A 144179-nucleotide genomic window follows, 5' to 3' on the forward strand; every position below is an offset into this window, starting at 1 on the left:
TGGCTATGGACTTCATTGTGGAGCTTCCGTCTTCTGCTCATTATACCACTATCTGGGTCACGGTGGATCGTTTCAGTAAAATGGCACACTTTGTCCCTTTGCGCAAACTTCCCACAGCCAGGGAATTAGCTCAGTTGTTTGTGACACATATCTTCCGGCTGCATGGCCTCCCTGACAATATTGTCTCTGATAGGGGTACACAGTTTGTGGCTACGTTTTGGCAGACGATTTTGCTCTATGTTGGGGATACAACTCAATCTCTCCTCAGGGTATCACCCGCAGTCCAATGGGCAGACCGAGAGAGTAAACCAGGCGTTGGAACAATATTTACGTTGTTTCGTGTCCAAATGCCAGAGTAATTGGGCGGAGCTGTTACCCTTGGCTGAGTTCGCCTATAACAACGCCTATCATGTGGCATCCAAGAAGTCTCCTTTTTTGTGCAATTTCGGATTTTACCCCAAGTGTAATTCTTTTGATGTCCCCATGGATACTTCTTGGTCTTCTTCCTCTGCAGTTGCTCTTCTTCAAAGGGCTTGGAACAAGGTGCATCTCGCCCTTAGACAATCCACAGCACGTTCCAAGATATTTTTTGACAGACACAGAAGACCGTGTTCTTTCCAAGTTGGGCAAAGAGTCTGGCTGTCAACTCGACATATCAAACTTCGTCAAAGATGTCCCAAATTGGGACCCAAGTTTATCGGGCCTTTCCTGATTACCAAACAAATCAATCCGGTGGCGTTCAGGCTGCGGCTACCCAGGTCTTTAAGAATTAATAGTGTCTTTCATTGTTCCCTTCTCAAACCTGTTTCAATTAATTCCCGGTCCTTGCCCCTCCAAAGTCGCAAGCCCCTTATTGTTCAGGGACACAAAGAATTTATTGTTGAACGTGTCTTGGATTCCAAGGTGGTCCGGGGGAAACTTAAGTTTCTGGTCCATTGGAAGGGCTTTGGGGACGAAGAAAGGTCGTGGGTGCCGGATAGGTTTCTTCACACGCCCAGGTTAAAGGCTGAATTCTTTAAGAGGTTTCCGTCCAAACCCGGTTCTGAGGGTTCGGTGACCCCTCCTCAAGGGGGGGTACTGTTAGGGGCAGCTCAGGCTGCACGGCTCCGTTACTCCGTGGGCGACGCGCCCCGGCTGTTGCTAGGTGGCCGGGACGCCGTCGCGTCATCCCCTCTGTGCTTCCGCCGGATGCAGACGCAAGTAGCGCTGCTCCGGTAATACTGATTCCAAGCGCCCCGGCTGTTGCTAGGCAGCCGGGACGCCGCCGCGTCATCAGCCCCGCACTTCCGCCGGACGTTGACGCACGCTCAGCAGTGTTCTCACAATTCCTTCCTCCCCTGCCGCAACGGTTGCCTAGGCGGCGGGGGACGCCAGGCGGCCGCGGGGAGGAGGGGACAGTCTGCAGGCCTTTCTCAGCTGATTAGCAGCAGCTGCGGGGGACGCCTTTTTGGCACCCTATTTAAACTCCCGGGCACCACTCAGTAGTTCCCCTTGCCCTCCGTTGGCCTTGACGGGCGCGTTGTCACAAGTAAGACCTGGTGGCATCGGGGGCGGAGCCTGACTGTTAATGTTAACATTCATAGATAGAGGCTCAAATACGGATCAGGGTTGTAACTTAGCCAGTTGTTTGGGTATTGTAAGCATTGACTCCTGAGACCTGTTGGAAGTCAACCACTTTAGCACTTGCAGTGTGGGCCTTAAAAAAGAATGTTAAAAAACTCTGGCCTTTGGTACAGATGGACCGTTCTCTAGGGCTGACTGACACCATGATAATGCCCTGTTACACTCGTGGCAGGAGTGTAAGGGACATTGTCATGAATGACAGATGTTGGCAGGTTGCAACAAAGTGGCATTTTTTTCCCCTAGACCAGGGTGTTTCCGGTGTCTTAATTGCATTACCTGTAGATCCCTTACTACTAGAGAGACCTTTTGTCACCCGTTGAGTGGCAAACGTTATAACATCAGACACAGGGTCACGTGCACCACCAAATGCGTGGTGTACATGATTACTTGCCCCTGCTCACTCAGTTATATTGGGAAAACTGAACGTACCCTCAGGGAACGTATGGCTGGCCACAGGCACTCAATCAAGTTGGCCCTTGAGAAAGGGGTGAGTGATCAACCTGTGGCCAGACATTTTTTGGAAGCTCACCATACCATACCAATGTTACGATATATGATTATTGATCATATTCCTTGTAGCCTCAGAGGAGGTAATAGAGCACAAAAACATTGCGTTGTGAGGCGCAGTGGATACAACGCTTAGGGACGCTTGCGCCAAAGGGTCTTAACGAGTTTAGAGGTCTACATTGTTTCTTATAGACTTGTTCTTATTGATCAGTTATGTGATTGTGATAAACAGCATTTTTTCTATGATATTAATTTTCTGCCATCAGGAGTTACTTTATCACATATACTACTCTGCTTGGTTAAACAATCATCCATGCTGCTAGTTCGTTCATGTGATTGTATTGTTATTGTTATTAGGTGCTGAAAGAAGATGAATAGTATTCGTGAGCCATTTCCTTTGTTTCTACATATTATGCCCCAAGTTATATACAGTGAAATATCCTTGTTCATAAAATATCTATGTTTATATTTATGCTGACATAAGTGTGGTGCATGTCTGTACCAGTTTTAATTGATATATGTATGTGTTTCATATATGGTGAGGTGGTTTTATTATATGTAATTTTGGGTGTTATAATTGTTTTTTCACTGCTGTCTATGTTGATGTATTTGTGACAGCGGGCGCTTTGACCGATGCTGCTGAGGTGGATCGCTGATTGGAGCAGGGCAGACGTGGCGGCGCGTCAGCTGACGTGTAGGACATCGGTTCTGTGTAACCAGGAAGTGATCCCTCGGCGGCGTCAGCCTGGCTGCCAGGCGACGCTGTTTGTAGCTCCGTGACCATGGTAACGTGGGCGGTCACAGGCGGCTGGACGCAGGTCTGACACTAGCGTGATGACGCGCTGAGTACGCGCTGATTCAGTGTGGGGTTCATTTGGTATGTATAAATATTGTTTGTCATGCACAGTTGTTTGTATATCCTGATGAAGAACCAATAAATAAAGGTTCGAAACGTTGATAATACTACTGCCTACGAGAATTCTTTTTGGGTGAGTGCCGCCGTCTGCACGTATATATATATATATATATATATACATACAGGGGCGTCAACAGCAGTGTAGACTCCTGGGCATAGCAATATATTGGGGCCCCTACCGATCCTCCAGCGGTAGGGGTGGGGGGTGCTATGAGTGGACGCTTTGATGTCCCGCGGGTGGTAGGGGGTATTATATCAACCGCGCAGCATGTAGGGCCTGGATCAGTAATTTCCACTAATTACCCCTTTACTGCACAGATGGTGGGAGAGGAGGTGGGAGAAGGGGGCATTGGGCTGAATGAAGGGGCCCTGATACATAACTTCCAGGGTGGTAGAGAATATTTAATACGCAGAGGAGGGGTGTATAGTGGAGTGGGCTTATTATTCATAATTTTCTGGTGGGAGCTTGCTTGACTGCAGATATCTCCAGTTCCCGGAAATAGATTTCTTAGATTTTAATGGAATTAAAAACTAGAGAATCCCACCTACCAATTGGTACTGGGGGATCAGAGTTCAGTAGGCAGAGCAATCTGCCAACGGGTATATAAAACTACATACCAGGTGTGTGGAGCAGGAGCAGTAACCAGCTGCTGGAAGGCTGATATCTCTGGTTCTGGGAAAAGTAAAGACAAGCTACTGTACTAGCGTCCATCAAAGGCGGAGAGTCCCAGCATTTGGAATATACCCTCAGAAAAACTCTAAGTCAGGCAGAACCTGAAATATCTGACTGGGAAGAGCAATTAATAGGCTTGGATGGGGACCACTGTTTGAAGTCAGATATCTCCGGTTCCCAAGGGACGATTTTTAAAATTCTTGTATCCATGGAAATAGGGGACCCTCAGCTTTCAGCCTTATACTCCTGGGGGTGGGGTTCTGGGTACTCAGAACCCCCCCCCCCCCCTGCGTGCGCCACTGAAGCCAGATATTGTACCTGGCTCCAACCCGGGTGCGGCCCGCTTGTGATCCCTTTTCCATTAGCATAATGCTGGGCAGGTGACATCACCAGATGAAAGCATCTCACAGCACCAGCTATTGCATTGCAGTGAACGGGGCCTATGCTTACACGGGTTACCCGTTTACACTGCAGAGTGAACTGTGTTGAACCCATTGAAATGCTGAGTCTCACATGCAAAAATCCCGGGATATTTAGGCTAGTGGAAAAGGCAGATAAGACAGATAAGTTCCAACCAACTGCATGATTTCTGTATTCAGCCTTTTAGTGAAAGTAGTATGAATAAAAAGTTGAATGGGAATAATAATTGTTCATAGCACAGTGCCCATAATATCATGTTTATTAGTGATCTGTTCATTCTCTTCATGTGGTTAATGTCTTTGCCAGCAAGCATTCTGAATGCTGAGTAGCGTCATGTCCATGAGTCCTAAAAGCAAATAATTGATAGAACACATCCTCCAACATCACCCCTTCCAGCAAGTACATGATGATCTGAGACGGGAGCACAGCATTTTGTACTTGGATAAATGAGTCACATTAGAAGATGCCCCTGTCCTTCGTTACCTCTAAATGACTAAATTAATTTGTGAACACCATCCAGTACATTAATTATAGAATTTACTAGTTAAAACAAAGCCTGTCATAATGATGGCTTCTTACCTCCAATCTCTGTCTTCACAGCTCCTTTTCTCCATAATCCAGCAAGTTTGATTTCACTTTCTGTTAGTCATTTGGCCCATCAAGTGCCCTCTAGTGGTCATTGATGGTACTTCAATTTATAGGCGAGTATTTAGGGTACTGGTCATTAAGGTCCAAATTAAGGTCCATATACATTGGGTCGACCACCAGGAGCAACACACATCCTCCCGTGGAGGGGGTAAGTGCTGGAGCGCATTGCGGCAGCTGTACCCCCCCCCCCTAGCAACGCAGCGGCCACATCGCGCACCCCCCACCCCTGTGGAGCAGGTGAGCAACACCCCCCCCCCCCCTGGCCTTAAACTATCAAGCTTAAAATGCAGAGTGATAAACAACCAGCCAATTGGCTCCTACCTGTCGTGTCACAGGCTGGGTTTGAAAAATGACAGGTAGGAACTGATTGGCTGGTTGTTTATCACTCTCCATTTTGTCACTTTTTGAAGCTTGATACATCTGGCCCTTAGTGTTGCATGAGAAGGGGAGCCGTGGAGTCTCAGCCTGGGCAATTTCTGCTGCTGCTGCCTGAGAAGGAGGGGAGTGGGTTCGGCAGACCAGGGCTCTCGCTGTGCCCCTCCACCAGGCCTGGGCCCGGGTAATTACTAATTAGTACCCACTTCCCTCCCTCTTGGTAGCCATGGATATATCTACAGTATCTACAGTATTTATCTATCTATCTACCTACCTACCTATCTATCTATCCTATATACTAGCAGGGCCGGTGCAAGCCCCATCAGCGCCCCAGGCAAATCCCCTGCACAGTTATTGCTGGGATGTGCCGCATGGGGATATTGCAGGGGGGGGGGGGGGGGGCATGCATGGGGATTGCCGGGGGTGGGGTGGGGGGGGAAGCCGTGCACAAAGATTCTGGTGACTAGCTGGGGGGAGGGGGCGGCCGCCACCTGCTGATAATAATCAACGGGCATGCGGCATATCACTCACCTACTCCCCACTCCCTGACCCTGCACCTGCTGGGATGACTTCCGGCGATGCTACGTACTTAGCAGCTTCCTCAAGTCTCTACGGCACATCTCCTTGGCGGCTCAGTACCGCCTTCCAGTGGCCGGCGCCCTAGGCAAATGCCTAAAGCTGCCTAGTGGTGATGCCGGCCCTGTATACTAGTAAAAAAAAGCTTTCAAAGCTAGTCTGCTACCTTGTGTTTCAGAGACACACAGACACTAAACATAAAATAGAGAAGCTGGAGAAATGGATACATATATAGAAAACAGGACAGATGATATACATAGGATAGAGAGAAAGCTATCTATGATTTTGTACAACAACACCACACAATAGGTAAAAAAAATATTTAAATTACATTCTTGAGCATGCCCCTAGTCTGCTCCTACATGTGGTTTAGCACTTAAAGGACAGCAACCATTCAATCTCAAACTACAATGCTTGTAAAAACAAAGGACAGCAACCATTCGATCTCAAACTACAATGCCTGTAAAAACTGGGATATTGAGAGAAATATCAGTATTTTAAATCTGAATGCAATATACAGTAGCTTTTTTTCAGCTCTTGGCCTCATCTCCACTTTATGGAGTCCCAGAGGGGGTGGAGTTTTGTAATACGGATGAAGATGGAATGGGATTGGGGTCTTGGAAGGGAGATGGAGGTTGAAAGGGGGAGGGGGTTTGGAAGGGGGATAGAGGTGGAGATGGAGAATGAGTTTGTGATGAGGTTTGAGTGTGAATAGGGAGGAGGATGGGGTTTGGGTTTAAATGGGGGAAAAGTTTGGGAGGAGGAAAGGGTTTGATGTTAAATGGGGAAGAAGTTTGAGAAGTGGATTTGATTTCAATGTGAAAGAGGGAGGGGTTTTGGGAGGGGGTGGGGTTGCATTGTGAATGGGGAGGGGTTTTAGGAGGGGGATGTAGCTGGAGAGTGGTTTTGCTCAGGAGAGTAGTAATTGTTAAAACACAACATTTAGATTGAAAGTTTAAAAGATCCAGAGGAAAAAACCTACATACCATCCACACAGGTCTGCATGTGAATAATGAGGTTTTCAGGTAATTAGCAGAACATTAGCTGCATGCGATTCTGTGGTTGTGCAATTATCTGCAGAAACATCGATGCTGGAGCACCTGTAATAGGTGATTGCAGAGTCTGTGCAGCCCTAGACTTACTCAGAACCTGCAATCTGTGTGGACTCGCTTACCCATGTATTCTCAAAGCACCGGCTGCATGCCCGGCGTCACACATCCACTGCACACCCACCTTCACTCTCCTCTTCACAGCATGTCCGGGCCACTCTCAGCATGCCTCTTTCTCATTGCCTGTCTACGACCTAGTTTTTGATCACACAGCTGCAATATTTTTGCAGCTCACATCCTAGCACATGCATAGTGAGTGTGTTGCACCTGCACAGTTCGCAAAAAATTGCCACCTGCAAGATATTTAGTGACAGCGATCGTGTCTGTATAAAGCCAAGTACACACGGCTGCAATAGGGGCTGATATCGCTGGGAATATGGTCGCTGGCAACCATATTGCCAGTGATGGGAGTGTGCCCCGGCGATAAATCGCCGGTTGCGCGCTCCCGTTTTCAGCCCTGTTCTAATCGCTGATAGCTGATTACCTCTGCGGTACCACCGGCAGAGGTTCCCTTTCATCAGCGACCATCTCTGGTCGCTGATGAAAAGGAGACACTGAGCAATATATCTCCCCCCGTGAGTACGCACCTATACACTGAGCAATATATCTCCCCCGTGAGTACGCACCTATACACTGAGCAATATATCTCCCTCGTGTGTACGCACCTTAACACACGATGGTGACAGATAGATGATTAGAAGGGTAATAACAATCATGGAAGTAACCAGTCCTCTTGTTTTGTGCTATCCCAGACAAAAAAACAAATATGCCTGCATATATGCAAAATTATAAACCTGCATGTGTACATACATACACAGGGCCGCAGAGAGGGGAGGGGGTAGAGGGTACTATTTACCCGGGCTTCCTGGAGGGGCCTAGCGGGGGCCCTGCTCCAACCTCCCAATCCCTCTCTCCTGGGCAGCAACAGCAGCACACACCTCTACAGCATATGCTGTGCTGACAACAGGCTCAGCATCAGCGTCTCACTGACAGCTGTCAGCACAGCACATGCTGTAGGTGTATGGTGCTGCTGCTGCTGAGGGAGGCTGGAACAATAACAACCCCCCACCTCAACTTTAGAGTGTTTTTTCACCCCCCTCTAAACATTTTTTGGGGGTGGCCCAATTGTTGGGGTAGCCACGCCTCCCACGATTAGTTCACATCCCTACATTTATCGGGCCCAGCATACCTCTCTGCAGCCCTGTACATACAGTACATACATGAAAACAAACATTATCTCTATACTACCGAATGTGCAGCCATGACATATTAATCACCTGAGTTTCACATAACCTATAACCTAACATCTCCAAGTGCATACCTCGCAACATTGGCTTTCACGTAACCAGGACAGTTAGCAGATATGGCCAGATCTTACCTGTAATGGTGGAGTCCCCAGCAGCGATAAACGTAGTGTGTATATAAGAGGCCCAGAATCCATTTTCTGGATGATATTAAGGAACAACTTGTATGACAATGCCAAATGCAGGACAGAACATTGTTCATGTCACCGAATCCTAAAACATGGTTCTCGGCTCACAACCTCTTGGCTTTTGATCCAAAATAAAGATTTCAAATACAGAAATATTTCACAAATTCACTTTATCATCTGAAATAGTTTTTGTCTATTGGGTAATCCTTTAGTTGCAATTTTTGGATGCAGAAGTGAAGTGTATAAGCCATGTAATGAAACATTTTTTTTCTTATGTAAAGTGAAATAAAAGTGAAAAACAGAAGCATGTGCAATCGATTCACACCTGTGCGTACTGGCCTAAATTCGTCCCGACCCCGATGATGGGGATCTGCACATGCGCATAGGCGCTAATGTGCATGTACAATCCCCTGCAGCGAGCGCCTTTGTGAAAATGTAATTCGCTGGGTTGCTCGTTGGCATGATTGATTGCCACAAAAATAGGGGGCGCGCCCATAGAAATGCTGGGCGGAACCCAGTAAACGCAGGCATTTCCATGCCTGCTCGGGGTGGGTGGATGATGTCACATGACATCAGCGCCCGCCCCCAATTCGCAGAAGACAGTCAGCATATTAGCTTACTTTTAGCTGCGAACAGAGGAAAAAAACATTCAAGGGTTAGTAACTATCCAATAATTTTTCCTTTGTGCGGGTGCATGCGAGTGGAGGTGTAAGCATACAGCTCCTCTCACAGCATAGCGAAGGGATTATAAAGGCGTGCATTCGGTGGGGCAGTGTTAACCTGCTCGTTAGGAGGCTAATATACGCAGCCTAGCGAGCAGGTCTGAATAAGGCCCATTATTTGTAGAGATGAGTGGGTTCGGTTTTACTTGGATTTACTCGGATCTCAATACGGGATCTTATTTATTATCCAAAACACGTGGCACAGAGGTTATTATCACTTGGAGAATGGGTTGGGTTTCACCTTTGGTGAGTTTGAGCGATAGGGAATATGGTTTTAGGGGCTGCACTGTGGCAGGGACCATTGTAAATGGCTAATTGCTGTTTTCCAAGTGCTGCATAATGTATAATGGCAAAATAAAATGCTGTAATACAGAGGTTCCCAAACGCGGTCCTCAAGGTACCCCAACGGTCCAGGTTTTAGATATATCCATGGCTCAGCACAGATGGTTAAATCAGACTGACTGAGTTACTAATTAAGTCACCTGTGGCCAAGCATGGATATACTTAATACCTTGACCGTTGGGGTGCCTTGAGGACCGCGTTTGGGAACCTCTGCTGTAATATATAACTCTACATATGAAACTATATTTTGACAGAGTTCAAGAACTGACAAAAAAAAATACAAAAATGTGTGCCATTCACCATACCTGTGTAGACAAATGCAATGGTCCATGCTGTTTATTATCTCCCCTTACCACATGCTAAGGGGAAAGGAGAGAACTTGCTATACACATGGATGATACATTTCCAGGAAGAAGCACCATCACCCGCTTTGGTTGTTTGGAACAGGCCAAAAGTAAAAACAGGTAAATTTTTCCAAGAAGTGAGCCACAAAAATCGAGCATAAACCGAGAAAGGCCGCCGACCATATGTACTCCACATTATCTTATTGAGAGAACTTATTGAGAGACAAAGGAGAAAAATAGTTAATGAAAATGATGTACAGTATTCTTCACAGTGGCGTAAGTTCATCCAAGTTGCCCGGAGGCAAGAGAAGTATTGGTGTCCCCCCAAATAGCTAAATCAGTAAGGTGTCTGTCTCCAGTAAGGCCATGGGATCTAATACAGGGTGTGACACTTGCAAAAATGCTGTTAGAAGGGGAGTCAGCCACATTAGCAATATCAACTGCTTTCAATTAACTGATTCAAACTTGATGGGGAGGAGAGGTGCCCCTTTGGGAGCAGGAGCCCGGCAGCAGATGACTCCATTGCCTCCCAGATTTCTGCCTCTGATTCCTCAGGTATTATGATGTGATCAGCCTCTTTTGTCTGTCATTCCTGAATCTGTATCTGCTACTGTGTATATTATGGCTCATACTTTGCACACACAATCAGCTTCCTATAAGGATTGATGCGCAAACTACATGTCCACTACACTCCCACCATACAGAATAGCTCAGTGCAATCACAATGTAGCTGCCCAGTTCCAACCCCCAAATGTACAATTCATGCAAAGACAAATCTGGATCTGAATAGGACAGATACAAAAAAATGCATACATTTGCATCTGCGTGTATGCTATATAAAAACTCTCTATTTATAATGTAACTGACCCAGATTAAGCCACAATGTGTTATATGGTACTGTGATACCTTCTTGGAAACAATTACTTTAAATAAAAATTCAGCATAAATAGTAGTATATATTTTAGACATAGCATTGCACTGGGGCCCCCCCTTGAGGACTAAGGGGCCCACTTCTGCCACCCTCTGCTGGGTGGCATATTGTGAACTTGCGTTAAAGTGGAAGAGGGGGGCCCAAATTATATTTTTGCACCTTGGCCAAACAATAACAAGTTCTGCCACTGGGTATAGAATCATTGGGCTATGAGGAAAGGCTAGCCAAGTTAGGTATGTTTACGTTAGAAAAGGGACATCTAAGAGGGACCAATTACCATATACAAATACATTAAGAGTCAAAACAGAGAACTGTCAGATGATCTGTTTATTATGAGCAGGGCCAGCGACAGGGAGGGGGGTGGTCAAAGGGGACACCCAAACCAAGCCCAACCTTGTGAGGGGTACCAAGGTTTTCAAGAGGCTCAGAGGCTGTAAGTATGGTTTTGGCAGAGCACCAACCTAGCAATGGTTTATAAAGGTGCTGGCCAGCCACAATCCTAACTGCCCGCACCTGGATTCCTGGAAGGGAGCTTACTGGAACCACGTCCGGTAACCTTCCTGGGCCTGGTCACCTGTGCAGGTATTTGTACTAATGAGTTTAGTACATAACAGACGCACCAAACCGTAAAATGCACAATAATTTGTTTTGCAATAAAAAAATAACATATTCAATATGCAATGTAATAAAAATCCACTGTTCAAGGGTGGCCGGGGCCCCAGAGATTTCAGTGTACTGTGACTTTAAGGACTGTACAGTAAGGGTGGCCGGACTTTTCTAACCCGGATCTACTTTTTAAACACTTACTTACCGGTGATCTACCGGCGTTTCCCCATGTGCAAAAATATTCCCTTCTCAGTGCAATATACCCCTTACACATTAGCCACACAGAATTAGTACACACGGTATGAGCCAAAATTCACAATAGGATGCCCGGTATGAGCCAAAATTCACATTAGGATGCCCAGTATGAGCCAAAATTCACATTAGGACACAGGTTTTGAGACAAAATTCACATTAGGACACAGGGAATGTGGCAGAAATTCACATTCTGACACACAGGGAATGAGCCAGAAATTCACATTCTGACACACAGGGAATGTGCACGAAATTCACATCCTGACACATATAATGTACCCGAAATTCACATTCTGACACAGGGAATGTGCTGAAAATTCACATTATAACACACAGGGAATGAGCCAAAAATTAACATTCTGATGGAAACACCCCCCCCGCACAAACCACATTACACACTTTAATGTTCAATTTGTCTGCGGCTGCCGCGGAACTTTCCCACCCACCATAACAAGAACCTTATTTAAAAAAAAATATGCCTCACACTTTATTCTGGCCGCCATTGACGCTGGCTCTCCACCTTCCCTCCTCCGCTGCTCAGCTCTCCCGCCTGTGTAATGGGCATTACGGTGTGTAGTGTAATGGGCATCACAATGTGAGGCGTAATGTGTACTGGGAATTACGGTGTGTGGCATAATGTGTAATGGGCATCATAGTGTGAGGCATAATGTGTAATATGCATCACGGTGTGAGGCGTAATGTGTAATGGGCATCATGGTCTGAGGCCTAACATGTAAGGGGCATCATGGTGTGAGGGGTAATGTGCATTACAGTGTGAAGCGCAAGGTGTAATGGGCATAAAAGTGTGAGGCGCAACATGTAATGGGCATTATGGTGTGTGGCATTATGTGTGATGGGCATTACTGTGCGTGGCATTATGTGTAATGGGCATTACTGTGTGTGTCATTATGTGTGATGGGCATTAGTGTGTGACGTTATGTGTAATGGGCATTACATTGTGTGGCATTATGTGTAATGGGCATTACAGTGTGTGGCATTATGTGTACATTTTTGTAGTGCACCTTTGGCTCTGGTCTCTGTGTCTATCATGTGTGTTGGGGAAAGAATCACTCTGAAGTGAATATACATAAATAAGTCACCTTCTATTTAGTTTGTATTGATGCCCAGTAGGCAGCAATGGATACACCCAGTAGGCTGTGATGGACATGTCCAGTAGGCGGTGATGGACACACCCCTCCAATGGGGAACTCCCTAAGAAAATGGTCTGTGCATGCCTATGAAGGCAGCTAAGATATGGAATACTCTGCCAGGAAAAAAGGTTTTGATGGCACACAATTGATATATTTAAAAAAGGGTTAGACAATCTTTGGAAGAAAAAAATATCCAGGGATATAACGATTAAGTATAATGCATAATAATAGACCAGAAAGGAATAACACACATTTTGGGAGTTCTAACTTAAAACATATAAATAGTAACTTCATCTGGGTCTCTTTTAAAATTATATTTAATATAATCTGTGCACCACAGTAAATCATGGTAGAACACACATGTATGAATCAGTAGACAATTGGCCACTCTCGGCAGGACTTTTCATAGGCATCAGCACAACGTGAATAATTTACTATCATTCATATCATGTTTCGGGCTGTAATAGCCCTTTTTCAAGGTGAAAAAGGGCTATTACAGCCCGAAACATGTTGGTCCGTGGAGAAAAGCCCTAAAGCGGTAGAAGTGTTACCTTTTTGTCATCTGGTACCCATTTCTTCACCCCAATCTGGATCTGGAGTGGAGGTGGTAGACTCAGGCTGTTTTTGGGCTCCAAACTTTTTAAGAAAATTTTTATGTTTTTTATCTGTGTATATTTTATACATTACCTTGCTGTTGTTTGCTGTGGATTAAAACTTTTTTTCGGATGGATGCTCAGGGGCAAACGCAGGATTTTCAGAAGGGGGTTTCCAGAGGGGCGGAGCAAAGCACGGAGATGGACACTTACGTGACCGAGTATATGCCGGGTCAGTTAAAGTATTATAGATAGACCAAATGTATATGAATAATAATAATAATAATAATAAAATATATAAATATATATATATATATATATACATAACAGCAGTGTTTGACCCCTGGGCATAGCAATGTATTGGGGCCCCTACCTATCCTCCAGCGGTAGGGGTGGGGGGTGCTATGAGCGGAAGCTTTGATGTCCTGCGGGTGGTAGGGGGTATTATATCAACCGCTCAGCATGTAGGGCCTGGATCAGTAATTTCCACTAATTACCCCTTTACTGCACAGATGGTGGGAGATGGGGTGGGAGAAGGGGGCATTGGGCTGAATGAAGGGGCCCTGATACATAACTTCCAGGGTGGTAGAGGATGTTTAATACGCAGAGGAGGGGTGTATAGTGGAGTGGGCTTATTATTCATAATTTTCTGGTGGGAGGACAGCTTGCTTGACTGCGGATATCTCCAGTTCCAGGAAATAGATTTCTTAGATTTTAATGGAATTAAAAACCAGAGAATCCCACCTATCAAATGGTACTGGGGACTAGGAGATCAGAGTTCACGAGGCAGAGCAATCCGCCAACGAGTATATAAAACGACATTATTTATTTATTATTTATTTATTAACAGTTTCTTATATAGCGCAGCATATTCCGTTGCGCTTTACAAAGGGGACAGGGATACAACAAAACAGGGTATTTACAGACAGTCAAAATGTAGGAGGGCCCTGCTCGCAAGCTTACAATCTATAGGGAAATAGGCATTGATACATAAAGATAGATACTGTATTCTTTATTGCATCGATTCCACCAGAATGCAAGGTTCTATGACTGGTTCTGGAATTTGATAAGCTTGCCTGAAGAGATGAGTTTTTAGGGAACGCTTATAGGTTTGGAGACTGGAGGAGAGTCTTATTGTGCTTGGGAGGGCATTCCACAGAGTGGGTGCAGCCCGAAGAAAGTCCTGCAGTCGGGAATGGGAGCGAGTAATGAGTGTGGATGAGAGACGCAGATCTTGGGAGGAGCGTAGAGGTCGTGTTGGATGATATTTTGAGATAAGAGAAGATATGTATGTTGGTGGTGTTTGGTTAATGGCTTTGTGTGTAAGTAAAAGAATTTTGTATTGAATACGGTAGAATACAGGTAACCAATGAAGTGACTGACAGAGTAGCTTTGCAGACGATGAACGTCTGGCTAGGAAGTGGTGAGAGTCTGTTTAGGGGAAGGCCAATAAGGAGACTATTGCATTAATCAATGCGTGAGATGATGAGAGCATGGATTAGAGTTTTTGCAGTGTCTTGTGTAAGGTAAGGGCGAATTTTAAATATGTTTTTTAGGTGCATGTGGCATGATTTTGAGACAGATTGAATGTGGGGTACAAAGGAAAGTTCTGAGTCAAGGATAACACCTAGGCAGCGAGCTTGAGAGGTAGGAGGGATTGTCATCTTCTCATCAGAGATAGAGGTATCAGGTTGGTAACTACTATTTATTGGTGGAAATATAATTAGTTCTGTTTTTGAGATATTAAGTTTGAGGTGGCGAGATGACATCCAGGATGAAACAGCAGAAAGGCATTCAGAGACACGGCTCAATACAGATGGGGAAAGGTCTGGGGAGGATAGGTAGAGCTGAGTACCATCCGCATACAGATGATACTGAAATCCAAAGGAGCTGATTAGTTTGCCAAGAGATGAGGTATAGATTGAGAAAAGCAGGGGACCTAAAACTGAACCCTGAGGTACTCCAACTGAAAGAGGTAGCGAAGGGGAGGTAGAATCAGAGAAACGAACACTAAAGGAGCGGTTAGATAGGTAGGATGAGAACCAAGAGAGGGCTGTGTCTTTAAAACCTATGGATTGTAGTGTTTGTATGAGAAGTGTGTGGTCAACAGTGTCAAAAGCAGCAGAGAGATCTAGAAGAATTAGTAGTGAATAGTGGCCTTTAGACTTAGCAGTGACCAGATCATTCACAACTTTAGTCAGTGCTGTCTCTGTGGAGTGTTGGGCACGAAAGCCTGACTGATGCGGGTCCATTAAGTTGTGCGAGTTAAGAAAGTGTGTGAGGCGAGTATAGGCAAGTCTTTCAAGTAGTTTGGAGGTGCATGGAAGTTGAGAAATGGGACGGTAGTTTGAGAGAGAGCTTGGATCAGAATTCTGTTTTTTCAGAATCGGAGTAATAACTGCTTGTTTGAACAATGAAGGAAAGACACCAGTAGAGAAAGAGAGGTTACAGATTTTAGTTAAGATTGGGATGAGCACAGGAGACAGAGATTTACTTATTTGCGAGGGTATAGGGTCAAGAGGAGAGGTAGTAGAGTGGGAGGAAGAGAAAAGTGCAGATACTTCATCTTCATTTGTGGGATCAAATGAAGCAAATGCTTCAGAGGGCTCAGGTATGGAATTGAGCATATCACCAACTGAGTTGGAGCATACCAATTCACATACCAGGTGTGTGGAGCTGGAGCAGTAACCAGCTGCTTGAAGGCTGATATCTCTGGTTCTGGGCACAGTATAGACCAGATTCTAGTGTCCCTCAAAGGGGGAGAGTCCCAGCTTTTGGAATATACCCTCAGAAAAACTCTAAGTCAGACAGAAACTGAAATATCTGACTGGGGAGAGCAATTAACAGGCTTGGATGGGGACCACTGCTTTGAAGTCAGATATCTCCGGTTCCCTAGGGCCGATTTTTAAAATTCTTGTACCCATGGAAAGAGGAGACCCTCAGCTTTCATACTAGGGCCCTTGGATTCCTGGGGAGTTTCTGGATACTCAGAACCCCCCCTGCGTGCGCTACTGATGCTTCCTGAAAATCTGTTACCCCACAAGGAAGGACTAAAGAAACCTTTGGATGCACATAGGGCCTCGATCTGAGGTGAGTGTGAGCCCCAAGGGGCCTGGAGTTGTGGATACAGCATTGAGAAATAAATCTGTTATCTGGGGAGAAGTTAAAGATACCCTTATATGAAAATAGGGCCCATTGTGGAGGTCAGTATCTGAATAGAAAGTGTTTTAGTGGCCAGTTAATATCAGAAAAGAAAAGGAGTGCTGATTGGTCGTCCATCTAAAAAGAAACCTTTAACAGGAAAATAGGGCCTTATCAAAAGGTCAGTTACAATTACTGTGGGGTGACCCAAATAGACATCCATTGAGGAATACTGTCACCTAAAGGTCACTAATAGGATTTAGAACTGCGCCGGATGATTTTTTCCCCCCCAAAAAAATAAAAATTTGTAAAGGCTCTACAATATGTATTTTTAAAGCATGTGCATCTCACCCCTCTGGCGTCCCACTTCCTCCACTCTGATGGGATGGACGATGCAGGTGGAGCGCATTTGCCTTCCATCTCTCCCGGCGCCCCACTTTAACTGCATGACTTCTGACCTGGGACCCTGGGGCAGGTGGAGCGCACATGGGTTTCATGGCCTGCAGTCCCCCTCACAAACCGGTTGCATATACAGTAGATCAAAATTTATGCTGATTTCATTGTGTCATACTACTACTAATGTACCAAATACCTATGATTCATTTATGATGTAATCTTCCATCTAAACCAGAACTGGAAATGGCTAAAATGCTGATACCTGATGGATTAACATCTTTTTTTTCAATCTCATCAGCTATTTTACTACAGTATCTATGAATAGGATTTGGCAATCTTTGGTCTTAATAACACTCTTAACCAATTGGTGGATAGACTACCTTGTTTTGTGATCACACAGTTCTAATAATTTATTATTTAACTGCTTTTGTCTCTCTTTTTGCTATGTATAATGCCCCAGTGAATTGTGTTATTTTGCCGCTGATTGAATTCTGTACAGAGATTGGGCAGCTGTATGTAATATAGCATTGAGCACACATGTCACATATGCCACTGATTTGCCCAAGACATGCACCCAATTTGTCATAGCATTGACTACAAGCATGGTTTTGTTGTGTTGTATACCATTTCAATTCATGGTTTTATACAGATAAGAGGTCTAAAACACAAAATGACAAGAGAAACATTCAAGGAGTTGTCTGAAATCTGTACAGGATTTTGCTAAATAAACAATTCATTCCATATGTAAAGCTGGTATCACTTATGCTTCAAACACCTTTAAGTACAAAAGTTCAAAAATATACATTGATTGTCAATCAGCAACTGGTCATGAATGCAAAATAAATACATTTGTGTTCAAGCGTTTTAAAGCACTCAACGCAGATACCATAAGATGCAAGCATACTGTACATCACTGATGTGATTAGATCAATATAGAGCCATATGAAACTTGATAAACCTGTGAAGGTTCATAACCCAATGAAAGGTTCAAAGAAGATAGCTGGAATCTGGTTTATGTATGGTCTGATGTAGCTAAGGCCTGATAAAGCAATGGAAAAAGTGACCTCCTTTCCTTCAAAAAGGTCCAAAGTCTGTATGTGAGCTGATTTTGATGCGGTCACAGTCACCGGTGGTGACATTCCCTTTAGGCACATGTGTAGGGGCAACACTTGTTTGGAGGCGGCACACTTGGATGCTTGTAATGGTACTTCCAGCCCAAAATGTGCCAGTAACTAAATATTTCCACTGCACTGTACCACATGCCATCTTGAATGGACCATAACTGGGTAGGACATTCGCACACTGAATGTCCTACTTATAAATATGTATACAGAATTAATAATAAAGAAAATGTCAGAATTAATGGCGCTTTCATTATTCTACTAAATTTGCTATCGAAAAATAAGGGCTTATAACCAATCAATGAAAATAATAAAATTAGGTAAGGGAGGGGCAGCCGTTGCTGTTGTGCCTAGGTGCGTTCTTACCCCCAAATTCACCCCTGGTGATTTAAAGTGGCAGTGGTCCATGCTGACACAGTTAATTAGAAACAGCAGCTGAACACCATCATCAAACACTTGATAGAGAAATGCATATTGTCATGGTTGATTTATGTGAACAAGTTTTTACTGTACTTGGCATATTTTTGCATGTCTATTCCCTCACCCCATTATACCACTTTCAGTGTAAGGAGTCTAAATTGTAAGAACCAAATCAATACAAAAATGTGTATCTTATGCACACAAACGAAGCATACTGTACATCCAATTGTATATCAGGCCTTATGTAGAATAAGGTTGAACTCAAAACATGACTTCAAGTTTATCAGTCAACTATAAACAGTGGAGACAGCCATATTCAAGGATAAATTAATCACCCAATAATATAATTTCTAGTCGTCAGCAATTCCTCTGTAATGCTCATTATTCTTTTCCAGGGGACTGTTCAAAATAAATGTAGCATTCTAGATTTCTATGTACAATCGGTCCTCATCATCACTACTGGTGTCACTGTATTCCACGTGGGTTTGCTTCCTCATTATCTCTAAATTAAGCTTCTTTTGCAATATTAGACTTTGAAAATGATGGTCTTCTGAGACAAGGTTCCTGCTCAAAGATGATATCCCAGGTTCTAGGGATTCCACAGAATGGATTGTATTTAGATTACGATCTAAATGTCCACATACACTTCCAGTAATTTCCATTGAGTTCTGTGGAGATGGTTTGCAGACTTTATCTCTTGAATCTACTGCTACTCTAGGCATGGGTTCAGCACATGGTGGGAAGGATATGCTGCTATGAAGTGTAGTGCTGTGATTCTGACCTGCAGTTAAACTGTGACCAATGGATTTTGATCTCTGTAGTATCTTTCTTCCATGCTTTTGTGGTGGACTATCTCTTAGATCTTGCTGTAGATGAACCCGTTTTACCTCAGATGTTGCCTGGTCAAAGGTGTTTTCCCCACCTATGGGCAGATTACAAGGTAACACACTGCAGTCAGACGTTTGGCAGTTTAAGGCTTTCACACGGTGGAGTTCTAGATGGGCCGTACCTTCGGTGGGCTGCGAGCGGTGTTTGTTTTTGATAGAACTCAGCAGGCCACTGTCCTCAGGGATCAATGGTGAAGCTGGTAAGGAGTCTGTACTCTCATTCACTTGGCACTCCATCCCCGTTTTGCATTCTGTCTGCTGAAAATAAGAAACACCCCAGTGAGGAGCCATCTTCAGACAATTTTTACACAAAACAGTAATGCCTTAAGCCCCATTTCCATATATAAAATGTAATATAAGTCAATGGCAAAATGAAAATTAATTTATCTCAATATTATCAATGTGACTAGACACACTATTAGGTGTATGAGAATAATCCCATTATTTTACTTGCAATAAAATCTGAATTTAAACATATTTTCAAGGATTGTCTTGGAAATATTGAAACAACAGATAATGTATTATTAAAACTGTTTTCACTGAGAGCTTTCCTAGACGATCTGAAGTTATTTCATGGAATATTTCAAATATTCGTCATTATCTTTGTGGATATAACATGAAGTTATAGATTTACTAGTAAGCCCGCTTGAAGCAAATGCTTCGAAAGCTATTCTGCTACTTTGTGATTGCCTCTGTGTTTGTGCATAAGTGTGAGAGAAAGAGCTGTACTTTCACTTGCTGCCAACAGATGGTAGTGTTTTGGAGATACAGAAATGGACAGTAGACATATATATATATATATATATATATATATATATATATATATAGATGATAAGCTACAGTATAAACCACACAGTGAGTGCAGGGAAGCTGAGAGGGAGCATAAAAGAAAAGGGGCAGAGAGAGGGTAGGCACAGAGCAATGGTGTAGAAAATAGAATGTACAGCGAGCAATGTGGGGTGAGTACTCATCGGCAGCACAACAATCTGTGTCCCCAGCTCAGCAAACAGTTGCAGTGGATACACAGAAACTGCTGCCACACTGATGGCCCCTGTGAAGTAAATGTAGGGTTCTCCTAGAGCTTAGAAGACCATCTCCCACCATGATGCTTTAACACAGGAACAAGATGGCACCACATATGCGCAATAGTTGGTTCAGTGGCCATCTTGGTTAGGGACAGGTTAGGGATAAAAACCTCCCTGTTGGAAACAATATGGAGTATGTATAGTAGTTCTCTCCAGGTTAGGATCATTTGGTCTACAGCAAGTTGGTCGACAAGCATTAGGTCTACACCATTAGGTCGACATGGGGATAGGTCAACATGTTTATAGGTCGACATGGGTCAAGGTCAACATGGTTCTAGGTCAACATGGCTTTAGGTGTCGACAGTCAAAAGGTCGACATGGGGTTTTTGACAGTTTTTTTGACCCGAATGTCTACACAGTTGACATGGACACTGGTTAAAGTGCACCGCATCCCCTCGCATGGCTCGCTACGCTCAGCACACTATTTTATTCTCCCACCATGCCCTAGTGCAGGGGTAGCCAACGTCAGTTCTCGAGAGCTACCAACAGTGCACATTTTCCAGCTCACCTTGCAGTTGCACAGCTGTACTCATTACTCACTGACACATTGTAAAAGATCCACAGGTGGAGCTAAATACTTCCCTTGAGATTCTGTGAGGAGACATGGAAAACATGCACTGTTGGTAGCTCTCGAGGACTGGAGTTGGCTACCCCTGCCCTAGTGGATGGTAGGGCATGAAATACTGCCTGTCGGCTCAAAAAAACTGTCAAAAACCCCATGTCGACCTACTGAATGTCGACCTAGACCATGTTGACATAATGCTTTTGTCGACCTAAAGCCATGTCGACCTTGACCCATGTCGACCTAGAACCATGTCGACCTATCTCCGTGTGACCTAATGCTTGTCGACCACCATGCTGTAGACCAAATTACTGTTTCCCTTCTCTCCAACATCAACAAATTTATAATTGCGTGTACAGTATGTAACTATGATTTTACAGCAAATCTTTTTGCCTTCGATAACTTTTCATATTTCTAAAACATGAATCAACATTCCCTGGATTTTTTGGCTCAAGTGTTACATTATTTACTACATTGTTTCAGGTGATATACGGAGGCGCTGTATTAGCTGTTTTATACAGAGTGGTAGGCATCTTGTTAGCAGTGCAGTGTACAGTAGAACACAGCCTTATCAATAGATGTTATTGGCTTTGGTCCTTCATAACAACGACAGAGAACATGACGGCATTATCATTATGTCTAAACTAATGAAATGGTCAAAATATCAACAATGTATTTGGAAGTGTTGCTTATGTTAACTCTGACGCAAGAATTAGTCCTAACACTAACATTACACTTAGACATATCAGGTGTTGACATTCTGGTGGTAACATTCTGGCGTTAACTTGGTGAATGCATTCCATGCCCTATATCATAGAAAAATGTTTCTTAAAGATCATCATCAATTGCTGTAATTGAATGGCCTGAATGCTAGTTGTCCATCTTAGCTTATATGGTGCAAGAGAGCAAACTGAGAATGTTGTGCATCGGTGTTATTCATGATATAATTAACTCATTTATTGCCAACTCCAGAGCTGGAGCTTAGAGACATTTTAATCTTATTTTAATTCTTCTTTACAATAATAAAGAATAAATGTACTCAATGAGTTTTACATATTTTCTAAGAATGAATTAGAGAAATTATTTTAACAGTAACTTGAAAGAAATGGATGCCCCTATCTGAAGCACATTATTTCTCATAATTAGCCAAGATGCTCAGCAGCTTGAGAGGAATGCATGGGCGAGGGGTTAATATTATGTACATGACTGATTCTCATCTTATCACATCCTCTATGACCATTTACTTAGGAGCTGTTAAGTTTCCACATCAACAGATGTGAATACAAAATCAGTATTCAACCCCAATAATATGTGGTGGTGGTGGTGATGATGATGATAATAATAACCAATATAACTTATTTATAAAATATTAAACTTTAAGTATTTATTTATATGAGATAGTGTTGACTTAATAAAATATAAAATAGGCACAGGTAGAAAAAAGCTTTACTGAGAGCTTTATATAATTTGCTACCACTGGGACTTACGTTTTCTCCCTCATCTCCTGTAAGTGGATGCATTGTTATTGTGATGGCTCCCTTATCTTTGTAGGTGTCAGTCATCAGGAAAACATCTCCTACAAAAAATTGGAAGTCAGACAGTTTACTGCAAAGGACAGTTTACAACGAGGCAGAAATTTGTGATTGTTTTTGAACCATAACTGTACAATCAGTGGTGGAAGCATGCAATTTTTTTTAGACCAACCAGAATGGCACCTAAAAGTCACATGATTTGTGGATGCTGAACCAGTTCCTGCTTAGCTGGTCCAGTTGCCCCTTTCCGACTCACCCCTCCACTGGGCTGGCTGCCCCGATTGGGCGATTAAGCTTCAATCAGGCAGCATTTGGAAATTGCCCCCTACACACCGTCTATTCCTAAGCTGCAGTCGGTGCAGCCGCTTGGTGGACTGTGCAGCACTTAGTCATTCTGCAAGCTCCGCCCTCTGCATGACATCATGCATGAGGCAGGACCAGTACTCTGCTTTATTGCTATGAGACACCAATTTATGTTATGGTAACTAACCATCGCATCAAAAGAATTTGATAGAATAAACTATTCTTTTGATTTGCACATGGGGGAAAAAAAACAATTTGCACATGCATGTATCCTGTGTAGAGTGGCTGGGCGCGGATGCAACTGGGAGCAGGACCCAGTACAAACATCGGACACCATTAAAATTTTACAATTCGATGGTGACAAACATTGGAATGTCGCCATCGAATGAAAAAGGAAACATACAGTATATGATATACATAAGGAAATATTTCACTTTCTATTGTGCTAAACATCACTGTAGTAACAAATGAGAAAAGCAGTCTTGTAGTGTAGAAGTGGGCCGGGCCTGTCTGCAGATACATACCGGCTGGTCGTGGATTGATTTATAATTTGGCCATACAAGCTTATACTGGATATAATTTTAGGAATCTGGCTTAGCTTAATTTTCCTGACCTCTAGTCATGTGTTAGCGCAGGCACTGGGTGAGACAGGCAACTTTTTCAATACCCTCTTCATCTGTGCCTCAAATCTGTCAGCAAGTTATCTTCTGAAAGCTGGAGGAAAGCAACCATGGGCAACTGGAGCTGAATACGGGTGTGCAAAACAGATCAGCACATCATGCCCCTAACATGATCCAGGTGAGCTCTACAAATATGGACTTAATAAATGCTTGGTAAATACACTAATTGGGCCACACTAATGTTTCTCTGCACTTAGTGATTGTGGGTCCGATCCAGAGTCACACACAAATTAGAGGCATCTGTGGACACACTGTGAGGTTGAAAATAGCTGCAAATTCCTATCTACAGTACTGTATACTTACAATAAATTCCATATATGTGACTGCACCCTATACATCCATTTGATCGAGCAGGGGGGAACGGGTACTTTATACCCAGGCCCAGGTCTGCTGGAGGTGCCTGGGGGGCTGCACCCCCCTCCCCTGTTGCAGTGTGAGTACAGAGGACAGGTTTCCGCAGCAGCACAGCCTCTCTTCCCAGCTTAGCACACACTGCTCAGTAGGTGTACTGAGCTGGGCAGGGAGACAACAGCAGTCTGTGATCTCTCTGCCTCTTGTTTCTTTTCGTTTTTAACAGGGATGTGGCCACACCCCTCCTAGATGCACCACTCTGGTGGCCATGCCCCCTCCTTATTTCTCGGGGGCCTGCGGTCCTCGTGGCGGCCATGCCTTTGAATAGAGTAGATTTGGAAAGAAAATGTCTCTTTTTTTAAAGTTTTTAACAATTACATGTATGTACGGTTATGGTATAGCGGATCGACCTTGTCTACGTCGACCATGTTATGGTCGACCACCCTTAGTCGAAGCTATCTAGTTAGATGCCTAAAGATAGTTGACCACATCTAGATTGTGAGTGTGGTTGATGGTCACATGGTTGACATGACTTTTTCATGTTTTTTTGTGGCTATGTCGACCTAAGTTGATGTGGACACTGTATACACTCTCTGCGCTCGCCATGCTTCGGCTATATGCTAATGTCAGTCCCGGTTACTGTCATTTTTATAAGGGTATCCACGGTCCCGGCAAACGGGTCTCCCTGTGGGGTCCGGTAGTTAAAAGTACTGACGCGTTTCGGGACCTGTTCAAGGAAATCTATGGTGCTATATTGATGATGACATTATGGTCTTATGACATTATGGTATTATTTTATAATTCCCGCTTATTTGGCACCAAAAAAGCGGGAATTATAAGTGCTTTTGAGAACTATTTTCACAGTTTCCGGTAATTTCTCTTTCCCATTGCGGATCTTGTTTTTAAATTTATCTATGTACATATTGTTTGTTTATATGTGAATTTTACCCATTAAACCAGTATTATACTATATGCAGTTTATTTATGTCCACATATGCAAATACGCCCTTATTGACGTCATCTGGGCTAATGGATACACAATTGTCTACCCTCCCTTTATTGGCCGTTATAACAGAGGAGAGGAGACGCCTATCCCCTCACAGGGATGTATGGTATTCATTTTCCTGTTTCAAATGTGGAGGTTTCATATATATGAATTTATATCTTTGGGATTTCTAAGGTCTGATCTATCCTGACCTTACAAACACACTTGGAGGCGGAGAAGAGGAGACGACTGACTATCCCCTAATAGGGATGTTTTAGTGCATAGTATAAGCGCCAGTGGGAGGGACACTACTTTTTGTGGTTTTAGCACAATCTTCATTGTTGAGTGTTGTACACTTGTCTCGTCTCGAGCTCTTACATCTTTACTTCTGCAGAGCAGACAGCATCCTAAACTCGGACACTTGATAAACTGTAGTACATGCCTACAGTCAGCATACTCTTGTCTCATCTCATTATAGAAGTGGCTTATAAGGCAATTTAGTACCCCTATACAGGACTAAATTTGCTTTTTAAAGTTCACAGGAGCTTACCCTTATATCAATGTATACCTCTCTTCTGCTGGATTTGCTCTCAGTAATGCAACACAGGGTTTATAAGGGAACAATATGTGCGAAATAAAGTGTGTGTGTGTGTGTGTGTGTGTGTGTGTGTGTACCTGGGCCAAATACTTAGAATAACGTGGCTTATACATTTTAATGGACAGTTCTGAATGGTTATTTAAAGGCTTAATTATGTCAATCCAGAGGGTCTTTATAAAGAATGGAAGGCACAGATATGGACACATACAGCACGAAACAATCAGGGCAAAAATGATTATCAGATTATTCTCCCATTTGTTCTTTTACAAAAGTAACCAGAGCTCAGCATATAACTTAATTATGCTGGATTGTGACGTACCCAGGATGGAGGCCCCAATACTAGACTCAAAGCAGATGAACTTTTCTTAATCTCTTAGCTTGCTCTTGTCTGGACAGCTGCCAATCCATGAAGATGTTTAATGGTGTGTAAAGAACCCTACTTAAATGGACTGTCTAAGTAGATCAACATCATACTCACTCTTCTTTTACTGTACCTCTACAGTATCCCCTCATTTGCTCAGTTACAGCTCAGTGCTGCTACTTCCTCCCATCTACTATGTACGATAGACAGACAAGAATCCATCAAGAGAATGACCGATTGATTTAGCCCTAAAACCTTAGAAGCATATTTATTTAACTAAAAGCAAATATTCTCTATTAGATATCACCTCTTATTGCTTCAAATTCAATACACCATGGTTAGTGATGACACTCCAGGGCTATTTACCAAGGAGTTGTTTGCAAGACATCAAATCCAAGAGGAGATGTATTAAGCCTTAGAGAGGGTTACAGTGGAGAAGTTGCTGAAAGCATCAGCTTCTATCATATATCCAGCACAGTCTGAAACCTATCACTGTACTGTAAATACACCACTTGTGTGGCTGTAAAGGCACGATCATACTGTACATAGACCTAGGCCCTTATTCTGGTTCACTCGCAAAGGCAAACTCCATCTCAAATGGACAAACCATGTGAGATCTATATTGCAGTGTAAAAATAAAACAGTATTTTCCCTGCACAGAAACAAAACAATTCACCCAAAAATTCTCTATGCACAAGTTACACCAGCCCCACCTGCAGTGCACAAAGTTTTGTCCATTAGAGAAGGAATTTTCCTTTGCGTGTGAAGCTGAATAATGGCCATAGCCTCGGCAAGCTTCCAGATATAGAGTTATTTCCCAAACTCCTTTAACTCCATTAAATGTTTTCTTTTTTGTTGCCAGGAATTTGACATTGTAACCTGAAAACTATGTATTTTGAGTTTTTACTGAATTATTTATTTTTCAGTTACTACACATGGTAGAGTGTAGGTTGCAACATGTCATCATAACACAATGATTGGTCTGTAATGTTATTTGCAGTTACAATAACTAACTGCAAAAAACTGTATAAAGGAGGGTTATTCAGAGGACATAGCAATAAGGGGTATATTCAATGTCTGTTGATATTTCAGAAAGTTCAGTATTCAATCCCGGCAACTACTCGCTAAAACCGGCAGGGACTCGCCTGCTACAGACCCACCTCCCTGTGGAGGCGAGTCTGTATTGTTGGAAACAGCTGTGGATTGTCGAATCCGCAGCCATTTTTAGACAAAATGACTGAGTTTTTGCCAATCCACAGATTTTCCGACACTTGACAGCAGAAACATTGAATTCCGGCTGTCGAGTTACAGTCGGTAGAACCGAAAATGGTCCGGGATTTCAACCGTCGGGACGTTCTGACAGTCAGAATAATGGGTTGAGAATGTTGGGCCTATTTATATAATGTCACACATATCTATCTATTGTTTGGAATAGGGGTTCTGGTCTTCTTTAATTTAGCATCTACAATTTAGAAGTATTTCTGTAGAAGAGTTCTGGATCCCAGCCATGCCCCACATGAATATGGGGACACATGCTTGACAGCCCTGTAATTGGCTTCCTAATTCAGATAATGGAGAAATGAGGTGGGTGCTGACATGGCCAGATTTATAGTGGCCAGATCCAGGCCTCCACATAAACGTTAACCCATCATCATGACAGTACGATCACGTCTGCTGCCTAAAATTGTATTTCAAGTTTTCTCACAATTTGTTTCTATTTTCATGTATTTTGGGAGGCAGTGAGTCACATCCAAATAGAACTGGTCACAGGTGTACAGCATTGATTGAAGCTCCTACTATTTTTAGTATAGGCCTGGAAAATATTTTTATTCCCAGACCCATGTGGCACTTCATACTGCCCTGGATACTGGGTGTTAGGAGTCATTATCAATGACTCATATCTGTCTGGTCTTTCATGGGTTAATTTCAGTCTATGTTGGTAATTGACTATCTGGTGTTCTCCAGTGGTGAATCTGTGCCATTTCAGCCCAGTCCTCTGTGGATAAGTTATGCACTAGTGTGATCTCGTTATCCTTGCTGGGCTGGAGGTTACAGGTCTGTTGATTATCTGAGGCCTTCATAAGGCATTCTGACCTGTACACACCTGCCAGTTATAGCTCCTAGCTCCTTAGTCCCCAGTTCCCTGTCCTGTGTGCTAGTCTGTTGGTCTGAGCTCCTATTTCCTAGGGGAGTTTTTGCTAGCCTTGTCTCAGCCTTGTTGGTATCCTGCTACAGTCCGTGTACTCCAGCTAGCGCTCCTGCTAAGTGTCCTGGACCCTGCCTTGCACGTATTTCAGTGGTGTGTTCCTGGTTCCTGTCAGAGTTCCACAGTCCTTCAGTTTCAGTACCTGTGCTGCTGTAGTTGGAGATCTCATCTGTGGTTCTACTGCTTCCCAGATAAGTCAGGGGTTCTCCCTGCAGTCTACTTTTATATTGTGTATTATACCACCTCTGTGCATTGTTGCGCCAGTATTGTGTATTATACCACCTCTGTGCATTGTTGCGCCTGTACTGTGTATTATACCTCCTCTGTGCATTGTTGCGCCCCTATTGTTTATTGCACCACCTGTGCATTGTTACACTCAGGGGTTGTCACTCTGCATTTGGGTAGACTCTGGGGGTACCCCATCCTTTGTGTCCCTTTAGTTAGCTTTTCCTCTTGCCCTCTTCTATCCTTGGCAGACATGTTGTCCCACATAAGACCAGGTGCATCAAAGGCAGAGCTGGCATAACCAGCTCCGTCGAACTCGGCTGTTATTGGTGAAGCCTAGCACCGCATGTGTCCGTCAACTGCGAGGAGAGGCAATAGAGTTAGGAGTCAGGTTTGGCAGTACACTCCAGAGTCCTTACACTTGGTGGACTAAACACCCACCATCTCCTGTCCCCAGTGCTTCATTGGTTGGCAGGCTAGCTGTAACATAGATGTTTTATTCTAGAGCGTCCTTTCCCTTTAAAGTTTATTCCTCTTATCATAGGTTTGGCTGAGCAGCGAGGATTTTTTTGGCTCAGGAAAGTGCCCATTCCAACTTTTGATTGTGTGCTTAGCTCCCCAGTACAGTAAATAAATATTTTTTCTTGCTTTTTGTTTTTTATTCTCCCCCGTACCATTTTTCATACTCACCTGGCATCCATGGCATTCATTTTCAAAGGCATTCCTGGTCCCAATTATACATTGCTCAGGTTTCACCCGCGCAATGCATCATTGAGACCATGGATGCCTCCAAGGATGGAGGACATTTTTAGAGGGATATTTTCAGCAAATTTCATAAAGACGGTCAGACCCATTGGAATCTGTAAGGACCATGCACCCCCACAGCGCCGGCTCCCCCAAGCCTCCGCTTGGGCTGCAGTGCCATTGTTGCGCCACATCATATATGCTAAACATGAAATGTGTTAAAGGCAAAAGTATATTAAAATGTTCTGGATTTACATTAAAAATGTGTACTTAATCAAACAATCCAATATTACGATATATTAACATGAGAAGGAAGCACACTTGTAATTGAAAGCAAACTACCCTGAATACTACTCTATTAGAAAATTCTCCCAGACTCTCGAAAGAACAGGGCACCGGCCCAAATCCTGCCTACTTCCTTAGTAAAAATAGAAAGGAATGGTGGCTTTGCTAGAATGGGCAGAGACAGAATAATTAAAAATACGCTGCCACTCTCCCCACACTTGCCACATGGATATGCCCCTAGCTTGTGCCTAAATGTGTGAGTATGAAGTGAAGAGATTAACATGCAAAAAAGCATTCCATCTCCATTCTGTTCCACTTGTTGACAACGCTACTTATTAAGTTATCTAATGCACTAAACTTTCCCTTCTTTTGGCAGGTGGGGGCCATGTTTGGCTAACCCTGTCATTGCTTTGTCTGTCTTTCATTGAGGTAAATCATGAAGTACTTTACATAAATGAAGCATTGTAAAACTTAACCTACTGTTACAGGATTATGGTATGTGTGTCTATCTGACTGGAGAAAGGGACGCCATTTATATTATAACAGGTGTACAGCATAGTATGGTGTAGTAACTTATGACATCTATGAACTGCTGTAAGCCAATAATGATATATATAAAGGAATGCAGAACCCCACAAGAGCAATTTACCTTCTTCATCATTTAGACATCTCATGATCCAAGGAATCAGTAGTATCATTCTGTGAATGCATCGTAGGGATGAACATTCCTGACCTGCACGCTTCTTAAAAGGTGCTCAATCAAAGGTCATGACTAGTTCCTTGGCTGGTTATCAACAAACGGTTGTATAAGTGTAATCGGTTATATAAAAGCTACATAATGGCATTCCTAGGTTATAGTGAAGTCAAGGGGCAGTATTCAATGAAAAAAATTCGCGGTGCATGGCGAGAGATTTTTTCTCTCGCCATGCACTCGCCGTGTTCCGGAGGGCTCGCTGCCTCTCCTGCTCGCTCTATTCAACGTAGTTAAGACTCGCCGCCACTCGCGGCGAGTCTTAACCCCTGCAGCGGACGAGCGTCCGCGGCAGGGGGCTGACAGGGAGCCGTGGGACGGTGGCATCCAGGGAGATTAAAGTCTCCCTGGATGCCCCAGAACATATGTGGAGTGGAGGGGGCTCCCCGGGACCCAGGCAGCACAAGCTGCCCCCCCCTATAGCCAGGGGTGGACCCAGTATTCACTGCACCCGATCGTGCATATGTAATGATCGGATGCAGTGAATATATGAATATCTAATGAGCGGCTCGAGTGCTCCGGCCCCCTGCTGGCTACTCGGTGTACAAAAAAAAAAAAAAAAAATTTAAAAAATATATTTTTTTTTAAATTAAATATATATTCATGTGCTATAAGCACATGAATAAAAATAACATGCCCCTTCACAGAAAAAAAAAACTGATTTTTTGACAACAAAATTAAAAAAAAAAACCTTTTAGTTTAAAAGTTAGCTTTCCAGCTCTCCATGAAAAGATGGAGAATTGCTACACGGCGAGAGACGGCGAAAATCACTTAAAAAGACGGCGAATATTTCACATTGAATAGGCTTGCTCGCTTTTGGAGAGCAAAATTCTCCGTCCAAGGTGAAAAAAGCACAAATTCGCCATAAAACAGGGCGAATTTTTCTCATTGAATACAGCCCAAGGTGTAGCAACATCAAAAGACAAAAGTGGCAGTAAGAGAGCACACATCAGGGTGAGTGAGAGACAGTGCGTAACAAAAGTTCAGCTCCCCAAGGCCAAAGAAGTCCTGCAATTGATGATTCAAGCTATCTGTCTGCACACACAAGGACATATATGGGTATTAGCTATAAAAGGTCAATGTGTCATCACATATTGGCAGGTGACAGTGAGAAGTAACTTAATACTTTGCGATGAGTTGTGCTGGTACCTGGACAGATTTCTATCCATTATACTATTGGTTCATTTTGGTGAGGGATAAAAAGAATACCAACATTATTTATATATTCAAATAGCAATTAATACTGTACATGACAACTTTATTTTTATATGTTGTCGATGAGAACGACTAATGACAGGAATCTGGTGAAGTGTTTAAAAAGAAAGCATTTCTATACATTTAATGTTTTCCTCTTCTATACGACTTGACATTTTGGCACATGTTTCCATTCAAGAGTACAGACTGAAATGCTCACAGCTTCCTCCCTAGAAGCTGAACTCTTAAAAGCTATGAGTGACCTGAATAATGTCACGGACTGTAAATAATCAGATGATATGCCACAGGTGTCCACAATTGTAGATTGCGGTGGAAAACCACATATCACATTACACGGTTAGGTTACCATGGTGGAAGCTGATATCCTATGGTGAGACTACAGGTAACATCCTTGTGCTAACCGAAAACATAACTACCTCTAATACATTCAAGATGGCCGCTGAAATTAGATTTTTTTTTTTGCTCTGTACTTTTATTTACAACACATTTTACAGAAAAACTTGCATTGAATCTGTCGAGAGAAAAGTGGTTATTTAAACGGGTTATATTTTAATTGTATCCCTTTGTATGTAATCTCATCATGGGATTATTATACATAATAACTACTGCTCAGTTATATGAACCCATGGCCCTAGAGGTTTAGAGCCTATTAAATCACATACTTCACTGTAAGACATTATAAAGTGGTACACTGGAGGGTGGGGGGTCTATGTCTAGTTAAATCATTGAAATAGAAGAACAGATTTTCAAAGGTGGATGCTGGAGTTAAATGAGCAGGAGAAAAGCTATACCTAAATGATAAGTGAGGAACTGCATTGAGCTGATCACGGAGAAGCCTGGTTTTGATCGATTAGGGTAAAAATGGATTTAAGTTGCAGTAAGTCTATTAATGTCAAAATTACACGTTAGACTGTAGATGGGTGCTAAAAAGCTTATCTTAATAGGATCACAAAATTACTTAATGATTCAATAATATAATCCCAAAGTCAGACATGGATTTTCCTACCTTTACTACCACACACATTTCAATGCTAGACACTGAGAAAAGCTCATGGTGGGCCGGTAATACATCTACACGCTCACCCGAGGGTATAACAGAAACCCCACAAATAATATTTACATATGTATTGAGGGGGTACTCCCTATACAGTTACAAAGTTCATAGGTACATATTTCACTTGTGGGAGAGCAGCTAGTTACCAATTGTTCTTGTTGATTTTACACAATTTTGAAATTCAAATAATGGTTCGTATTAATTTAGGATCCAATCATGTTTTGTGGTCATAAAGTAAGTAACACAATAACCTTATCATTTTATGAGGTAGATGTATTGAAACTCATGTCGACCCTTTCATTTGTCGACCATTTTCACATCGACTTTTGTTTGTGTCGACATTTTGTCAATGGTGAACTAAAACATGTCGACAATTTCCATGTGTCAACCTATTGCCCGTCGAACGATAGTGGTTGATCTATTGACTGTCAACTTAATTACTGACCTATTGATCACTCCAGCTGTACTCTCCTTCCCATACTCTTTTAATTTTAAGCTCCTCCTCCTGTTTCATCCCTCTCAGCCAATTGGTACAGGTTAATGCTATGCCTACATATTGTAATTATGTACATTTAATATTCTATTATCTTGTGTTTTTTAGTGCAAATTAAGTTTATTGGTTTTTACTACAAGTACATTAAACAATCTTTGGTTTCAGTGTAGTTTGTTATAATACAGTCAAAATATCTGCATATCAAATTGTACCAGTATAATTTGAAATAAATTTGTAGAATGGAAATATAAGAGAGAGATTGAGAGAAAGAGAAAAGTGAGGGGAAAGGGGGTAGAAGAGGGAACACTCCGGGTCGCTCTAAGTGGGAATAGATCGAGTATACCACATACACATAGGCCATATGAAGAAAATAAACAAGTAAATAACAGAGGGGAAAAAGGAGTAGCAAGTCACAGGGAGGGGGAGGGTTTAAGAGGATTGGGACATCATGACATCTTTATAGGTCCTGGAGTCACGGAAGACTAGCCAGCAGGTCCAAGTATCCCTGAACTGGATGTGTCTGTCGTCTACTGAAGACAAAATGTCTTCCATATGCATATAGAAGTCTATTTTCTTAAACCAGTCCTTAATCATTGGAGGAGAGGAGGAGCGCCATCACACCGGTATGACCGACTTAGCAGCATTATTTAAGTGGCATAGCAGGGATTTTTTTGTATCTTGAGAGATACTCTGTGTTTTTTCTTTATTCTGCAAAGTGCTGCAAACATTTGTGTAATATTATAAATAAAGGATAATAATATTAATATAAAATTCGTTTTTTTTTCATGAAGTCCACAGTTCAGTACATTCATTCACAAATTCCACAATGAGGTGACACTGCCAGGTTTGTAGTACTTTGTTCTATAAGGCTAAGTTGGCAATGTCTGGTAGCTCAGTCTTAAATCAAGGATGAAATTAGTTTCCCATGAGTAATTCCATGTTTTATATATGGAATTCCCTTCACATGAGTCAATAAAATCTTCTGCACCATGGTAGGTTCCCCTACATCAAATAAACTTAGAGATCAGTAAAATTCTGCCCAGAGGAATGAGTCCGTTATTGCGCTTTCAGATATTTGTTAAAAAATGTTAAATAGAAACCATCCCTTCACATAAAACGCACAGACTCGTACACAGTTTGTGTCCTCCTGCTACCAATTTGCTGGTTTCCATAACAGAACGACAATATAGGAAATATTTTAAGTATTTTTCAACCCTGCTTAGAATACAGGTGGACTACAATAATATTTTAGAGATGCTGTTTGTTTTAGTCCTTTGAGGATACTAACATTTTGTCAACATACGAGATACTGTAAGTGATGTTCATTGAAATTTTCTTCTGCATAGACAGAGCCAAAGAGAAAATGTGCTGCCTTTTCAGTTTAGTGAATAAAGAATATATGTGTATATAACTATAGATGCTATGGGGAAGATGTAGATAGCAGTGATAAAGGACTGGAGGAGAAGTGAGCCAGAGGAGAAGTGGCCCATGGTAACCAATCAGCACTGAAGTAACATCTATAATTTGCCTAATATAAAATTATACATAGCAGCTGATAGGTTGCCATGGGTCACTGCTCCTTTGGCTGACTCCTCCTCCCTTATCACTGCTTCATACTTCTATCCCTAAAAGAGCAAGCCCCAAAGCACCCTTGAGTGCTAGGGTTGTAGAATATTGTAGAATTTTAGATATGGATAATATAAGGGATTAGTCGGTACCTGACTGAAGTTGTGAAGGACAACAGATCTTGTTATGTCTCTGGTCCAGGTGAAGGCTTCTTTTAGTCATGGGCTGGAAAACCTTGCAATGTGTACTTCCATGGGCACGGTCTTTACTCCTGTATTAGATAAACAACAATCACACACCACAAGGGTTATATCTTCTTACATCACTCACTACCCCAATAGAAAACAATAAAAAGACAGAAAAATGATCCAACCAAATAACAAAGTATAAATAGTATTACATATAATACAAAATGAATCAGTATATAAATAATTCCTAATGGACACAGAAAGCACAAACCTAAATACATGATGTTACGTAACTATTATCATTACCAGATGGATGTGGTATGGGCCCCTGATTTACTAGTACAGTTGTAGTGCTGAGAACAGCCAGCCAAGCACTATGTAATATGCAAGGTAATAGTAAAGAGGATAGGAAACAGACAAGACATAGGGCAAAAAACTAATTATATTCAAAATGAAAAAATAATCAAATTAAAAATAATAAATAATAATAAAACAATTATAATAATTGAATTACAATAAATACTAGAAGTAAAAAAAATACAGCATGTAAAGCAGCCATACACACCGTAGTCGTTACGGTCCTGTACACCACGTAGAAGCACTCCCACTACCCACCAGTATTTAGAACCTAGGTTAGAGTAAGTGCAGGGCTTCATGCCATACAAGATTTTACACATCCGGCAAGCCACCCACCTCACACTCCCTCCAAAAGGAGATGTACATTTTGGTCAGTGACCCGTACATAAAGTGCGGTTAATGAATTCAGTATATTATTTGTGTTTTGCTCTATGTCCAGTGTATGTCCTGGTATGCCATCATTAGGTAGACAGTGTCTAGGTCGACAGTCATTAGTAGTAGGTTCACACATGAAAAAGGAAGACATGCATTAGGACGACATGGTCAAAAGATTGACATGGTCAATGTGAAAAAGGTTGACATGAGTTTTTCATGTTTTTTTCTCTAAGGTTTATACTTTATATTTATGTGGAGGGGAGGCAAAGCACTGTGCCCGCGTGAGCCATGCTAGGGGACACTCGCATGGTGTCCATGTCAACCTATGTCAACATAGACACAAAAAAAACCCCTAAAAACTCATGTCGACCTTTTGTGTGTGCCAAATTTTGACCCAGTCAACCTTTTTCATGTGTCGACCGAAAGTGGACGACTAATGACTGTCGACCTAAAACTGGCCGACCTAACGTTCCTTACCTTATGTTCTAACCTCTTTACTATCACCTTCCATATTACATAGTGCTTGGTTGGCTGTTATCAGCACCACACCTGGGTAAAGTATAGTTGAAACCATTTATTATTATTATAATTTTATTTATTAGGCGCCGCAAGTGTTTCGCAGCGCCATACACAGGAACAGTACAGGGAGACAAAACTTGGCATAACATTGAATAAATTACAAAAATAGAGTACAAATAAAAACCGCCACAGTTCAATACACATTACTGCTTAAATATAAGTAGTGAGGACTCAATCAACATACAACTAGAGGCTTGAGGCCAATGATGGAGAAGAGTATGCGGACGAAGATGGTCACAGAGTGTTTGAGTATGGGAGAGCTGTGAGTGAAATATGAAGAGAAGAGGGCGTTGACCACAGGTGGGAAGAGGGCCCTGCTCGGAGGAGCGTACAATCTATCAACCATGATAGAGAAGAAATAGCCATATTAAAAAAAGAGATGGCACTAGCTGCATGCAGTTAGCTGGGGGCGCACCTTTTTACTTGCCTAGACTTTCTCTGTGCTCCCATCTTGCTGGATCTCTTGGCTAATGGCTGTAATTTACCAACATCTGCTTCTTTCATCTCAAATCCTTCCTGAATAAATTAAGAAACATAGTAAATGAGGTTACCACACTTTCAAACATTTGAGTGTTCCGGACTTGTGCATGCTGGTAGTGCACCTAAAAGTCAATGCCATCCGCTACAAACCCCATGCCATTGCCAAGTGGAAGGTGCAAGTGACTCCTGCTCACTCATTAACCTTCCCAACAGTCCCTGCAGTTGGGACAAAAGTCCACAGCGGATGTCACCAACCCCAGTGACCATAGGCGAATCTAGAATTATGGTAATGGGTGGTCCCAGATCTAGACATAATAACAGGGGGGCCTTTGCGCGGCGTAGCCGCGCGCCAAAAGGGGGCGTGGCCTCATGGGAAGGAGGCGTGGCGCACCACAAAAAGGGGTGTGGTATTACACTTTAGACCATACACAGTAATGCCCATTACACATTTTAGCAAACTCCGTAATACCAATTACACATAAAGCCACACGGCGTAATGCCAATTACACATAAGGCCACCCACCATAATGCCCATTACACATTGTGCCACACATCATGATGCCCATTACATACTGTATAACAAACCGTAATGCCCATTACATATTTGCCACATAATTGCTGCTTACCTACGTGCTCATTGCTAGGGGGTTCTTGCTTAATGGCACCATAGTACCCATTACACATGATGCAGCACACCATAGTACCCATTACACATGATGCCGCACACATAATGTCCCTTACACATGATGCCGCACACCATAGTACCCATTACACATGATGCCGCGCATCATAGTACCCATTACACATGATGCTGCACACATAATGCCCCTTACACATGATGCTGCACACATAATGCCCCTTACACATGATGCTGCACACCGTAATGCCCCTTACACATTAAGCCACACATTATGCGTAATGCCCCCACATACCGCCACTTGTAGCGTCCCTTAAGCAATGCCCCCAAAAGTGCCACTTACTGTAAATTTTTATATGAGCCTTCGCTGCTGCTGCAGGGAGAGATGGAGAGCGGTGCAGCTGCTTCTATGGGGAGAGGAGCAGAGCACAGCACAGAGCACGCTCCCACTCCCCTCCTGGTGTCCCCTCTAGCCGAGTGGACATTTGAAATACGGTGCGCGCTGTTGTAGTTGGGGAGCACGCCGGGCGCCAGCACCACATGATTAAAGGGGGGGGGCGGGCTGAGGTGAAAGCGGGGAGAAGAATTGGAGTGGAAGCTGCAGGGGGTGACAGTCATTGACAGCTGGGCAGAGAGCAGGGGGCTGCCCGGCTGTATTCAGAGCACTGCAGGTCACGGCTGTTTAAAATAATACCCCTTTCACAACAGAAAATGCAGGGATTTACCGGGAATATGGTCCCAGGATCATGCAGGGACATTCCCAGGCTGACCCCTTATACACCAGCCTAGTCCCTGCATTTTCTGGTGTGAGGGGGAGAGACAACCACTCCCCTATCCCTACCCCCCTTTATCCAACCAGCTATATCTTCGGAACCAACTGACCCATTTACATGAGACTAGTATCATATTGAAGAACTTAAGTTGACTTCAAATGATTTTGGTCCCGTGAAACTGGGCTGTTTGGTTCCAGAGAAATCTGCCCTCAAAGAACATAAACAATCATGAAATTACATTTAAGAAATGAAAAAAAAAAACGGTTTAACCTCAATATCCCTGGAACCAATAACCCATATGGATCCAGCCTGGTATCAGATTGAAGGCCCAGCGATTTGGGTTCGACTGAGATCAACCTCAAGCTTCAGTGATGCCGAAGGGGGAACTGGCAGCCGTTGAACTGGGTGGGGGTCGGAAATTAGCGCGTCCCATGTTATCCTATAGGAAAAACGTTCCAGCTTGGCCTGTCCGTATCTCCAGTTTCCAGGGAGCTAGAGACACGGGGCTGGGCTCGTTGGAAAGCCCCTTCCCTCAGCTACAAAATGAGCTAATGGGTGGTCCTGTGCACCCCCGGACCACCCCCTAGATTCGCCTATGCCAGTGACACCACTGGCATGAAGCTATTCCCAGTTCTCTGGGTAGATACTGTAGATGCAGCTTACTAGGTTGCAGTCATACTGCCCACTCTTCCTATTTAGGCGCTTATTTATTAATGAATTCTCTCCTTCATATATGCGGAAACTACTGTTCAATTATACAAATAAGAATCCCTTAAATGTACAAATAGGAAAGATCAGATATCTCATGCTTTTTTTCACTGAAGCCTTACCTATACTTTTTCTATGTGGACAATATTTAACAAGATCCGCAAAGATCCATCTTCCAATGGCATTAGACCAGTATCTACAATGGGTCTGTTCTGCCAGAGAGGGATTTTGTACTACCTCCCCGGTGAGAAGCAGAAGCTCTTGCAGGTCATTGCTGGATTTTCTGTACTGCACATACACAGTTGCAAAGCCCAGCATGTGTAGCAGGGGTCTGTAGATAGAAGAAACGTGATTGCGGATTCGGTGCTTCTTCCTGATTTCCAGACAGGGTTCTTACAGGAGCTTTTGTCCCCATGATTAAACTTATTGCGGCAAGAGTATTCGGGGCAGACCAAATAGTTTAAAATGCGGGGTCCAATAAACTAGAATATTATTGCCATTGCGCACCTCCGAATTGTCACAATTTTGGCCGCACAGTCTAGATGTGTGGACCACGAAAGTGGCACTGTTTTTATTCAAAACTAGTTCAGGGATGGTTGGTTTTTTGTCTGAATTTTGCATGTCTTAAGGCAGGGGTGGCCAAACCTGTCCTCAAGATCTACCAACGGTGCATGTTTTCCAGGCAACCTGTGGATCTATAGTAGGAATGAATGCAGCAGGTTTTAAATGTGACAGTTAGCAATGACTGCAGCTGTGCACCAGCTAGGTAACTTGGAAAACGTGGACCGTTGGTAGATCTCGAGGACCGGTTTGGCCACCCCTGTCTTAAGGGGTAGTTTTACATGGTTTCTACAATCTGTGGACAATTGAATGTTTGGAGGTATGCAGCGTGTATTTATGTTTATCGGCAAACTAGTTCATGATGTATTTGTGTTTAAGATTAGTTAAGACATAATAGGGGATATTTACTAAGATGTGTATTGTACTTCACATGTGACATTGCTATGGGCAATCAATCTGGCTCTGGACAGTAGGCAGTACCAGCCTTACATATGGGCTGCTGCAGACTGCGCCCTGCTCTGGCTCACGGCTTCTGCACTGTGGGAGGAGAGACACTGGGCCAGATTCTCTAAGCTTCAAAAGAGATAAAATGGAGAGTGATAAACAGCCAGCCAATCAGCTCCTACCTGCCATGTCACAGACTGTGTTTGAAAAATGTCAGACAGGAGCTGATTGGCTGGCTGTTTATCACTCTACATTTTATCACTTTTGAAGCTTAGAGAATCTGGCCCAGTGGACTATGAGGTAAAATGGTCATTCTATTGAAGATGGGATATTGCCCTTAGCAAACAATCAGATTTGCCTTCTTATTTATTTATCACCTTCTAAAATATAATATATAGAATCTGATTGGGTGCTATGGGCCATATCTGATCTAAAGGCCCCCATACAAATGCAGCGATTTGGCCGATTTTGCCCGTTTCTGGCAGATCGGGCCAAGATATCAGCCCAAATCGGATGCCTTTGATGTCCCCTCTGGTCTGATTCGTGGTCCCGTGCCCACTGGACCTGAGTCGGAGGTCAGATCCGTGTCGGATTCCCCTCCTGGCGGCAGGGAACAGGTGTCGCATGCAATACATCACGTGTGAAAGGACCGCATGCAATGTATTGCATACAATCCTGCCTCCCAGGCGGCTTGCAGGGGATTGGATGGGCCATACACTGCTGCGATACATGGCAGTAGTGTATGGCCATCTTTAGTATATTTACCCCTATGTCTTCGCCCCTAGTGCCATGGGAGCGCTTCTGATGCTTGGAGTATGTGTGAGATGCAATGATCTGCAGGCTCTTGAGCTGAATCAAAGTGAAACAGGAGCGATTAGTTATGTTACTTGGCTGAGTATTATCTTTTATATTTGGTTGATGAAGCAAATTGCTAATTATGCACATAAATGCTGTAATCAAATCATCTCTTTGTATTTATAGTTAGCTCCATCATGGTGTACTTGTGTTTGAGGTCATCTCATTTGTAAAATGCTTGTAGTTAGCTACTGTAGGTCATGGCATTCTTACAATTGTCGTCAGCTAGTTTGATGCATTTTCATTTAAGGCCTGTAAGGGCCATAATGTTATTGTATTTTAGTTAATTAAGAGCAGCATGTTTTATGTTAGTTTAATCACTATGCCCTTGCAATTTAGGTCAGAAAGATAACTGCGTATTTGTCTCAGAAGAAAAATGACAGGCTTACAGGATCTTAATATTTCAACAACCCCCCCCACACACACACACACACACACACACACAGACACACACAAAGACTGTGTTGCATCAAATTTGAAACACGTATAAAAGTACTAAAATCGCATCAGCACACATGACATTTATTGCCCTAAACATCTGTGATTAGTTAATAATACTAAACTTTGGAAAGAGACACTGAGATTATGTGAAAAACATACGTAATTACGGGTGTGGAATAGCTCACAGACAATGTCTAGCCAGATAGTCAATAGGTTGACACCAAAAGTTAGTAGTATTTGGTTTATTTATAAGGCGCGACAAAGTGTCAGCAGCGCCGTACATAGCAAACAAAAAAACGAATTCAAGGTAATGTACAGGGTGTGTTGATAAATTCAACATAAATAGGGGTATAGCTGGTAGAACTAAGATCAGCATCAGTTCTGAAGTAGGTGTCGAAATTGTCGAGGAGACTGAAGATGAAGTAGAGGAAGGGAAGAACAGGGCAGGAGCGCTGGTGAGGTAAAGAGGTAGGGTGAGTACGTGATGAAGGAGGGCCCTGCTCATAAGAGTTAACAGACTAAAAGAAGTGGGTGGACAAACAAAAAACAATAGGATAAGTAGGAACGGATTGGAACGGATGGAGGGGTAGGGAAGGCAGGATAGGAGGAGCAAAAGAGGTTAGGAGGAGGAGGGATAGGCTAGTCGGTAGAAGTGGGTTTTGAGGGAGCGCTTGAAGGAGGTAAGGGAATCAGAAAGACTGATGGGTGGCAAAAGGTTGTTCCAGTGCAGGGGGGCAGCACGAGAGAAGTCTTGGACACGGGAGTGGGAGAAGGTGATTAGGTGAGAGATCAGACGGCGGTCGGCGGCAGAGCGAAGAGGACGGGAGGGAGTGTGGCTAGAGATCAGTGAAGAGAGGTAAGGAGCGGTGGAGGAGGAGAGAGCCTTGTAGGTGGTGGTAAGGAGTTTAAAGAGAACTCGGAAAGGAATGGGGAGCCAGTGAAGAGATAGACAGAGGGGGGAAGCAGAGGCAGAGTGGCGGGAGAGGAAGATGAGCCTAGCAGCGGCGTTAATAATGGATTTGAGAGGGTCGAGGCGGGCGAGAGGTAGCCCGGAGAGAAGGATGTTGCAGTAGTCAAGGCGGAAGATGACAAGAGAGTGAATGAGAATTTTGGTCGTGTCAGTGGAGAGGAATGGTCTGATGCGCGAGATGTTGCGGAGGTGAAAGCGGCAAGACTGTGAGAGAGCACGAATGTGGGGGGTGAAAGAGAGGGAGGAGTCAATGATGACACCGATGCAGTGCGTTTGGTCGGTGGATGTGATCTCGGTTTCACCAATGCTGATGGAGATAGTGGGAGAAGAGGGGATGTTCTGGTATGGAAGATTAGAAGTTCAGTTTAGTTAGACATGCATACATTAAAGTTAGACAGTGAAAAAAGTAAGGACACAAGTAAAATCTTCACATGGAAAATCAATATGTGTACATGGACACCGTACCACGTCCCTTCGATGTGTTCCCCATGCTTCGGGCACGGTGCCTCGCTGCACTCGCCACACTATTCTTTTCTCTCTCCATGGTAAAGTATGAACAAGACGATTTAATTAAAAGTTGGTTGTCGGGAAATTGAGTGCGTTGGCATGTCTAACTAATGCATGTCTAACTATTTATCAATGTCTAATTGAGGAATGTCTAACATTTGTTGTCGGTCTATTGACTATCTGATTAGATATTGTCTATCAGCCATTTGGAACCCGTAATGACAGGGGAGCTACATCTGATGTACATATGTGTCCACATACACCTATCCTCAAATTGTGCCTCATAGCCTCATTTGGGCGTTACAAGTCCTGCCGAGGGGTGTTTTAGAGAGGAGGAGGTCCATGTGCATCTCCCCCTCTCTAGAGGAGGAGGCTCCGGAGGGCTAAGGGCGATGTAATAAAATACATTTTTTGTGTTTTAAATATCGGGTCCTGCTTCTCCGCAATAACATGGAGAAGCAGGCACCTGTAGCCCCTAAATGTATGATTCTTAACCCACGGATCAACAATTACAGACAGAGCCACTGTGGTAAGTGCCAGGGACACAATTATAGTCACAAAACCGAGAATTAATATATTAGCACATTTGGGGCGGAAAAAACATTTATTGTGCATGAGTGCAGCAAATGCAAATAACACTGCTTCATACATCTCTCCCTCAGACTCTAATGCGCAAACCCCCAGGAAAATGGCACAGCGCCCATCTATGCATTATGCTTAATCTTAACTTTTATATCAATTCCTTTGCATCAAAACTACCAATCCAGCGTGCCTAGCACACTAATAGAAACTCTATATGCAGCTATTGTCACGATCCGAGCTGTCAGACAGACTTTCCTACCGGCTAAGTGCCTCCGCAGGTTCAGCTTGCGGTCCAGACGTCATCTCTGCCGGCGTCCTGTCTCCCAGTGACAGTCCCCAGTGCACGGCAATCCACCTGTCCGCCGCCATTGCTCCCAGTATCCAGCATGGTGTGCACAAACACACTTTCCCGCCATAGCAGACATGGGGGCTGCCATGTTCTTCCCAGTCACATGTCTGTGCTGTCCAATCCTGTTGGTTCTGATCTCCCTGTCATACTTCCTCAGCCAATCCTGGCCACCCAGTGGGGATAAGTATGCTGGGAGCTCTCAGAACCATTGCTAGTGCTTCAGTTGTCTCCAGTGTATGGTCAGCTGTCCTTGTCTCTGTACAAGTGTATTCTCTGCTGGTGTTGTCTTCCATGCTGCAGTGTGTTCCAGGTTGTTCCATCTCCTGTGAAGTCCAGGTTATTCCATCGCCTGTGATCCTGCCTCTACAGCCCAGCGACCAAGCCTAGCTCCGGGACTCTGGTCCTTCCGATGCTCCAGCATCATCCACCATCGATGTTCCATCGTTAGTCCGATATTCCGGATCTCCTGCTTCCGTCCGTCATTCCGGACCCACAGTCATCTCCCGTCCGTCATTCCGGACCCACAGTCATCTGCCATATCCGATACCCGAATCCGATGTTTCCACATCATCATCGATAGTCCGATATTCCGGATCTCCAAGCCAAGCTTCCGTCCGTCATTCCGGACCCACAGTCAAGCTCAAGTTTTCCGTCCGTCATTCCGGACCCACAGTCTTCACATCCGATGTTCCACCATCGATCCCACATATCAACACATCTGTAAAGTATTGCAATCTGCATGAACTGTCATTTCTCCTGCATACTTTACTGTCTGTTAATATTACAACTATCTGCAAATAAACTCCGGTTGTATTTTACCTCTGACTGCTTATTGGCTCTGGGTGCACTGTCGCGCACTCCATGCGCAAGGGTCCTCTCCAACCTCCCCGGTCCAGGTCCCCACCAGAGGTCTCAGTCTCGTCGACTAAGCCCCCTGGTGTGACAGTAAGCACTAGCCAAATGGATCCAGCCGCAAACCAAGCATCTCCACCCAGCCCTGTACAGCAACTGGCTGTTCGCTTGGATCAGCAAGAGGCTGCGCAGAGCCAAGTGATTCATTGTCTGCAAGATCTGTCTTTCCGGCTGTATAAGCTACAGACCACTCTCAGTGGCCCTGAGCCTGTCAGAGAACTTTCAAGTCCAGTTCATCCTCCTGTAGTGGCTGCTGCACCTCGCCTTCATCTGTCTGTCCCCACCAAGTATGATGGGAACCCCAAGACCTGTCGAGGTTTTCTCAATCAGTGTGAGATTCACTTCGAGCTGCAACCCAGCAACTTCCCTACTGAAAGGGTCAAGATCGCCTACATCATCTCCCTCCTGTGTGGAGCAGCGTTAGAATGGGCGTCTCCCTTATGGGAAAGATCTGATGCCATCCTGTCCAATTACAAGGACTTCGTGTCAACATTCCGGCGTATCTTCGATGAGCCTGGGCGATCAGCATCTGCCTCCACTGAACTCCTCCGTCTCAGACAGGGATCCCACTCCGTCGGGCAATATCTGGTCCAGTTCCAGATTCTGGCGTCTGAACTCTCCTGGTGTGATGGGTCCTTATACGCAGCTTTCTGGCATGGCCTATCCGATCGTATTAAGGATAAACTCGCTACCAGAGACTTACCCTCAGGTCTAAGTGACCTTATTTCATTGTGTATCAAAGTAGACCTACGCTTCCGAGAAAGGGCTGTAGAATGTCACAAGAGCGCTCCAGTTAAAGTGCCAACTCCTCCACCTTCTTTACCCACTGCTCCCGCAGTCCATTCCAAAGAAGAACCAATGGAGATAAACCGCTTCCGTTTGTCTCCCGGAGAACGTCGACGTCGTCGGTTGGCACAGCTCTGCCTGTATTGTGCCGATCCTGCACATCAAATTTCTGCATGCCCAAAGCGTCAGGAAAACTCCTCCTCCTAGCCCGTCAAGGAGAGGGTAGGCTAGGAGTAATTAAGTCCTCTCCATCAGCAACTGATTGTGTCCTTCCAGTTTCCCTACAAGTTGGTCAGCATTTCAAGACTGTCTCCGCACTTCTTGATTCCGGTGCCGCTGGCAACTTCGTTACTGCAGAACTGGTCCGCAAGTGGGGGTTACCCACTGAAAGTCTTTCCAAGACTGTCTTCCTTACTGCTGTGGATGGCAGTAGGATTCCTGATGCGACAGTCTCCCGCAGAACTTTGCCACTTACAGTAAAAGTGGGAGTCCTGCACACTGAACTTTTGTCCTTCCTGGTTTTACCCCGAGCCACTCATGCTCTGGTTCTGGGTTTACCCTGGCTCCGTCTTCACAATCCTCGTCTTGATTGGAAGACATCTGAAATCCTTTCCTGTAGAGATGTGCACCGGACACTTTTTCGCGTTTTGGGTTTTGGGTTTTGGGTTCTGATTACCTTCAGGTTTTGGGTTCTAATGGGTTTTGCCAAAACACCCCCTAAAGGTTTTGGGTTTTGGGTTCTGATTTTTTTGAAAAAAGCATAAAAATGGTTAACATTGCATAATTTAGGTGTTTTTTTGCTCCTATGCTATTATTAACCCCATCAGCTTTCTTCTCCACTCATTTACAGTCTATTCTGAAGACCTCACACCTCACAATATTGTTTTTAGGCCAAAATGTTGCACCGAGGTAGCTGGATGACTATGATAAGCAAGACAAATGGGCGGCACAAACACGTGGCCCATCTAGGAGTGGCACTGCAGTGGCAGATAGAAAAACTAGGCCCCAAAGAGCACATTATTCAAAAGAAAAAAAGAGGTGCAAGATGGAATTGTCCAAGGGCCCTCCCACCCAAACTAGGCCCCAAAGAGCACATCATTCAAAAGACAAAAAAGAGGTGCAAGATGGAATTGTCCTACGGCACTCCCACCCAAACTAGGCCCCAAAGAGCACATTATTCAAAAGACAAAAAAGAGGTGCAAGATGGAAGTGTCCAAGGGCACTCCCACCCAAACTAGGCCCCAAAGAGCACATTATTCAAAAGACAAAAAAGAGGTGCAAGATGGAAGTGTCCAAGGGCACTCCCACCCAAACTAGGCCCCAAAGAGCACATTATTCAAAAGACAAAAAAGAGGTGCAAGATGGAATTGTCCTACGGCACTCCCACCCAAACTAGGCCCCAAAGAGCTCATTATTCAAAAGATAAAAAAGAGGTGCAAGATGGAAGTGTCCAAGGGCACTCCCACCCAAACTAGGCCCCAAAGAGCACATTATTCAAAAGACAAAAAAGAGGTGCAAGATGGAATTGTCCTACGGCACTCCCACCCAAACTAGGCCCCAAAGAGCACATTATTCAAAAGACAAAAAAGAGGTGCAAGATGGAATTGTCCTACGGCACTCCCACCCAAACTAGGCCCCAAAGAGCACATTATTCAAAAGACAAAAAAGAGGTGCAAGATGGAAGTGTCCAAGGGCACTCCCACCCAAACTAGGCCCCAAAGAGCACATTATTCAAAAGACAAAAAAGAGGTGCAAGATGGAATTGTCCTACGGCACTCCCACCCAAACTAGGCCCCAAAGAGCACATTATTCAAAAGACAAAAAAGAGGTGCAAGATGGAATTGTCCTTGGGCCCTCCCACCCACCCTTATGTTGTATAAACAGGACACGCACACTTTAACAAACCAATCATTTCAGCCACAGGGTCTGCCACACGACTGTGGCTGAAATGATTGGTTCGTTTGGGCCCCCACATCACAAGCTGCCATTTAATATGTCCCTGCACAAACTGGCTCTACAGAGGCAAAAGGTCGTCCTCATCCTCATCCAGCGATTCCTCACCACCATCAGTATCTTGTTCTTCCTCACCCTCACAGAGTATTAATTCGTCCCCGCTGGAATCCACCACCACAGGTTCCTGTGTACTTTGTGGACGCTGGTCTTTCTCGTAGAATTGATAATTCATTTTTATGAACATCATCTTCTCCACATTTTTTGGAAGCAACCTCCTACGCTTATTGCTGACAAGGTTCCCAGCTGCACTAAAAACTCTTTCGGAGTACACACTGGAGGAAGGGCAACTGAGGTAATATAGAGCCAGTTTGTACAGGGGCTTCCAAATTTCCTTTTTTTTCTGCCAGTACTGGTAAGGACTCTCTGACATGCCTACTTGGGTGCTGTCACCCATATAATCCTCCACCATTCTGTCAATGGTGATAGCATCATAGGCAGTGGAAGTAGACATGTCAGAAATTGTTGGAAGGTCCTTCAGCCCAGACCAAATGTCCAAACTTGGTCCTTTATCACCACCAGCGGGGGGTTTAGGAAATCGCAGTTGTTTCCTTGCAGAACCAGTTGCTGGAGAAAATGAAGGAGAAGGTGCTGCTGAGTCACTTTCCACTTCAGAAGATGACAGTTTTCTAACCAGCAGTTCTTTGCACTTCTGCAGGCTTGTGTCCGCCGGAAAGAGTGACACCACGTAGGCTTTAAACCGAGGATCGAGCACGGTGGCCAAAATGTACTCCTCTGATTTCAAAATTTGTACCACCCTCGAATCCTGGCAAAGCGTATGAAGGACTTCATCCACAAGTCCCACATGCTTAGAGGACTCGCTCCGTCTCAGCTCCTCCTTCACTTTCTCCAACTGTTTCTGCAAAAGCCTGATGAGGGGAATGACCTGACTCAAGCTGGCAGTGTCTGAACTGACTTCACGTGTGGCAAGTTCGAAGGGTTGGAGAATCTTGCACAACACTGAAATCATTCTCCACTGTGCTTGAGTCAGGTGCATACCCCCTCCTTTGCCTATGTCATAGGTGGATGTATAGGCTTGAATGGCCCTTTGCTGCTCCTCCATCCTCTGAAGCATATAGAGGGTTGAGTTCCACCGCGTTACGACCTCTTGCTTCAGCTGATGGAGGGGCAGGTTCAACAGTGTTTGCTGCCGCTCCAGTCTTTGGCATGCAGCCGCCGAATGACGAAAGTGGCCACAAATTTTTCGGGCCACCGAAAGAGTCCCCTGCACAGCTCTGTTGTCTCTTAGAAAACTCTGGACCACCAAATTTATCGTGTGAGCAAAACAGGGCACATGCTGGAATTTGCCCTGCTTTAATGCCCGCACGATATTGCAGGCATTGTCTGACACCACAAATCCCCAGGAGAGTCTAAGAGGGGTAAGCCATTGCCCAATGATTACCCTCAGTTTCTGTAAGAGGTTATCGGCGGTGTGCCTCTTACGGAAAGCGGTTACACACAACGTAGCCTGCCTAGGAAGGAGCTGGCATTTCCCAGGTCCTACTACTGGTGCTGCTGCTGTTGTTGCTGCTGGACAAGGTGATTCATCTACCCAGTGGGCTGTCACGGTCATGTAATCCCTAGTCTGCCCTTTTCCACTTGTCCACATGTCCGTTGTTAAGTGGACAGTGGGTATGACCGCATTTTTCAGGGCACTGAGAACACTTTTATGCACTTTACTGTACAGCTTCGGTATCGCCTGTCTAGCGAAGTGGAATCTTGACGGTATTTTGTAACGGGGACACACTAAGTCCATCAATCGTCTAAATCCTACTCCAGCAGTTATGGACACCGGAAGCACATCTAATACAATCAGATCTGCTAAGGCCTCAGTTACCCGCTTTGCCATTGGATGACTGCTGTCATACTTCATCTTCATGGCAAAGGACTGTTGGACAGTCAATTGCTTAGTGAAATAAGTGTTCCGACTTCCCCTCCGGGATGATGAATGACTCCCAGCAGCAACAGCAGCAGCGGCAGCAGTAGGAGGCGTAGCAATGCAGGATCCTCCAGAAGAATCCCGGATAGGAGAGGAGTCAGTCAGGCAAGTAACATGGCCTATAGGACTACTCCCAATCCTCATTGAGGAAGAAATTGACGAGGAGGGACTTTGCGGTGTAGTTGGGCACGTGGACACAACAGGACAAAGGGATTTAGTTGTCCCTGGACTGTGTACATTCTTAGCCACAGTTTCTGAACTAAACAGCAACTTATGAACGCTCTTCAAGTGACGTAGAAGGGAGGATGTCCCTAGGTGGGAAACGTCCTTACCCCTGCTTATTTGAGCTTTGCATAAGCTACATATGGCAAAACAATTGTTGGACGGTTTGGGATAAAAATAATTCCAGACCGAAGAGGTGGATTTATTGGTCTTCTGTCCAGGCATGGTGATGCCCTTTGGGATCTCACGGACAACAACTGTCTTGCCCGGTGCCTCATTTAAGCAAACCGCATCAGCATCGTCCTCCTCGTCAATTTCTCCCTCAGCACCAGCTTCATCAATATCCTCCTCCTGGTGTACAACACTGACACCTTCATTATCGACATCTGCAACTGCACTGTCTGTGATCCTTCCAGCACATGCAGAGGGTGTGCTGCGAATGCTGAAAGGAGCATCCTCTTCCCGTACAGTGATGGGAAGGTCAGGCATCGCAACCACCAACACCCTTGGACTCTCCACTGGGATTTGTGATACCATGTCTTCTTTGGAAGGCAGAGTTGTTTGCTGGATTTTTGTTGGTGACACCTTAAATCTCTTAAATTTTAAAGTGGGAGAAGGAGGAGGAGGAGGAGGAGGAGGAGGAGGACTTTGATCATCTTGTGAAGCTGAGCCACTAGTCATGAACATAGGCCATGGCCGTAGCCGTTCCTTGCCACTCCGCGTTGTAAATGGCACACTGGCAACTTTAAGTTTCTCCTCCAATGATTTGCTTTTTCTTTTTAAGGGCCTTTTACTCAACTTTGGCTTTTTGGATTTTACATGCCCTCTACTTTGACACTGGGCATCGGCCTTGGCAGACGACGTCGATGGCATTTCATCGCCTATGTCATGATGACTAGTGGCATCAGCTTCAGAAGCACGACGAAGTGGCTCCTCATCTTTTCCTTTTTTTTTATCCTCCATATTTTGGATATCTAACGGTAGGCAGCGGTGTCAGCAAACTGGATACCGAGATATCAGCTGGTTGTTGTCACTATCCAGTGACAACAGCAGCAAGATACAAAAGTGGATATATATCAGTAACACAACAAGTGGCGTCAGCAAACCAGAGTTATGTACTGCGATATCTAACGGTAGGCAGCGGTGGCAGCAAACTGGATACCGAGATATCAGCTGGTTGTTGTCACTAGCCAGTGACAACAGCAGCAAGACACAATATTTATTTTGTGGATAGTTACACTGGTAGGTAACACAACAAGTGGCGTCAGCAAACCGGAGTTATTTACTGCGATATATGTAACGGCAGCGGTGGCAGCAAACTGGATACCCAGATATCAGCTGGTTGTTGTCACTAGCCAGTGACAACAGCAGCAAGATACAATATTTATTTTGTGGATACACTGGTAGGTAACACAACAAGTGGCGTCAGCAAACCAGAGTTATTTACTGCGATATATGTAACGGCAGCAGTGGCAGCAAACTGGATACCCAGATATCAGCTGGTTGTTGTCACTAGCCAGTGACAACAGCAGCAAGATACAATATTTATTTTGTGGATAGTTACACTGGTAGGTAACACAACAGGTGGCGTCAGCAAACCGGAGTTATTTACTGCGATATATGTAACGGCAGCAGTGGCAGCAAACTGGATACCCAGATATCAGCTGGTTGTTGTCACTAGCCAGTGACAACAGCAGCAAGATACAATATTTATTTTGTGGATAGTTACACTGGTAGGTAACACAACAGGTGGCGTCAGCAAACCGGAGTTATTTACTGCGATATATGTAACGGCAGCGGTGGCAGCAAACTGGATACCCAGATATCAGCTGGTTGTTGTCACTAGCCAGTGACAACAGCAGCAAGATACAATATTTATTTTGTGGATAGTTACACTGGTAGGTAACACAACAGGTGGCGTCAGCAAACCGGAGTTATTTACTGCGATATATGTAACGGCAGCAGTGGCAGCAAACTGGATACCCAGATATCAGCTGGTTGTTGTCACTAGCCAGTGACAACAGCAGCAAGATACAATATTTATTTTGTGGATAGTTACACTGGTAGGTAACACAACAGGTGGCGTCAGCAAACCGGAGTTATTTACTGCGATATATGTAACGGCAGCAGTGGCAGCAAACTGGATACCCAGATATCAGCTGGTTGTTGTCACTAGCCAGTGACAACAGCAGCAAGATACAATATTTATTTTGTGGATAGTTACACTGGTAGGTAACACAACAGGTGGCGTCAGCAAACCGGAGTTATTTACTGCGATATATGTAACGGCAGCGGTGGCAGCAAACTGGATACCCAGATATCAGCTGGTTGTTGTCACTAGCCAGTGACAACAGCAGCAAGATACAATATTTATTTTGTGGATAGTTACACTGGTAGGTAACACAACAAGTGGCGTCAGCAAACCGGAGTTATTTACTGCGATATATGTAACGGCAGCAGTGGCAGCAAACTGGATACCCAGATATCAGCTGGTTGTTGTCACTAGCCAGTGACAACAGCAGCAAGATACAATATTTATTTTGTGGATAGTTACACTGGTAGGTAACACAACAAGTGGCGTCAGCAAACCGGAGTTATTTACTGCGATATATGTAACGGCAGCGGTGGCAGCAAACTGGATACCCAGATATCAGCTGGTTGTTGTCACTAGCCAGTGACAACAGCAGCAAGATACAATATTTATTTTGTGGATACACTGGTAGGTAACACAACAAGTGGCGTCAGCAAACCGGAGTTATTTACTGCGATATATGTAACGGCAGCAGTGGCAGCAAACTGGATACCCAGATATTAGCTGGTTGTTGTCACTAGCCAGTGACAACAGCAGCAAGATACAAAAGTGGATACACTGGTAGGTAACACAACAAGTGGCGTCAGCAAACCGGAGTTATTTACTGCGATATATGTAACGGCAGCAGTGGCAGCAAACTGGATACCCAGATATCAGCTGGTTGTTGTCACTAGCCAGTGACAACAGCAGCAAGATACAATATTTATTTTGTGGATAGTTACACTGGTAGGTAACACAACAGGTGGCGTCAGCAAACCGGAGTTATTTACTGCGATATATGTAACGGCAGCGGTGGCAGCAAACTGGATACCCAGATATCAGCTGGTTGTTGTCACTAGCCAGTGACAACAGCAGCAAGATACAATATTTATTTTGTGGATAGTTACACTGGTAGGTAACACAACAGGTGGCGTCAGCAAACCGAAGTTATTTACTGCGATATATGTAACGGCAGCGGTGGCAGCAAACTGGATACCCAGATATCAGCTGGTTGTCACTAGCCAGTGACAACAGCAGCAAGATACAATATTTATTTTGTGGATAGTTACACTGGTAGGTAACACAACAAGTGGCGTCAGCAAACCGGAGTTATTTACTGCGATATATGTAACGGCAGCAGTGGCAGCAAACTGGATACCCAGATATCAGCTGGTTGTTGTCACTAGCCAGTGACAACAGCAGCAAGATACAATATTTATTTTGTGGATAGTTACACTGGTAGGTAACACAACAAGTGGCGTCAGCAAACCGGAGTTATTTACTGCGATATATGTAACGGCAGCAGTGGCAGCAAACTGGATACCCAGATATCAGCTGGTTGTCACTAGCCAGTGACAACAGCAGCAAGATACAATATTTATTTTGTGGATAGTTACACTGGTAGGTAACACAACAAGTGGCGTCAGCAAACCGGAGTTATTTACTGCGATATATGTAACGGCAGCGGTGGCAGCAAACTGGATACCCAGATATCAGCTGGTTGTCACTAGCCAGTGACAACAGCAGCAAGATACAATATTTATTTTGTGGATAGTTACACTGGTAGGTAACACAACAAGTGGCGTCAGCAAACCGGAGTTATTTACTGCGATATATGTAACGGCAGCGGTGGCAGCAAACTGGATACCCAGATATCAGCTGGTTGTCACTAGCCAGTGACAACAGCAGCAAGATACAATATTTATTTTGTGGATACACTGGTAGGTAACACAACAAGTGGCGTCAGCAAACCGGAGTTATTTACTGCGATATATGTAACGGCAGCGGTGGCAGCAAACTGGATACCCAGATATCAGCTGGTTGTTGTCACTAGCCAGTGACAACAGCAGCAAGATACAAAAGTGGATACACTGGTAGGTAACACAACAAGTGGCGTCAGCAAACCACAGTTAAAAATTTAATTACTGAGTCTGCGATATCTAACGGCAGCCAGTGGTGTCAGCAACAACAACAACTTAATTATTTTTTTTTATATTTTTATATATTTTTAATTTTTTTTTTATTTTTTTTTATATACTCTGAGAGGTAGGTACAAGGTAGTGGCACTGGCAACAACAGAGGTGACTGCCTGGTAGGTGTTTACAACCATATAACAGGTAGCCAGGCAGCACAAAAACCCTCTCTGGCAGCACAATAAAAATTATTAAACCCCCCTCTGTCTGTAGTATTCTGTAGCAGGCTAGCAGCAGCAGTGACACAATTAGAGATGAGCAGGCTATAGCAATATAGAAAGAAAACCCCCTCTGCGGCAGTACAATAAACCCCCCTCTGTCTGTAGTATTCTGTAGCAGCAGCAGTGACACAAATTACAGATGAGCAGGCTACAGCAATATAGAAAAAAAAATCACTCTCCAGCAGCACAATAAAAATGATTAAACCCCCTCTGTACTTGCAGCTCTTTAGCAGCAAGCAGCACAGTGACACACACAACGCTCCAGCAAACCCCCCTCACGGAGCAATAAATAAAACCCCCCTCTCTGGCAGCACTGCTGCCTGCTCTGCGTCGCCCCACAGAATGAAGATGGCGGCGGCGGGTCCCGGCTTTTATGTAATCCGGATCTCGCGAGAATCCGACGTCACCAATGTGACGTCGGGCCTCGATTTCGGCTCCGGGCCTGCGCGGGAGTCCGCGGACGTCCTGGATCCGGATTCGGATTCAGGACGTCCGTGCGGATCCGGATCTCGGAGATCCGGACCCGCTCATCACTACTTTCCTGGGATCCTTCCTGCTCCGGTACCTGTCTCCAAAAGGTACTCCCAGCTCGTCATTCTTCAGCCGATGCAGCAGACCTTCCGCCTCTTCCCTACCAAGAGTACTCAGATGTATTTAGCAAGTCTGGCGCTGATGTCCTACCTCCTCACAGACTGTGGGATTGCCCTATCGAACTTATCCCAGGCAAAGAACCACCCAGAGGTAGAACCTATCCTCTCTCTCTTCCAGAGACTCAAGCCATGACCAATTACATCAAGGAAAATCTGGCAAAGGGATTCATCCGTCCTTCGACTTCTCCTGCTGGCGCAGGATTCTTCTTCGTCAAGAAGAAGGATGGAGGCCTACGTCCCTGCATTGATTATCGCGGCCTCAATGACATTACAGTTAAGAACCGATATCCGTTGCCCCTCATCACCGAGCTGTTTGACCGTGTCAGCGGTGCAACCATCTTTACGAAACTCGATCTGAGGGGTGCATACAATCTCATCCGCATACGAGAGGGCGACGAGTGGAAGATGGCGTTTAATACCAGAGACGGCCACTATGAGTACCTCGTCATGCCCTTTGGGCTCAGCAATGCCCCAGCCGTGTTCCAGCACTATGTCAATGAGATTTTCCGGGACATTCTGTATCGTCATGTAGTTGTATATCTCGATGACATTTTAATCTACGCCAATAACATCACAGAACATCGTTATTGGGTCAAAGAGGTTCTGTCCCGGCTGCGAGCTAATCATCTCTACTGTAAACTGGAGAAGTGTGTCTTCGAGGTGAAGTCTATACCCTTCCTAGGGTACATTGTCTCCGGTTCTGGTCTTCAAATGGATCCAGGAAAACTGCAGGCCATCCAAGATTGGCCAATTCCCTCTTCGCTGAAAGGTATTCAACGTTTCCTGGGTTTTGCCAATTATTACAGAAAATTCATTCGTAATTTCTCGTCTATTGTGGCTCCCATCACTGCCTTAACGAAAAAGGGGTCTAATCCAGCGAAGTGGCCGGCAGAAGCCATCGAAGCCTTCCATCTGTTGAAACATAGGTTCACTTCCGCTCCTGTTTTAAGACAACCTGATACCACCTTGCCCTTTATTCTCGAGGTTGATGCCTCCTCCGTGGGTGTTGGGGCAGTCCTCTCGCAGAAAGCGCCCGATGGTCGTCTTCATCCCTGTGGGTTCTACTCCCGTAAGTTCCTGCCTGCAGAGCGTAACTATGCCATCGGTGACCAAGAGCTCCTCGCCATCAAGTTGGCATTAGAAGAATGGAGATTGCTTCTAGAGGGCGCTGTTCATGAGATCACAATTATCACAGACCATAAGAATCTTCTGTATCTCAAGTCTGCTCAATGTTTAAATCCCCGTCAAGCCAGATGGACACTTTTCTTTTCCAGGTTCCGTTTCAAGCTGTCGTTCTGTCCAGGGACACAAAACCGAAAAGCTGATGCCCTTTCCCGCTCATGGGAGCAAGAAAGTGAGTCTAAGTCCACACATCAACATTTCATTATTGATCCAGTGGCCTTCTCCGCAACGAGAGTTTCAAATCTCACGCCCCCTACAGGGAAAAGATATGTAAAGCCAGCTCTAAGAAAGAAGTTGCTCTGTTGGGCGCATTCTTCAAAATTCGCTGGCCATGCAGGCATTCAGAAAACTTACGAGTTTATCACCAGGTCCTACTGGTGGCCGTCCCTCAAACAGGATGTACAGGACTTTGTTTCCTCTTGTGCTAAATGTGCTCAGCACAAGACCAGTCGTCAGTCTCCTCCTGGGCAATTGATGCCACTGTCAGTGCCACATCGTCCTTGGACGCATATCTCTATGGACTTTGTAACTGATCTTCCAGAGTCTGACAAGTTCACCACCATCTGGGTGATTGTTGATCGGTTCACCAAGATGGCTCACTTCGTTCCCTTCACCGGTCTTCCGTCAGCTTCCAAGCTGTCCCAGCTCTTCATCAAAGAGATATTCAAGCTTCATGGACTGCCTCTTGAAATCATCTCCGATAGAGGAGTCCAATTCGTAGCCAAATTCTGGCGAAGCCTGTGCTCCCTGCTTCAAATCAAGTTAAAGTTTTCCACAGCCTACCACCCTCAAACCAATGGCCAAACGGAGAGGGTGAATCAGGACCTTGAAGCATTTCTCCGCACATATGTCTCTTCTTCCCAAGATGACTGGGCTCAACTCCTTCCATGGGCAGAGTTCTGCCATAATAACCAATATCATTCTTCATCTAATGTCACTCCATTCCTTGCCAATTATGGGTTTCATCCTCGAGTTCCTGACTTCACTCTGCAACCTGTGTCCTCGGTTCCAGCGGTCGACACGACCATCCGGCAATTCGTCAAATCCTGGAAGCTCATTCGTTCTTCACTTCTGAAGGCTTCAAGCAGGTACAAAAAATTTGCCGACAGGAAACGCAGAGCTGTGCCAGCCCTCCGTCCAGGAGATCGTGTCTGGTTGTCAACCAAGAATCTTCGATTGAGAGTGCCATCGATGAAGTTCGCTCCCCGATATATTGGTCCTTTCCCAGTTGAGCGAGTCGTCAATCCAACAGCTTACAAGCTCAAGTTGCCGCCCTATTTGAAAGTGCCAGCTACATTCCACATTTCGCTGCTCAAGCCGCTGGTTCTGAATCGCTTTCATTCCAAGCTCCCCAAGGCTCCTAAGGTTTGCACCCAGCGTGGAACAGAATATGAGGTCAGTAAGATCTTGGACTCTCGCATCCGATATGGTCGTCTGCAATATCTGATCGATTGGAAGGGCTACGGCCCCGAAGAGCGATCATGGACCAATGCCATCGATGTCCATGCTCCCAGACTCATCCGGGCGTTCCACTCCAAGTTTCCCCGCAAGCCTAAAAGGTGTCCTGGGGCCACCCTTAAAGGGGGGGGTGCTGTCACGATCCGAGCTGTCAGACAGACTTTCCTACCAGCTAAGTGCCTCCGCAGGTTCAGCTTGCGGTCCAGACGTCATCTCTGCTGGCGTCCTGTCTCCCAGTGACAGTCCCCAGTGCACGGCAATCCACCTGTCCGCCGCCATTGCTCCCAGTATCCAGCATGGTGTGCACAAACACACTTTCCCGCCATAGCAGACATGGGGGCTGCCATGTTCTTCCCAGTCACATGTCTGTGCTGTCCAATCCTGTTGGTTCTGATCTCCCTGTCATACTTCCTCGGCCAATCCTGGCCACCCAGTGGGGATAAGTATGCTGGGAGCTCTCAGAACCATTGCTAGTGCTTCAGTTGTCTCCAGTGTATGGTCAGCTGTCCTTGTCTCTGTACAAGTGTATTCTCTGCTGGTGTTGTCTTCCATGCTGCAGTGTGTTCCAGGTTGTTCCATCTCCTGTGAAGTCCAGGTTATTCCATTGCCTGTGATCCTGCCTCTACAGCCCAGCGACCAAGCCTAGCTCCGGGACTCTGGTCCTTCCGATGCTCCAGCATCATCCACCATCGATGTTCCATCGTTAGTCCGATATTCCGGATCTCCTGCTTCCGTCCGTCATTCCGGACCCACAGTCATCTCCCGTCCGTCATTCCGGACCCACAGTCATCTGCCATATCCGATACCCGAATCCGATGTTTCCACATCATCATCGATAGTCCGATATTCCGGATCTCCAAGCCAAGCTTCCGTCCGTCATTCCGGACCCACAGTCAAGCTCAAGTCTTCCGTCCGTCATTCCGGACCCACAGTCTTCACATCCGATGTTCCACCATCGATCCCACATCTGTAAAGTATTGCAATCTGCATGAACTGTCATTTCTCCTGCATACTTTACTGTCTGTTAATATTACAACCATCTGCAAATAAACTCCGGTTGTATTTTACCTCTGACTGCTTATTGGCTCTGGGTGCACTGTCGCGCACTCCATGCACAAGGGTCCTCTCCAACCTCCCCGGTCCAGGTCCCCACCAGAGGTCTCAGTCTCGTCGACTAAGCCCCCTGGTGTGACAGCTATGATGTGAACAATGCTCACCCACAGGAGTACGATTTATGTCTCTTCCAAATCGTATGTATAACAGCACATGCACTGAAGAGATCCCTGTTATGAGCAGTTATTTTTGCTATTTCAAGAGATAATCGGCAGAATTCCGGGCTTATTGAAGTCTTACACCTCTGCAGGACAGAGGTTTTACTAAGACTGACGTGGTCAGCTTTTTAAAAAAAAAAATATTGTTGGGAGAAATTTATTCCTACGGTACTATTCATATTGGATCCATATCTACCCCTGATGAAGTCCTAATGGACGAAACGCGTAGGAATTCTTACTAAAGAAAACTGCTCTTTGATGTTGGATCAATTGACATTTATCTGAACAAATTACATTTGAATGTGGGATCACCTATTGAGTCATGTACCAAGTTTTAATTGAATTTTGTCTTTATTGAATTTTGTCTTTGTAAAAAATCAGAATAAATACAGTTTTTATACATATCTGTATGATCATTAATATACAATAGTGGTGAAATATATATAGCGCACTTCTATTTCTTCTTCTTTGCATATCTATACATACATCTCTTTGCACCATGATAAAGGGGCCACACGGCCTTGAAACGTTGGCCTCTGCTGTCTTTCATTTGAGTGCCGCCGTCAGCCCAACCTGCTTATCGGAGGGAACCAGCTTGTATTTGTATTTGTGCCACCTACTATATTGTGGCTGTCAGGGAGTGCCACCTCCAGGACACATCTATATACTGTATGTATATATTTATATATATATATATATATATATATATATATATATATATATCATATACACTAAACATTGGCATTAGCCTTTCCTAGATTTGGGGTGCCCTAGGGCTTGTGACCACATTGTTTAAATAGAGATTGCAGGGGCTCTGCACTCACTTAATTAACTAATTTCAATAAACAGTGGAGATTTTGATCATGTATTGATCAATACATTTAAGCCTGCAGCCCCCTTCACGGGACCCCACTTTTCTGCAGGTCCTAACACTATTTCTCAAATTGATTGCAATACACATAGCTATCACATTAATGCTAGAGTTCAGAGTTTAATAGGATGAGAGATCAGAAAGTGAGAGATTTGGTAAGAAATCTCCAGGTTTTTTAAAGCGGCAATCATTTACACTGCAAAATCAAACTGGTTTTGCAGTGTAAATGATTGCCGCTTTAAAAAAACTGGAGATTTCTCACCAAATCTCTCACTTTCTGAATCTCTCATCCTATTAAATCTCACCCAATGCTTTTAAAGGTGAGCAGTTACCACACACCTGTTGCAAAGCATAGTCTGCTGTGAGCCTTAAGGTGCCCATACACATTGCGATTATCGCATGCGTTTTGAACTTTTAAAGTTCAAAACAAATCGCATGTGGTTATAATCACACCGTGTACCTGCGGGGATGCGATGCGCGTCCCCGCGGGTACAATATTGTACAGCACAAAAAGTATGTGAAGGCAGTACTTTTTGTGCTAGATCGCATCACATCGCATCACTTTTGTAGTACAGTGCGATGCAATGCGATGTACCTAGTGACCATTAGGAACTATATACTAATCGCACAGTGCCATTATACACAAAACGCACTGCACACAAAATCGCAACGTGTATGGGCACCTTTAGACCCGATAGCATGCCTGAAATCTAGCCTTAATGTGATAGCTATGTTTATTGTTAGAATTTTGAGCAATAGTGTTAGGACCTGCAGAAAAGTGGGGTCCCGTGAAGGGGGCTGCAGGTTTAAATGCATTGATCAATACATGAACAAAATCTCCACTATTTATTTAAATTAGTTAATTTAGTGACTGTAGAGCCCCTGCAATCAATCTTTCTCTCTCTCTCTCTCATCTCCCCAGCCATTGTGCTCACCACTCATCACTGTAGGTGAATGAGATCAATTATATACCCCAAATATTTTGAATCAGATAAATCAAAACTTGCGTAACTTTTATGGAAAGAACCAAACAAATCCTAACCTGCGCATTTCTAAATATGACTTGTTAAGCTAATATTATCGTAGTGATTACACACCTTGATCAGTATGCATGATATAATTTCCCTCTCTAAATTTTGTTACGCTTGTAATATATTAAGAAAAAAATATTTTTAGGCTTTCTTTATGGTATGAGACCAAAGAATTTGTGTCTGACCCACATGTTTACTAAGTGTTACTCAGCTGTAGGTAGGATGTCCAATCCCAGGATCTGAATCATCGGATTTGAATCCCAGGAATGGAGAGTCCAATTCTGGGATTAGCCTTCACATGTGCAATCTCATCCTATGTAGTACTGAGCACCCATTCAGATGCTGCATGGCTGCTCCTGACCGCAGCTGTGCGCAGTGCGAGGTGATGTCATGCTGTGCAGTCTACCTGCGGCATCTCCTACCTGCCACACTGCTTTGGGTCCTGCTGCTGTTTGCTAACACTGTCCATCCCTGTGTAAGTAACATTGCAACGTTTTATTTGCTGGGGGGGGGGGGGGGGGATTACAGTTCATCATTACATTGACAAACTCAATCTCGGAAATCCTGGGATTGAGCATTTTTAAGTCCCCCAAATGCCCCAAGTGTGGCCACCCTAGCTGTAGGCGGTCTTTCCCCACTTCTCTATTAACTACCCCTGTAGATGTTTTATTACAGTCCTGATATAATACGAACTCCAGATGAATACCTACAGCTGAATCTCGATCATCCTGATGGATCCTGATGGATCACATCTGTAAATACTGGGGTTATTGTTAGGCAAAAGGGGGAGGGTAAGGATTTGCTGTTAGGGGAGAGCGGGACATGGCTTAGGCTGTGGGTTTAGGGGCAAAGGTAAGGTTAAAATAAGTACAATCGGGGGGTTTGAATTTAGGGATACCTTTGTATTCTGCCAGGATTTCAATAACATCACGTACAATTCTTCCTATTATACCTTCTGTTCTTTGCAATAACCATTTCTTTTTTTATTTTATTAAATGCTTTCAGTAACAACACTTAAAACTAAAGAAAATAATATATATTATATTAGAAGTGAGAAACTTTAAACTGAAAGTAAAGAATAATTAAGGGTTTATTAATAAAAATACCTTTTGTGCTGTTGACCTCCACAGAAGGGGTGGCTTTAGGTTTTGCTCAGTTTTACTGTCAGGCACATCCTTGTCAATACTTCTAGCCTGAGAAAATAGACCTGGGATAGGTCTTCTGTTCTTTGTGGTGTTACACGACAAAGAGGCATAAACAGAAAAGGACTTCCCCATTTGCTCTGCTGGAAGGGGGAGACATCTATCCAGCCAGCACCAGGTAGACTTGGGTTCTGTGTTTAAGGCTGAGAAGGCGACCTTGGTCACTCTGACATTACAGATTCCTGACTGCAGACATAGATGTGTTGTGGAACATACGTTTTCCTGGTCTTGAAAACTCACCGTGCTACCATGGTTCAAGCTAGATAGTCCAGTAGGAAATGTATCTGTTAACAGCAATTTTGAGTCCTGAGCATATGTACAGATCTCACTGGTTGCAGTATCATGTTTCAGACATGTTTTTACTTCTGGTTTTTGTCCAGGAGATAGCAATTTATGTATTAAGGGATTACTTTCCTTGGTGTCTTCATTTGTATGATCCCTAAAATTAAGTTCAGAAAGTAAACAATTATTTTTGTAAAGAGTATTAGACACAGTTGAGGCAGGTGTATGTTCTTGAATTTTGTGTAGTCTATCAGGACATATGTTAGTTTTTTGCTCAGTGCTTTCCTGAGTGTCTAGAATAACCTTTGGTGCTAGATCAATGGAAATCTTAGATGAACAAATGGAAACACATTCTGTATTAAGACCTATATTCCCAGAGGGAGCTACTGAGCCATGTTTCTGTATTAGCATCCCTTGATTTGCTAAACTGTTCTCGTGGCATGTTTCTGCTGGACTCAGATGCACAGATTCTGAGCTTTTATCTTCTGTGAGACTTAAATTATTATCTTCAGTGGACGTTTCATAAATAGAGGTTTTATCTGTTTGCACGATAGTAGATGTCTCCACAGGGTTTACAATATAATTACATTTGATCAAATATCTAGGGCAATATACATTTTCTTTCTGTGATGATGATGATAATGATGATGACTGAGTAGGCAGGAGAGCAAGTTGTTTTGAAAAATGTGCTGTTGTCTTTTCACAGTCATTGCTAAGAGAGGGGTGGATATTTGCGTTAAGAACATGGAATAGGTAACTTGCACGAGAGATTGTGCTATCTCCATCTAATATCTTAATTGCAGTGTTGTCTATATCCTTTATGTAATCAACATTCTTATTTTGTAGTATATAATTATTTCCTATAAATGGCATAGCAGTCTTACTATTTGATAGGCTGCTGACCTGCCTGGGTACATCAGTGTTGCCATGTTCAGTACTGAGTTTTGTAGACTCACGTTTCGCCTCTGCCATCTCTATTCTTTTATCAAAATACAATTTTTCTGAATTTTGGAAGCTGCCAGTACAACACACTTCCATGTTGCAATGTGTATTTGAAACATGGGACATTTTACTCTGCTTTTCGGTTACTATAATGACTCCATTGTCTGAGTCTCTAATACAAGGGAGATGTGGACTTGACTGAAAATGTGGATCTATATGTGCACTAGATGAATCACTAGAAGTTTCTAGTTTGGACAATTTTCCACAAGTATCACTAAGGCTTCCAGAGCTTAATATTGTTCCACTTTTCTGTGTCAAGCCCAAATAATTCTGGACATTTTTAGTTGGCATATGTAATGTCATGCTTGATGCTGGAGGTGTAATCTGAGGTGGTGTTACAATACTCTCAGATTGCCTAGGCAGGCTACATGTTGCCTGCAAAACACTGTGATGACTGACCCCACCTCTTGACTCTGGAACATCTTGCTCAGTCTTTCCGGCATGTTCATTCTTTTTAATTTTCTGGTAAAATTTCTTGAAAGTTTCATCACCATACATCTGCCACTTTTCATGAGAGAACATGTTTATTTTTTTTTGTCCACCCTTTTTATTGGCTGATTTAGATTTTAATAGGAGCGGATCTACTGCAGGCTTTTTCTTTTCCTTAATTTCCTGAGAAATACTGCATTCAAAGACATTGCTAACCTGCATTTCATCTACAGCAGCTTGCCTAACCAGCCCTCGAGGATGACTGCTTGAAAAGTCCACAATGCAGGCAGTGGCTGTATTAGATAGCAATACATTAGCATAATTGCTATTTAAAGGCTGTTTCCCTAAGCAATGTTTTTTAGTATTATGTATAGTCAGTTTATTTAGTAATTTACCACTGTCCACAAATGGCAAAGAGTTGCTCCTTGCAAGAACTGCATTGTCCATACTTGTAGAGGCTTGAGTTGGAACTGAGTGAAAACATAGAGGTTTGTTTTTCTCTGGTAGATTGAAGGTAGACTTGGCTGAGGAGAGTGATACTTTCCTTCTGTTTACATCAAAGGATTTGATGTCAAAGTGGAAGGAGTCCTTGAAGGTATATGGCATCGGCAGGTCAATGCTTCCTTGCTTTGATAGAGCAGTTTTTCTGGGGCGAACATTGTCCAAGTGAGTGTTATCTACAACAGCTTTGTTTTGAGAGATAAGCATGGATATATGCTCTCCCAAGTTCTTTTTTGATGTCTGTTTGTCCTCACTGTCCCCTACACCAGTACTGAGCATGTGTTCATATTCAATGCTGCTCTCACTAAGGCTCTGAAGGGGGCTCCCAGAAACCATTTGCAGATCGGCACTGTCTGAGTGGGACAAATACCCAGAGTCGGTGCTTTCACATTTTTTTAGTTTCCTATCAGCAGATGAGAAAGCCCATTGCTTATCTACACAGGTGTCATGCTGCTTCTGTAGCTCAGCATGTCTGCTTGTACTGGTAGATATTTGATCCTTCAATGTTATTTGCTGATTCAGTGCATCTGGTGAGGAATGGTCAGGATCATCATGTGCCTTTGCGTGATTCTTGAGTGCTAATGGCCTAAATGCAACCTCTTTGCTCCATAAGACATTGTTCTGAGCTGAGATTACATTGTCTAGATTTTTGATTTTGATGTGCTGCTCTTTATCTATACAAACATTTCCTATTTCATTTCTAGTATTGAGGCAAGAGTTGTCTCCAACTTGTCCAGTTGGTGTTTCTTCATGACAACTATCACAATCAGAATGAGAGCTCTGCTTGGTGTTATTGACGTGGCTTTGTGTTCTTCGATGTTTGTAAAGGTTGCTCTGGGTTTTAAATGAGATGCCACAAACAGTGCAGGGAAAGGGTCTCTCCCCAGTATGTGAGCGAATGTGCTTCTCCAATACACTTGGCTTCAAGCAATCTCGACCACAATGGATACATATGTGCTTTCCAATGTTCTTTGCTTTTCCAGGACTTGCACCATTGAGACTTGTAGAACTGTTTGGGTACAAAACTGGTAATGTGTTCATAATGTTCAGCGTGAGAGTCTGAGTTGGAGACTTCTGGAGGATGGTCTGAGGTTGAGGGGTGAACATAACAGATAAATTAGTATTATTAATGGCAAAGCTTGTGCCTTTTGATGTTAGCTGGATTGGTGTCTGTTGACCTTCCTGCGGAGCCATTTGATATAAAGGCACACTGACACCCTTTAGAACTACAACTTCTGGTTGCGTTGTATCTGAGGTGGACTGTTCATTGTTATGGATAGTGGACAGACCTGTAGAAGTGCAAGTCGGCCATGTCAAACTGGAGGACAAAAATGAAACGTGCGATGTATCCATTTCAAAAGCTCCTATTCTGCATCTGTTAAAAGAAGAAAAATAAGATAGAACAATCATTTGCAGACTTTCTCAATATGTCACCAACTTGGCAGTTCCTTTGAAGTATTGTAGAAAGTGAAAATTGATCATATTATATTTATATTCTGTGATACTTAATTTAAATCTAAACTTAAATTTGCAATTACAAATATAGTAAAAATCATCAATAAAAGTGTTTTGAATAACCTGGAGGACATGCATTAGTATTTTTCAACAAATATATAACCACGTTCTGCTACTTACACTCTTAAGCTGCCGACATATGGTAAGATATTTTAAATGATATAGGCGTTTTCAACCAATAGGAACAACCAATGTTTTAAAAACTTTCTGTGTGCGGGCAATGCACGTACCCGACAGTCATTCATCTAGCTCGCTGATCCCTTCATCATTTAGAAAGATAAAGACCTGTCTTGCACGATTTGGCACACATCGTCCCATGTGTAGTCATGAGGAAGGGTGTTCCAATGATGTGTTTAGGATCTGCAGTCTTTAAATGACCCATCTAATCATCTGATAGTTTACTCAATCATTCTTTGTGTGTGCATAATATTGTTTGGCCAGAATGCTGTTGCTACCTGTCCTGACCTTTGGCTATGTTACTGAAAATAAATGGTGTCAGCTAACTGTCCTGACTTCAGGCTACATTTACTTAAGTACAGTCATTTATTACCTGCCTAGAACCACTTATAATCTCAATATCCCTGCTCTAGTTGACACTGAGATAAATCCCTACTACTCTGAGCCTGGTCCTGGAAAATTAAGAGTACCTGTGAGCATGGCAAGTTGTCTAGGTGATGACCTCAATACATCTGAGGTCTGATTCTGGTTGATTTGGTAAGCTGCGAAGGTCGCAGCTTACCGAGTTCCAGAGTGTCCGCCCCGTCGCCCCACTGAAAAAATGCCCCGCGCTGCCACCATATCCTCTAAGAATTTAATTTTAGGATAGTTAGTCAATGTATTAAATATATACTCCATCCAGTGTATTAATATCTCAGTGTCTTTGTTAGTAACAGTCTGCATGCAGTGTTAGTCAGAACTCACAGTTTTAATGTAATAGTCTGTCATATTGACCGGATCCTCTTAGGACTGCAGAGTAACCAGTTATCTCTGGCTTTTTTTCTTCTATACAGTATATATGGATTCAGTACTGAATCCCGGCGGTCGGGATCCCGGCGTTCAGAATCCCGACACCGGAATCCCGACAGCCAAAATCCCGACAAGGGGGGGACGTGGATCGCCCCCCCTTGCGGGCTCGCTGCGCTCGCCACGCAGCGGGCCTGGTGCCTCGCTACGCTCGGCACACTAATTTATTCTCCCTCCAGGGGTGTCGTGGACACCAACGGAGGGAGAATGTGTCGGGATTTCGGCAGTCGGGATTCCGGCGTCGGGATTCTGAACGCCGGAAACCCGACCGCCGGGATTTTAACTGCATCCCGTATATATGTATGGGTTAGCATGGGCACCAAAATGTCATACAAATGTATCCATGTCTAGATTTTATGTATCGTTAACTTGTGTTCCCTTACATCTGAAGAGGGAAAACAAGGTTGTCAACTGCAGACCAGTCTGTAGTTATATATATCACACTTTATATTTTATTAAATTATTATTTTGAAAATTAGAACCAATTAAGCCACATCCTTGATTCTCCAAGTCTGCGCTCTTATCTGCCCATACAGTGATCATTTCTCAAAAAATTGCTTTCTTTTAGTACTTAGGGCCTGATTCAGACCTGTTCATGTGTATAAAACAAAAAATGATTCCCGCACCAGTCTTCAGATTTATGTTGAGACTAACTTCTCTCCTCTAGTATGGACACTTAATGGGATAATTTCCCTAAATTCAGATAAAGAGGTGCTACCTACTACTTAGTTAGAGACACAAGTTTTTGACAAGAAAAGGTAAGTATGGTGTAGGTGCACTGAAAGTCCAAATATAACTCATAAAATTAAACTTTTTTTTTTTTAACATTAATAAAAGTTAAATTTTATGAGTTATATTTGGACTTTCAGTGCACCTACACCATACTTACCTTTTTTTGTCAAAAACCTGTTCATGTGTATGTTCACAGCCTAGCGAACAGGTAAACGCCGGATGCATTTCCCATCTGAACAGTGCCCCCCCCCCTCTCTAACATGCAAGGGGATGTGTTTTCTAACATCAAATGATGTTTCTCCCATACGGTAATAAAATGCAGTCTATACTGGCTTTTATTCCAGCTGCTGTCTGCCGAATTTGGAGCGGGTGCTGACATCATGTGATGTCTTCACAAATATAAGTCAGTTGAGACTGACTTCTGACTTATATTTGCAGCCACTGGGATGAAGACAGGGTGGGCATTTGACTTCAGTCACCTGCACCGGCAGGCATTGGCCTGCCCCGTACCCATGGGAACGGCCACCGTTTTCATGAGGACGCCCATGAAACTCTGTGTGTTCACATAATCCAACATTGCCACCCATCCGCCCCCATCCCTTCCTCCCCTCTGCGAACTGCCCGGCAAGTGGGCAGCTCGCCACGGCCATTCGCAGGCGGGTTTGCACATGCACAGAAATGCACATGCGCAAACCCCTACCATTGGGGCAGGGAGTGAATTTGGTTTACTATGTGTGAACCAGAATCAGCCCCTATGTACAGTATTTGTAAGTACATCTGCAGTACTATAACATATGACCCATTAGCCTCTTCTTATATTCCCCCTGTTTTTGGCTGAGAGAGATACTGTATATTGCAGCAGACATTTGAAATCACAGTAGGATAAATGTACAGGTATTCTGGCTGCAATGTTGTATTATTTTAGGCTGTGAATCTTGATCCCTTAATTAGAAGATTGTTAATTATGAGAATGTACTGGTCACCGTGGGAGCAACATTTACTTATTTTAAAAGGCAGATTTTGTGTTTTGACTTTCAGTTTGAAATCAGTATTGGATGGCAAACTGTTCTTCTTGGCCAGAGTGCCAATCCCTACTGCTTCCAATCTAGTAATAGTCCCATGGCTCAGATTCAGGAAATGTTCCCTCTATCAGAGTTTGTTAATACAGAACCGTAAGGATATTACAAGATAAGATCTCTGTGGCTTCCAAAATGTCATGGAATCCTAGGGAAAACATTATTGGTTCTCACTTCAGGTTATAAAATAAGCCACGTTAGAAGTGTTAAAACATTTTGTTTAAGACTCCCTATAGATTTATTAGCTTACACCCTCTTAAGTATAACAATCAACCTTAAGCTTGTACTGAATGTTTAGCCCTAATTCCTATATTAAAGTCAGATTGTATTTCAGGAATAGTGTGTACATTTGCAATCCATCACTTTAGAACTGGATGTAATCCATTTGCACCACTTGAAAATGTTTTAAAGATTTGTTGTTAGAGAGGTTGGTCAGGGGGCATTCATGTGTTCCAATCGGTAATGCTTCTCAGCACTCTGAGACATTGATGGCCTAATGAAACAGGTCAAGCAAACAAACTGAAAGCATGTCTGAAATGATGTGTACAGAACTTGCTCACACACACATTGATTTGTAGATTATCAACATTAGGTTTACCAAGCTTTGGGGTCTATGTACTAAAGGCCCCCATACACTGTGGCGACTTCTCCCCTTGGAGTAGTCACTCACAGTGCTCCCTTAAGCCACCAAGGACCATCCTAGGCGGCAGAATCGCGTGCGATATATCGCATGCGGTCTTTTTGTATCGCATGCAATCGCAGCTGAGCCTGCCCGGCTTAGAAGCAATCCAGGAGATTGCTACTGCAGCAGAGGCAACTCCTAGGGTCCTAAGCGATGCACACGGGACCTCGCATTGCATCGGACTCATTCAACTGCAATTTGGGCTCTTTCCTAAATTGCAGGTACAGTGCCCAGTGTATGGGGGCCTTAAGCTGATTCTGGTTGATTGATCTACACTGTCTAGGTCAACAGTCAATATGTCAGTGCTGACAAAGGGGGCAACATGTATAAGGTCGACACAACCAAAGGTTGTCTTGAAAAAATGTTGAAAAATTAAAAGGTTGACATGAGTCTTTTACATTTTTTGACTTTTTCACATTTAACATGCACAAGGACTCTGACTGTGAACAGCACCATGTGAGGCTACACTAATTGGGGGTCCATATAACAGTGTTGAGATTGACACCAAATAAAAATTGATATCTACTTTTTTATGTACACCTTTTGTTTGTGTCACCCTTTTGGTGGCAATTTAATGACTGTTGTCCTAAACACTTTAGACCTTTCCATCCACACCTGTACTAAGACTTTAGAAGAGATGGGAGCTCATTCTAGTTCATTTGCCACATTGCAAATTCATAACAGGGACCGATGTTGTAGATCGGCGACCGAGTCTGGTTGTCAACCAGAAATTTCCATCTCAAAGTTCCAACAATGAAGATGGCTCCTCGATTTATAGGTCCTTACACCGTTGTGGACGTGATCATTCCTGTTGCAGTTCGGTTCAAACTTCCTTCCTCACTCATGATATCCAATACCTTCCATGTATCCTGGCTTAAGCCTCTGATTTTGAATCGCTTTCGAAAGGATTCACCCAAGTCGGCACCGGTAAAGACAGAGGGGTGTAGAGTTTGAGATTCGGAGAATTGTGGATGCTCACCAAGTTCGGGGCAGGCTTTAGTTCTTAGTGGATTGGAAAGGTTATGGACCGGAGGAGAGATCCTGGGTACCAGCAGCCGATGTCCATGCACCAGCACTGGTAAAAAGCTTATTTCACTAGAATCCATTGAAGTGTCCAGATGCCACTCCTAAAAGGGGGGGTACTGTCATGGGTACTCTTTACCTAGAAGGGCGCCCACGATTTTGATCTTGGGCATCGTAAGGGAAAAAAATTGCGTCGGTCGCATCGCATGCGACCAAAAAATCGCATGCGATGCGACCGACGCGATTTCCCATAGGGAACAATGTTAAATGGCCCACAAAGGCCAAATAGGCACCCTAAAGTGTGAAATGGCCCCCCCAATTGTTAACGCCACCCTACGATCAACGTCAACCCGAAGTGTGGCGAGCGCAGCGAGCCCGCGAGGGGCGGCGGTACGTGTTCTCCGACCTTTTCATACCCCCACTATCCACGTCGGCGTGGAGTTGAGAATAGAAAGTGTGGCGAGCGCAGCGAGCCACCGAGCCCGAAGTGTGGCGAGCGCAGCAAGCCCCGCGAGGGGATGCGGACACCTTCACAGGTGTCCGCGTCCCATCACGGGCTTCACAGGTGTCCGCGGCCCCTCGCGGGGCTCGCTGCGCTCGCCACGCTTCGGGCTCGGTGGCTCGCTGCACTCGCCACACTTTCTATTCTCAACTCCACGCCGACGTGGATAGTGGGGCTATGAAAAGGTCGTAGGACGCGTACCGCCGCCCCTCGCGGGCTCGCTGCACTCGCCACGCTTCGGGTTGACGTTGATCGTGGGGTGGCGTTAACAATTGGGGGGCCATTTCACACTTCAGGGTGGCTATTTGGCCTCTGTGGGCCTTTTAACATTGTTCCCTATGGAAAATTGGGCCAATTGGGACATTTAACATTGTTCCCTATGGGAAATCGCGGTAATCGCGTCGGTCGCATCGCATGCGATTTTTTGGTACATGCAATGCCCGCGATGGCCGCGATGGGCGCCCTTCTAGGTAAAGAGTACCCTGTCATGTACCGGGACCCGTCCGCGGCTATTCACCCCGTCAAGCTCTCCGGTCTTTGCGCCGCAGTGGTGCTGGGCTGAGAGGGTCCGGGGGGCAGGCTGGCTTGTTGGCTTCCAAATCGGTCAGCATGGGGGTATTTTATCAACACACCCTGTGTGTTACTTTGTTATCTTGTAACGTACAAGGCGCTGCGGACACTTTGTGGCGCCTTATAAATAAACAAACTACTACTACTGTGTCGGGCGCCGGCTCCCGGGACTGAGCACCACCATCTTGGCTCGGTCACATGACAGGCAGGCAGGGGGGGGGGGGGGGGGTGCTTTATCCCTTCTCTGGAGGGAGGCTGGCCGGACCTGGCTGGGCAGGGCTATAAAGTCCACCAGGCTCTCCTGATGCAGTGAAATCCAAACTTCCTTGTGGGGGTCCCTGGAGAAGACCGCTGGGCAGTTAGACTCTGTGCCCTCACCACGGAGTCTTCGCCAATACTCACAACTCAGGATTTATGCGAAGGTCTTACATCCAACCTGCTAAGTTTCAAGGACATCCATTGCACCCCACATCTGGACCATCACCTGAGGTGGGTCGTAAAACCCCGCCGGCCGTGACAGTCGGTTAGGTGGTAGTTGGTTGGTACTTTATATCCGCCCAGTTTATCTCTCTTTGAGGCTTATTACATACACCCCTTAATTGCAATGTGTTCTGAATTTAATCATTAAAGTTATTTTTTAAGTATCTACAAAAGAATTATTACTAGAATACGACAGCAGATATAGCCAATCTGTTTATCCGTTTATACTGTATAGTCAATCTGTTTATTTATCTCTTTTCAAGACTTAGTACATACACCCCATTGCAAGAATTTGGAGGATTGGAAGCACTTGTATAAATGTAGAAAAAAGATATATAAGTTTAAACAATATAATGTTCTTGCCTGTAGGGAAAAGAAAGGGGGGTTTAAATGGGTTAAAAAAGCTTTTTGCTTTTAATGTTTACAGCCCTTTTCTTTGAGTTTGCTGTGGTTGGGTTTTCAGGGGTAGATTTATTATAGCGGCGCTAAGAGCGCAGCTATAACAGTTCCTGCTTCGCCTCAGTAGCGAGGCAAAGCAGGAGGGGACACCGACAAGATCTACTAAGATCTTGCCGCCGAAGCGGGAGAGCGCTAACTGCCCCCTCCGGCGTTGCCTCCTCAGCTGACAGCGCGTCAGTTAACACTGACGCACTGTCTGCTTCTCCATGGCCAGCTGGACTGCGCATGTGCGGGATCTCGCTACTTCCGCGAGATCCCAGCGCAGCTCAGAGCCAGCAGCAGGGACAGCGCTGTCCCTGCTGTAGGCATAGGGCATCACTGCCTGCAGCTGTCGAAGTCGATAGCTGCAGGAGGCGGAACGGTCAGCGATGCTGAGCGTTCATAAATTAGATATGCATGATGTGCCCTGTACTAAAACTAGTACATGCGCTATGACGCCGTCCCCCCACCGCCGCCGTTACAGCACCCGCACAGCGGGTGTGATAGATCAGGGGAAGCGCTATCCCCTGCCATAAGAATGGTAAATCTACCCCTCAGTTTTGTATTAATATCAGCGGCTTCAGGGATCACGCAAGTGTGACAAAACCTACACTGTCCCTACAATACCTCTCCTCCATTGCAGGGATCTGTGTAGAGCTGTCACCGTTGTTGCTTCTGCGTCTCCGTCTCCCGAGTCCTCTGTCCGGTCACTGAACCGGAAGTTCGGGCAGCGTGTTTCCGGCTGTTTGCTGCACACTTCCATCTGGTTCACCCAACGTGTTTCAACTTGTTCACTCTTTGTCAAGGATGCTGGACCTTTGCTGGGGCTTCCTTTTATTCTAAAAAAAACTTTATTTAAAACTTTAAAAAGCACACAGCTTTTTTGGAAGTGATCATTGGGGAAAGGGGAAGTTGTCATGGTTTGAGCTGCAAGCACATTTTCTATTGTTATATATGATATTTAATGTTGGCAATTTTTTATTTGAGACAATATTTATAAGAAGGAGTTTAGTTCTATGTTAATGTTTAGTCCTGCTGGAGTTAAAGTTTTGAATTCATAAATCCACTTTGTTTCGTTCTTTTTTTAGTTCTGTTACAATATCACCTCCATGCCAATGTGTTGTGATTTTTTGGACTAAACATTGACATAGAACTAAACTCCTTCTTATAAATATTGCCTCAAATAAAAAAAATGCCAACATTAAATTCCATATATAACAATAGAACATGTGCTTGCCGCTCAAACCATGACAACTTCCCCTTTCCACAATGATCGTTTCTGAAAAAAAAAAAACAGTGTGCCCCAGAGTGAAATACTTGAAACGCGTTGGTTGAACCTGCCGAGAGCGTGCTGCAAACAGCCGGAAGCACGCTGCCCGAACTTCCGGTTTAGTGACCGGACGGAGGACTCGGGAGACGGAGACGCAGAAGCAACAATGGTGACTACTCTACACAGATCTCTGCAACGGAGGAGAGGTATTGTAGGGACAGTGTAGGTGTTGTCACACTTGCGTGATCCCCGAAGCCGCCGCCTAAAACAAAACTAAAAACCCAACCACAGCAAACTCAAAAAGAGCTGTAAACATTGAAAGTAAAAATATTTTTTTAACCCATTTAACCCCCCTTTCTTTTCCCTACAGGCAAGCACATTATAATGTTTAAACTTATATATCTTTTTTCTACATTTATACAAGCGCTTCCAATCCTCCAAATTCTTGCATATATATTTTATTTGTGTGTGCAGGATGACAGGGTGAGCCTGGTCCCTCCAATACAACAGCTGTCTCCGCTCCTCCCTGGCCCACACTGAGTCAATATCTTTACCCACTGAGAGCAAAACTTCCCTCTTTCTTTGTTTCTCCCTCTCTCCCTCTCTCAAACACACACTCTCCCTCTCTCACACACGCTCTCCCTCTCTCCCACACCCACTCTCTTCTACTCTCTCACACCCACACTCTCCCTCTCTCTCACACCCACTATCTCCTACTCTCTCACACCCACTCTCTCCTACTCTCACACCCACTCTCTCCCTCTCTCTCACACCCACTCTCTCCTGCTCTCTCACGTCCACTCTCTCCTGCTCTTTCACACCCACTCTCTCCTGCTCTCTCACACCCACTCTATCCCTCTCTCTCATACCTACTCTCTCCCTCTCTCACACACCCACTCTCTCCCTTTCTCTCACACCCACTTTCTCCTGCTCTCTCACACCCACTCTCTCTCTCTCTCTCTCCCTTTCTGACTCCCTACCTTTCGCTCACTCTCTCTCCCACTCTCATTATTTCACACACTTTCCCCCTCTCACACTTTCTCTCTCTCCCTCTCTTCCTTTCTCCCTCACACTCATTTTTTCCTCTCTCATAAATGCTCTTCTATCTTTCCATCTCACTCATAGTCTCTCCTCCTCTCTTTCCACCTCTCACACTCTCCCTCTTTGTCTCTCAAACTCTCTCCTTCTCACACACATTCCCTCTTTCGCTCCCACCTCTGTGTCTCTAACTCACTTCCCCTAAGTTTCTCACAAAGGCACTTTTTTCTTCTCTCTCTCTCTCTCTCTCTCTCTCTCTCTCTCTCTCTACGGATAGGTAGTAAGAGAGGCAGAAGAGCTTTCTTTCATTTAGTGCAGTCTTACAGGCAGCAACATCCACATCTGAATCAGGCCCAGAGTGTTTCATATTTTTCTTCTGCCACTGCAGGACACACCCCTTAGTGGCGATAAGCACGCCCATAAGTGAAGTTAGCTATGTCCTCTGGGCGGAGCATGACACACCCTTATACAGATATAGTTGATCCATTTACAGATCAATCCCCATAGGTTTCTATGGTGACTGCAATAATGCTAAATGTCTCAAGCTCTGATGCGCATAGCTTTTTAAAGTATAACAACAACTTTTGCTAACATTAGCCATTGTAACCTATAAGCTACAAGTTTTCATGTGGTTCTGAGAGGGAGCTCCCATGACCACTGTGCGTTTGGACAGGTATACACGAGCAGCAACTCCGCTGGGTCTAAATGCAAAACACTATCACCTTACTTTTACGCTCTGCATGGATGCTTCCCCCTTCCCCTTGCTCTATTTTTTTTAAACACTCTCCTGATAAATAATTTGTTATTGACATGATATGCGAGAATAATAAAAGATGGGGAAGATGTACTAAGCATTGGAGAGTGATAAGGTGGAGTGGGACAAATTACCAGCCAATCAGCTTCTAACTGTCATGTTAAAGGCTGTTAGAAAAATGACAGTTAGTAGATGATTAGTTGGTAGTTTATCCCTCTCCATTTCATCTCTCTCTCCTTAGTAAATCTGTCCCTATGTTTCTTAAGGCTAAAATGCGGTCAATGTAAAATTGGCACTTACAGTAAAAGCACTTGCTCTCAATTGCCTAAAATATGTCTTCTCAAAAGGAAATGCCTTAAATGATATATACACTGATACAAGCATTATAATGAATGAATCTATTCCTTGCCTAGCCAGAAAATACAGGACTCGTGCACAGCCAGCCCTCTTTAGTTGAAGCAGATGTTTTATACAACCATACAACTGCATTTTTTTACATTTCTGTTTCATAACTAACCTTTTACAGATGGGACTTAACTAGTGATATACAGTAATGTGGTATGGACAAATGTGCTGTGGAAAACAACAGGTAGAAGCTGGTCAGTTGCAGGGCTGTTCCAGGCATACCTCCCAACTTTTCATTTGGTCGGAGAAAGACACATTCGCACACCTTCTCGCAAATCCAACATTAGGAGACGTGATAGGCTTCTACATAGGCTTTTACAGGGGATTATCAATTATCTTAAACTTAAGTCATATTAATGGTTATATTTTAAATTAACAATATTACAACAAGAGTGCCCCAGCGAGGATTTCTATCTGCTGTGCCTTCCGCGCTTTTTTTGCTTATAGTTCTTAGTAACTGAAATCTGGGAGCACCACCAACCCTTCATTTCAACTATTTCCATAAGTTCTTATATATGTTATACGTTGGTATTCTCTATGATAAATAGGCAGTCTGTGCAGCTCCATTTCCTGTGCTACAGGGAATCGCCAGCTTTTGAGGGCGATTCCCTCCACAGTGCTAACCCTGCAGAGGGGGGTTAGAGAATACTGAAATGCTGTAAAAACCACGGTAACAGGGTTTTTACCACATTTTCGCATTAGTGCATCCCGCCCTCTGTCTACACATTTCACACCCCAAGAAAGTTTGTCTGCAACTGTCTATGATCCTGTCTGCATTGGAAACCCCTATCTGTTAGTTAGAGAGCTAGACTTTCTGATGAAAACAGCTTCCCCTGGTGCCAGTTGATAGAGTATGTAGTATTTAAGAGCATTACTGTCAAAGGGGGAGATTCTCTAAGGTAAAAATGAGGTAAAAACCCCGTTATCTGGGTTTTTACCGCATTTTGGGATGCTGTAAGCATCCCCTGCCGGGTTACCGCGGCGGGGGGCATCACCAGAAAAATCTGGCGATGCCCCATAGAAGCCAATGGGCTTCTACCACATCCCACCACCGCCCCGCAACGACCCCACGCCGCCCCGCATCGCCCCCCTCATCTGTGTCCGGGCAGCACAGAGCTGTGCTGCGCGGACCTGTGACCTCCTCCCTGCACTGACCCTCTACCGGGTGCAGGGAGGAGGAGAGCCCGGCGCAGCAGCAGCAGCGACGGGTGTGGGAGGGAGGGGGGAGCCGCCGGGACCAGCTGGGACCCAGCGACTCTCACTGCAAAGGACAGTTCTTAACGCAAGAGCTGTCCTTTGCTATAATTATCGCATATGTTAGAACATATGCGATAATTATAATTGCGATGGGCGGCGAAGGTGGGGGGGACGGAGATTTTTAGAGAATCTCCCCCAAAACTTGCAGTCAGGGATTTGCCTGTATTTGTTAAGGATGCATTTGAAGGATGCAGTCAGAACCAAAGTTTTAAGTGGATTTGAACTTTGAACTATTTAATTAAACCAGTTACACAAACTTTGTGTGCTCAAAATGGCTTGCAACAAGTGGACATTATAACACAAATTGCCTACACCAATTCTGCTAACTGTAGGTTTCCTTATTCTGGTTGACTCACAAGGCTGCAAATTTCGCAGCCTTGCGAGTCCCCAGACGCTGCCCGCATGCACATGTGAGGAATAATATGGTGCAAGGGGCATTACTGTGTGTGGCATAATATCGTAAAAAGGGCACTATTATGTAAGTGTAAGGTAGCCTCTCTCTGCATGGCCATATCCATTCCATTGCAGTGAGTACACACCCCCTGCATCAACACCATTTGTAGGATAAGATAGGATTTGTATAAATAATTAAGTTTTACAATACAATGTCTGGCTTTGGGGTATTCACCCTGGGAGCCAAACTGTCTAGGAACAGCCCTGATCAGTTGCTTTGTATTCTGCAACAAGGGCCGAATTCAGGTCCTATTGTTATTGCTGCATATGTTGCAAAGTTTAGATGTTTGGTACTTTGCACATGCTAGGACCCAGATTATACAGCCTGTTATATCAATAGGGACAAGTGACAATGTAGAAGCCTAGTGAATTTTTAAGGGGGGGTAGTGGCAAACACAGGAATTGCTGAGGGGGGCAACAATAACACTCCCCCCTTGACTTTAAAGTGTTTTTACACCCCCTAAACATTTTTGAGGCATGGCCTAATCGCGGGAGGTGGTCACGCCTCCCGCAATTAGGCCACGCACCCAAAACTTTACAGGGGCCCGGCATACCTCTCGGCTGCCCTGAGTACAGATGGTCTATAGCAGCAGTTCTCAAACTGTGGGTCCTGACCCCAAATTGTGTCTTGACCTTCTCAGTATGGGGTCGCGACTCCATGTTACTGACCATCAGGCTGATGACTTTCTAATCTCAGTCAGTGATTCAAGAAATCTAAAAAGAATCTGTTGAATTGTCTGTTATTTTACACTCCTAACATAATTTTTTGCATCCACAATGCTGCCATGTATGTGCTGTCTGCGCCCCCCCCTCCCTGCCGGCCTCCCCACCCCGGCCGCCGGTGCCCGGTGCCCCCCCCCCCCTCCATCGCCGCAGGCTTACCTGTCTGCGCGTCCCGGCTCCCCTCCTGGCTTCAATTAATAATTCTATGCAGACGGACCATGATAAAATGGCCGCCCCCATACCGCAGGCAGTTTCAGAGAATGGGCGGCCATTTTATCGTGGTCCGTCTCCATAGAATTGGTTGAAGCCAGGAGGGGAGTCGGGACGCGCAGACAGGTAAGCCTGCGGGGGATGGGGGGCGGGGGCATTACTATAGCACCGCAGCCCCCCGGCGCCCCCACATGCACAGCCCCCCCGCGACCGCGGGGGCTGCGGTGCTATAGTTACGCCACTGATGCCACCTATTTACCCCCCCTCCCCTCCCCCATTAGGTAGAGACAGGGCCAGTGGTAGGGTTTCTGGCATCCCGCTGCAAACTAGAATGCTATTCTGTGAGAATTACTGTGCAGGGTCAATGTGTAGGTAAAAATGTTCCAATTCACCATTCACAATTCACCAATCACCTCATTTTAACCCCTACACATAATAAATAAATACACAAACATAACATAAACAGTACTGCACTTTCTAAGCTCACAATCTCCCACTTTATGGTAAGGCTCCTGTTTCTACCTCCATTGCGATGTTTGAGGGGTCAGATCCACTAATTACGCATGCGCAACTGTCACAGTGCGCATGTGCTGGTTTCAAAGTCCGTGCATGCTTGCACCCTTGCACACATAAATATGCTTGCAAACGGGCACACCAAATGTAGGCGTGATGTGGGAGTTTCTCTGGGCGTGGCCTAGCAAAAGGGCACAAATGGGCAGAAACTGGGGCATATGCAAGTCAGTTGACCACAAGTGCTCGGTGTGGCTTCGCAACCTTGCTTGTACACTTGCAGTGCTCAGGCTGAAAAACCTCTGCAAGAAAACAGTGACTCTCGGGTCTCACAGGTCAGCAGCTTAGCAGACCAACGTTCGCAACACCAATCAGCACGCACAATAGCTAAAATACATGCACCTGCACACAATACTCACCCATGCACCATAAAAGTTTCTCTCATTAACCAATTAACTAACCACATCTACTCAATGCAGGCACAAACATTTCTACCTTTCATGCTTCATATGTTTATTAAAAAAAATCCAGTACTTGTGTAATTTCAGTTACGTAGTCAGCGTAGCGTTCCTGTCAGAATCAGCGGAGTGTTCCCGTGGCCAGCATAGTCAGCGTTCCTGTCAGTGTCAGCGTAGTGTTCCCGCCCGTTCACGGCTAGCCAGAGCTTAAGTAGTTAGCATAGCCAGTCAGGCATCCCTGTCAGTATCAGCATCGTGTTCCCGACCGTTCGCGGCTAGCCGGAGCTTACGTAGTTAGCGTAGTCAGTCAGCATTATACAGTTAGCATAGTCAGTCAGCGCTTATTACATTGTGTGGGAACCATTGACCATTTTAACCTGCCTGACATGACAGGTGTGAATGTGTTTCTGAAACACCCCCACTATCCACATCTTCCCGAAGCGTGGCGAGTGTACGCGGTACGCGTCCTCCTGACCTGTTCATACCCCCACTATCCACGTCGGTGTGGAGTTGATGTTATAAACACTATCCACATCAAGCCTGGAATACACGTCAAGTAATCCGCGTCCACTCGCCACACTTTATAAAATCAACTCCGATGTGGATAGTGGGGGTATGAACATGTTGCGAGGACACGGAAGGGTCTGTTGGCTATTAGAGGCATGCGCTATACAGTATGCAGCAACGATGTATATGGACACATCTGTATGTGAATAATATTAGCCCCATATCCACTTTTTAAATAGAAAATACAAACAAGACACATTGCCTTAACCCACACACACAATTATAGTTATGAAAAAATCCGTGCCCAACATAATATTTATAGAAAAGCTGATAAAACATTGCTCAGTATAATATTTTAGGAACAAAAACTAATTTTTTATTCTATGGTGTTGAGTGACACACCATAATGACATAAATATTTTACTTTAGTTGCGGAAGTCAGACATAAAACAAACATCATTCATCTATGTAATAATGCTTATTTGATAATGGGCAGCCAATTATTAAATTTGCTCCAATAAACACAATGAAATGAGGAACATCATGTCTTTAAATAAATGGTTGAGAATGGTTTGGCTGTGTGCTTATGGTTGAAGTTGCGAATGAATTTACCCACAGAGGATGTTCGCACACACGCTCAGTGCCTGAACTTGTGAGCAGGGCGTGTAGTTTGCGGCCACTCCCATTTGAATAGCATTGCGAACACTCACGTTTGCATATGCTGTGGGCATTGCTTCGCAGACTCCATGCTTGCGATTGCCATTCACACGGGTGTGTGCGAATATGCATGCAAACATTTTAACCAGCATAAGGTGCATACAGTGAATGTGGTAGAAGAAGCTGGTACACTAGGCATGTGCACTAGCCCTGCTCTGTCGCTTACACTGCATAATGTAAATGTGTGTTTGCTGCATTAGTCTACATACAAAACACCATATATAGAGTAATTCCTTATTGCACCTACCATACTATGACTGTAGATCCCATAGTGTGTCTTTTCTTTTAAGAAAGAAAGCAGGAGGCAGCTGGATACTGGATATCTTTGTACTCACGGTTATGGCAGGAGAGTTCTCCTAGACAGTGATATTTGGGCAGGATGTGACACAGTCACAGACACGTATTATTTCCTGAGATGCAAAGTACCCTGTACTATATACCTGCAAAGTATTAGTCTGACAATGTACCAGAGCCTAGAATAACATTATACCTATATCTTTTTTTTTCACAGTCGCCATAAAGGTATGGGAGAAAGAATAAGAAAGTCCTAATAGTTCAGAGACTGGTGAACCATCAGACAAACACACAACAAGAAAACATTTTGCTGAGAGGAGGCTTCAAAAAGAGGAAGCTGAATACTGCCTTTCAGTTTGTACAATCATGTATCTTGGAAACAGAAACCACTTACTAAGTTAACCCTGCCATTAAACAGAAGCTGGAATTATGCTCATACTGCTTGCTCTGTGTCGCTAGTGAACTATCTCTATCACCTAGCACATGGCCGCAAGAGCTGACAATGTAATGAGGGCCTTTGATGCATAAAAAGGATTGATTTCTTGTAAACAGTGCATAAAGGAAATAATAATGCTAACACATAACCCTTATACAGAGCATACAGACAGTAGGTAAGAACAAAGTGCATCTATTCTTTTACAAAATGATACTACTGTATAATCATTACCCCCAAACATTCTAGATAATTAAAATATATATTAGAAAGCCTTCATATAAAGTAACTACCTTTAATCTTGCTATTGGTCCCTTCCTACTGGGCCTCAATAAAAGTAGTGCTTCTGGCCACTCTGCTGAATGTATTTTCTCCATTGAGCCTTCTCTAATTTTTATATTTTGTCCTCTCTCCCTCTCTCTCTATTGATCTCCCTTTGAGTAGAACCCCTTGACCAATATCCAGTGTTTTGCCCATGGTGCTCCACCCACCTAATGCTCTTGTCACTGGACTCTTGTTACAAATGGCCAGATGCACTAAGCTTCAAAAGTGATAAAATGGAGAGTGATAAACAACCAACCAATCAGCTCCTGTCTGACATTCTTCAGACACAGTCTGTGATTTGGCAGGTAGGAGCTGATTGGCTGACTGTTTATCACTCTCTATTTTATCACTTTTGAAGCTTAGTACATCTGGCCCACAGTGACTAACACGCTGAGTAGAATAGAGAAAGCCATCTCCTTACATCTCATGCTGTTTTGTAGCCACTACACTACAGTGATGATAGGATGAGATGCTGGTAAAGGTGTGGAAAGCAGGTGTGTGGCCAAAAGGTAAGGCAATAATCTTACTCAGCGAGAAGCTGGTCCTACTCAATGTAACCTAACCCCTCCATCTGAACTAGGGATGGCCATTTTACCCTCGATGATTCAAAATAATCGATGGTTCATGGCTGATGTTGAATACTTTTAACATCGATGTGGGAGAACCAGATGGTTTCCCTCCATCGATGGAACAGCAAAACGATGTTTTGCGTTTTTTTTTTTCAAAGTGCCGGGACACAGAGCATAGCTCCTCCCCTGACACCTACGAAGCCCCGACTCACATTTTGATTGGCCCACAGACCAATCAATCAAACACAATAGATGACCATCTATATGTAAAAATATCCATGGTCAACCATTGCATAGTTTAGCATTATTGATGGTCAGTTGCAGAATTGCCATCGATGGCAACCATCGATGGCAATGGCAACGATGGCCATCCCTAATCTGAACCTCCTTATAGCTCACACTTTCTCCTCCCTCAGTTGGACTTTCTCTAAGCAAACATTATTGGTTCTCCTCAAAATGTAAACAATCTGCTTTCTATTTGTTAACTCTCAGCAATACCCCATTTCTATACATTGCCCTCCCTCTATATATAATCCATATTATCCACCTGCTTCTATTCTTCTTATTAAGGTCACTCTTATACTCTCTCAATTGAACTTCTACTCAATATACTTACTCTTTATATTGGTCATGATCTCAATGTTACCCTCCTTTCTCTATTGATAATACTCTTTATTCTTCTTCCATGATTATAACTCCACCTTTATTAGTTTTTCTCTTATTAAAACCTTTCCTCTTGCTATGTCAGTGGTTCCCAAACTGTGTGCCGTGGCTCCCTGGGGTGCCTCGGGACACTTGCAGGGGTGCCCTGGGTTGGTGGTCCAGGACCAATTAAAATTATTAATGGCTAAATATTTATGAGCAAAACAAGTGCTGGTGGCTGGCAATTATAAAATGTGTATAAACAGAAGCAAATCCTGCCCTTTACCACATAACTGATTCTAAGAATCGCATATAAACCCAATCTAATAAAAACAAATTTGGCCTAAGGGTGCCGTGAATTTTTTTCTATACTCTAGGGTGCCGTGAATCAAAAAAGATTGGGAACCCCTGTGCTATTGGTTTTCCTCTAAATGTTAATTCCTACTCTCAATATGAAGCATCCTTTTTATAGTTCTGTGATGATTATAACTGTTCTTTATATTTGTCCTCATCTCAATGTAGCTTCTCCCTTCTCTATTCATTGCTGAATATCAGCGTTTGTCTCCCTATTGGACCATCTCTTAAACACAATCCCACCTCTCAACATCATTCAGCCCTCCACTTCTTGCTGACCTCTGAAGGGGAGGAGGTCCACTCCACTTGGTTGGTATTCTCCTTGCATTGTACGAGTATGTCGCTTCCTTTCAACTGCTCGTGTTTTTCATGCAGATCACAGCAATGAGTCAGAAACACCAAACGTGAGCTTGTGACAAGCAGTGGGGGGCGGGCAGCTCTTGTTATGACTCACAATAATGAAATAGCTGAAAAATGGAATGAAATGTATCTGTAAAAAGCAACTAAGAAATGAGTCATTGATAGATAAATCACATACAGAATGTTAACGGATATACAAGGCTAAATGTTGCATTCCAGTTCTAGTGTAATTGGTTACATGGTCACCACACAAGTATACAATTATAACATCCTCTTTTATCATATGTAGAGGTTATATGGAGCATCATGAGAAGTTATAGGGAAAGATAAAGTAAATGGCGGAGTTATAGCAAAGGTTATATGGAACAACAGGATGAGATTGGAGTTCTATCAGATGGGATGTTGCTATGGGCAACCAAGCAGATACTATATATCAGTGGTCTCCAATCTTTTTGGGGCGTGAGGTGATCGCGGCAAAATAAACCACCCAAAGAAACCAGCACCGGGCGTTTGGTCCCCCAGCTGAAATATTAATACCGTGCCTGGTCAGCCCTAGCCAGGGTGCCTGGGGGACTGGAAACCCGTCAGTCACTGGGACTCCCCTCAAAAAATCAGGGCTGAGCTCATTAAGTGGTGAGGGTCCCGGTGAATGATGTCACTAGGATTTTCCTCAGTATTGGGGAAGAGCTGCATCTGGGTATACACACATGCGGCTCTTCAAGTCCGGGGTTTGCATAGCTCGTTTTTTTTAACCCCCCTGGATACCCTAGTAGACGTGAGCACCATCCTTCAGGAGATCCAGGGGAGGTGAGTATATGTATGTTTGCATGTATGATATTAAAGCTGTACTGTTCTTGTTGTCATTGTGGTTTTATTTTAACATTGGATTATGCTGTGTAACTACAAATCTCAGCGGGCCCATTAATGCCCCGCGTTCTCTGACTTGTGGTTCTCCAAGTCCCTGCATGCGGGGGAGGCCGGCTGTGATCTGTAGTTTCACAGCATAAACCAATGTTATTTTATTTTTCTATTTTTCACAAAAAACAATCAGCCCGGCACCCACTGCCCAGGGATGTCGGGCACAGCCCCAGGCTTCAGCCCTGGATAGGGGAAGCCTGGGTAGGGGACTCCCCCAGGGATCCCATCCAGGGCTGACCAGCCATGGTGTTAATGTTTCGACCAGGGGACCTTGTATAAAAAGTTTCCCCTTGCTGTGGCATTTCACTGCTGGCTGTTGGAGCCTGATGCTGGGTCCAAAATACGGGGGGACCTCTATACTTGTCACCCATATTTTTGGAACCAGGACCGGTCCAAGAACCCGGTGCTGGTTTCTTAAATACAGGGACACTCCAACAATTTTTTTTCCCATATTTGGGAAACCAGGACAGGCTCAAACAGCCTGGGGCTGGTTATGCACGAGGATCCAATGCCATTTTTTAAACAATACACTCCTTTTACTAAAAAACACACTCTTGTTACTAAGAAAGTCTCACATTCCTGTTACTAAAAAAAAAAAATTGTATGTGATTTCTGACTCGGTCTGAAACTTTGCACTCTATTACATGTGCGATTTTAGATATGTGACGTGTGATATGGTGCAATAAATTTTTTAGCTGTCCTATAGCATCTCGCCCTTAGTGTCCTCTCCTGGCATTCTAAAGTGATCCAGTTTATATATTTCATTCAGACGCTGGAGTTTATTTACTATTATGGGAAGATGTGATGTTGCTATGGGCAACCAATCAGATCTTATCTATTATATTCTAGAAGGTACTGCATAGATAAGAAGTAGTTTCTAATTGGTTGCTATGGACAACATTTAGGGCCTTATTCTGGTTGGTGCGGCCGGGCCGTACGCGTACGTTCCGGGGTTTTTCATGATCTGCGCATGCGTACAATCGCCAATGCGCAGGCGCGAACACTCCACAACACTTACGGACGGGTCTCTCCGTGCGAAAAAACCTGTACGCGAGAGTACGGGCATTGGGGGCGGCATAGGGGCGTGTTGAGGGGAGCGGCCGAAATAATGAGGGAAAATGGGCGTAAATATGGGCATACACGGGGGTGTGCACCAAAAATGAACGGTGCTACTACCGCACGATCGCCTAAAGCACCGTTCATTTCGGACACAAAACAGGCGGCCGCCAACCGCCACCTCAGACCACCCCTACAGATACCGCATGCCAGCGTGCGCCTGGGTTTGCTAATTTACGCTGATTACTACTCAAACACATACACCTGAATGTAATAAGCAATGCTGCAGTCTATTAAGTCCAAACCATGATTTCACTACCTGCAAGCCACACACAGCACTCAAACACATTGGAAGCTTATCTTTCTATACTTCTCGACATTTAAAGGTTTGTTTAATTTAAGGTAAGAATCTTTTTAAGACCTGCTTATATATGCTAAGGTAGGTATTTGGTAAACAGTTATACACATTCACTACGTGCTTTCATAGACTTTACACAGTAGCACACTCAATCTACACAAGTCGACATGTGTCAACGTGTTCACTCTAATACAAACATAGGTTTTGTATTTATGATACAATAACATAAACCACATCTAACACCTACAAAGGATGTTTCAGCAATGTTTTAAGCCCATGCCCACTATTTTGCACACAATCTTTGTATAGTACCCAAAATACAGAACTGTACCACTATCTGATCTGCTATGAATTGGATTTTACTACACTCTGGATGTAAGATGCCACCAATCACATTATTGCACTCACATCTCTCTAACAAAGGATTCCTACATCTGCTTATGACACTGTAAAATCATATATATTTAAAAAGTTATACATGTTTGTTCACAAGCAATTTTCTCATGTTTGGCCAATTCACACATCTTTTTTTAGGGAGGACACATATGCATTCCTACACAAATGTACCTTTTGACCCTTGTTTGTCTGCCTCACCCACTCCATGAGGAAAGCATTGTTCTGGACCTGCTTTTACCTACTACTGTAGGAGCTACCTCACCTGCACACAAACTGCTTTCTCACCTATTAAGTTGCTCTGCACATGTGCTGACACAAACTAATTAGCAGGGAAAAGTTGGATAGGAACATGGGAATGGCCATGGAGAGGGTTACACATGGGAAACTTCTACCACACTTCAACAAATGTTCAAAAATACCCTGGTCAGTAAGTACACATAAATGTAGTATTTATTTCACACAAGAAATTACACATACAACAATTTTGTTTTAATTGGTAAAATAAATTTATTTGCTGTTCAGCATCACAGCTTATTTGACACTTTAATGTCATAAATCAAATAAACAAATAAAATAGACACAAAAATAAAAAAAAAACCAGAACAAGAGGTTGCATATCTCCAAACATGTGTTACCCTGCAAATGCAATGATAAAAGAAATGGGGACACCAGAATACGTACTGCAACAAACAGGGTGAATACTAAGCAAGATACACACCACCAAAAATTTATCCTGCATTTGTAGAGGTCAAAATAAGAACTTTAATGCCCATGGCACGAAAATGGATCGATGGCCAACTCAGGAAGTGGATGTCCACTGCAATTTAAACATTTGGGGTCCAACCACAGAGGAAGTGAACCAGGTCTCATTATTTGGGCCCTTTTTTCCCCTTTTTAGATGGGGCCTTGGGGACAGGGGCCTTTGGCTCAGATGGCTTGCAGCGTCTTCCCCTAGTGGACACAGGAGGGTCAGCAGAGGTGGAAGGTTGGGGAGCAGCTTGGGGTGGGCCAGCAGATGGGGGATTGTCCCTTAGGGACCTGGCGGTGGTCAGCAGCTCCGCAAGAATTTCATTCTGGCGGCTGAGGTGTTGGCCAATGCTTTGCATGCCAGCCGCCAGAGTGTCATTCATGCGGTTGAAGGCCTCACACTGCTGCCTGTTTGTGGCCTTCCAATCCGCCAGAAATTCCCCAACCTGCTGCTGACGGACCGCAGCATCCACCCCTTGCTGCTCGATCCTCTCCAGCATCACTATCACGCTGGCATCCCATGTCTCCTGTGGCTGGGGGTGTCGTCTTGGTGGAGGCTGGACCACTTGCTCCACCTGTGGCTCTGCAGAGGAAGATGCTGCCGGTTCATCCTGGGTTTCTGCTTCTTCTAGGATAATAATTGAAAACAATGTCACCATCACATACGCACAAAAAAATATCTTTCAAAATACAATGCATTACTGTGACTTACCATCAAAAGCAGCAGCAAAGACCTCCGCCGGGAGCTCACTATCCATATTGGATATCCCCCTGACCTCGGCCACATCAATGACATCCAAGGCGTCCTGCTCCAGGGGGGTATACTCCAAATTATCTGGCATAGGCCCCCTCCCGGTGGACATGCTGTGGTTGTACCGGTCAGTCATCTTCCTCTTCAGTGTCATTTTGAAGTCTGTCCACCTACAAGTTTAAAAATACAAATATCACCATGAGATATGTGCACCACTGTGCTACGTGACATTTCCTAGTGTGGGTGATCTTATGTTTTTTAGCCATATGTGTCCCACACACACATTAATGTCTCCATTAGGAGGCATTTCAGTGTCTCATCTCATTCATTAGGCCACTAAATGCACATACATAGATCACTATGCAGAAATGACATCATCCATGGCCAAATTATGCACCTCCACCTGTTGTGAAACTACACATTCCACCATAGCTTGACAGTGTGGTTATTATGGAGTAATTTAACTATGGGATGGCATACTGGGATGTGTAGTTTCTCACCAGCTACATGTGCACAGTTTGGTCATTCTTGTTTCAGTAGCATCATATGGAACATGTTACAACAACTCTTTCAAAAACACACTTTCTCTTGTCCCATCACATACTTCACATAGTTCACATGAGCAGAACTGTGCCCATAACCTCACATCACACCAATGGTGCATGTTTCATATATAAATGTGGGTTATTAGACATGGTTGTGTTCACATGTGACATTGAAGTGTAGCACTATCTACAAACACACCTTTCTATTATTCTCAAAACATACATGTAACATATGTACACACATATGACATTATCAGGGGGACAAACACACTTGCCTTTTCTTCACCGCTAGCCAATCTCTGACCACTGGTGACACCTGGTTCACTTCCTCTGTGATCTTGTCCCAAAGGTTTCTCCTTGCACTGGCACCCGGCTTCCTGGTTGCCAATTCTATCCATTCGCGTGCCCTGGGCACTAAAATTCGCAATTCTGCCTCTACAAATGCAGGGTTTCTCTTTTTGGTGGTGGTATCCTGCTCAGTCCTCACCCTAGATGTTGCAGCTCGTTTTCTGGTGGCCCCAGTTCTCTCACCATGCACCTGCTGGGTCACACCTGTTTGGAGAGATGCAACCTCTTGTTCTGGCTGGTTGCTTGGCCCTTGTGGAGCTGGTGCAGTTTGAACAGGGCCTGTTAGTGAGGGGCCCGCTTGGTCTTGCAGGCTACTTCTCTCTTGGGCCCTCCTTCTCCGCTCCTGTTCCCTCTTCTGCAAAGCTTCAAGCAGGGATTCTGCTGTAGCTCTCTGTAGAGCGTCCTCAGCTGCGGAATCCTCTGAGCTAGACATGTTTGCAGCAATTCTGGCCTGCATCTGACTGAATATTTATATGGTAATCTCCCGCCATGAACAAGGGGGCGTATATTTTTCCCCGCATTGTAGTTGCTAATTTACGCCGATATTTGCCGCTGATAATTCCCGCTTAAATTACGCAGGTCTCAACGCACCTGATCAATCACCTGTATATGCACATGCACAGGTTGTGGAGCATTGTGTACTACATCGTGAAATGTGTGCACCTGTCATTCCAATGATGAGTGTTGTCAGCTGGTATCTGTTGGAGTTCGTGTATGCTTTCTGAGTCACATTTCAAAACATCACGTTATAATGCTTTCCTTACATATGTAATGAGTATGAAATTGTCATACGCCAACATGTTGCATTGTGCCTTTTTTATCAGCGTATTTATTAGTAGACGGTTGCGTGTATTATTTTCCGCACACTGTATATACAGTACGTCTCTCCATGGAAATCGGTGTATTGTGCCCTTTTATCAGCGTATTTATTAGTAGACGGTTGCGTGTATTATTTTCCGCACACTGTATATACAGTACGTCTCTCCATGGAAATCGGTGTATTGTGCCCTTTTATCAGCGTATTTATTAGTAGACGGTTGCGTGTATTATTTTCCGCACACTGTATATACAGTACGTCTCTCTATACATTGAAAGCATGCTGTTGGTTATGGTGTGTGTATATCAGAACGGTCCGCGTAAGTTTCTATTCGCATCCAGTTTGTTAATGTAAGAAGGATTAATAAAGTTAATACTAAACAAACAATTTTTTTACACCAATCAGCAAGCACCAAAAGTGATATATGTACCTGCAATTAATAACTGCGCCATTGCCAATATGACTTCAACCAGGGCTAGGGCGGTTTCTACCCAGGAGCTGTTGGCCTTGGTTGAGGTCATGGACCGTCGGCTGGGGCCCAGGGGCCCATATGTGTCCAACATGGACAAGCGGCGGGCGTATAATGCTGGCCGCCGCCTAATATACACCCGGACCGGCGTCCGCAGAAGCCTGGCCCAAGTCAAGAGGCGCTGGTCTGACCTGCGCCGGCGGCAGCCAGTGATGCTCTCTTCAATTCGCCGCCATATTGCCCGATGTAAGTTTTTATTAACTAGTATGTCTGCGTTTTTTTTCAAATGATTTCTGTACTTTTTATAAATATGTTCCTGAGTATGTGGGTGTATATGGGTGTATAGGGGGTGTATATGGGGTGTATAGGGGGTGTATATGGGGTGTATATGGGTGTATAGGGGGTGTATAGGGGGTGTATATGGGGTGTATAGGGGGGGGTTTAAGTAGTTGCTCAGTTTTTGGGTGTAGCATATCAATTAGTTTGCATGATAAATGTCTGAAATATAACAGCAATGATAATTTGGAAGGTTATGAGCATGACTAATGTGAATTTTTCTTTCCCCCTTTTTTATGAAACCCAATCTTCGATTTCTATGCCATCAACATGAACATTTCAGCACGGGCAAGGGCACGCATAGAAGCCCGGGAGCAGGCAGCCCGGGAGCAGGCAGCCCGGGAGCAGGCAGCCCAGGAGCAGCCAGACGAGGAAGAGGAGGAGGAAGAGGAGGAGGAAGAGGAGGAGGAAGAGGAGGAGACAATGGGTCCAGCTGGGGCCCACCAAATTTCTACATCCCCTTCCACCAGCCACTCCCCTACCCCCACCCACACCCCTACCCCCACCCCCTCCCCCTTTCATGTAATATGTACAGTATGTGTGTGAAAACATACTAGTCTTTTGTACCGTGTTTACAGCAGACCCATCTTCAATGTAGTTAAAAAATGTATGTGGCCTTCACACTTAACTCACAACTTCTTATTATGTACAAATACAACAAACATTTGTGTATATTATATATTCAATATAATGTTTTTTTTTCCTTCACTACAGACACTGAACAGCACCAGGAAGATGTGGCCCGCATTTTGCAGGAAATATTTTTAACCCTGCTTTATTTGAACATTCTTTTTTTGCGCCTGGAGGGTCTCCTTTAATTTTTTGATTATTTTTCTTTTTATGTTTGTACAAAATACAAGTTTATATTCAGTTAGAAGTTGCCTGTGTTTTTAATCATAAATATGTGAGAGGGTTTGTAAGGGCAGGTACATACAGATGTGTCATGTAAGTTATATTGGTAATTTGAGGTGAGGGGTAATGAATGATGTGTGAATGTGTGTGTTTTGGGGTGAAATAACACATAGTGAAAAGGCATGATTTTTTATTGTTGTTAGATGAAAACATCACACATAACATCAGGGTAGGTATACATGTTAAAAAAATCAGATCAAACTAATTAGGGACATAATTTAGTACATACACACAAACACCAACATAAATTTATTTCCAAGTAAAAGCAATGTGGGGACACATAGATAGTGATTAAAATGCCACATTAGAACATAACAAATATACATGTAATGAGGGTTAAAATGTTGTTTTATTAGGGTCTTTATTAAGGTAGACAATTGAGTTAATAGAAAACAATAATTGAATAACAATTAGAATAATAATTAATTGTCAGAATTGTAGTCGAAAGGCAAGATTTGGAGGTCCATATATGTGAAGGGTATGCCAGCGTGCACGGACGTACGCTCACTCTCACGAGCGGTGACATAAGCTGAGTTTTCTATTGAAAACAATAGGGACCCGTCCGTGCAAGCTGGCGTACGCTCAGATAGCCGCAAGAAGTCGGTGGAAAGACGGACGAGAGACGTCCGTAAACGGTGGCGTACGCTCTGTTGTACGCCAGTTGTCGGAGTGTAAGGGCTGGTCCGTCCGTGTACGTTGGCGTACGCTCATTTGTACGCCACTCCCCTTCGACGTTGTTTCTGGCCGTACGTATGCGGCTGAGTTGTGGGTGGACTTAACCCCAACGGCCGCGTACGGAGAGCGTACGTTAATAGTGAACGTACGCACGTTTGGCCGCTCCGATCAGAATAACCTCCACAATCTTCAATAGAACTCCCATCTTAGTAAATAAAGCCCATTGTGTCCATTATGCATGTCAATTTCTAAAAGGGCCCATATAGGCCCTTATTCTGGTTGGATCGGTCCGCACCGCGTGCGGACGGAACGCGTTTTTCTCTATTGCACATGCGTAGCTTTCGCAATGCGCATGTGTGATGGCAGCACACCGCTCGCGGACGGACCTCCCCGATCAAAATATCCTGTCCGATCAGACAAGGAGAAAGTGGGCGTATTGTGGGCATTTTTGTGGGAGAGGCCAGAAAATGGGGCAAAACTGGGCGTATCCCTGGGCGTACACGGGATGTGAACTCAAACTGCACGGAGGTGCACCTGCTTGGTTCGGCGAGCAATCGGGACGCTTCTGCCCCAAAACAATCAGTCCGTCTAAGAATGCTCCATACCACTCTTAGACCATACCACTCTTAAGGTGCCCATACACGCTCTGATCCCGGTGTGCGTTCTGTGCTTAAATAGCATCCATCACATCACATTGCATGCCTTGTGCATGCCTTGTGCATGCAATGCGATGCAATGAAAGCAAGTACAAAAAGTATGTGCAGCACATACTTTTTGTACTGTGCGATGAGGTGCCGCGGGAGCGCGCACCTCAAAGCACACATCGCACCGCCGCTATCGGAGCGTGTAGACCATCCGCCTGAGTCCGGCTGCAATCGGTCGGCTAATTAACGGGCACCACACCTAAAATACTGACACCTGAACACAATTATAACCAATGCTGCATGCAATTTACTATAATAGCTCAGGTGATTACCTGCAAGCCCAAATACACATGTTGGAATATGTGGAATTAGGTCTCTTCGGTCAACAGGACACACAATTCACAGGATGTGTCAACTTTCACAATGCAACACAAACACCAACATGAATTTAATAAAAACAAAAAACATTTGGGGGACACATAGATAGTGAGGAAAGTGTCACATTAGAACATAAGACATATACATGTAATGAGGGTTCAATTGTAGATGTATTAAGGTAGACAAATGAGGTAATAGAAATCAATCAAACAATCACATTTAGCATAATTGGGTCATTGTCAGCGGTCAACTTAAAAGGGAATATTTGCATGAGCATATATGTGCATATATGTGAAGCATACGCCACCGTGCTCGGACGGACGCTTCCTCTCACGATCGGGGAAACACACTCAGTCTCCGAGCGAAAAGGCTGAGATCCGTTTGAGCACGGTAGCGTATGCTCATATGCACGGCACTCCCCTTTGTAGGCTTATCCTCACCGTCTGTATGCGGATGTTCTGTGGGCGGACTCACTCTCACCAAAAGAGTGCGTAATACGATCGGTCCGCACGTCCGAACGCACATTTCACAGATCCAACCAGAATAACCTCCATAGTAACTATTAAATATATAAGAACGTCTGGTTCTGTATTTAAATATTATTTAACCACTAAAGACGACGTCTGAAAGAAGATATGAAGGCTTATAAAAGTGCTGCCCTAAATTCCATTCGTACCAAAGATTACCTACTCCCCCCACTGGCAGCATGAGAACTTGCCATTGACACAATAAGAAGATGCAAATGTACGTAAGTAAGTAAATCTGATGTTCACTGCCTTTCAAGTATCATCTCCAGAAGGGACCAATATTATTTGACAAACACTTAAGTTGAATTACAGTATAGCAGAAAAGTTGCAGTCTTATTTTCAACAATTTGTATTGTTATAGAAATGACAAGCATGCACTGCTTCTCACACAGGTTCTGTGGCTGGCTTTCACCTGGTTTTAAACTGCCACACCTCAAGATTCCATTTCACCTGGTTTTAAACTGCCACAGAACCTGTGTAATTAATATGTGTCCCGGATTAAAGGGATGAGTTGGTCACCCTATGCCTGAGGAACAGAAGCTGTGATCACTAGTCTAGCTTTTTGTTTTGTTACCTGTTCCATTTATAACACCCAAACACACAGGCGTGATCCTTTCTAAAATATTGTGATATAATTATTGCTGTGCTGTTAGAGATGGTTATGGGTTTGTAATAGCTGTTTTACAGTTGTATATGTGTAGAGCATATACTGTACAATGGCTGAGAATTTGCAGGCAGGGCGATGATCAATAGACTGCACATGCCTGCAGCCCATAGTTCGCATGTGCAAGGTCAGCCTGCTACTTTATTTATCGTTGACCGTACGCAAGTTGATTGACAGTAAGCCAGCATTTGAGGGTGGTAACTGGTTGTTTTCTAAGAGCTTCATGGAAACCGCAAGCATGCCTAGGCCTTTTAGGGTAAGGTGTGTGACGTCAGCTTGCAGTCATAGCGAGCGGTACTAAATTATCCCAATTATCAGAATGGACATATTCCCCTGCACACATATCCAGCTATTCTGGGTGCCTTTTCATTTTGCTTCTTCATGAAGGGTTGATGGTGGAAAAACTGTGACTGACTTCCATGCTGACTTACGTAAGATTCTGAAGCAAAACCATATGGTGTAAATAGATGTTTAGTGACAATTGTAAAACAGATAGCAAAGTTGAACATTACAAATCCTTTAATTGGGGACAGACATTACAGGTTAAATTAAAGAGGTGATGTTGCCCTTAGCAACCAATAAGAGTCTGTCTATTATTTTCTAGGATACAGGAGTGAAATGACAGACATAATCAGATTGGTTGCTATTGACAACATCACCTCTTTTAGATGCTCCAGTAAATTTACCCTGTAGCTGCTGAGGTGAATGGAATAAACCCAGCTGTTGAGAAGTAATGGTCCATACACACTGAGCGATTTTCGCCTGTCCAAGCGAATTTCATGGGGTGGAAGGCATTCCATAGCAGAACGCTATGGAAAGCTGCCCAAATGGCTGGTAATACCAACATATGAGCTGCGGTGGCCGGTGATGATGCAGGAGCATGCATCAATGCTCAACGCTCATCACCCAGCCATAAAAAAAACACCAACAGCTAGCCGCTTTCAGCTCAAAATCACCCAGCCGGTATGGGCGAAATAGCTACATCTGCAGGCTGAGTATTGCTTGAGAAGTTACAATGGAAAACAGTAGCTGGTGTTGTGTGGCTCATGTTGTCACTGTGCAACCGTGCTTAATTTCTAAGCCATGTAATCAGATATAATTAAATTAGGGCTAAAATCATCCTGCGTGTATGCCATTTAGTTTCAAATCCCAGAGGAAGAAGATCTTTATTTGATACATCAGCTTCTGCCTTGTATCACATTGCTGCCACTCCTTGATGAACTGAATGATGCCATTTTACCTAAATCCTACAGTCCAGACACAGTAGAATCTTTATTTTGTGTCAGAACACAGAATGCATCTGTCTTGGAAATTAAAATAAATGTGCTCTAACCTATATGTCCCTCTATTATTAGGCAGTCTCATTTTATTACTGTTTTGTTTGCAGTTGTAAAGCACAAAGGGATATGCTGAAGATTGGGATGCCAATCCCGAGATTGCCAGAATTTCGGGATTAAAATTGCTGGGCAGTGCTGAGCAGGCTGGCAACCAGGTTGAGCAGCCGTGCGGCGTGTTGGTAGAGGTCAAGATGCATAGGAAGACACAGCCCCTGCCTTCAACGGTATAGGATGGCTGACAGACAATGTCTAATTAGACAATAAATAGGTTGACACCAAAAGCTCCACATGCACAAAGTCATCATTGACAAAAAGTTGGAACACATTTTTCATTCTTTACCATCCACGTGGAGTCCAATTGGGAACAATAAAGTTTACCGAGCACAGCAGTACGGGAGCGAGACTCCAGCCCCAAATCATGGCAAGTAAAGAGAGTCATGCAAGGGGATGCAGCAGGGATGTGCAGTCAGGGGAGACAGTGCCTCACCTGACATAAATAATTAACATACTAAAATAATACAGAAAAAATACTAATGGCACATATTCTGTCATAAATATATGCTTTATATTATTATCGACGGTTTTTAATCCTTTTTTTGGGGGGGGGGTTCGGAGGCACCAAGAGCGGTGCCTCCCATTGTTAATGATAAAGCATCTGAAACATGGGGCAGAGAGGGTCCGGGAAATAGTCGAGGCCAAGCACTGGGGTGCGAAAGCCAAATTCAAAATAGCCCTATCAGTGGCACATATAGGAGTGTTTCAGTGTCAAGGACATGCTTTCTGCCTATATGAAAGCACACCCCTGTCACTGAGGCAGCTGTGATTGGGCATCAGGTCCAACACAGGGGGGCTAAATAAAGGAGCCCACTGGCCTGCCAGAGCCTCCCACTGCATACCTCCCAACTGTCACGATTTTAGAGGGACAGTCCCGATTTTCGGGTCCTGTCCCGCTGTCCCACCCGCGGCAGGCATTGTCCCGCTGCGGGGGGTGGCAGTTGGGAGACCCCCCAATCTAGTAGAATAGACGCTGTGCGCATGCGCACAGCGTCTATTCTGGTATGAAAATGAGGTTGCGGCTAATTAGCATAAGCCGCTCCCTCATTTGCATACGCCCGCCCCCTTTTCGGGCGCTCGTGCGGCTTTGCCGCGCGAGTGTCCCTACTTCTTCAGGTCAAAAGTTGGGAGGTATGCCACTGCCTGCCTGCCAGCACCTATGCTCCTGGATAGGCTGTGACACTCCCCTACTCCTGGGGAGTATTTTGCTTCCTTTTCCTGGGGGGGGGGGGGGGGTGTACTGGTGGTGCATGGGGGGGGAGGGGGCTGATGGTGTTGATGGCTGTGTACAATGCCTCTCTGTACACAGCCACCACCGCACGTTGCTGGGATGATGTACACTTATTATGGGTGCAGTACACTAAATGTTGGTCAACGTGATGCGGCAGCTTAGGAGACAGGTGCAGTGCGCACAACTCCAACGCTTCCCCTCCCTCAAGGCTGTCTCCGATTACATATAAAAGAACATGACATTTTAAAGTAGTCACTCCTGTAACTGAAAACACATGGGTTAAGAGAAGCAAACAGTGAAAACAAATCAACATTTAATCACATTCAAGTCCACAGTCCTTCGAGAATGTAATTAACAAGTGTGTCGACAGTCCTTTTGTCAACATATCAGCGACATTCTTTTCACTTGCAATCCACTGTTGTCTCCCAGGATCTGGCTTGCCCGACTCACTGCATGTGTGATGTCGGGGTGAGTCCCAGTACTTGCGTACATTAAACTACCAACTGCATTTTGATAAGGAATGTCTTGCATCTCCTCTATCTCCCTTTATCTCCCCCTGGGTAGTTGTTGCCATGGCTTTGACCATTTCTGTACTTTTGTCAATGGGAGAGTTCACTGGTTTTGCATAAACTTCTTCCACCAATTCTCCATTTTGGAATGTAGAGTCAAAGTCCAGTAAATATAGCAGTAGATTATGTGGTGTGGCAATGGCAATCTCAGGGTGCTGTATTTTGCAACTGGAGAATAGATCTCTTCGTAATTGATTCCTGACCTTTGGATATATCCCTTGGCAACAAGGTGGGCTTTGTAATTGTTCCATTTGCATTCAACTTCTTGCAGAAGACCCACTTGTTCTTAATTGTTTTACAGTTACTTGGCCTATCTACTATAGTCCTTGTACTATTTTCATCCATTGCTATCAGCTCTGTATCTATTGCTGACTTCCACCCTGGATTTTAGAAGATGTTTGTGTTCAATATGCCAAAGTGTGTATCCTTTGCTTTCTTGGCAGTAGCCTAGCATTATACATTGTATGTATTTTGGATTTAGTTTTCTCCTTTTCTCTTTTGGTATATATACAAAAGCTTTACTCCCGAAGACATGAAGATGAATGATACTTGGCTTTTTCCTGGACCAGGCCTCCAGTGGCGTTTTACCTTTAACAGTTACTGTAGGTCAGGCATGTCCAAAGTCTGGCCCGGGGGCCAATTGCGGCCTGTGATGTCACTTTAAGTGGCCTGCAGCCTCCAGCCGGAAGCAGGCTGAGCATTAGAAGCAGGACGATCGGTCCGGGACTGTAGAGACGGGGCCTACAGTGAGCATGCATTACCTTGTGTGCAGCGGTGAGAGGGTGTCGGCAGCCACTATTCGGCATCTTCATGAGTATGTTTCCAACCCCTGTCCCCCGCCCGGGCTCCACTCCATCCTCCGTCTGCAATCTCTCCACCTGCTCACGATCACAGTATCCCGAGAGGAAGGAGCAGCATGCAGAGCAGACTCAGCAGAGGAGGGTGTCGAAGTCGATTTACATATACCCCACAGTAGAATAGTATGGCCACCATTTTGGTTCACAGAGCTAGGTAAATAGAGTATAAGAACCAGTAGGAATAATTATGCGAACCCTATGCGCAGCCATACTAATACACATAAATTCATATTTCACACGCACAAATAATAAAATATAGATTTCACTATCGCTTACTATAAGATGTTACTATAAGATGTTCAAAGAGAAACTCGCACCTATTCTCCTCTCAGCCTTTAATTCTATTTCTAAAAGTTCCCCTCTTCCTGCTCAAGCACTCGAGGCCCACATTACTGTCCTACCCAAGCCAGGAAAGGATCCGGCGGAATGCTCCAGCTATAGGCCGATCTCCCTATTAAATGTTGACCTCAAACTTTTCGCTAAACTAATGGCGAATAGGCTCAACAAACTACTGCCCACATTGATACATAATGACCAGGTCGGTTTTGTCTCTGGTAGAGAGGCCAAGGACAACACCACTAAAAATCCTGAGCCTTGTCCATTTAGCATCAAGCAACCGAATCCCTACAATCCTCCTATCTACAGATGGCGAAAAGGCTTTCGATAGGGTTGACTGGAGGTTTATGCGGTCTGTGCTGGAGCATGTCGGCCTGGGACCCATAGCCTTGCACAGGGTACTGGCCCTATACAACTCCCCCACTGCTAGAGTCCGAGTCAATGGCTCTCCATCAGCCTCCTTTCCCATAAACAACGGTACGAAACAGGGTTGCCCATTGTCGCCCCTGATCTTCGTGCTATGCATCGAAGCCCTAGCTAGGGCGATTCGCGCCAATCCCAACATATCGGGTATCAGGGTGGGAGATGAGAATTATAAATTGGCAATGTTCGCGGATGACCTCCTGGCAATACTGACAAATCCAACCACTTCCCTCCCACATTTATTGCACGAGCTGGAGACGTTTGGCCGTCTCTCTAATTTTAAAATTAATATGACCAAATCGTACGCTCTTAACATTTCTACTCCCCCCCCCCCCCCCCCCCCATATTGCAACAGGCCTCAAAAGCTCTTTCCCTTTTTCCTGGAGCAATACATAACTTATCTAGGTATAAAAATCCCCAGAGACCTATCTCAACTCTTCTCTCTGAACTTCCAACCGTTAATTCGAACACTCCGCTACGACTATAGCAAATGGCACCATAAACAACTTTCATGGATAACCAGGATGAATGTAGTAAAAATTAATATGCTCCCCAAACTGCTGTACACCCTCCAGGCCCTCCCGATGGACATTCTGGAATCTTGGTTCTGCACTGTTAAACTCCTAATCCAACAATTTGTCTGGTCCCATAGGCGACCAAGAATTAAACATTCCACACTGATCAGACCATCAAATCAAGGTGGTTTTCAGCTGCCGGATATAAAATTATACTACCAGGCGATCATCCTTAACAGGATTTTAGACTGGACTAGAAATAGGACTTCTAAACAATGGGTGGAACTGGAGGGTGTATGCCTACACAATTCCCCAAGATATTTACTTGGCTACCCAGGTTACCCAAACCCAACCTTCCACATCCAACGATTTCCCCCACTCTCTCAGCCTGGAATTACCTGAGAAAACTCCCCCATATATCCTCTGAAACTGGTCCCTTAACCTCTTTCTTGGCAAACCCTGACTTCACACCAGGCCTCCACTTACGACATTTTCACAAGTGGGCCTCCGAAGGTTTCTTCAGAGCAGGCCAAATGATTAACTCCTCTAAAACCAAACAATTTTCCGAACTTAGGGATAAATGGAACATCCCATCGTCTGACTTCTGGAAATATCTTCAGGTGCGCCATTTCATAGGCTCGGGGACCATGCTTTCACTGGCCTCCTGAGAACTCACATCATTTGAAAAACTATGCATTACAACATGGAATCCCACTCATATAATACCCACTCTTTATAAACTCTTTTTAAATAACAGCTTCAAATCCCTCCCCTCTTACACACAAGCATGGGAAAGGGAATTAGACCTGACACTAACAAAGAAAGATTGGGAAAACATTTTTTAAAAAACCGGGAAGAGCTCTGTCTGTGTGCCAATAAGACAAACTCAATACAAAATTTTAATGCACTGGTACAGATGCCCCAACATGCTTCATGCTATGTTCCCCTCCCTTTCAGACAGATGCTGGCGATGCCTTAACTCTAAGGGCAGGCCGTTACACATTTGGTGGGAATGCCCAGTTATTCGTCCATTCTGGAAAGAGGTCATTTCGATCTCTCAGACCATATTGTCCTGCCACGTTCCCTCAGACCCAGCATTCTGGCTATTGAACCATTCTACCATTCCAATCTCCCAATTAAAAAAATCCCTGATTGGCCACCTGGGTAACGCAGCTCGAGCTTCCATACCTAAGCTCTGGAAATCCCCGCTTCCTCCCTCGATCAAAACATGGTTTTCTAGAATAGATCACTATTTATCTATGGAAGATATCCTGCTAGCGGCAAAAGATAGGGCATCTGAATTCTCCGAGACCTGGCTTCTCTGGCTTACCTACAAGGAAACAGACCAATATAAGCTTTACATATCCAAAGGTATCCCGACCTTGACCCAACAAACAATGTAAAGCCCAGAACTCTCTCTATTTTACCCTACGCAAAGTATTCTGTACACCCCCCCATCACCCCCCATCCTCCTCCCCTTGTTTCAAATGACAGTACAAAATGTTTAATCAAAAAAAAAAAACTATTTAATATATACTCAGAATGTTGTTTATTCATATTGTTTTTACATTATGTTAATAAACTTGCTGTCATTTTATTGTATGCTACAATTTCAATAAAAACATATTATACAAAAAAAAAAAATATAGATATATGGTTTAAATTCGCCACACATAGTATAAATGGTAAAACACGATTTCCCCTGGACATATTTCACATCTGTTTGTTCCGTATCTCTTGCACAGCACTCTGGTGATTGTTTAAAAAGCGCAACTTGTACCAGTCAAAAGTTATGGACCAAATACCTATCTAATGTTTTACATTGCCATAAGGACAGTATAATTGAAAGATCCGGATAAAACAGGTTGCACAGCTTGACTTCTAGACCTATGATGAAGCCTTGGACAAAGACACAGATGTGCATTCTACTGTACCAATCAAGGAGAAGCAAGATCTGACCTCTTGGCCAGTGGGGACCTTTACTGTCCCCTTTTGTCTGGACACTATATCATGTTGAACACAGCATAAGGACTTGCTCATTCTTTCATTCTACAGTATCTTCTATTTTGGACTGTACTCTGGATTGAATACAGGATACTCGGACCGAGTAGCGCAGCGTGTTGAGAAACGGTAACTGTTCCTTTTCTATGTATTTCTATGTGAGCTGATTGTATTTATATCTGCTGTTTCCCTTTTTCAATACATATTGTTTGTATAGTAAGGTGATTTGTATAATCTGTTATTACATTCTTATTTCTGTAATCCCCTGTTGTCCGCTAGGGACTCAAATATACGGTTAAGGACTTTGTACCCTTATTCCGGAATTTATACCGTCTCATGTATTGTTCGCAATAAGCAGAAAGGTTTACAGTAATTTATACCTGGTGTATTTACTTATAACTAAGTACTAAGTACTGTGAAAGGATACCGCCATCAGGGTATCGGTTAGAGTGTGTGATACACAAATAAGGTTTACTACGTGGCGCTACGCTTTAGTTCACCCGTATTTAGGAATAAAGGTTGCAAGTTTACGGACACAGTACGTAAACTGTACACTTCACTTATTATCCATTGGTTTGGTATTAATTGGTATTAATTTGCAATGGGGTGCTCGCCCGGTCATTTCATTCTTTAAAGCGCTGTACCATACGCAGGACTTGAGCTTACCAGAAAAAGGGTGGAGAGAGTGACGTCATTTAACCCTTGCTGGAATAGCCAAGTCTGCGTCGGTACGGAGCTTTAAAGGTGCTAACGTAAACCAGGGACAATAAGTGAAGTTCCATAGAGAAATATATGTGTTTAAGTATATACTGTGTTTTACATTGGGTTTTTTACACTTCTGTTTGCCACAAGTAGTTTAACGGGGTATAGTGTTTGAATTGCTTGAAGTTGCGAGAACATGTGGACGAGCAATATTTTTCATACACGTGTAGGCAAAGGCCTGTTGTGTTATTGTACATAGAGGATTCTTTCTGTGTAAAACTATAAATTGCATTGTTAGTTACTGCAAGGCCAAAAGCTCTGCCACGTGGCAGCAGGCTTCAGTACAGTAACGTGAAGTGTCTGCAGTGTATTATGTAAGGAATGCACACACATGCCTCCATTGGGTATTTGGGCCCTTGTACGTAATTAACGGAAAAAGTACAGGATTAATTTTGTACATTGTGCAATTGTCGCTTTTGTGAAACACGATCACTAACTTACAATACACTGTAGAACATGTGCGGTCGATCATTCGGCGACCTGTGAACAGGATTAAGTAAAAAAGACACTTACATACATGTGGCTGTTCACAAGCACTGCATAAGCAGCGCACGTAGTAGCCCAGCGGTGGCTGGTATTGATTACAAGTACTATTAAGCAGTATATAAGTATACTGTTGATAAGAAAATTTGTTATTTTCGTTTTTTCATAGCAAGCAATTCAAACAGTATTTTAGTAAATTCCTAAGTACTATTTAAGGGGTTTATACTCGTATAGCATCTGGTGAGATACTGCCAACCCGGGAAAATTTTCTGTACGGAAATTTTTATTTTACAAAGCCCAGAAATAAATAGGACCCAGAGTGTTAAGATAACACTGGTCGTGAACCCAGAGTGTGTTTACATGGGGTTGAAGGGCGCATGACGGTGTGACCCATAGCGCTATAGAAATAGAGAAGTGTGTTAAAGGAGAACATACGTGGGCGTGTGATGACACACCATTTTAACTGCCCCTACCATAGGTATGCCTTTTTGAACCTATTGGAAGGGAAAAGAAGCTAAGAGCAGAACCAAAGGATCTGCCTGGCTTCTCATTCAGATACTGATTTTGTAGAATACAGGAAAAACAAGTTTTCTTGTGTTCTGTGAAATTGGCCGCACGGTTGTGGAAAGTGGCTAACGGATGCCGACATACAGGCAGGGGTCAGAAACAATACATGATTGAGTAAAATTGTCCTCGCAGGTTGTGCTTAATTGCGGAAAAGTTTCACAATGTTCAGGGAAGGAGTGTTTTGGTTGCTTCTCACGGACAAACCACCCACCAATTTCTTCTAGTGGTGAACCACTAGTTCCCATAAACTAAAGGTTACCAAAGGAGGTATTAAAAACAATGGGAAATAGTGGCTTACACAGAGAAGATGTGCTACATAGGGACCAGGAGCAAAACCGACCCAAAGGATCGGCTGCGTTCATAATGAGAATAAAACATGGTGAGTTTGCAGTAGCTTATGTTGAAAAATGGAGAAGTATGACAAAGGGCAGCAAAGTAGAATTTGCCAGTGTCGGCAGTTTCGATCCAGAAGTCTTATCCGCAGTTAAAGATAAGATATGTCTGCTCTTGTCACTCAAGGCGAGAGTTGAGCAAAATGAATGTTTAAACTTGTGGCAAAAGGAAGGTCAAACTCAAAGGGAAGATGGGTGTTTGTCAGATGTGGATACAATCGGCTCCATAATGCAACTACACCAACCCCTCCATATTTGCCAGAGGGGTCAGTTACCGTCAAAAGGAAAATAGACAAAAATGTAAAGATGACTAACCTGTACACTGTTTTTACTCCCTGCAAGTGCAAGAAAATGCAGGTGGAAACAATATGTTCCTGACATCAGCTGTCTCTTGCGCAATTAACATGAATGAGGGAAAGGCTGAGACAGCCAAAGCTGCTGCTGCTCTAGCAGAGGAGATGGCTGATGCCAGCAACACATCCAGAAACACAGGTAAGAGTACACTACACAGTACAGAGGCAATTATTCCCAAAGCAGTGTCCAATGGTGCAGAAGGGGTACAAATCTACCCTTTGCGCACATTGAAGGCTTCTTATGGAAAGGAAGATAGGGATGGGGGTGATGCCTGTAAAGTTTATCAACATGCAGAATACTTGGACACGATTGGATCGTCATTCAATCATCTCACATTTCCCTGATCCGAGAGGAGATCTGGCACTTTGTCAGAAATTCATAAAGGATCTGGGAAATTCTGATGAACCCACCAATAAGGATTGGCGGAGTGTACTGAGAGCTTGTCTCCCTTCACACATATACATCCCAAAATTCATTCAGGATAGTGGTGTGAGGGATGATAAGATTTTGACTGAGAAAGGCAACCAGGCAAATATACACCTAATAAATCTACAATTGGGTGTATCTTTCCCTGCGATGGTTGAGTATAACAAGACATCCACTATCAAACAGAAAGATAGTGAATCTGCCAGTCAATATTTACAGAAGGTGTCAAAACACACTGGTGTCCCTAACCCAAAGGACAACCCACACTTGAGGGAAATGATTGTCTCTGGGCTAGTGGAGGGTCTTAAGGAAAATTTGAAGATCAAAGTACAGACTTCTTTTCCTAATTGGACAAGTATGACAGTAGAGGCCTTGAAAGACTGTAAATCATGACAAATACATAAAGAAACAAAAAGAATTACAAGCAGAAAGATTGTCGATTGTTAACACCAGGGGCGTAACTATAGCACCGCAGCCCCCGCCACCACGGGGGGGCGCTGTGCATGTGGGGGCGCCGGGGGCTGCGGTGCTATAGTTACCCCCCCCCCAATCCCCGCAGACTTACGTTCTTGCTGGTCCCGGCGGCTCCGTTCTTCTGATGAGGACCACAACAAAATGGCCGCCCCCATATAGCAAACAGTTCTCTGAAACTGTCTGCTGTACGGGGGCGGCCATTTTGTGGTGGTCTTCAGCAGAAGAACGGAGCCGCCGGGACCAGCGCGATAGGTAAGACTGCGGGGGAGGGGGTTAGCATAGGCGACGGGGCGACGGGGCGGCCGGGGGAAGGGTGCTTGACGGGGCGGCGGCGGGGGGTGGGTACCTGTATCCTACAACCAGGTAGCATGACGCAATATCTGAAGGAGGAACCTCAGATACGGGTAAGTGTAGTGGTTGAAAAACAAAGTTTACAGTGACGTCGACATGGACAGCGACGGTCGACATGGAGCAGAATGCCGACACAGGACCAAGAGACCGGACATCAGGACCAGGGCTACCTACGGGCTCAAGATAGGTAAGTATCTGTATGTATGGGCTTTGGATGTATTAAAGTTTTATTTTAAGTGTGTGTCAGTGTGTTTTATTTTACTATTTTTAATACTGTGGAACTACAAGTGCCAGCGGGCCCTTTAATGCCCCACAGGCTGGGACTTGTGGTTCTCCAAGTCCCAGCTTGCGGGGATGGCTTGCTGGGACTCATAGTTCCCCAGTATTAAACAATAGTTTATTCTTTTTTTTTACACCACTATCAGCCCGGTGACCACAGCCCAGGGTCACCGGGGACAGCACTAGGCTTCAGCCTGGTCAGGTAAGTCCTGGAGGGGGGGATCCCTTCATTGGGGGGGTCCACACTCCCCCAGGGCCCCTGGCCAGGCTGACTGGTCGGTAGGGAGAATGTTTTGGCCACGGGACCTTATATAATAAGTGTCCCCCGGCTGTGACATTACCCTGCTGGCTGGTTTGGCCTGGGGCTGGTTCTTAAAATACGGGGGGCCCCTAGTCATTTTGTCCCCCGTATTTTGGGAACCAGCCCCCGCCATGGAGCCTGGGGCTGGTTGTAAAAAATCGGGGAACCCCTATTTGCGGGGTTTCCTGATTTTTTATTACCGGCCCCGGCTCCTTGAGCCTGGTGCTGGTTACAGCCGTGGGGGGGACCCCACGGTGTTTTTTTTTCTTTTATTTATTTCATTTTCTATTTTTTAACACTAAAGCCTGCACGGATCTGACTGATCCATGCAGGCTGAAGCCAAATACGACAGGAAAATAAGGTGTATTTTCCTGTCCTATTTGGCCGGGCATTTCATGCCTAATAGCAGCCGTATTTTCAATACGGCTGCTTAGTAAATCAGGAACCACCATTCTTTTGAATGGTGATTCCTGTCGTATTCTATCGATGGTGTAGACATTCGTATTTGTAAATACAAATACGAATGTCCCATCAATATGAATACGTATATTTGTATTTTTGGCTTAGTAAATGCCAAAAATACAAATACACTCCAAAAATTCGTATTTTCCTAGGAAAATACGAATTTTTCCTACGAATCCATATTAGTAAATTTCCCCCTTAGATACAACTGGAAAGGTTTGCACAAGAGGTGCAGAATTTTCTGGATACCCCTCAGAGATTAATGCTGCACTCTACTGTTATAGTTTCTAGCCCATCTAAGGTAGCTGCAATTACAGCATGAATACTGAGTCCCCTTTGGTCTAAAGATGGACAGGACACATGATTAATGGCAAGTATAGCTCCAGTAGAAATAAATTTAAAAGCTAGCAGGATAGCGCCCAAAATACTGCAACACCATTTAAAACCTGAGGTCGAGATGGGAGTGTACCCAGTGACATAGCGAGTGTTACAACAGTAAATCCTAGTTCATACCTCTAGCATTGCCAATAGTCTCATCCCCTGTGTAAAAGAGTGGAGGGAGGGGCTAAAGATTAGTGCAGGATTTAAGAGGGGTAAAAGCAAAATAGTTGAGAGCCAATTCCCCATAGTGCCAAATCCAGCTGTTATTCAAATGAAAAAATCTGCTGCAGTGTACCCATACCACTGTCATTGACCTTTGCATTGTTTTTCTCTTCTGTTCCTTATACCTTGACAGCCCTAAAACCTTCTCCCAGGCCTTGCATAATTGCTTATAGTCCTTTCAGCCCATAAGTGGCTCGATATCGATACAATGGGTCAATGATTTATTGTTATGTTCTGACTCACCACTGCCATCAATGGCTGACACTAGACAACTATTGATGTATCTCTCAGAGACAGGACATAAGGTATCAAAGGACAAACTGCAGCTATGCCAGACCAGGGTGAGTATCTGGGACACTGTATTAATCAACAGCTGATATACCTCACTGATGACAGAATCCAAGTGATTCAAAACACTACTGCTGCAGACCCAGCAGCAAACCCAGGTCTTCCTAGATAGGTGGGATATTGTAAAAAATGAATCCCAGGTTTCTCTGGTTTGGCATTGTCAATGTAGGAATTAAGTGCATCAGATAAACCAAGACATGTTCCTCATACTAAGGAACCTGTTGTGGTGCTTTTAAGAAATTAGAAGCAGGTCTGACTAGAACTCCTGCCCTGAGGATGCCTGATCATGGGGGACCATGTGATTTGTATGGAAAGGAATTTGCTAGGTGTGCGACAGAAGTAATGACTCAAAAACCTGTTGATGCCAGCCAACCAATTGCGTAATGCAGTGCTCAATTAGACCCAGTAGCTCGAGCACTTCCTACTTGTCTACACAGTGTAGCTCCCATAGCACTACCGGTAAACAAGTCTGAGGATGTAGTCTAGGGGTATGATTTAACTATCCATGCTCCCCATGCAGTCTGGACACTCCTAAAACTCTGCCCAAACAGGACAGGTCTCATCAGCCAAGTTCACTAAATGAGAACTTGCACTGATGGCTTCTATAAATATTCATCTATAATATCTTAAACCCAGCAACACTCTTACCAGGTGTGCCCTCCGAGGCACAAAGGGTGGGAGTTGATGTTGAGGTTTCTGGAATGGTGGAATTTAGTGAGATCTCAGACGAACATGATTGTATGGCGTATTTGAATCGAACCTTTACAGCACGTCCCGACAGGGTTGTAACAACTAAATGGAAGAGGTATAGATAATTTTTTTTCTCACTGATGGCAGATGCCACAGAGACACTGAGATGGGATAATTGTGCACTGGCTATACTGTAATAGATGGAGAAGGTACAGTAGAGGCTGAGCCCCTTGGACCATCTCACTCAGCAACAGTAGCCAGATTAGTGGCACTGAACAGGGTGTGTGAGTTGGCTGAGGGAAATGCAGTCAATATTTATGCCAACTCTAAGTACGCTTTTTGGGGTAATGCGAGAGATTTGGGGCCCTATGGCACCTCAGAAATTTTGTGACAGTAGCTGGCACTCCAGTGGCGCATGCGTTGTATGTAAAAAGACTCCTGAAAGCCACACAGCTGCCAGATAGAGTGGCTGTTATCAAGTGTAAAGCCCACACCTCAAATAACTATCCAGTGTCCCTTGGTAATAGCTGTGCTGGCAGGGCAGTTGAGTGGGCCACGCGCCCTGTGAATAATGTTTGCTCCCCTGTAAATGTTTGTGTGTTCCAACCTGTGTCCATTCAAAAGTTCAATAGAGATGCAAGATTTGTGTTCCCTGCAGCAGAAAGCAGTCTGGAAGTCAAAGGGTTATGGAAAGATGGACAAGGAATCTAGTGGTTCCCAGGGCATGCTTCCCTGGCCTGGCTAAGGCAGCCCATGGCCTGACTCACTTTGGCAGGAAAGGTATGTGTAAACTGGTCAAAACTGTGCCCCAGAGGTCGCTTCACAGGCAGGTAAGACGGCAATGTCATGCCTTACTTGTCTGAGGAAAAACACTGGAAAGGCTGTTCCCACAGAGCCATCACACATCCCTCCTATTGAGGATTCTTTGCAGGTAATACAAAATTGACTTCGTACAGTTACCACCCTGTAGAAATTTTGTATAGTAGTAGAATCACTCTCAGAGCTCCACTTCATTTGTCCCCATTGAAATATTGCTTGCCCCGCAGCCACCCATTATGGTAGATCCACAGCAAGATCTTAGCTGTAACCATGAACTGATTTTGCAACACATATTAAAGATGAACCAACAACTGAAAAGAAAGGACTGTGACAAAGCCCCACTGGTAAAAAGTTGTAGGGACCACCATCAACAATTTTGTTTGTTTTTTCCCTCTTTTGGTACTATTTTTGTTTCCTGTTCTTTTTCCCAAATCAACAACATTGGTTTTAAGTTGCTGTCAAGTTATAGGACAAATTGAACAGGGTTCTGAAAGTGTATTAAGCAACCCATATCAAGTTAAGATAGAATCTCTAAATAAGCCTGAACTGGAGTTGGTAAGAAGGTGTTATAGTGGTGATAAAAAATGTACATAATCCATATGTATGAGGATGAGAGACACCAAGGGAGATGAGGGTTTGGTATATGACCCTATGATTGAAACCACCATCCATTGAGGGATACCATATCAGAAAAATGGATATAAATGTAATACCCCTGTTCTTTTATTTTTGTTTCCAAAAATCTGTTTATTGTTGTCCCATGTCCCCCACATCTCTTCTAGGTTAGGTGAAGTCCCCACATCCTACCAATGGTACTAGGTATCGCGCCATGCATAGAAAGATTGTTCCCCATTCCCATTCATATGTCCCCAATAAATAAATTGTTAGGTAAATGTGTTCCCCATGTATCCATAATCTAGGGTTAGCCATAGCGCATAATGATTCATTCCCCTTTTATGTAAAATCATGTACCTCAAATATTTTATTATTGCTATGATTTTTTTTTATTGTTTCTAGGTATTTTTGAAATGTAACAGTTTTATTTTTACTGTCAAATGGCAGACTGTCGAAGTCGAATTACATATACCCCACAGTAGAATAGCATGGCTGCCATTTTGGTTAGCAGAGCTACGTAAATAGAGTATAAGAACCAGTAGGAATACTTACGCGAACCCTGTGCGCAGCCATACTAATACACATAAATTCATATCCCACACGCACAAATAATAAAATATAGATATATGGTTTAAATTCGCTACACATAGTATAAATTAAACTTGTACCAGTCAAAAGGTATGGACCAAATACCTATCTAATGTTTTACATTGCCATGAGGACAGTATAATTGAAAGATCTGGATAAAACAGGTTGCACAGCTTGACTTCTAGACCTATGACGAAGCCTTGGACAAAGACACAGATGTGCATTCTACTGTACTAATCAAGGAGAAGCCAAATCTGACCTCTTGGCCAATGGAGAACTTTACTGTCCCCTTTCTACTATATAATGTTGAACACAGCATAAGGACTTTCTCATTCTTTCATTCTACAGTATCTTCTATTTTGGACTGTACTCTGGATTGAATACAGGATACTCAGACCGAGTAGCGCAGCGTGTTGAGAGACGGTAACTGTTCCTTTTCTGTGTATTTCTATGTGAGCTGATTGTATTTATATCTGTTGTTCCCCTTTTTCAATATATATTGTTTGTATAGTAAGGTGATTTGTATAATCTGTTATTACATTCTTATTTCTGTAATCCCCTGTTGTCCGCTGGGACTCAAATATACGGTTAAGGACTTTGTACCCTTATTCCGGAATTTATACGGTCTCATGTATTGTTCGCAATAAGCAGAAAGGTTTACAGTAATTTATACCTGGTGTATTTACTTATAACTAAGTACTAAGTACTGTAAAAGGATACCGCCATCAGGATATCGGTTACAGTGTGTGATACACAAATAAGGTTCGCTACGTGGTGCTATGTTTAGTTCGCCTGTAGTTAGGAATAAAGGTTGTAAGTTTATGGACACAGTACGTAAACTGCGCACTTCACTTATTATCCATAGGTTTGGTATTAATTAGACATTAACAAGGGCGACGGCAGGAGCAGGGAGCACAGGCATCTGTCTCCTCTCCTTGTGGTGCCTGCTTGGCCTCTCCATCCTGTGGCTTACAGAAGGGGCCATACAGAGAAGGAGGGTCAGGCAGGGGGAATATACTGTGAAGGAGCAGGCTGGGGTAAATACACTGAATGGGAGCAGAGTGGGGGACATACAGAGAAGCAGGGAGCAGGCTGGGGGAAATAAACTGAATGGGGGCAGAGTGGGGGGCATACAGAGAAGGGAGGAGCAGGCTGGGTTAAATACACTGAATGGGGGCATAGTGGGGTTCATGCAGGGAGCAGAATAGGGGAAATACACTGAATGGGGGCAGAGTGGGGCACATGCAGAGAAGGGGGGAGCAGGCTGTGGGGAAATAGATTGAATGAGGGCAGAATGGGGGACATGCAGGGAGCAGGCTGGGGGAAATACACTGAATGGGGCAGAGTGGGGGACATGCATAGAAGGGGGAGCAGGCTTGGGGAAATACACTTAATGGGGGCAGAGTGGGGAACATACAGGGAGTAGGCTGGAGGAAATACACTGAAAGGGGGCAGAGTGGGGGGCATGCAGAGAAGGGGGGGCAAGCTGGGGGAAATAGATTGAATGGGGGCAGAGTGGGGGACATACAGTAAAGGGGGGGAGCAGACCTGTATTATTTACTGCAGTCAAGAACTCAGTATCACCCTTCACATTAGAGCAGGTAAGACAAGTTATTTGTTTAGTCTTCTGATGTGATTCATGGTTCAGGCTGAATCACATTTTCACACATTTTCACCTCACCAAATCTGGCCCTCTTTTCAAAAAGTTTGGACACCACTGTGTTAGATTAAACACTTTTGGAGCTTAACCAGGAATGTAGTTTATTACAGTGAACACAGAGTTAAAAGGTAGTCAAGGGTTGACTTACATATATGGTGTAGCAGGTAATAACAGGCAGGGTACACATTGTTAATGGTGTAGGTACTTATCGTTCCTGTAGCAGACGATGGTTGGTGGTCTCTGTGGCTGGGAAGTCTGTACAGCCATGCAGACTTAATACTGGTCTGTGAAGACTGACAGTGGGGATAGTGCTGCAAGCGTTATGTACAGGAACTCTCGGGTAGTGATTGACAGGGCCAGTCTTCGGTGGGTATATATCACAGGGACTCAGAATGCTCTGCTTAATGGTGGCATTTTCACTCCTCAGGCAGAGCGTCTTCGTCTCTACAATCACAGCGTGGTCAGCTTCTACACTAAAGGCATATTGACTCTCTCTACAGCACGGGGAAGCAGGGGACCGCCCACAGGCGGGGTGGGCAAGCGCAGAAGGACACAGCTTACGGGGCTGCCGCTTAGGAGAGCGCACCATTCCAACATGACTAACCTCTATGCCCCTTATACACAAATGTTTCTAACTGTGTATAATGTGTACATACCTACTCTCCTGGAATGTCATGGAGACTTCTGAATTTGGGGGAGTTCTTACAAAAAAATATTTAATAACTATGCATTATGCCTCCTACCCTGCTGTAGTGGGAGATGACGGGACATGATGATAAATTGCAGTTGCACCATCATGGCCCTGTCCTAGCTGAAAAGTGCTGTGATTCATGGCATTACTCATATGGGCAATGTTAATTTGAATTGTTTTCTCAAGCCCCTACACTAGCCACATAGACGTCCATTCCAGTATTTCTATTGCTAATATTCAATTTGGGCCTTCCCCGGGAGGCTCAATTATGATTTGTAATGTCAAATACAGCCGTTTTGGGCCGATTTCACGGCCCGCACCATCGGAATTTTGGCATGCTGGGAAGGGGGGCTTGTCCTCTGTAGTTTTGCTATTTTAGCAAAACTGAAGCTGAATTAGCCTCAATATCACCTGCCTTGTCGGTAGAGCCCATAGGCTAGTGTGTACAGGGCTTTAGTCAAGCTCTTGCATAGGACATTCAAATACAAGTACACAAAAGTACACTTATGTCACAAAAGGCTAGAAATGTTTTATCACACTTTTAGCTGATATCAAGTTCCCATAATAAAATGTGCTCAGTCAAAACCACTGGTGCATTCTGTACACCCCTGGTATGAAACACACCAATGGTGCGATTTTAAATGTATTATGTATTTCTTTACTTTCATAGAACTTAAAACATTTTCTATGACACTAATTTAAAATGCAAACTTTATTGTTTCACTATGAAATTTGCATGTACAGTACACTCTATAGCAATAATGGCATGTGTTCCGTGTCTGTGATGTGCTACTTCTTTTACATGGCAGTCGCACCACACTCATGGACAGATAACACACTGTAAACAGGCACAGAAAATGTTTAGCACAATACAAGAAGCACAAATGCCAGCATATCACAAATGACTCCATCTATTTGCAGCTAATGCTAACCTGAACAGGTTGACTTCAAGGCTGATGTGAAGACACGGACTGAGTTCCGGATGCTGTTGGCTCAGTATTGGGAGGTTCTTGCCTCCTTCCACCCCTTCTTCCCAGTGCATTTTGTCTGTGCGAGGGACCTGGATGGCATGGCGTGAATAGAGCTTTAAGGATCGTAATATGATTTTCCTGCTTATAATGTCTGTGCCACTGCAGCTCTGTGTGGGCGTACAAAATGACACAACTGTGTTTTAACCTCTTCCATACACACTCCAAAAATACATATTTATCCACCCTGAGATGATGAACTACAGGGAGCAGCATATAGTTTACCTCCTAGACAGGATTGTATGTAGAAAGAGTAATGGGTAGCAATTAAGATGCACAACCGAGAGTTCTCTATGTGCTTTATGACTGCAGGTATATTCAGGTCAAATATAAATAAAAGCATCCACATTTAGGAGACACTATTACCCCTGCAAAAGCTGTAATTACGTATACCCGCGTGCGCGTGGTGCAATGTGTAACGTCTCACAGAATCATTGCCTATATGGTTTAATGCACTATGCGCTTGATTTGAATGGGGCTTATTTACTAAGATGGGAGTTCTATTGAAGATGGGATATCAGCGGCGCATATCTTTCAGTGTGTATGCGCCCCAGGACCGATATGGTTAACTATATCGGCTGTGGCCAAGTCCGCTGCGGGTTGGGTAGTGTGTATGGGGCATAATTCAGCATGGATCACAAAGCAAAACCTTTCTCTAATGGAAAAAAACATGTTGCAGATGTAACATGTGCAGAGAGAGTTCCATTTGGGTGTTATTTTGTTTCTGTGCAGGGTAAATACTGACTACTTTATTTTTTCACTGCAATTTAAATTTCAGTTTGAACACACCCCACCCAAATCTAACTCTCTCTGCACATGTTACATCTGCCCCACCTGCAGTGCACATGGTTTTGCCCATTAGAGAAAAATTAACTTTGTTATCCTTAGTGAAATAAGCCCTTTATTCAAAACTTAGAATAAGGATGGCCATCAACCATCATTGAATAGAAATTGTCAATGGTTTATGGTTGATGGAGAATAGTTTTACCATCAATGGGAGAGAACCAAAGGGTTTTTCCCACCATTGATGGCACAGAAGCTTCTGATGGCATTATTTATTTCTACAAGGTACCGGAACTCAGAAAATATCTCTGACACAGGAAGCCCCACCCCCAGGTTGTGATAGACCTACAGGCCAGTTGTTAATAGGAATGACCATCAGTTGGTAAAAAAGATCATAGATGGTTATCCATTACATAATTTGCAACCATCAACTGTTACTTGACATTCCATTATAAACTTTAACCATCGATGGTGAACACAATGACGTTATCCCTAACTCAGTGTCATTCCCTCTAAGTGTAAATTTACATAAAATGTGGATGGAGAAAGTTGCATCATTGTCATCCACTTTTTCAAACAGGAAGTGGCTATGCAGCCATCATTCAGAATGATCTCAAGTAAAGACTGCAGCTCTCCAGAGTCATATGGTAATTTGCACAGACCATTTTAAAATGTCTTCACAACATATACACAGAATAAAATTAATTTCCTTCCACACTGCAAGGCTTGTGTAAGACACTTAAGCAGTCTGCCTGCAAAATGCATTTGCGTCATGTAGAATCATATTAAACTGCAAACACTCAACTGCATCCATTTCTCTAATACTTACAGTAAGTCACACTTATACTGACTTGGTCCACACTAGTACACGGGGTACTTCTTTACTTTCACGGCGCCAGCATGGTGCCGCGCGTACTTCCGGGTTACGCTCGCCACTAATTAAGTAAAATAAACTAAGTTAACGCCATGCCAACATGGATAGTTCATACCTCCACTATCCATGTTGGCATGGAGTTGATTTTAATTAGCGTGGCGAGCGTAGCGAGCCACCGAGCCCGCAGCGTGGGCGAGCGAAGCGAGCCCCGCAAGGGGACTCTGACGCGCGGCGCCATGCTGGCGCAGTGAAAGTAAAGAAGTACCGTACACGGTTATTTTCGTAGGGGGTCTATTGATTAAATAATATTTATATGGTAAATCTTGACGTATTATTTCACATTCAGAATAATAGGGCCCATATGGTAGGGTTCCTGATATCTGTATTCTGTTATGTACTACATTGCTGATTTATCTGTGTTACTTCCAATCTTCATGAGAAGGCTTGCACGAAACTTTGGGGCCCACTTATGATGGATCTCATATTCAATGGAATCTGGCGGGATCTTCCAGGGGCCGGCCACTGCCCGGCTGGCTAGGGCGTAGCCCTTCAATGAGCAACTGCCATTGGAATATGATGGTAGATGCGGTGGCCAATATATGGAATGCTTCTCACATCGGAGATACCTGCTGCGGGCCCTCCTTCATAAATGGAGGGGATACTTAATATCTGCGACTAACCCCCATAAATGGGTGTTTTGGGGGATATAGCTGTAAATATATTTTGCTAATTGGGCCCCTTAGACAGGCCTGCAACTCTAACAGAGAAAGTGGCAGGGAAGTAACTCCCAGAGACAATGGAGACGCCTGCTCCAATTACTGAAGGGGCACTTATATATATATATATATATATATATTCGAAGAGCTGGCACTCTCCTCTCCGTTTGCATCTGCCGGAGTGCTCCGTCCGATAACTGCATACAACAACTCCTCCTTAGACCTCCTTAGACTCCTCCTTAGACCTACGTCTGTACGCTGCCTGATGAAGAACTAATTAAAAGTTCGAAACGTCGCAATCAAGTTGGTGTGACATTGTATCATTTACCATCAAAGACCGTGGAAGTGCCAGTCTAAGGAGGAGTTGTTATATATATATATATATATATATATGTATATATATATATATGTATATATATATATATATATGTATATGTATATATATATATGTATATATATGTATATATATATATGTATATATATATGTATATATACATATGTATATATATGTATATATATATATATATACAGCCATTTTTACATTTAACCCTGTGTCACTAGTGAAGTGACAGCACCTGTCTGAATTCAACAGTTGCAGGCACGATCTGGGGTCTTCACACACAAAAACATACTCCCCCTCCATGGATGCAGGCACATCCAGACTATGGCAGACTTTACACTCAAATCTAATATCCTCAGAGCAAAGTACAGGAAAGTTTTCAAGCAGTGTCAAATTGTCAAGCAGTGCATTGCAGTGAGGATGTTAGATTGATTGATTGAAACACATGACATAGCCTAGATGAATGGAATTCAGTGCTTGTGGGAGGACAAAGTGCTAGCTTCTGGATCAGCCACTGACCTTAAGTCCAGATGCAGATGTATCATAGTGGAAGGAGCTGGGCAGGGGTCTAGGTGCCTCTTCAAAGTAGAGATCCTTGTTGTAGGGTCCTAAAATAACAGTCAGACTCATGTGCTTTTCATCCAATCCACGTCCGTACCAGGTGAGGCAGCCATGTTGGATGCACTACACAGGTTACTCTGTGGGAATAAGCCATACAAGGACCCCAGTCATTTATTCGAAAACTGACATGTGCAATATGAGTCACTCTATATCAGGCATTCCCAAAGTCGAGAACACCCGCTCTATTTGAATAGATGAACATGTCCTGCCCATGGAGGAACCATCTGAGGCAGCCATCTCAGGTAAACTGGCTGCTGGCAGGGTGTGCACTTAGTTGAGGTATAACATACGAGGGGGAAAGAACAAACAAAGGCATAAAAGGTAGCACATCAGCTTCTAGCTGTCATTTCACAGTCTGTGCTAGATAAATGACAGACGTTAATTGGCCACTTTGGATAATATCTGCACTTTAATATTTCACCCACATGGACTGGAGGATAATATTTGTTTGCAAGCCAAACCCCTTTATCCTTTTTGGTATCCTTCCCGAACTCATGTTCAATAAAAGAAGATTTGGAAAAAAGAAAATAAATTCACGCAGTAGATATACAAATGCTTGTATGATTGTACTCGCAGTATATGTTTACCATATTTAACTTAGTTTAGATATAAACGTAGTCTTTTAATAAAATGGATTTTGTATCTAGAACACTATGGGTTCTATTTATGGCGCTTTTTGAAGTTTTTCTCCTTTTCTCAAACAATAATCTCAAGAGAAATCACTGATTTAGGGAGCCTCACATTTCTTTGTGACACTTAGGGGTAAATTTACTAAGCTCTGTGTTTGGCCAAGAGTGAAATCTCAGGTGAGTTTAACCTATTTTCAATAAATATATTTACTTAAGGCAAACAGAGAAGTACACTGTATTAAAAAGGAGTATCCCCCCTCCAAGGCACCCAAGGACAGGTAACAACTATGTACAACTATGTCCACAAAGCTGCCGCAACCAGGCTGCCGCTTTATTGAGAGGGCCCTCACTCCCTTAGGAAAACCCCGGCCAGGACTGACTGGTTAGAGGGGTAATGCTACGGCTGCCGCAACCATTATGAACTTGTCCCCTGGCTGTGGCAATACCTGCATACGTAGTGGTGCCCGGTGCTGGTTTAAAAAATTCAGGGTACCGCTAAAGCTGGCCATACATCAGAAAGATCGATCTTAAGATCGATTGCGCTCACGATTGTGTACAATTTCCCTTGAAATCCCCGGCAGTCCTTGGTGGTTTTTGGACACACAATCTACACACAATCGATCATACAATCAATCATACAATCCATCTACTGCATGATTGTGTACACAAGATGTGCACACAATCTGCATACAATCCATCTTACAATCAGTCATACAATCCATCTTATGATTGATTGTATGATTATGTACATAAGATGTGCACACAATCTGCATACAATCCATCTTACAATCAGTTGAGATTGTATGATTGGGTACAATATCTTTCTGATGTATGGCCACCAGTTTTCCATCCCCCCTCCCTCTTTTGTAAATGGGACTGGTCCCAAAAGCCCGGTGTTGGTTCTTTCTCCACCTGTATTTTTAGAACCAGGACCAGCTGCCAGAGCCTGGTTATGCTTATCTGCTTCATGCGGCAGAGTTTTCAAGTGGGCAGACACATGGAATATGGGGGAAAGCCACAATCTCATACACCATCCAAAAATATGACTCATGAAATCACAATTCTTAGTAAATTCCAGACAATTCTCACACCAGTTCCTGCGATGCCCAGCATTATTGATCTCGGGCAAACTCAGACCAATCACGATTCTTAGTAAATGTACCACTTACTGTAACTGTTTTCCCCATAGACCTTTATGGGAAGGGGGGACTGAATGAATTTGCTAAAATGATAGCTTTTTAGCAATACCCCTTTGTGAGATATGTACAAAATATCTGCTAAAAATTCCAGTGTTGCTCACATTTGTTATATATATTCAAATTAAAAACTGTTGTTTTAAAAAGATTATGGGTGGGATGCATTAACACGAAAATATGGGAAAACCCCGCTATCAGGGGTTTTAACTGCATTTTTCTATCCCCCCCCTGTATATGGAGAGAGAGATGGGGTGTTCAATTACAGATGGACCAACAAAGTCCTTAATTTACAATTATGATGGTACTTCTGCAAGTGTCTCCAGGCTGGGAGTTGTAGGATGGCTGTAAAGAACAATATTATTTCTTTATTATCTCTGTACCCAAAGTCCAGAGGGTATGGGTCCACAGCTGGTAAACACTCAGAAGAGGGGTCCCAATTATTGACTGATTCCAGCTCTGAGCTGACCAGTTTGGTTAATGATTTGGAGACACCACAATGCGTATATCCCTGTTATTTATTCCCCTGGCTAGTTCAGCCTGGTGCTGGTTTTTGTAAAATAGGGGGAACCCCATGCCCTTTTTACATTGATTTTCCAATACCAGCCCAGGACAAGACAATCAGGGCTGGTTATTTTTTTTGGTGGGGGAACCCCATGCATTTTTTAAGATTTATTTTTTACAATTTATATGCCTTTCAGGCAGCTAACTAAGCTTGCACAGATCATAGCAGTATGTGCAGTGGTTTAACCCAGTATCTGGATGGCTGACATACAGGGGGAAATTTACTAAAGGAAAATGTGTAAAAAAGATTTACTATCCCGAAAATACGGCAATTCGTATTGATGTGCTATCAATACAAATTGCCGTATTTTCGGGATAGTCAATGTCAAAAATAAGTGTATTTCTGGATACAAATACACCTATTTTTACACCTATTTTTTACACATTTCCTTTAGTAAATTTCCCCCACAATGTCTAGGATTAGTCTGTAGGTCGACACTATATGGTCAACATGGTCAAAAAAGTTGACAAAAACAATAGGTTGACATGGCAATTATCGGCACATGGAAAGTTTGACATGCGGTTTTCACGATTTTTGACGGCAATGCCTTCAGTTTCTCAAAATATAGGAATGCCATTGACATTGTGGGGAGGACAGAATCTCTGTCCGGTTGGTCCTGCAGTCGCCAGCTTGCCTGTCTACATGGGTTATGCAGCTGGCTGATGGTGTTGGAGAAGATTAGATACTCCATCCCAGCACACAGCTCAGCTCAGTAATGCATGCAGGAGTGGTGATGCCTGCAGTATTATCATATAAGTGATCTTGCTACTGCTTCTATAAAAGCAGCAGTGATAGCTCGTCTGGTAACTTCTGAATCAGACCTATAGTCACAAAATTAAACCATGGAAGGGTAAGAGTGATAGTCACTCATATAAAGTAATTGGTCATATACCAGTTACATAAAACTGACATTTTAGAGACAGTTTGCTCCTACCTAGGTACAGTAGGGGGCTGCCAGTGGCCGCACTGCCAGGTCCCTGCCACCTTGTTGCTGCCTTGCTGCCAGGTTTGGTGCATGTACAGTAGCAGTGACAGTATTGCACATGCACAAAAGCCTGGCTTCTATGGTCTGCATTGGATGCAGCCCATAGAAGCTGGCTAGAACTGCAGGGTATGACAGGTAGTAGCTTCCTACAGCAAGCCAACTCTATGCTTATAACCGGAGGGAGGAAACGGGCAAGACTGTCTGTCTGCAGGTTACTAGCAGGTAGGACCTCCAATAGAAAGTCACCGCCAGTCACATTGAGCCAATGCAGTCTGCATCTGACTTCACTGACACTATGAGGGGTGGTGGATTATACAGGGGAGGGGAGGGGGGGGGGGGGTCAGTGTATGGTACTGTATGCACTGCGATCTCTATAATGTGTATATTGGCAAGTTTATATAGGTGATATTTAAATACTACTTTTTGATCAATATTATATAGAAGAATCATAATTTAAAGAAAAAAAAAAGAAAAGAAGAAAATGTAATTGCATGTAATCAATACTGAAACACTGAAAAATAAGGTAATTTCCTCAGATAAAATTTACTAGGGAGAATCTGTAAACACTGGAAATTAGTGACAGCGGGAAACTACGGAATTACCCTACTCCAAGAAAGTGAGACCTCTCTGAAGCGACAGCAAGTGAGAAACATTCGCTTTCATTTTTTCTAAAGAAGTAGGACAAACGGGAAAAAAAAGATCTTTGGGATAAAACAGTAAAAGTACACACGAGCTTTAGACAGCAGCGATAATTGTCTAATTACAGGACTGTAGCACTATGTTATTATTGGATTTGGCAGAATATATATTACATTTATTTTGATGTTCTACTGTTTCTCAAAAGGTATCTATAAGCTCTGAGGAGTGGAGCCTCAGGGTAAAGCATCCATTGTGTTACTTGCAATGTCTAACGTTAAGGAGGCTCCTGTGACAGAAGTCTCCATGACAACACATCACGTTGATTCTGGTGATAACAGAGAAGGCTACTTCCATGGTAACCATGTTAGCTTTAGCTGGGTCATTAAATTAGAGGAAAGAATAAAATTGTCTTCATTGAAACTATTAAAGGAGAATGAAGTATTCTTTACCACGCTGGGGAAAACTTAAACTTGTCCCAAAGTCAATCTCAAAATGCAATCTACAGTATGAGTTACCCATTTTTGTGGGGTATATGCAATTACCAGCAATTAGTTTTTACAAGTAATTGTTTCACCCGGGGGCTATTCAATTATTCCTGATTAGCTGGCAGAGTGAAGGCTTATCAGGAATTATGGGAGTGATTCAACACCGCTCGCTAAGCAGCGGTCATGCGCTGCTGAGCAAGTGGCTTCATGTTGCCCGGCCGAACGCCCGCCCCCGCCACCACCAAATCCCCTCGCAAACACATCCCCTTGCATGTGGCCGAAAGGTGAGAAAAATCATTTGATGGTTGCCGACCATAGAATGATTTCTCTCCCCTTTGGAAATAAAAGTCAGTCTGAACTGACTTTTATTTCCTTTGGTGTTTGCGGAAGAGGGGGCGGGCGCTGATGTCATGTGACATAAGTCACCCGCCCCAGGCAGGCAACAAGCGTTCAGAAGGGAATGCCAAGCGCTTTAATGGGGATGCCCATAAAACGATGATCTGGCCCCCTGTCTGCCCCCACTGGCGCAAATGGTTCGGTGAGTGTGAAACACGCTGAAGCCATTTACAACCTGGGTCTGCACAAATTCACGCATGAGCAGACCCCCCCCCCTCCCCACCATTGGAACGGGGCCAAATTCAGCCGCGCCTAATCAGTGAATCACCCCCTATGTTTCTCCTGCCCCCAGCAGGTGACACTCATTTCTAGAAAAAAAAAACTTTTGCTTGAACCCGTGTGTTTTTGGGAGAAAATATATTTTTGGGGGATGACTTAATAGGATAGCCTGAAAAAACAACAAATAGGGATGTTTCTTCTCCAAAAATTGAATTCCCCCTTTATCCATGTACTATTGTTTCTCTTTACTCTTCCAAAATGTTTATCCAGCAAGTGTCCTCTCATTATCACTCTGATTACATTCACTTGAGCCTTGTCCTATATTATAAGGGCTACTTCACACACTCCGGCTCCTGCAAGCAGGGCTGGCGACAGGGGGAGTCAAGGGGGACCAGTGTGATGGGCCCCAGCGATCTGAAGGGCCCCAGAGCTTCCATGCCCCGGCATGACTACCGCCTGTACTAGCTGGCCTGTCGGTGACCCTCGTGGCCCAGCCGTCTACTGTGCACCATCTGTGTGTGGCTGAGTGTGACTTATTCACTGTGTGCCACTGCCATCTACTGTGTGTGCGCCCTGCCACTTGGCGCTCAGAGCATCTACTCTGTGTGTGAGCATGGCCTGGGGCCGCAGACGCACAGCCATGAAGTCCGCACCTGAATGCAGGCAATGGACCAGTGAAAGGTTCAATGAGGTTCATGTAGAAGAGGGTTGTATGGCTTTGGGATTAGGTGGGGGTATCATTTTAGAGGGCCCCAAGATTTCTGTTGTCGGCCCTGCCTGCCGGGCGGCAAAACCCTGCATGGCCAGGAAGCCGTGCCGCACACAGCAGTTTACAATGGTGGGGATGGCCACAGCCCGGCAGCCGTTCCTTCCAGTGGTGGGATCCGGCTGCAACCGGGCAGCCGGGGCCGTGGCCGTCCCGTATGAATGGACACATTTGTGTCCATTATTAACTACGGTGTGTGGCACGGCTTTTCGCCGTACAGGGTTTCGCCGCCCGGCAGGAGCTGGAGCGTGTGAAATAGCCCTTAGTGGTGGCATATTTTACCTATAAGCTGCAGGACTGCAGCCCCTCCCAGTATAATATGGACAGTGCCGGATTATAATGGGGGCACAAGGGGTCAGTACCCCTGGACTCCCTGTGGTTGGCATGTATTTTTATTTAGCTAAAGATTTTGTGCATGGGAGTGGGGTAGTGCTGCAGCTTCACCTATCTGCCAATGTGACAATGATTAATGGTGCTGAGCATCGGGAGCCAAGGCACACTGATTGCACAAGTGTGCAGTGCATTACTGGGAGTTGACTAAGTCCCAGGACACTTTGCACAAGAGGGCAGAGGCTGAGATGTTTGTGCTGAGCTCTGATTGGTGGAGCTCATTACATGATTCTAAGGCCCATGGAGAACAGAGCAGCAGCAGCAGCCTAGTCATGGGAGGGTTTTTAATCAGAGGCATCACTGGGACTGTGAGGTCTCCTACAGAGTAAGATGCAGAGATACAAACACAGGCTTTTCATGTGGTATGTACTGTATGTTACCCATTGACCAAGTTTATATTTCCTTTACTCTGTGTTTTGACAGTGTAATATTCTCCCATGCAGTTTGTGGCCAATAATGACAAGTGCAAGGGGCCCCCCTGTCTAATGTGTCCCGGGCCCCCCGAAGGCTTAATCTGGCACTGAATATGGATGTAAAATAGGAATGCTCAGCTTTAGGGGTTTATACTGGTTGATTCGTTCAGATGCTACTTCGCATCCCTGCAAGTTAACCAGTACCTGCCCTGCGAATGGTGGTACGCCGGCCCACCATTCGCAATGCGCGTACGTTCGCATGGCAAGCGAATGGATGATTTACATATACATCAATTCGCACGCCAGTGGGAATCTGCCACATCTTTCGATGGTCGCCAACCATCGAAAGATGTGGTGCGCACACGCATATATAAAGTGACTATCAGGTCACTTTTCTATGCGGGTACGTTCTTGGTGAAATGGGTGGGCACCTGACATCCGGTGATGTCAGCTGCCCGCCCCCGTTGTCCACATCACTGGGCAATTACCATGGGAACCCCCAGCAGTACCCCTGACCTCTGATTACTAGCACCACTCACATTTCAAAAGACTGTTGTCTCACAGAAATTTCGCCATTACTGTCCCTGCAATAAAGGAAACTGTATGGCTGCTGAGTAGTCCTTCTATCAGCCAGAGGCATAACAAGGACTTGCAGGGTTGTAGCAGGATTAATGGCTCCTGATGATGCTACGGTAGTTGTAGTGATAGCAGTGTTCAGTCATCTGTTGCCCTGCTGGGGGGAAAGGAACAAATCTTATGCTGGGTCACCGGAGAGATGAGGAATGAGGGGAACATGAAAATACACAGTAACTGCTGCTCCCTGAACACAGTGCTCACTATAGAAGATGGCAGATGCCAGTTTATGTTCCACAATGGAATGCAAATCCTCGAGGAGTTGCAGCTACTGACCTCACAGGCAAATTAATCAGCCTGGGCAAGTAGGATAGGCCCCCCTCTCTGGATAGACCCAGAACCCGAGTCCTGTAAGTCCACCAATGAAGGCGCTCTGTTGGTCTTCTTTCCCATCCTTCTTGCCCAATACCCCTACCCCCTGCCACAGTAGTTACTGCAAAGTCTCACCCTTCTCAGTTTCCCCTATGGACCCCCATTGTCCCACCACCAGATAATGTTTTTTACCCCTCCCTCTACATTATCAGCATAGGTTATATGAAAAAATGATTATATGGATGATGATGTGTGTGGGGGGCATTAAGTCCTTCACTTTGCCGGTGGCGCCAGAACCTCTTGGTACAGCCCAGCTCAATTAATTAATTTATGACAAATATTTAAATTTGTAACTTAAATAAACACAGGAATGCTAGAACGTAAAGTAAGTGCTATGCTCTGGAATGGAGAGATATCTTTCAGATAAAATGGGTCAGGTTGACTTCTTAAAATCCTTTTCCACTATCTCTATCTGTTAAAGTTGAACTAATTTAATAAAGGGGTTCCAATCTCCATGAGAACTTAACCCCTTCTTCAAATGGCAGATCTCCACACTGCTTCACTTGAACATGTAGGATTTTTTATGAAAAATGTGTTAAAATGATAAATGAATCTTTACACTTGGTTATAATAATAATAATAATAATTATATTAATAATATTAATAATATTTTTGCACCAAATTAACTTAGTGGCTGTCTAGCTCCAACTTGTTGGTGTGTCTGAAAGACCTTTGTAGCATTATCGCTCCCAATCCTTTAACATTTTCCCCTTTAATTTCCCCATTGTATCCCCAACTCTTATAATGTGGATGCCCTCAAACATCGCCTCATTCATTGTATAATTCCCATTATCCTTGTAGATTTTGTCTCAGAAGCTGTGAGAAAAAGTATGTAGTAAATGTACCCTATGAAGCCTAACGTGCGTGGAAACCCATTTGGGCAGACTCAATTATCCATGCTAAAACTCTAGGTTTAAATCCCAAAGCTATTTAATTTTTCTACACTCTCCCCACTCAGTAAACCTGCAGGTAGCACCTGGTAACCAATAGATGCTGCATTAAGTGTTGGACCTTATGGGTTTACTCATGTGTTAAGCCACGGCGGATGTATTTACCGCAGATTTTTTTCCCTTGAAGTTCTGGGGCTGAGAGTGCACTCTCTGGAACTTAACATGTGAGGAAGTGGCTTCTAATTAGACAGCTCAGGGTTGATCAATTAGCTGCAGGTAAACCCCACAGCTAATTAAATCTGCCTCATAAACTCTGGCACATGTAAAATCTATTGGTTACTCATAGGTAAATGCATTAAATGTAATATCTCTTGCTGTTAGATATTATTACCCCTTTCCAGGTGCATCGCTGCTTAGTGAGCTAACTAACACCACCCGCCGGGCGAGGGAATGCCTTCCCCCCATCCTCGCATGTTCATTCCCGGCGCATTACAAATATATGCTTTGCGTAAACATCCATTTGCACGGGAAGTATGGGGGGAAAATCATTTGATGGTCGCCGACCATCGAATGATTGTGCCACCCGCAAATATTAAGTATAGCTTATACTTAAGACTAACTTATACTTGAGAATGTCTGGGACGCAGGCGGGGCGGACGCTGATGTCCTGTGTCGTCAGCCGCCTGCCTGCATTAGCATGGGGACGCACACACTGTTTTTGTGGAAACGGAGGGTGTCCCCATGAGAACGTCTCCTGCCCGCCTCCAAAACCGCCCCTCCTGCCTCACCCCCATACCCCCCCCCCCCCCTGTGACAACTCCTGGGCAACTGTACAAATCGCCGAAGGTGTCCCCACAGCAACCCTGCACAAGCGCATATGCTAATCTACGTATACACAGAGGCTAGACATTGGACCCCGGTGTGAATATGCTGGGGACCAAATGAACCAGAATTACCTGCTCAGTTGTTGTTGAAACCCTGGTGTGGCCAGCACCCCTACACTCCCCTAGTGGTGCCAGTGCCCCTTTCAGATACTTACTGGGACCCGCGTTCCACCTCCACTTGCCGCCACGTCTGTGGCTGGAACCCACATATCTACTTGTCTGCGATCCCGGCGCTCCTCTTGGCTTCTTCTAAAAAATAAATCGCCCTCACAAAATGTCCACCCCTTACAGCAGACAATTTTGGAGGATGCTAGAGGAGGGGGCAACCTCTGCTAGCATCCTTATAAACGGTCTGCTGTTAGGGGCAGCCATTTGTTTAGGGTCATTTTTCATTAGCAGGAGCCAGGAGGAGTGCCAGGCAGGATGGAAATTTTGTAGTTACACCACTGCCCGGATGGTTTTTTGATTACTGACACCTGAACACCTCCAAATAAAAAAAAAAATTTTGTCAGGAGAAAGAAGTCTGTGGCTCACCCATAAACCAAACAAACTGTAAATGTATTTATGTATTTATTTATTTATTTATTTATTTACAGTTCCTTATATAGCGCAGCATATTCCATTGTGCTTTACTATTGGAAAAAACAGTGATAAAACAAACTGGGTAGAAACAAACCGACATGGAGGTAGGAGGGCCCTGCTCGCAAGTTTACAATCTATAGGAATGATAGGAGGGATTCATAAGGATAGTATTCCATAGCATGGCAGCAGTGGCGTAGAGCCAATTTTTGCGCCCCCCCTCTGCCGGAAAATATCGGCGCCCCCCCTCCCCCTAAATTAAACCCTGTGTCCCAGGGACATGTACTATAAGACAGGTGTCTTATAGTACCTGTCCCGGCCGTCACTCTGTGGCCGCCGTCCGGGAGCCGCAGACCTACTAGCAGACCAGCGCTCCTCCTGGCTCCCTATGACAAAATGTCCATCACAAAATGGCCACCCCCTACAGCAGACAGTTTTCAAGGATGCTAGAGGAGGCCGCCGCTGCCTCCTCTAGCATCTTCAAAAACTGTCTGCTCTAAGGGGCAGCCATTTTGTGATGGACATTTTGTCATAAGGAGCCAGAAGTAGTGCTGGACTAGTAGATCTGCGGCTCCCGGACAGCGGCCACAGAGTAATGGCCGGGACAGGTACCCTGCAGGTAGTGGCAGCGTAACAATAGGTCCGCAGACCCCGGCACCCACACTTACTTGGCGCCTCCCCGCCACCGCGGGGTCTGCGGCGCTATTGTTATGCCACTGCATGGCAGTCCCACTAGATTACCAGACAGTCTTGATGGGATGCAATTAGATATTAATGCTACTGGAGGTTATGTGGGGGTTAATGGAGGGATTGACAGAGCGGATCAGCAGACATTAAGGGTGAAATTTACTAAGATGTGAAATACATTTCACAGGTCATGTTGCTATGGGCAACCAATCAGAAGCTACTTCTTATTGATGCTGCTTTCAGACCGCAGAACTAGCTTTGACACTGTATTTGAAAACGTTTCCAAAAACGGGTCTGCCAGGTTTAACCCCTTTCACACCGCATCTCTTAAACGGTATATTACCATTTAAGTGCCGTATTTTGAACCTGGCAGACCCGTTTTGTAAAAAAAAAAAAAAAAAAGGAATGTGCCAGCGCTGGCTGAATAATTAGAAAGACCAGACGGTATCTCAAAAATATTACAAATTTAATTATGCATATCTAAAAACAATCAAGAAAAATAATAAACACATAAAAATAATGCTGGAATTTAAAAATGAGCACAGGATGCTTGATAGATATTGCGGAGCTCCACAAACGTGGAATAAGAAGTATAAAGTTAGTGATATTACCATCTGTAGACTCTGGTATGATTGATGGAAACACCAGGAGATGGGTGTAATGAAGTCCCGTTTGAGATTACCCTGTGAAGGGGTGCAAAATGCTTCTCCCTATTTGGCGTCTTCTCCTTGTTTTCGCTGGATGATTAGGAACTTGGCTTAATTCCCATAAAACAATTTGTAATCCAATGTAGAAATTAGGAGATGATGGACGTCTGTGGGAGAGGGGACATCACTTGAAGAGATGGAAGATGGTGAATTGAATACAGCTCAACGCGTTTCCCCGGATGTTTGTTGTCCAGCTTCCTCAGGAGCAAGTGTGTGAGGTGAGCTCTGAGCTCAGTTTAAATAGCAAAGAGCTAATTGCTCATTAGGTGCATCTGTGCGTAAGTGCTCAGGTTTAAAAATACAAAAATGCAAATAGCAATTGAAATACAATAAAATGAGAACCGTCTGGATATTTTAATAGATAATAGAATAATGTAGGAGGCAGCATAAATGAATTATAAATGGCTTTTAAACCTTTTTAAACCTTTTGAAATGTGGGCACGGAGTACTGACCCCTGACCCTTAGGTCACATGATCGCATACGAATGTAAACATACATGAATATAGCACACAATATGGATTCAGCTAGAAATGGAGTATATGGTAGGTACCTGGTGCTGGATGGGGTGCGCAGGAGACCCCCGCCCGCCGCTGATTGCCGGTATCAGCGATACGGGGGGTGAGGTCCACACGCGCATCCCCTCCAGCGTCTGCCGCGTTGCTAGGAGACGACGTACGTACGGCGCGACAACGTGTCGCGTCATACGGCGTCTTCCGGCAACAGAGCCTGCGCCCCGCCCGCCACCCAGTCTAGCGGGCGAATCGTCGTAAGCCCGATCACATGGGGCATGTACGTATGCGGTTCACTCGCTGCTAGGCAACGGGGAGGGACGCAAGCTGTGGTGAGATGTAAAAACCTTCCTAAACAGATCTTTGATTTCAAAACACCATTCAGAACTCCTTTTCATAACCCATCAGAATTTTTTCCCATTAGCGCTAAAAGCTCCAGCATCGAGTCCTTTTATAAAATCTCGCTAGAAGACTTTAAAGAACTCTGTATAAAAGAAAAGAAAAAAACCTTTAGACCATCCAATTTAATCACAAAAGAAAAAAATGCCCTTAGAGAGCTCCAAAATGACGACCAGCTCGTCATCAAGGAAGCTGATAAGGGGGGAGGCGTGGTCCTCCTCAATAAACAGTATTACTTATCAGAATCTTATAGACAATTACACGATCCCAACTTCTATAAAATTTTGGATAAAGACCCCACAAGTGATTTTTTGAAAGAATTGGGAATTCTATTGGATGGTGCTTCACTCTCGGGAGTGACGTCCAGGGAGGAACACAGATTTCTTTTTCCTTCACACCCCATCACCCCCACTTTTTATTTTCTTCCCAAAATACACAAAAGTCTTTCTGCACCTCCTGGGCGTCCCATAGTATCGGGAATAAACTCCATCACTTCTAATTTATCACATTATGTCGACTTTTTTCTTCAGCCCTATGTTCCGACTTTGAAGTCCTACATAAAAGACACGACTGATTTATTAACCAAATTAGAACCTATTGTGTGGAAGGAAAATTATGCCTTCCTCACGTTAGATGTCAGTGCCCTGTATACCCACATACCCCACCAACTAGGATGTGAGGTTATGCAGAGAAGACTTATGGAGGACGAGTCATTGTCATCGGAGCATAGGGAATTCATTCTGGATAGTATCACTTATATTCTCACTCATAATTATTTCACTTTTCACGGTGATTATTATTTACAGACGATGGGGACGGCCATGGGGACCAGGTTCGCACCCAGCTATGCAAACCTATACATGGGTGAGGTGGAGGAGACCCATGTGTGGGGTGGCGGCTGGGGGGCGAGCCTGGTCTTCTATGGCCGTTACATCGATGATTTGATTATTATTTGGGATGGGGACATAAATTCAGCATCACTATTTGTAAGTTCACTTAATTCCAATCTTTATAATTTGTCCTTCACTCATACTTTTAACAAGACCTCTGTGGACTTCCTGGACGTCACTCTCGAGATTTGTCAAGACAAAATCATTTCTTCCAATTATATTAAACCTGTTAGTACAAATTAATATATTCATTATAAAAGTGCACATCATAGCCCTTGGATAACTAACATCCCCAAGGGACAATTTATGCGTTTACGGCGCAATTGCACCAATACAGAAAAATTTATTAGTCAGGCACAAACTCTATCCACGTCCTTCCATGATAGAGAATATCCTGAAGATTTGATACAAAATGCATACAATCAAGTCTTGGAAATAGACAGGAAAACTCTATTGAAACCTAAAATTCCTAAAAATAAGACAAAACAAGAAGTAAGAGATATGGCATTCATAAGCAAATTTAATAGTTGTTCAAAAGACATAAAAAACATAGTACGTAACTATAGTATAGTAACTATAGTGTTGTTACAAGACAAAGTATTGTCCGACATTATCCCACAACAACCCATAGTCATTTATAAAAAGAACAAAACACTTAAAACTATACTAGCTCCCAGTCATCTATCCAAAAACAAATCTAATATTAATATCAGAACAGATGACCGTTTATCATGGCTCCCTGATAAACCCAAAGGTTTTTTTAAATGTGGGAAGAACAAATGTATCATGTGCAATCATGTTCCTAAAAACAAAACACCAATAGTTATATCACCTTCGGAACCCCCATTAATTTCTAAAAGTTTCATGAACTGTGATTCTGCATATATTATTTATCTTATGAAATGTAGTTGTAACTTATCCTACATTGGTAGAACGACTCGGAATCTACGTACCAGATTTATGGAACATAGGAGAAACATTTTAAAGGGTTACATGCTACATAGTGTATCTCGCCACTATAAAGTTAAACATTTATCTGATCCCACATGTTTAAAAATTGTAGGTCTCGAACATGTTGCCTCCACAACACGAGGAGGGGACAGATACAATTTATTGTGTAAAAGAGAGGTCTTTTGGACCCTAAAATTCAATTCCCTACATCCTGAGGGTCTAAATGAAACAATTGAATTGAATTCTGTCCTCTAGACCTCTCTCCTCTATTTAGCATTTATATACATTTTTCATCTTGTATGTATCTCTCTATCTGCATTTCTATCCAAATTGTATATATCTCAAATAAAACAATCATTATATTGATATTAATTGTATAGTCTCTGTCATGTTACAATGTACTCATTTTTTATATATTTATATATATATATATATATATATATATATATATATATTCTACTCCTTCTATATTCATGTTTTCTGTCTATAACAATTAATTTTACAATGTATGATTTACTTCTCTTTGTGGATAACAATACATCAATTAATATTATCCAATGTATTTAGCCTTCTCATTCATTCATAGGAGTCACTATGGTCTGTTTCCTGTAATCCCTCGTGGTGGATTTATCTCTGGGTGGTTTTTACATCTCACCACAGCTTGCGTCCCTCCCCGTTGCCTAGCAGCGAGTGAACCGCATACGTACATGCCCCATGTGATCGGGCTTACAACGATTCGCCCGCTAGACTGGGTGGCGGGCGGGGCGCAGGCTCTGTTGCCGGAAGACGCCGTATGACGCGACACGTTGTCGCGCCGTACGTACGTCGTCTCCTAGCAACGCGGCAGACGCTGGAGGGGATGCGCGTGCGGACCTCACCCCGCGTATCGCTGATACCGGCAATCAGCGGCGGGCGGGGGTCTCCTGCGCACCCCATCCAGCACCAGGTACCTACCATATACTCCATTTCTAGCTGAATCCATATTGTGTGCTATATTCATGTATGTTTACATTCGTATGCGATCATGTGACCTAAGGGTCAGGGGTCAGTACTCCGTGCCCACATTTCAAAAGGTTTAAAAAGGTTTAAAAGCCATTTATAATTCATTTATGCTGCCTCCTACATTATTCTATTATCTATTAAAATATCCAGACGGTTCTCATTTTATTGTATTTCAATTGCTATTTGCATTTTTGTATTTTTAAACCTGAGCACTTACGCACAGATGCACCTAATGAGCAATTAGCTCTTTGCTATTTAAACTGAGCTCAGAGCTCACCTCACACACTTGCTCCTGAGGAAGCCGGACAACAAACATCCGGGGAAACGCGTTGAGCTGTATTCAATTCACCATCTTCCATCTCTTCAAGTGATGTCCCCTCTCCCACAGACGTCCATCATCTCCTAATTTCTACATTGGATTACAAATTGTTTTATGGGACTTAAGCCAAGTTCCTAATCATCCAGCGAAAACAAGGAGAAGACGCCAAATAGGGAGAAGCATTTTGCACCCCTTCACAGGGTAATCTCAAACAGGACTTCATTACACCCATCTCCTGGTGTTTCCATCAATCATACCAGAGTCTACAGATGGTAATATCACTAACTTTATACTTCTTATTCCACGTTTGTGGAGCTCCGCAATATCTATCAAGCATCCTGTGCTCATTTTTAAATTCCAGCATTATTTTTATGTGTTTATTATTTTTCTTGATTGTTTTTAGATATGCATAATTACATTTGTAATATTTTTGAGATACCGTCTGGTCTTTCTAATTATTCAGCCAGCGCTGGCACATTCCTTTTTTCTTCCTATATAAATTTTGGGTCTGACAACCCAGTGCCAGCAGCTGTTGATAGCGCACCACTCACTCCCTTTTCCCGTTTTGTGAAAAGTTTTCAAATTCAGGGTCAAAGCCAGTGCAGGCAGCCCCCCCCCCCACACACACACACCTGGACAGTCAGCCAGGATCAGATGCTGCTGAGGACAGGGGAGACACCTCTTTTCCCCTGCTCCTATATGGGGAGACCCGCTGTGCAGTGGCCGCTCTGCGGTTGGCAGCGCTGGTCGGGGGGACACTGGGGACCAGTATACAGGTGTCTCCTTGCTCCATTCCCCCGGAGCAGCGTCCACACACACACACACACACCCCCCCCCCCTCCGGGGAGGGCGGGGAGGCAGCGGGACATCCCGGGAAGACCTCACATGTCAGCATCTGGCTCTGCCCGCACTCCACTGCTGGAGGTAGCAGCCGCGACCGCCCCGCTCCGGGACCTGCAGCCTGATGGTGAGAGCGGTGAGCCGGCTGCAGGTACACCGCCTGAGACAGGACAGACTGACGCTGGCAGCCCAGCCTGAGCCTCCCATCCCCTCTCACCTCCTCGGCTCCCCACCGGCGGTTGTTGTACATCCAGCCCCCCTGCCGGTCACTGCCCATCATGCGCCCTCACACGGAGCTGGGGGGCGGCGGCATGCTGGGTACAGTGAGAGGAATCTTCGCCCGATTCCCTGTGCTGGCCGGGGGGGGGGGTACCGCTTTTCACTATGCTCGGAGAGACGGCGCTGATCATGAGAGGGACGGAGAGCAGCCAGCGGTGCAGCTATTGGAGAGCGGGCAGGGGGGGCATCACCTCACCATGCGCCCCCCTGCCTGCTCTCCATCAGCTGCACCGCTGAAGCTCTCCGTCCCTCTCATCATCAGCACACCATGCGCTGCTGCTGCCTGTGTCTCAGCGCCGTCTCTCAGAGCATAGTGCAAAAAGGGTACCCCCCCCGCCCCCCGTCCCAGAGGGTGAGGAGGCAGCAGGACATCCACATCGGCTGCCCGCACTCCGCTGCTGCCCCGCTCCGGAACCTGCAGGCTGACAGTGAGACAGGGCGGACAGCCGCCCGCACCCCAGCCAGAACCGCCCGTCCCCGCTCACCTCCACTGCGCCGCCAGCAGTATTAGCAGCCCCCACTCTCACCCCGGGCAGGGCAGGACACAGTGCCCCGGACACTTGCAGGGACCCCCTGCGCGACCATTCCCTTCCCTGCGCTGGGGGGGGGAATACCGTTTCAGACCCGTTCTAGACACCAAATAAACGGGTCTGAAACGGGTAGGACCCTCCATATTTACCGTTTCCAAAAACAGTTTTTTTGGAAACGGTAAAATCACTCTGCACCTTTTAGACCGCACACATTACCATTTTGAAATGGTAAAAAAAGGCAATGTAACGGTTCATATGTGCGGTCTGAAAGGGGCATTATTTACCACCCTCTAGAAGATAGTAGACAGGATGTGATTGGCTGCCCATAGCAACATGACCTGTGAAGTGTATTTCACATCTTAGTAAATTTCACCCTAAATGTCTAGCCAGGAAGATCAGCCTTGCAAAATGGATTGTAGTAGTGTAGTGAGAGTCTTTTCTTAGGAAGACCGGTAAGGAGGCAATTGCAATAGTCAATGCGTGATATAATGAGTGCATGGATTAGAGTTTTTGCAGTGTATTGTGTAAGGTGTGGACAAATTTTGGATATGTTTTTTAGATGCATGTAACAGGATTTAGATACCGATTTAGGGTGACATTTAATAGGATGCGCTAGTTGAATTTGTGCAATATTTATGAAACAAAATGGCGTTTTTGCACATTTTGACGAAATTGCTTACTTAATAGGGTGCACTAAGTCACGTAAATCGCACATTTTGTGCGAAAAATCACTTTTTCACTTCCCGGTTTTAATTCGCATTTTTATCACATCCAGATGTTTTCGCATTGAAAAGTATATAAACCGCTTATTGAATAGAATGCGCTAACGGAATTTGCATTTCAAAAGTGTCTAAAAATCGCCAATGATGCAGACCAGGTCCTGATGGGACGAATTGACCCAAAAGCAACTTTGTACAAATGCAGAAATGGTTAATTTTCACACAGGTGTCCACAATTTTATTCATAAACTTCCCTACATATACCCAAACATAATTAAAGACACCTGTGAGGGTTTGAGAGATGAGATTGTGCAGAGGAGGAGCTGCGCAGGTGGAGGGAGGCTGCTGCACGCCAGATCCAGGTACCCCGATTACTGCATGCTTTACATAGGTATCGTGCTAGGCTGTACCTGGACTCGCTCTCTGATCAACAGGTTGTGGGGATGTTTCGGCTGAACCGCACTAACCTTTTGAACTTATATGAGCAGGTGAGAGATGATTTGAACCCTTATTTTGGTGCCAACTATGCAGTGTCTGGGCTGCAGAAATTAATGTGTGCCCTCTACTTCTTGGCGAGTGTGGTATAGGGGTCTGACAGTCGGGATCCCGACAGTCATTATCCCGATGTCGGGATCCTGACTGGCCGGACCCAGACAGCATGGCGAGCGCAACAAAGCCCCTTTCGGGCTTGCTGCGCTCGCCACGCTGTGGGCGTGGTGGCTCGCTACGCGAGCCACCTATTCTATTCACCCTCTATGGGGGTCATGGACCCCCATAAGGGAAAATAGCCGATGGCCGTCGGGAACCCGGCTGTCAATGTTTTGACAGTCGGGATCCTGACATCGGGTGAATGTCCGCCGTGGATCTGCGGACTCTGTGCAAACACCTGTGCCATAGCACTATGGACGGTGTTGCTCAGTTAAGGGAGTGGAGGTACACTGTGTAAGGTACAATCAAAACCCTTACAAGGGCTGCGGTATCATAACGCGGGTAAACACATAATCAAAATACAATAAGAAAAATAACAAAGAGTGCTACTCTGCCTGCGCACCGCTAGCCGGTACGCGCTTCGCAGATTAGCTTAATCAGGGCTCTGGACTTTTATTGTACCTTACACAGTGTACCTCCACTCCCTTAACTAAGCAACACCGTCTATATTGCTATGGCACAGGTGTTTGCAGAGAGTCCGCAGATCCACGGCAACCCACATACAGGCTTGCAGTGGGACACAGTGGTTGGGCAGGGTAGTAATTGTATCCCAATTAATGTTTTCTGACTATACCCCATTGTCTGAGAATCAATTAATTAAAGTCAGTTTATGCAGAGGGAATTATTTAAGGGAGAAGAGTCACTGTAATTGAGGATACAATCACTAGTGTGTACCCACATGAATTGTCTCACCTGGATTAGAATCAACTCTATTTGTTCAGGGTAATCAGTCACTTGCAGGCTTGCAGTGCGATACCCTGTATTGACCACTATTGGGATATACTTGAGAGGAGACCCCCCTGGGGAGGCATTCATTAAAGAAGGACCACTTAAACCGATCTATATCTAGCACTGCTAAAATAAGCATTTATTAATATCGGTTCATACATAACGCCAATAAAGTGACACACCTATAATATATTACTAATAGAATTAGCGTGCTATCTGCTTGCCACCTGTGTTTTAAATACCCACACTGTATGATTCCCATTCACTGTCTATATGTGTTCTTTTAAAAAATTTGCAGCTTTTAAATAGTTAAATAAAAGTTAAATTTTATCATTATTTGGTGCACCTAGAAAGGACAATTCTTCTCTTTCTGTTTTCTTGCATAGATTGAGAAAAGCAGAGCACCTTAGACTGAGCCCTGTGGTACACCAACTGACAGAGGTAGTGAGGAGGAGGTAGAATCAGAGAAGCAAAAACTAAAAGAGCAATTATATAGGAAGGATGAGAACCAAGAAAGGGCTGCATTCTGAAGACCTAGGGATTGTAGTGTTTGTATGAGAAGGGAGTGGTCAACAGTGTCAAAAGGCAGCAGAGATCTAGAAGAATAACAAGTAAGAAATGACCTTTAGATTTAGCAGTGGCCAGATCTTTACTGACTACTTTAGTCAGTGCTGCTGTTTTGAGAGCGAAAGCCTGACTGAAGTGGGTCTAATAGGGTGTAAGAGTTAAGAAAGTGTGTGAGGCGAGAGTAGGCAAGTCTCTCAAATAGCTCGGTGAGGCATGGGAGCTGAAATAGGATGGTAGTTGGAGAGACAGTTTAGATCAGAATTGTGTTTTTTTAGAATAGGAGTAATAAGTGCATGCTTGACCAGAGAAGGAAAGATACCAGTAGAGAGAGAGAGAGGTTACAGATTTTAGTTAAGTTTGGGATAAGCACAGAAGACCGAACATTACTTACTTAGGGTATAGGATCAAGAGGAGAGTTAGTGGAGTAGGAGGATCACAAGAGTGTTGAAACTTCATCCTCACTTGTGGGTTCAAATGAGGAGAAAATGGCAAAGGGCTCCGGAAAGGAAGTGAGCAAGTCATTGGCTGAGGCAGAGCATGCCATTTTATCTTGGATTTTAGCAATATGTTTGTTTAGCAGTGTGCAGAGCATTACGATAGGAGTGGTAGGTAGTCTTAAATGTGATGAAGTCACTTGGATTTCGAGATTTACGTCACTGACGTTCAAATCTATGAGTTTTTGCAGGTGTCTTGTTAATTTAAAGTGCCACGGTTGGCATCTAAGCCTACATGGATTGTGAGGAGTAGCTGGAGCAACTTCCTCAAGGGCTGCTTGCAGAGTCTGGTTCAGGTGGGATGCAGCTGTCTCAGGACAGGCAAGTGTATAAAATGGGTGAGAGCAGTTGTTGCAGAGAGGTAGAAAGTTGTTGAAAATCAATAGCATTAGTATTTCTGGGGGTTAGAGGGGGTGCCGGACAGGGTCCCGACTGTCGGGATCCCGACAGTCATTTACCCGACGTTGGGATCTTGACTGTTAAAGCACCGACAGACGGGTTCTTGACGGCCACCGGCTATTCTCCCTCGTGGGGGTCCACGACCCCCATATAGAATAGATAACGAGTGTAGCGAGCCACCGTGCCCACATCGTGACAAGTGCAGCGAGCCCACAAGGGGCTTTGTTGCGCTCGCCATGCTGTCTGAGTCCAGCCAGTCGGGATCCCGACGTCGGGCTAATGACTGTCGGAACCCTATACCACACCCGTTAGAGGAGGCTTGCATGATTTTGGTATTATAGACTTTGGAGAAATGGAGAAGGTTGAGAAGGTGATATGACTAAACTCTAGGAATGTTAAGGAGACTCCAGAATTTCAGGTTATTATTCCAGATTAGACAAAACACATATAAGGCCTGATTCTGATTCACTCACAATAGCAAATTCTCTCTCTAATTGACAAAACCATGTGCACTGCAGGTGGGGCAGATATAACGTGCAGAGAGAGTTAAGATCCATACACACGAAGCAATACGATTATATTGCTAAGCAATCATATTGCTCAGTGTCTCCTTTTCATCAGCGACATAATGCATGTGCTCCACATTTCTATATTTCTACAGTGAAAGCTAATGCGGTCTGTAGGCACCCTTAAAGACCCTTCAAATGACACTACCATCATGCCCTCCTCTCCTCTCAGAAGAGACCATGGACTCAGTAGTTTGGAAGGCATGTTAGTCCTTTTAGTACCATAACATGAGTTGTACTACATTTATTCTCAGAAATTTACCATGGAAACACATATGCAGGGAAAGATATTTATTTTCCAAGGATACAGTCTTACAACTTACTCAGAACTGTTTTAGGAATATGGATTCACTTCCCTGGCACTGCAGCCATGCTAATATGACACTAGATATACAAATAAACCAAAAACGTCTCTTTTACCTGAAACACATTAAAGACCAGCCGCTGAGATTAATAGATGGGAAATTTTGCTCCTCTCTTTAACAAAAGTACAATATGCCTGACTGTCACCAGACAAATTTTGGTCTCCGGAAAAATGGCCGCCGCTGGGCTACAATGAGAACAGCTAGGGAAGACATTTCTATAGCTACACGTTTTCTTCTCTCAGTTTGAGCTTCTGTGTGTGCCCTTTGATCTGTAGACAACACCCTGCTGCCCGCTTAGTTAGCTTTGAGTGAGCGTTATACGGTGACACGCTCCTTCAGGAGGTAGTGCCGGGCCGGCCGCTACCAACATGGCGGCGCTGGGGATTGTCCTTCATCTGGCATTTTTATCTTGGAATGTTTTCGGCGTTTATCAGAATGTGGCGTTCACCAGTTCGTCCCTGGCGCATGGGGCTAACACATACGGGGGCAGGTGGAAATTCTTGACCTTCATTAACCAGGTGAGACATGGTGGTTCTCTTTGCATGTCTGCATGATCTGTGTGGTGTCCTAGGCATGCAGCGACTGTACTATAGGGGGAGGAAACAATTTGGTCATGTCTGACATGGGAAAAGCAATAACATAACGAAAACCAACTTTTTTTTTTTTTAATATAGTAGCTATGAATGAATTTACTCCTTAGTTATTTCCATGCAAATGATGCCGGCATCAGGGATAATAGTTTCAGCCAAGGGCTATCCTATTAGCACAGTGTTTAGGATGTGCCACTTAGCATTTAACATTTTTGCCAATATGCAATATACAAACACATTCTCCCAAATTCACCAAACTCCTGCATACTGTGCAGACATATATTTCCACATCTGAGACATCATGTGGTATACATCTAGGGCCAGATGCACTAAGCTTCAAAAGTGATAAAATGGAGAGTAATATACAACCAACCAATCAGCTCCTGCCTGACATTTTTCAAACACAGTCTGTGACATGACAGGTATTGTAGCTGTTTATCACTCTCCATTTTATCACTTTTGAAGCTTAGTGCATCTGGTCCCTAGTCATTTGTGTGAAAGATTTCATACTGTATGTTCTAGTGTCCAGAAATTGCGGTGAGTAATGTCAGTAAGGAGATTAGTGTGAAGTGTGATCACTTACTGTATATTGCCACACATGTTTATTATACCCCTTTCACATCGCTATGGGGGGTATTTAATCCCAGGTCACGACTATTGGGACGTCCCGGCAGTCTTGACCCGCTTGACTGATATTCGGCAGGCCGGAATTAATGTCCCGCCTGCCGAATTACAAAAAGAGGGCATGTCCTCAAGAAACGTCAATGGATCGTTGAAATACAGCCGTAATCTCGACAACCTGCAGCCGTTCTTAGCAAAATGGACTCAACTGCTTTTAAAATCAGGTCCGTTCAGCCGAGATGCCTTTCCAATGCTGTTGGGAAAGACAGCATCGATTAGGCACCCGCTGCTATTTCCCCCATTGGAAATAGCAGCGGGTGACAGAATACTCACCTAAGCCAGGTCAGACCCGGGATCGTGATCCTTGGTTGGACCCGGTTTTGGTGCTTTTACACTAATCCTGGGACATACATTATACAGAGAGCGACCTGGGATTAACCCTTCTTCTAACCCAGGTCGAATTGCTGGGTTGTTCAACTGTGGTGCTTTCACACCACACCTCAACCCGGATCCGAGGTGCGATGTGATTTGCCATATGGTGTCTATACATACTTATAACTGGCCCCCGTGGTACAGTACTTGCCCTTTGGAGTTCCGCATTGGCAGCAATGCAGAAATCACCAGGATAATGATGCATTGGCCATTTTTCCTGCGCTTTGCGCATGCATGGTAAGGAAATCAGTGGAGAATGGCGACTGTGCCATTTTCTCAGAAACTTGTGCAGTAGCCACTGGAATCGCACTACGATGCTTCCTGCTAGTTTGAATAGCATTTACCTTGGGTTTTTTTCTTGCTATCCTCAGGGTTATTTTTTTCACGCTGTATCAATCTCTGTACCTTTCAGTCGCCACAATCTTTGCCCTTGGCATGTTGTTGCCTTTTATGTAATTATAAAGGTTGTCTCCCCAACATGAGAAAAGGAATGGTCTAATGAGAAATCTGCATTCTTTATTTGAAGTATATTTTTCCATGCCCGCCTCGTTCTGAGATAGCGAAATAGAGAAAAAAGGCCTTGCCATGTTTACATGGAGAAACTATGGCTGGAGGCAGTGAGCAAAGTCTGTAATTCTGTGGGGATTATGTAGGATGAAGTCCTATCTCTGGACTCTTCCTATGATTAATTAACCTCTTGGTGTTGTGGTAGTAATGCCGTGTTCTCACTGCCAGTGAGAAATACACGACTTTCACCCGGCATTAAAATGCCGGGGACTGACCCCCGTTCTCACTGCAAGGCAAATTCCCGGGTGAAGAAGTTCTACCCGGTAATTTACCTTTTAACATGGGTTTTTATGCAGTGAGAACGGGTCAACCCGTGTCTGCATACCCGGATCTCAAACACGGGGAAAAAAGAAGGGTTTTACCTGTGTATGAGATCCGGGTATGCGACCCGTTCACACTGCAAAAAAAAAACCGTGTTAAAAGGCAAATTTCTGGGTCGACATGATAGACCCGGGAATTTGCCTGCAGTGAGAACTGGGTATAATATAAATGTAGTGTTTATTCTAGCACCCGCCATATTTGAATACCAATGTAGTCCCTCTTCCCTGCCTGGGGTGTCGCTGTCTGCTGTAGTGCTTCTAGCACAGTGTGGTCTGTATATCAGCACTGAAATGCAAACCAGACCTGTGCTAGAAACACCATAGCAGACAGCAACACCCCAGGCAGGGAAGAGGAACTGCATGGGTTTTCAAATATGCTGGGTGCTAGAATGAACACTAAATGTGTCGGACGTGTTGTGAACTAATCTGAGCAGACTCTTCTGCAGTGCTCTGGAGATCTGGTTAATGACTTAGAGATACACAGAATGCATTTTATTCATTGACTCTTTCAATTTGTATCTAATGCTGGGTTACACACTAGGTGATGTGTGTACCCAGAGATCTCTCGCAGGCACCAAGATCTGGTGGGGGAGCTCAAGTGCTTACATGAGCGCTGATGCCAGCAGTGAAATCAGCGACTGGGGTGGCCATGTTACCCATGTTACATTCGGCAACCTGGCCTACGCTAACAGTGTCTGCCATCAGCCTGCATGCGTGAAAAGATGCCGCTGATGATGCGCGGGAGTGTGCATCATCAGCGGCATAGTGCATCCATACTGGACAATATGAACAATTTGTCGCTCAGATCTGTTGGAAATGACCAAATTGTTCAAAAAGTTATCTAGTGGGAATAGATAATAACAGAGATAAGTGGAAGGTGTTGTCAGCGTTAAAACAAGTAGACCTAATCATGCTTCCAACAACCGCAAATAAAGATTACAGTGATGTTCCTATTGTCAATACATTATTATAGGATTGCTAATGTTTTGTTCTTGAAGTTAGAGTAGCATCACTGTTCTTGTTTAAATAACATGTCTGCCTGATTGCAAGTCTTCTGCATCTCCAAACCTCAACCTCTGATAAATAAAGGTTTTTCTGTAAATAAAAAGAACAGTATATTAATGGTCAGTGTGTCACAATGCATTATTGCTTTTTCCAGGTTCTTCAGACGGTATTTTTTGGCTTCTGTGTCTCATGTGACCTGGTCCAGCTGTGTCTCTCCAATAGGAACCGAATCTGCTTATTTCTGTCATGGCTGAAGGATCGCACCTTTTCTATTCTGGCATTCCCGATCAGTGCGGTAAGATTCTCTTCTTCATAAATTGGTCATTTACAAAAAAACTACTGATTGCATATGTCTTTTGAATCAGTGTTCTATTTTCATAATGTAGTGTTCACTCTAGGTGCAGGGTGGTGATCAGTGAGGAAGGCATTTTACATTTGAGGGCAAAATTTTAGACCAGATGTATCGATACAGATGATGTTGCTGTACAATGCATCCCGTCAGAAGTTTTGCATTTTAAAATTAAAATAGGCCCTCCTCACTAATCAGCACCCTGCACCTCGAGTAAACACTATAATTGGCCACGTAAAGGCACTATTCCTTTTATCTGTTTAGGTTTTAATGAGTAAATTAATATAAACTGGGCATGCATCCAAACAGTTGATATTTATTTATTACCAGTTTCTTATATAGCGCACACATATTCTGCAGCGCTTTACAGAGAATATTAGAACATTCACATCGGTCTCTGCCCCAGTGGAGCTTACAATCTATATTCCCTACCACATATATACACAGACATTCTAGGGTTAATTTTTGTTGCTAGCCAATTAACCTACCATTATATTTTTGGAATGTGGGAGCATACTGGAGTAAACTCCCGCAAGCACGGTCAAAATATACAAACTCCGCACAGTTAGGGCCATGGTGGGAATTGAACCCATGACCTGAAGGCAGTAATGCTAACAAGTACACCAGCCGTGATATGTATATAAATGTTAGGAGATTAAATAAGTATGACTGGAAAAATAATTTTGATGCAAATGGAGTTTCTTTTTAAAAATATTTTCTCCTCTAGTTTGTAGTAACCTCATTCTGGAGCATTTACAATTACGATCGGGAACTTGTCTACCCAAAGGAACTGGACAGCATAATTCCGCATTGGCTGAATCACGTAATGGTAAGGGTTTTTCCCAGTTGACCAAAGTTTATTTTAGTTGGGGGGGGGTTGGAGTGAATTGCGCTGCTGGTTGTAATTGATAACACACTAATTGGCTGTATAAAGAAAAATGCAGGACACACTGTATTCTTTTTTTATATCAATTTTTATCTAGAAAAAACACATAAATTTACAATACACATATACAATAATGAATAAAAAATATATAATACACTAAGAGATGGGATCCCAGTTAAGCAGCTAATTAGCTTAAATAACGTCACAGTATATACTGTTAAACTCAGCAAGGTTAAATCAAGCCAAAATTGTCGTTATTCTGCAGGTAGAGAATAAAGCAGGTAGATAAATCCGGACTTAAATAAGACTGGCCAGTCAAATAAGTGGTATAATGCAGTCACATTAATAGATGCTCACCAGAATAGTAGAGTCCGTACAGGATATTTAGATAGATATATGCAGGTCTAAGGAGCCCCTCAGATAGAATGAAGACTCCTCTCGGCGGAGCGCCGGCAGATTTTCACCGCAGTGTGAGGTGAAGTCACCGTGCAATCAGCGGTGATAAGGAGTAATAAGGTGCCGTCCTGCTGTGCTCCACGAACTCCTCTGGCTCACGTTGCTGGGTTGTATGCAGCTGATGGCCGGCAGCTCAGGGTGGGAGTGAGCCGCACTTCAGCTGAGGATGGATGGAAGCCCAGTCCGCAGTGAGCCCAGGGAGGGATAGAGTGGGGGGGAAAATGCACTCTCCCGAAGTGAAGCCGGTGGTCAGAGGCTTTAAGCGGCTAAGTGCCGGTGGCGTCTTGCACGAAATTGTGCTGCTGGCTTGATGGATGTGAGGTGGCTAATTGCCGATGGTGTTGAACGGCTAGCGCTGCCTCCTTGAAGTTAGCTGAGATAAAGCTGGCTGGATCACCTTCTCAAGTGGATAAGGATAACGTGTCAACGCGTTTCGTCCCCTATTGTATTCTGGGAACTTTTTCAAGACAGTTACCAGAATACAATAGGGGACGAAACGCGTTGACACGTTATCCTTATCCACTTGAGAAGGTGATCCAGCCAGCTTTATCTCAGCTAACTTCAAGGAGGCAGCGCTAGCCGTTCAACACCATCGGCAATTAGCCACCTCACATCCATCAAGCCAGCAGCACAATTTCGTGCAAGACGCCACCGGCACTTAGCCGCTTAAAGCCTCTGACCACCGGCTTCACTTCGGGAGAGTGCATTTTCCCCCCCACTCTATCCCTCCCTGGGCTCACTGCGGACTGGGCTTCCATCCATCCTCAGCTGAAGTGCGGCTCACTCCCACCCTGAGCTGCCGGCCATCAGCTGCATACAACCCAGCAACGTGAGCCAGAGGAGTTCGTGGAGCACAGCAGGACGGCACCTTATTACTCCTTATCACCGCTGATTGCACGGTGACTTCACCTCACACTGCGGTGAAAATCTGCCGGCGCTCCGCCGAGAGGAGTCTTCATTCTATCTGAGGGGCTCCTTAGACCTGCATATATCTATCTAAATATCCTGTACGGACTCTACTATTCTGGTGAGCATCTATTAATGTGACTGCATTATACCACTTATTTGACTGGCCAGTCTTATTTAAGTCCGGATTTATCTACCTGCTTTATTCTCTACCTGCAGAATAACGACAATTTTGGCTTGATTTAACCTTGCTGAGTTTAACAGTATATACTGTGACGTTATTTAAGCTAATTAGCTGCTTAACTGGGATCCCATCTCTTAGTGTATTATATATTTTTTATTCATTATTGTATATGTGTATTGTAAATTTATGTGTTTTTTCTAGATAAAAATTTATATAAAAAAGAATACAGTGTGTCCTGCATTTTTCTTTATACAGCCAATTAGTGTGTTATCAATTACAACCAGCAGCGCAATTCACTCCAACCCCCCCCCCATCTATTTCTTCTTTCTCTGTGTGCCTAGACGGGCTCACAGGAGTGTATGCTGCAGCTGTAGGATCTTCCTATATTATTATTTCTTTGATATATCCAAATTAGAACAATTGTATTTGCCGAGCGCCAGGTAGTGTGTATATAAGTGCCTCCTTTAGGGTCACTTATCTCACACAAACACCCCAAAGTTTATTTTAGTGTTTTGTGGGCAGGGGGAGGTCCTCT

General features: G+C 44.2%; 2 protein-coding genes across 8 annotated transcripts in view; one reads left to right on the plus strand and one right to left on the minus strand.

Annotated features, from left to right (window-relative positions):
• Positions 1–18720: 18720 nt before the first annotated feature.
• On the minus strand, positions 18721–112388 carry ZNF831 (zinc finger protein 831). Of its 7 annotated transcripts, none has more exons than XM_083146848.1 (7): positions 112200–112388; positions 60910–64594; positions 36096–36196; positions 34334–34452; positions 22320–22408; positions 19308–19443; positions 18721–19220 (listed from the first exon to the last, which is right to left on the minus strand). In XM_083146848.1, the coding sequence occupies exons 1-7, from the start codon at positions 112307–112309 to the stop codon at positions 18721–18723; spliced, it is 4740 nt and encodes a 1579-aa protein (XP_083002974.1). In that variant the 5' UTR covers positions 112310–112388. The 7 variants fall into 7 exon arrangements, with proteins under 7 accessions (XP_083002974.1, XP_083002975.1, XP_083002976.1 ...); XM_083146849.1 differs by adding an exon at positions 82458–82645 and having other exon boundaries at positions 18721–19443; positions 112200–112338; XM_083146850.1 differs by adding an exon at positions 82422–82645 and having other exon boundaries at positions 18721–19443; positions 112200–112338.
• Positions 112389–137495: 25107 nt separating this feature from the next.
• Positions 137496–144179, plus strand: part of LOC146008003 (androgen-induced gene 1 protein-like) — a 16248-nt gene continuing 9564 nt past the window's right edge. The window contains exons 1-3 of the mRNA XM_083146852.1: positions 137496–137846; positions 141018–141158; positions 141940–142041. Coding sequence (XP_083002978.1) covers positions 137697–137846; positions 141018–141158; positions 141940–142041 — 393 coding nt within the window. The 5' untranslated portion in view covers positions 137496–137696. The remainder of the gene's footprint in view (positions 137847–141017; positions 141159–141939; positions 142042–144179) is intronic.

The sequence above is a fragment of the Crinia signifera genome, chromosome 6 (assembly GCF_055691185.1).
Source record: "Crinia signifera chromosome 6, ASM5569118v1, whole genome shotgun sequence".
In the NCBI taxonomy this organism is placed as follows: domain Eukaryota; kingdom Metazoa; phylum Chordata; class Amphibia; order Anura; family Myobatrachidae; genus Crinia; species Crinia signifera.

Excerpts from the sequence above, each read along its gene's own strand:
- ZNF831 (XM_083146845.1), bottom strand. The coding sequence starts at position 112,309 with ATGCACTGGGAAGAAGGGGTGGAAGGAGGCAAGAACCTCCCAATACTG. Across the intron at positions 22,409-34,333 it reads TCCTTCACAACTTCAGTCAG|GAGATGTTTTCCTGATGACT; the intron begins GTACCGACTAAT and ends AATTTTTTGTAG. Across the intron at positions 19,444-22,319 it reads CAGGAGATGAGGGAGAAAAC|CAGACAGAATGCAAAACGGG; the intron begins GTAAGTCCCAGT and ends TCTTATTTTCAG.